The sequence below is a fragment of the Xenopus laevis genome, chromosome 9_10L (genome assembly GCF_017654675.1).
Source record: "Xenopus laevis strain J_2021 chromosome 9_10L, Xenopus_laevis_v10.1, whole genome shotgun sequence".
Classification (NCBI taxonomy): domain Eukaryota; kingdom Metazoa; phylum Chordata; class Amphibia; order Anura; family Pipidae; genus Xenopus; species Xenopus laevis.
In genome coordinates, this window is record NC_054387.1 from 38,891,408 (window position 1) to 39,018,386 (window position 126,979).

The window sequence follows — 126,979 nt, forward strand, 5'->3', positions numbered from 1 at the left end:
CCACATTTTTAAAAACATCAAGAAGGGGTGCAATGAGATTGTGACCACAAAATACACATAGACAAATACAAGAGGTCCTCTGCTCTCAACCCATTATCAATATATTAAGGACATTGAAACATTTTGTGCTTTAATCTACTAAAAATGCCTTACCCTTTAAACAAAACAGGGATTGTCTGTAGAGAGAAAAATAAATAATTTTTTTAAATGTGAATTACTGAATCAAAATGGAGTATATAGGAGCTGGCCTCTGTTTCAGAGCTGGGTTTCCATATAATGTTATGTATATAAATACAAACAGCAAATAACAGAATTAATATATATATATTAACACTAATTAGCAATGTCATCACAAAGAAAAAAACCCATGCGTTAGACCCAATTAGTCTTCATTTTCTACTTCCAAATGAGCTGTACATAGTAACTCCGGCTCAATTCAGATCTCTAACAGGCTGACCTTTCAGGTCATTTCCAAGAGAGGCCACAAGAATTCTATATGTTGTTAAATCCTTTGTGACATAGTGGGGATAAATTGCCCAGATTGTCAGTGACTTCATAATCAATCAGTGAGATTTAGTAACAAGTGAAGCTGATGTTAATGGGGAGAGGGAATCCAGGGACAGAACAAGAAACATTTGTTAAATCTGCACATAATCCCCACTAGCCCAGGGTTCTCTAGCATCAATAGGTGCACTTGCTCACACTTTGAAACAGAGGGAAGGGAGGACACAGCTACTATGTAAAAGTTCAAGGAGTGACTCTGGGCACTTTACCTTTAATTTCCTGTAGAATGGTGCATAGTACAGGGTGTTAGTTTAAGGCAATGGAAATTGCTAACGGAAAAACTATTCGCAATGCGAAAAGTTATGCCTTTGCGCGAACAAATTTTGCTTTGTGCGAATTTAATATAGCTTTTGCGAGCCCCGAAACTGTTTAGCGATCACTTCCGACAGTGAAAGACCGTTTGCGAATTTTATAGATTGCGCCAATGCGCAGTCAATGTAATAAAACTTCTTACTGAAAAAGTCTTTATGTTTGCTCCAAAAGATTACGACACCTTCAAGCACGTATGAGTGCGCAATTAAAATTCGCAACGCGCAATTAAAATTCGCAATGTAATAACAGTTTAAGGAACAATATTACATTGCGAGATGTGGATTTTTAGTCTTATTGGTGCGAATTGTTTTGCTCTTTGCAACTTTTATTACATTCCCCTGCAAATGTTTAATTAGTGGCCCATACGATTCATATTCAAGTGCCAAAATGTATTAAAATAAAGTCATCCTCCTATAGCTCCCCTGATCACACAATGGGGGCTACAAAGGTCCCTTGAAGAGACATGTCTGACCTTTGGGTCTCCAACTGGTATCTCTTTTTATAGGAGTTGAGGAAATATGCATGGTAATTGTACATACTTTAGGGGGGGGAAGAGTTCTAGGTTGTTCCCTTCTTCTTGTGAAGGAAATTATAACACAATAGGAGGGCATTGGGATATAAGGAGTATGTGTCATTGCAAGACTATGGCAGATTGTTTAGGCTACGTATTAGGGTTGCCACCTTTGCCGGTGGCTAAACCTGAACAAAGTGGGCAGAGCAGATAGCATTGGGGGTGGAGCAGTAATTTTGGGGTGGGCATGATGACATCAGAGGCGGGCACAATCAGGGCTGCCATCAGAAATCACGGGGGCCGCACAAAAAATCAGCCCCCCCAAATGGTTAAAACACACACATTGGTGGCCAGGGGCTCTAATGGTCCCAGCTTCTCCATTAAAAAAGAAACCTATTTTCAATATACATTTCATTAAAAAAAAAAAAAAAAAAAAAGCGATCACTTGCCTGTAATTCTCCACTCTCTTTGAATACTGATCGCACAAATCTGGCTGCATTACTTTGAAACCATCAGTCAGTGCTGATCCGAGTTTGGACAGTAGGAAAGCAGCTTGCAGGGTTCTTTCTGAGGAAGGTGAGCTGCCATTCAGAACTCTTCACTGTAGTCCAGCCAGGGTCCATATAAAGATTTGCAATTGGTAATCAGAGCTAGAATGAAGGGGGATTTGCATTTTTTTTTAACAAATGTGTAAAATCCTTTTTTTTTTTTTTAAATGGAGAACCGGAGACTGTGCTGTGACTCCCACATTGTTCATCTCTTAAGGGGACCTGCGGCGTTGCAGTGACTTGGGTTAGCTGGGCCCCCTGCAGACTTGGTGGGGAGGGAGGAAGCTAGGGTGACTGCATCTTCTTTTGTAGGCCCACCAGTCAACCTGATGTCAAGGGCTAACAGCTTCATTATTACTAGATTTTACCAACATGTGGCAGTATACACAAGTATTGAAGTACGGTATGTATATATATATATATTTATACCAGACAAGTACATCCAGTGCCACACATTTCTGCAGCTGGAGGACAGCAGGGTAATTGTTTCTGTAAACCCTTTCTGCTTTGCTCTCATACTCTCTCCACACCATGCTATTACCTCACTCTTTCCTCTTTTGTTTTACACTTTTCCTCTTCTTCCATCTCTCCTCTACTTTTCCCACCTTACATTCCATCTTCTGATCTCTTGTTTTGTACTTTTTCAATTCCTCTTTTCATCCCTGAATCCTCCTTCTTGTTAAACTTTAAATTCTCTTCTAATTTTATTAGGCTTCCCCTCCTGCTACTTCTCTAACCCTTCGATATATACACGAGTTGCAGCACTTCAATTTGGTATTAAAACCGCTTTAAAAAAAAAAACCTCTTGGTGTATACATCTCCTCTAAAAAAACAATTGGAAATAAACTCCCTTTCCATCAGAGCACAATTGTAGGAGGTGTGCAGTGCAATTTAGCACACTTCCCTTGTGGCCTACTTGCAGGCTGGCTCCAGTCACGCTGCATGTTCTTTTCCTGTTCCTCTGGAAGACCCGACTTATCTGTGATGTGATTGGACAAGGGGGGGGGTTCTACTTGCATTATCCAATGTCCGAAGGTCCTGATTGTGCAGGATAGAAGAGCGTAAAGAAAACGGCAGGCAGTGCAGTCTGATGCATGGAGGAGGCCCTCCCTCTAGACCCAAAACCCACCGGGCCCGGGACAACTGTCCCCCCCTGTCCCCTGCTGACGTCGGCCCTGGGCACAATGATGTCATGGAGCTATGATACGGGGTCAGGGTTATTACATCACTTATATGCAAATGGATGGATTTCTGTCCAGTTTTCACAATGTTTGAAATGGGACAGAAAGTTTTGAACGGACAGCCCTTTGACAAACTGAGATGTCCAGTTGAAACCCACACGGCTGGAAATCCTATCCCTATCTATTCTGCCAGATGAGTAAGAGCAATCCTTTAACTACAGGTATGGGATCTGTTATACAGAAATCTTGGTATTTAATTGGTTTTCGTTTGGCCAGATTAATGTTCCGGTTTTACAAGGCTGAAAACCGAACAGAAAGTTGAGACCCGAACGGGCCTTAGAAAAACCGAACTGTGCGGGTCACAACCGAACAGGTGACAACCCTACTACGTATGCAAGCAGATCCAGTAATACATTCATGGTAGCTAAAATAAGAGGAGAGTAATAATTCATATCTTTATACTTCCAATAGAAAAACAATATGTATATTGGCCCGTTAAGACTCCATGGCACGTAACTCATCCCACTATATTTATATCATACATTCTCCTAGACAGATATGGCCCAAATGGAAACATTCTGCATTGCACTCAAACTTAATATTGTCGTTGATTATTGAAGAGAGAACCAAATCTCCAATATAAAATCAGTATGGCACATCTTCCCTCCCTGTTCTTACTATAAATGGAAGCAAAACACTGCAGACTGTAAGGTTCTTGGCTATAAACAGGAGGACGTTGCTATTCAAAAGGCCAGTTAATTAAGGAGCAGTAATCCTACCGAGCGTCACTTTGCCTTTATAATCTATTTTTGTTTTCTCCCTGAAGAAGCTGTGACATTCCTCATCAGCCCAATCCTATTGTGGAGGCTTTGATAAATTTTTAGCTGATCAATACATCAATCACACCCTCTGAAAGAAGCCGGAGAAGCTTAATCAGCTGGTGGGAATAATAAAAACCCTCAAAGACACTTAAATTGGTTTGCACATTGATTCTGTTACCGGCACGCAGGATTAAATTGGGGGGAAAAAAAAAATCAGTATTTCTTTATCCTATTCTGTCCTCTGGTTCTGACTCTTGACACAATGTAGCAGAAGTCAGTTCTCGGCTGGCTTTTGCTCATTGTTACAGGCTTTAGACCTAGCAGTTTTTAGTGGCCCGAATGTCTGATCTCACTTACCATAATTTTGATGCTGCCTCATAAAAGAGAGATATATGGGAAACGCAAGTGAATATGGGTCAGATTCATGCATGCAGTGATCAACTCTTTACAGAGGTGGCTCACCTTTAAGTAGAGATGCACCGAATCCACCATTTTCGATTCGGCCGAACCCCCCAATCCTTAGCGAAAAATTTGTCTGAATACCGAACCAAATTCGAATCCTCATTTGCATATGTAAAATAAGGTGGGAAGGGGGAACATTTTTTACTTCCTTGTTTTATGATAAAAAGTCACGTGATTTTCCTCCCTGCCAATAATTTGCATATGCAAATTAGGATTCGGTTCGGCCAGGCAGAAGGATTCGGCCGAATCCGAATCCTGCTGAAAAAGGCCGAATCCCAAACCAAATCCTGGATTCGGTGCATCTCTACTTTAAAGTTAACTTTTAGTATGTTATAGATTGGCCAATTCTAAGTAGCTTTTCAATTGGTGTTCATTTTTTTTATAATTTTTTAAATTATTTGCCTGTTTAAATAAAAGGTCACAGACCCCACCTAGGAACTATGCTCTGTAAGGCTACAAATGTATTGATATTGCTATTTTGCATTACTCATCTTTATTTTCAGGGCCTCTCCTATTCATATTATGGTCTCCTAGCCTCCTGGACCCTAGCAACCAACTGGAGAGCGGCTGAATAAAAAGCTAAATAGCTCAAAAATCACAAATAATACAAAAAGAAAACCATTTGCACATTGTCTCAAAATATCACTCTCTACACAATACTAAACCTTTAAAGGGGAAGTTCATCTTAGAATCTTTTCAGTAAGTCTTATTTTTTCTTTGGACTCAGCTTTTTCATCTAACCTTAAATTTAAATGCTATTTCATTACTGGAGTCAAAACCCCCCAGATGCCAGAAATCTGTATTATCTGTCTATTCCAACTTTCTCCTATTTATTGCCCAGTCTTTCATTCAAATCTGTGTCTGCTTGGACCTGGGTAAGTAAAAGTAACAGCTCCCTAAGGACCCGAAATAAATAATAATTACCCCAAAATGATATGGCTTCCAGATGGGCTTCTTCAGTACTGAGTGTATACAAAAGGGGATCAGCCAGTAAGGATTTACTGATTTATTTTGGATGGGAGGAGGTTAGCGCTTTCTTCACTTCTCCTTGCATGACATTAGATTAACATGGGGGAAAAAAAAGGGATCAGTCTCAGTAACACAAGGATGTCAGTCTGTAGAATAGGGGACTCAATTCATTTTTATGTAATTGCTTCAAAGTTTAGTATGTATTCATAAGTTCAGTGCTGTATTTAGTTCCAGTGCCACCCGAAGCGTGCCTCTGAGCTTGCAATCTGTGCATGACGTCATGTCTGAGTATGACATCACTTCAGCCAACACTGCGTAACAATGGCCTAATTACCCCTCTCCCCCAGCAGCTTCACCACTGGATTTACACATCAAGAGGCACATTTATCAAGGGTCGAATTAGGAATTCATGTGAGTTTTTTTAGGGCAGAGACGCACACTCAGATTCGGGGAGATTAGTAGCCCAACGACAAATCTCTTCTTCTTCGGGACGACTAATCTCCCCGAATCTGAGTGTGTGTCTCTGCCGTTAAACTCCCTTACATTTGAATGAATTTGAAATTCGACTTGGTGATGTTTATTAATAAAATCGAATTTTTAAAACTCTAATTTAAACAACCCAAAAACTCCAATCAAATTCAATCAAACTCGATTCGAGTTTTTTTCCCCGGAAAAAAACTTGGATATCAGGAAGGCTGCAAACATATCCAAATTGATCTCTGGACCTCTCCCATTGTAATTTGCCAGATTTTAGGTGGCGAAAAGTTGAACTCGAATTCTTAAAGGGCCAGAGTATTCTAAATCTTGAAAATCAAATTCGAATTTTTAAAAAAAAACTCGAATCGAGTTTGGATAATTCCCTAGTCAAATTTGACAGTTTTGACCATAAACAAATTCGAAAATTCCCTATTTGACCTAATTGTTTTAAATATCACAATTATTTACTTGCTCTACTGAATCAGTTAAATATTGTTTATTTTCTAATATTGAAATTTCGGCACAAGCTTATCGTACAAGAAAACACATTGTGATATAAATGTGACCAAAACTGTACGATTGCCTTTGCTATTTACAATAACTGAGAAGTTATAAAAAAAAACAAGAAATTAGAATTTTCAATTCAACCCTTAATAAATCTGCCCTCAAGTCTCCAGTGGTGGCTGGGGAGATTTATTTTATTTGAAAAAAAATTATTGAGTATATACGCACTTCCCGAAAGCTGCCGCGGTACGCACGGGCTCTTGGTGGCTATATATAAATATGGCAATGCATATGTTTTCTTGCCATAAATTTCTGGCACCCCAGAAACCTCTGTGCTTTTACATTAACAGTAATTGGCAGAGAATTTCTGTACGTCGTTCAGGGTAGCACAAAGGATGCTAAGGCACCGGAAGTTTATGGCAGCCTGGCACTGAGAAGAAAAGTACCACGGGGTCTGCAGTACAGTACAGTACAGTGGGGTGCAGTACAGTGGGGCTCATTTATCAACACCGGGCAAATTTGCCCATGGGCAGTTACCGATAACAACCAACCAGTGAATAGCTTTTTAAAGCCAGCTGCAAGTAGAACAATGAATGCAGCAATATGATTGGTTTCCATGGGTTACTGCACATGGGCAAATTTGCCCGGTGTTGATAAATGACCCCCAGTGTGTTCCAAAAACATGGCACCTTTCAGACTATATATCTTGGGGGCTGTTTATACCCAACATACCCCTTTTCTATAGCAAAGTTATTATTTTGGACATTCTATACTATCAGTAAGATACCCAGAACACCCCAAAATACCCTGCATGCTCAAAACAAGCCCATTGGCTCTCTACCCTGCTTGACTGTATATATGCACATGTTGGAATAAACTGGCAGAGGAAGGGAGGCTCCCAGAGGATATGAGACAGGTACAAATATCACTGCCCTACATATGCAAAGAAGCCAATTAATGTGCTGAAAGAGGCCGCGTGTCTGCAAACAATCGTTTTTAAAGGTTTGCAGTAATCAATTGACCTTACAACCTCTGTATCGTGGAATGGACATCTGATATCTGTCCCTGCTGCAGGACAAACAGGTATTAAATACAGTCATGAAGCTGAAACACAGCCCTTGTCGTTTGTGTGAGCCTTTTGCAAATGGGTCAAAATCAGGCATATTGCAATATTTCATTTTCCTGCCAATATGCAAAATGAGCACTTCCCTGCTGAGGCTCCAGAAAAGAGTTAATCAACCTATTTGGCTAACAGAGAGGAAAGGAAAGAACCCCTCTTCTATCCGATAATCCTATGGTTCATTTCTAAAAATCAAATTCATCAACGTGCTTAATACATATAATTGAACGTGAATACAGCTTAACTGTATGATTACGTGATCGTAAAAATAGAAATAGTGGATTTATCAATTCATTAAAATTTCATTATTAGGTTACAGAGTTTATAGTTTTTAAATTAAAGTGTTAATTCATTGAATTTTTTTTAAAAAAGGCAGACTAAATCAATTTAAATCTACCAATTCATTAATTAACAATGAATTCATTTGCAATTGATCAACTACCTAAAGTGCATAAGTGTTAAGAATAAATTAATTAGGATACTTAAAGTGCAAGTGCATTAGTCCAACTTAGGACTTAGAAGAATATGTGAAGAATTAATATATGAACCAAATTAATTCACGATAAATCAATTACCCAGCAACTCAACCCGATATAAAAGTAGGAAAATTGATATACAAGAAGGTGGAGTTGTCACAAAACTTTCTACCTATGGCATATACTATCCCTGGGACACCACAAAGCAAAGAAAGGCAGGAAAACCAGGACTGTGATCTTGGTTTTTAAACTGGCCCTATCTATTGAGAGAACTGTCTAGACCTCACAAAACCACAAATCCTGGCCCCCTTGAGAATCCCAGTCCGGGATACAATAGGAAGAGAAGAGAAAAAAGTGAGGTTTGAGTGCTGAATTCCACCAAACAACCTCCTCCCTTGACCAATTCTAATAATTAAATAAAAAGAGCTTGAAGCTAATGTTTAAAAATTGTTTAAATTTTTTTTTTAATAGCAGAGTTCGCCAACGTGCGTTTCGCAAGTAAGGCTTTCTCAAGGCGAAGGGTTGAGTTGCTGGGTAATTGATTTATCGTGAATTAATTTGGTTCACATATTCTTCTAAGTCCTAAATTGGACTAATGCACTTGCATTTTAAGTATCCTAATTAATTTATTCTTAACACTTTATGCAGTTTAGGTAGTTGATCAATTGCAAATGAATTAATTGTTAATTAATGAATTTCCTTTCCTCTCTGTTATTACAAAGCTGTACTGGTTGAATCAGACCTCTCTGTCTACAGAAGCGATAAATTAGTATTAAGGGCATCTTTTCTTTCAATCAACCTATTAAGCTGTTTTGAAACTTCAGCTCCCAGCATCCCCTGATACTTAAGTTGTAGGTCGCTAACACTCTTGTATTTGGGTGAGAAAGTCATGGCCTCGAATTGTGGAGAAAAGGCTTCCAATGGAATGTTCAAAGCTGTTCTGAAATCACAGCTATTATTAATGAATGAACTTTTCGACGAAGGATGCAGTTTCGTTCCTGGCCAGAAATGCAAATTACTGCTGATACCAACATCCTAAAGAATACTAAGCTGCCAAGCTGGACTTATTATGTAAGAAATAATTCCTGGAATCCAGTGGTTCCATTTTAGTCCAGCTTTAGCATGAAGCAATCTCATTTCACCTGTTTCACATCTAACCTTGATCCGACTTTACCACCTTTGGTGAAAGAGGAGATCTTATATATTTTATTATATTTGCCGTATATAGTTCAACCCCTCCAAATGAAAACCCAGCATCCATACATACACCCCTCCCTACTTTTAATTAAATTCTATATACCCATACCTATACTAACTATAGAGCTTAGTATCACAATAGCCTTTGATATTATGTCTGTCCAAGAAATCATCCAAGCCATTCTTAAAGGTATTAACTGAATCAGCCATCACAACATCACCCGGCAGTGCATTCCACAACCTCACTGTCCTGACTGTGAAGAACCCCCTACGTTGCTTCAAATGAAAGTTCTTTTCTTCTAGTCTAAAGGGATGGCCTCTGGTACGGTGATCCTCTTTATGGGTAAAAAGGTCTTTACACTTCCGTCCTCTAATGTACATGTGAAGTGTAATCAGGTCCCATCTAGGGTTGCCACCCGGCCGGTATTTTACCAGCCTAGCCGGTAAAACACCTCCTGGACTTCACTCTCTGTCCCTTTCCTTGGTATTTTGCTGCTTGGCAGTTTCCCATCCAGTCAGTAAGGTATTGCTTAATAATTAGCTGCTAATTAACTTATACCCTTTGCCTGTACCAGTTATAATTAAAGCTGCAACAATAAGAAGCAATAAGGATGTACTGTGAGTAAGGGTCCAAACAAAAGTTTTGCTCGGGGAGGGGGATTGCATTTCCACTTTTGACAAGCACCATGGTGGGGTAAGCCCCCATGTGATATATGTGTGCAATGCAAATTAGTTTCAGAATCTATAGGCACAGATATATCACTGATCTGCCACACAGCACCTGTAATAGAACAAGTATCTCTGATTTATTATTCATGTCCAACCTCCATCACTTAAGCCATGGGTTCCCAAACACCAGGCCATGGGCCAGAACCGGGCCACAGACAGTCCTGAACTGGGCCGGCGAGCCTAGTCCGCAATTAATGCCGGTGTGCCGAATTGGATGCGCAGCTGTCGCTGGTCCCCCCGAACCCCTCCCTATCCCCCTCCTGACCCATCCTGACCCCTCCCGACCCCCCCCGGTCCTTGCAAAAATGTTTCCATTACACCAGTCCCTGGGCCAAAAAAGGTTGGGGACCGCTGTCTTAAGCTATTCCTCAATAACTCTGGCCTAGTATGTGTAGCAAATGGAGTAGCTCCATCTACTGGTTGGAAAGGCCTTATGTATATTCTTATTTATATTCTTATGTATAACATGCTGGTTCTGGAATAGGCCCCGTGCCAGACTGCCCTCTTAAACATGGTATTTCTGCATCAGGACTGTGTGAGTGGAGAAGCATGTGCACCAGGGTCCTGCTGATCAGCTTATAAGGAGAAAATAACGTTCAAGTGACTCTTTTTATTAGTTGCACCGACTTGCACCGACCTTTTGCATTCCCGGTATTGAGTCCCGATCGTTGGGACCTAGGGCCGGTGATTGGATCAGCCCGATATCGCCCTCTCATAGAGAGCATATCAGGGGAAGATCTGCTTGTTTTATGACTTCTCCAAAACAATAGGATCTGTATGGCCACTTTAAGCTCCTTTTTTTTGGCAGATCATGACCCTGCCCCCATTTGCATCATGATTTGAACTCACCCTTTACATAATGGACCTGCCCCCTCACAGACCCTCCTCTGCCACAGCCAGTATAATACTATCCAAAAGGTGGCAACCCTAGACTTGAGTGCTCTGTACATTGTTAGGGGTGACTCCTGGTAAATTTTTATAGCAGAATTTCAGCTCGTCTAGTGTGGAGAGTGCAATTACACATGTGATTTCCAATCATGGGAGCACAGTGGGTTACTCAGAGATTGGCAGTTGGATAAACATATGCTGGTGGAGAAAAGGTAGGTGTACCACACGTCCAAGGCAAGGCCCAAGGAAGCACAGCAGCAGTAACCTCCATAATACCATGCCAACCCGTTTGCCCATTTCTGTGTAGCAAGCAAACTGCCTACTCTGCCTATATCTAGTTCCAGCCGTTTCGGACAGAGCACAATGAAATAATGGGCCTTTTGTTTGTAGACAAACTGGCATAAAAATGATGTATGTCCACAAAAAGATCAGTTTAACTTTGTATTTCCCTTGTAGGGTCTGGGTAAAGTTCTTAATTTGTAAAATTAAAAAATCTATATTGGAACATTTATACATTTGAGCATTTAATGGAACAATGGGAAGTATTATTGTCACATCACTGAGGTCATCATAGAAGTGACCAATAAGTGGTTGCAATCTGTGGCCTTCTCAGGGGCCCCTAGGACTACTATAGGAGTGCTATATACTCGTGAATTAATCAACAAACCTTTTCAGGTATAAATAACACACATTTTATAATGATTCTTTACTATAATTTGATCATTTTTAAGATCATATTTATGCCTCAAACAGTGAAACACGCTGTAAATATTGCAAACCACTGCACTAAATCTCCTCATTTCACTGCTGATTGTGGCTGTAACTCTCAGTGACGTCACCAGATATAAACACATAGTGACTTTGATGTCACAGCGCGGCTTCAGGTGATGTCGGGGAGTTGCCATACACTTTCTATGCTGAGCTGCGGCTGACAAGGAAGGCAATTAATGGAGTGTGAACAAGTCTGAGGGAGGTGACCAGGACATTAATCCTCTAAACCAGGGCTGTCCAACTAAACCCCCCCCCCATTATGTGGCCCTCCACATCAAAGTCTGCCTGCTGTTTCTGTTTACCATTTGTAAGATTTAAAAGGTATCACTACAGAGATTAACTGGCCCCTACATAGTTTAAACCTCAAATTCACACTGTAATCCCCCCTGTATTGTTCACACTTGTGACACCTCTATTGTTCACATCCTAAACCCTGTACTGTTCACACCTGAGACCCAGACTGAAACTGCCACGTTGTTCACCTGTTCACACTTTATACAAAATGCTAATGGGGCACCAGCACTGTGTCACTGTATGTAGTACATATTAGACTGGTCCTGATTTTCCTGTCTCCTGCTCTATTCTGTCTTCCCTATGATCCCTGTGTGTGTCATACTTTGCCTGCTCTTTGCACCCTGTGTTTGCCATACTCTGCCTGACCTATGATCCCTATGGAACATAAGCCTGGTATTTGTTCTGGGGGTTTGTTAGCATTTGAAAATTATTGTTAGGGGCCCCTAAGGCATATGGATTTAAGGGTATGTCTTAATATGACTTAACTTTTTTCAGTGGCATCCCTGCCGATGCCGGGCCAAGGTGGTTTGGCACCCTAGGCAAGAGTTCAATCGGTGTGTCCCCCTGTCCTGCATTACCATTTACCTCCTTACCATGATGGTTTTTAAATAAAGAAAGCACGAAAATGTACAACACTTTTTTATTTATATTACTGCCCCTGTATCTGTACCAGCAAGCCCAGCAGCCATCCATAATACTGCCCCCATACCTGTGCCAGTAGCCATCCATTATACTGTCCCCCCATACCTGTACCAGCAAGCCCAGCAGCCATCCATCATACAGCCCTCCTGCAGCCATCATATTGCCCCCATTCTTTACCTGTGTCAGCAGCAGCCAAAAATAAATCTGATCACATCATATTACCCCCAAGTATTTATGTACCTGTGGCAGCGCCCAGCAGCAACAGCAAACATATGGCCCCTGACCCAAATCTGTACCTGGCTGTGCCAGCAGGAAGCTTCACACTTTCACAGTAATAGAAAGTCTTATAATGTCTTCAGTTCAGTGCAACTGTGCAAGACTGAAAGCAGCAAGCGTGAGCCACACCAAGCAGCCCGCCAGCTCTCTGCCTCCCAACCGCAACAGTGATGTCATTGACGCGTATACGCATGTCGCGCTGCACTGCCGCACCGCACAGAAGGAGCTATTACTTGCTGGCAAGAGGGAGAGGGTGAAGGAGGGGGATTCCACCTGACTGACCATGATTACTGAAACAAATTATTAAATAAACGCTTGAAAAAAATGAAGAAAAAAAAAACGCCACTTAATGATGGCGTTCTAGACAGCCGCCTACTCTGCCTACCCCTAGTTCCGGCCCTGATCCCTGCAGTGAGCACCAACCATCTGGGTTTTTGGTGTGCTATTAATGTGGACATGGTCTTGCGGTAACATGGGTGTGGTTTAAAGTGGGTGTGGTCTAAAAACAGGGAGTGGCTAACACTGGCTTCCATTATTGGCCCTCCACCATGTGGATAAGAAAGATTCCAGCCCTCTGTACCATATAAATTGGACAGCACTAATCTAAACGCAGCTCTCAGCTGGACAACCGGGGGAAGGAAGCAGTGAAGGGAACAGGGTTATTGCAGTCGGCATTTCTTCTACTTGTATTAAGTCTTAGGTAAGTGTATTAGGTGATCAACACACGCTGCCACGAAGTTATCAGACTCCTTCTTTTCCTGACCACTGCTCAAGGAAACCCTGGGGAAAGCTTTGGCTGAACCACGGGAAAAGGGACCCTCCCTTCCTCCCTATTTGTGTGGCTAAGAGGGTCTGAATACCATTGCCTCTATTGCCTCATTATAGGGTTTGATGGGGATAAAAGCATTGACTAAATAATATAATATAGGTATGGGATCTATTATCCAGAATGTTTAGGGCCTGGGTTTTCCGGATAAGGGATCTTTCTGTAATTTGGATCTCCATACATAAAATGTACCAAAAAAACATTTATACGTTAAACCTAATAGTGTTATTTTTCCTCCTATTAGGGATGCACCGAATACACTATTTGGGATCCGGCCGAATCCTTTGTGAAAGATTCGGCCAAATACCGAACCAAATATATAACACATAAACCAATAATTTACCCATCACAGTTACCTGTTTCTTCAAAAAGTATGAATAAATGCCATTTTCTATGCTCTTTCAGCAATATTTGAAATCCTGGCAGGGAAGGAGGGACTAAAACTAATTGTAACAACGTCTCCACAGCTTACAGACAGCATGCAGGAACTACATAATCCACAATGCATTGCACCGTGATGTTCGATTCCTTATTGAAATCAGGTGTGCAGGGAATTGTGGGGTTTGGAGGATGCAGGCTGAGGACAGCTGGCTGTTGATACAAAGTAACAGTAGTCAGCCAGCTCAGCAAAGTAGTCAGACAGATCAGCAGGAGAGCAGGGAGCTAGGCTTAAGAAACTGTTCCAAACCATTAAAAGTCTGCATATTTTTTAATTGATGTATTTATGGCTGGGCATACTAATAAAATTGCTGACCAGGGCCGCCATCAGGGGGGCACCATCTGTACCAGACCTAAAGGGGGGCCTGGCTCTGCTGCACTTTTCAAATTAGCCAGGCCCCCCCCTTGACAGCGGCGTGCTGCCAAAGTGCAGATTCCCGAAGATCAAAAGACCTGAAGCCGCGATCAGAAGATCTGAAGCTGTGAACAGAGCCGAAGCCCCGAACAGAGCTGAAGCCATGAAAAGATCTAAAGTTGAAGTCCTGAAGCCAAGAAAGGAGCAAAAGCCACAAAAGGAGCTTAAGGTATGTTCCACTGAACACCAGTGTGTTTTTTGTTATTTTATTAAACCCCAGTATTGTTTTAACACAATTTAGGCCCTTGGCCACCAATGTTTTTTTTAAAAAAACTTTTATGGGGGGTCCTCGGGCAAATTTTTTTTCAACTTATAGGGGGGCCTTGACCACCAATGTTTTTTATAAACTTTACAGGGCCTCGTGATTTCTGGTGGCGGCCCTGCTGCTGTCGCAATGTCTTGCTGCCAGATCAATATCTCGGAGACAATGGAGATGGCAGCAGATTGCCAGGGAACACGGTACCCAACTTATTTACGGGATTTTGTGTGGCCAGTTGAGTGAAAAGACATGGTATTCATATGATAGCAGCTGGGGATAAACTGAAACAATTTAATACAGGAAAGCAGTGTATAAAGTCGATAGAGACAAACTTGTTCACCATGTATTACATTTCAGAGAGAGTGGCTTATGTGCGGGTGTTACTAAAACACAGCTGCCAGGCATTTCCTTTTGCTTTCAGCCCTTCAAAACAAGGGATATACCATTATTCATTAATAAAAACAATCATTAGAGGAATTCTAGATCTTGTAAGCCAGTTGACACTATGGGGCAAACTTACTAAAGGGCGAAGTGGCTAACTGTGACGAAAATTTCGCTAGCGAAGGAGATAGACTCTCGCGCAACTTCGCACTCTATCGCTCTGGCAAAAGAGCGTTACTACGCAAATTCACTAAGTTTTTGATTTTACTGAACGTTACCTCTTGAGCCAGAGTTTACTTCGCCAGCTCAGACCAGGCGAAGTGCAATAGAGTAGATAGGAACTTGTCAAAAAAAAGTTGAAAAAAAACGCTGGAGTCTTTTCCTTTTTACAGGGTGATAGTCTGAAAAAGATCGAAAATGTTTTTTGGGGTACCCGCCTTCCCCCCTACATTTAATAACATATGGCACCTAAACTATACTGTGGGCACACGTGTATAACAACTCTATTTTATTATTATTATTATTGGCTGCAGCATATGCGTCCGTTGTACTTTAACTGCATGGCATATGCAAATTAGCCAACGCTAGTGTAACTACGAACTGCTGATCGAATTTTCGCTAGCGCAACTTCGCAAGTATTCGGTACCCTGTGCGCAACTTCAGATCTTCGTGAATTAGCGTTGTCCAGGCGAATTTACGCCTGCCGATGTGCGCAAAGCCAGTGCTGGCAAATTTTCGCAGGTAAGTAAATTTGCCCCTTTGAAGTGCACTGAAAGTTGTTTTTTTTCTAGTTATGAAACAGCCGTATTTAAAGGGGAAGTATACCCCTTGTTCAACATGATTGCAGTGAATAGGGCTTGTGCTGAACATACTTTTTGGCTATTGTTTTAATCATGTAAAATCGATTTTTTTTTTTTGTCGTCGTTGTTTAGAAAAATGCAGGAGAAAGATTAATAATGATGTTTTTAAGTTCCCCAGTTGACCCATTTGTATTGTTTAGACTCAATCTTAATGGCACAGGTCTGTTTTGTGTAAATGTAAAAGGGACAAAAAGATCTGCTGCGCCCAATGTGGCTGACAATTTTTGACCCCGCCCATTTTTTGGCCACACCCCCTAAGTACCAGGTCCATTTTACAAAATTTGGAAGTTTATGGAAAGTCTAAACACTTTGCTGGGGGGTTTCAGGGTCATATTTTATGTTTTATTACAGTTTTGCTAATGAAGGTGAAATTTCGCTTTAAGCTGAAAGTCTAATTTCTCCCAGGAGACCTGATTATCTTATATAGCTGCAATTGTATCTTTGCTTATCTTAAATTGTTACAAATGTATCTAAAAGGCAGGCGCTGAGTATTCTGGTCTCTCTGCAAGAATACTCGTGATTAAGTGCCAAAAGGCACGCAATGGGTAGGCTATGTATTAATATACTTTGTGGCCTAAAGTAAAGTTTTTTTACAAGCCTGTCATTTTCTTCCTTGGTTGGATACCTCCACCTCGAGCTGTAGGTCTGGGGCATGAGACCCCATGTACTACTGGTGAGATCATAAACTTATTGGCTTTACATTCGGTTATTTTCTTTAAATGCATTCTCTGCCAAAAAAACCCATCTTATTTAATTCATTTTGAAACTTTGTATTTTTTTATGGCCTCAGTGCAGTAGATCAAAGAGAAACTCGGGACATTTCAGTTACAATCCGGAACTGTGGACTGAGCTGTAAAATTCTGTACTTTCCTGCAGAAAATGGGACAGTTGGGATGTATGTATTATTAGCCTATGAGATGCAGTGGAAGAAATCTGGCTTATTTGTTAGAAATGTAAATAGGGCAAAAGTCTTGCAAGATACGATGCAGTGCACATGATAAAAAAACGAAGCTTCAGGAATCTGAATTAGTAACTAATCTGCCTTAGATTCTGAATCTTAAAGTTAAAAAAAAATAAAGATATTGACTGGAGCAACAGTACTGTCAGGACGGATAATGGAAACATTGCATGACAATTATATGTCACAGGTTGTTGAGGAGCCAACCAGAAACCATGCTGTACTGGATCTAGTGATCTCTAACGATCTCTAATGAACTTATAACAAATGTGCAAGTGATTGAAACCCCGGGTAATAATGTCATAACTAACCCCAAATGTTTAAGTATATTAATAGTAAAAAAAAGATGCAGATTCACAGTGTAGATTAAAAAGGGTTAATTATATTTTAGCTGGGATTAAGTACAAGGCACTGTTTAATTACAGAGGAAAAGAAAATAATTGACATTTTTTTGATTAAAATGGATTCCAGTAATTTGGAGTTTATGGATACCAGGTCTCCAGATAACGGATCCCATGCCTGTACCTCTAAAGCAGGGATCCCCAACTTTAGAACCCGTGTGCAACATTCAGAAGTAAAAGGAGTTGGGGAGCAAGACTAGCATGAAAAATGTTCCTGGGGTGCCAAATAAGGGATGTGATTGGCCATTTGTTAGCCCCTATGTGGATTGTCAATCTACATTGAGGCTCTTTTTGGCAGTGCACCTGTTTTTTATACAACCAAAACTTGCCTCCAATCTGGAATTCAAAAATAAACACCTGCTTTGAGGTCACTGAGAGCAACATGCAAGGGGTTGGAGAGCAACATGTTGCTCACGAGCTACTGGTTGGGGATCACTGCTCCAAAGCATCTGAGGACTGAGCGGTTCCGAGTGCAACTATACACTGCAGGCTACAAATGTACTGCTATTGCTAAGCCACCATATGTGAGTTACCAAAAAAATTAACTACAAACACTGTGATCTGCAGGTTAGTGTTGCTTAGTTGCAAAATACATACACACATGATTCGAAGTTATCCAGGCTTCATTGCACAGAGATTTAGCAATGTCCCTGAACCTTAAGCTAACCAGTTCAGATCAAAGGAGTAGATAAGAAATGAAGACGTTACTTTTAATAAATTGATAAAAACAAGTCAATGCCCGCTGCCCATTACAAATACAGACACACTCACTCCTCCTTAAATCAGGAAGACGTGTGGGACCTTGTTCCTAAAAAAATAAAACCACAGGAATGCGGTGGACAAGTGGTGATGATCCTATACTGCTAAGGTGCCAAGTGAAGCGGTCATAGATAACCATAAGTAGTTGCAGCGAGCATCAGACCCAAACACCCTCCCTTCCAATCCATTCCCCAGCCAATTCTACCTGTCTAAGTGGGGAGCGAGTGGGTGCTGGTCTCCCACCGTCCACCTTTGTCGCCTGCCCTACGCATTTCGCCGATCTCTCTGCTTCTTCAGGGACATAAGTGCTGGGCGCATGCACATTACATTGCGTGTCACTTCCGTCTCACATTACCTCTTAGTTCCGGTGAGAGACGCACTTGTTTTGCCAGTGCTGCTTCACATACACAAATGCGCATGCGTTGCCCTTATCCATCGTCCTTAAGGTGGCCAACTATTACGATCTTTCTTGGAAAAGATCTTTCCAAGATAGATCGTTCTTTTCAATACACACGTGTAGAGCTAAATTGTCCGATATACAGGTAGATATACAGGAAGAAACAATAGAATTCTACCTGTATGTGACGATTCAGCACTAACAATGGGCGCTGTTTGGGGGCTTTCAAAGGCACCCGATCAAAATTTTCCATCCAGCCTGATCGACGAGCCGACCGATATGTAAGTCTTCTGCCGATATCGGTCGGCTTTTTTCCCACCATACAAATATTGTACAAAAATTAGTTACGTACGATATTATCTGTGCGTCTATGGCCAACTTTACACTTTAGATACATAATGGGCAATCTTTTCCCTCTGTTATCAGCAATATTTGAGACAAAGTTATAATAGTGGCCAAGTTCACACACAAATTCACCGTTGCAACTGAGGTGCTTCCAAACAATTAAATGTGCAGTGTCAATTGGAAATTGGAACATTAACTGCTACCAGATACTGTATTAACAATTTTTAGATACAATTACAATAAAATATGAATTCATGCTACAGACTGTTTGTGATTTATTCTCTACAATCATAGGAGCGGAGTAAACGTGAAACCTTCATTGAGGCCATTGGGGGATTTGTTGTTTAGCCAAATAAATCCATTTGGCTTCACTTTGTAGTAGTTTTCTATCTATATCTCCCACTCTGGTTGTGGGTTTTACATATTCTACGGCTATAAATTTCATTACACTTGTATTACCATTGATATGATTAGCTACTGATGAATTCCTTCTGTTCCTAACATCACCTACATGTTCCAAGATTCTCCTCCTGAATTCCCTCTGTGTTTTGCCTACATATGACTTTCTACATTGGCATCTCATAATATATATCACTCCCATGGTTTTACAGTTCATGAAATATTTTATATTCAGTTATGTCAGTTCTTCCTGTAATAATGGTGGTTTTACAGACAAAGGGGCAAGCCAAACAGTTTCCACATTTATAACAACCCTTATTGATGTTGGTTAGCCAGTTTGATTTACCCGAGTATCTATAGTGACTTTGCGTGAGCTGGTCCCGGCGATTTCTACTCTTCTACGTCTGATTTTTTTTCCCCTATCACTTGTTTTAAATCACTGTCTTGTTCAAGGATATACCAATGTTTAGAGAGAATATGATGGCTCTCTTTATATTCCTGACTGTAATCACCTATCATTGTTATGATTTTATTATTGCCTTCATTGTGTGAAGCCGTATGTTTTTCTTTGGAACCAGTAACGTGTTTCTGTCAGCTTCTAAAGCTCTTTTATATGCTTTTTTTTTTTAAAAAAAAAAAAGTTATGACTATAGCCGCTTTGTTTGAATCTGTGATACAGTTTCTTAGCCTCAATTTTAAATTCATTTGAAGTACTATATATTCAACTCCCCCCTATATATTCAAGCCCCATCGGTATACCATGAATTAAATATGCGGGTTGTTGACTTGTGGCAGGTAGTAGATTGTTGGTACTGCTATTGCTACTCTTTATTTACTTGTATTTCTAATCAGGCCCTTTCCTAATCATATTTGTCTCTTATTCAAATCAGTGCATGGTTGCTAGGGTCATTAGGGCCCTAGCAAACAGATTGCTGAAATTGCAGCTGCTGCAAAAAAAAGCTAAATAACTCAAAAAACGGAAAACGTTGTATAATCCTAATACCACACGGGTCTGATTCTCAGAAACAATCCAATCCGATCTCCTTTCTCTTGTGTCTGCACCTGGAGCCACTGCGTCACATGACTGCGCTGATGTCACAGATCAGAGAATCAGCCCCATGTGACATTAGCCGGGAAGCAATTCCAGTCGTGTATATTGTTCTGCAAGTATAATTATTGTTCTGGAGATAATAGCAACACCACATACACATAATTAATTCTGGGTAATTAACATCTAGTGTGTACAAAATATTTATATGTGTGTTTGTCTAAATGAATGGCAGGTTCCTGGGTGTCAGATGGAATGATATAAAAAAAAAGAGCTGTATCTTGTAGCTTGTACCTGCTGCAATCTAGATTTCTATTCCTGTTACATAATGGACCGGCCTGAACGAGGGATTTGATTTTCTTTTTCATGGTGTTTATAAGATGTAGAATTACGGGAAGACCTGGCAGGCATTATGCCTTTGCAACTGTGAGTTATCCAAACGGAGGAGAGTTCATTGGATTAAGCTGAACGACAGTAGATAAAAAGGTGAAACGTTGGGGCATGGCCTGGAGCTACACTACACGTGAACAGACGTCATTAAGGAGAGAACCCGGTCCTAAAAATGTCCTGTTTTTCCCCTGATAAAACAGCACAAAATGGAACCGTGGGACATACCCTGCGAGGCCTTACCCCAGAGAAAACTCATGGGGCAAAATAAAGCCCAAAAGAGAGCCTCCAAGGCCGTATCACGATTGAAAAAATACGCACGTGATTCCCAACCAACTGAAAATGTCACTGGCAGGCAACCCGTTGCGCCTTCTACAAGCCAAGGGTCCAGCTCACCCCCATCTCCGGAGCCAACTCTCTCTGATCTAAAAGGCTTAAATCTGGGCCTCCATAGACTCATGCACCAGCCTCATATGCTCCAGAGCAGATGAAATTCAAATTGAATTATCCATTATTAAGCAGGACTTGCAGAAGGTGCGTGAAAGGACTGCTGCCCTGGAGCAAAGAGTCAGCTCCGTTGAGAACATCTGCAGCCCATTGCCGGATCGCGACCTGGCTAGTCGACCAGTTCAGCAGAAACTCCTTTTCTGCTGCCTTCACCTTGGAGCGAGCTCACAGGGTACCAACCAAAGCTCCAGCTGCGTCTGCATCCGACAGTCGTGTCGTGGCGGATCAATGCTGCGACTTCATCCGACATTTCTATCTCTTACCTTATTTCGGTGGCATTCGATTTGTCAATGGCGTTTTGTCGCAGCGCTTCGGATAGCGCTGAAAACGCTACCCTAATACAAATGAAAATCAAATGCAAGTTGTCTTGGAATATCACTATCTGCATCATACTAAAAGTTAATTTGAAGGTGATCAACCCCACTAAGCCCCTCTCCCCCAGTCCACTGCAGTGAGGCTAGTGCCCCCTTGTCCTGGCCTAGCCCCTAGTTCTGTCTCCCACTATCAGTTATTTGCAGCGACGCCTAATTTACCCACTTCATGGTACAAAATGCATTTATTAAAATAAAAAGACAAACATCCCCAATAGAGAAGGTGGTAAAAATACTCTACCCGTATTCAGTATCATACTGGTATCATTTTCTTTGTCACTGCAACCTGCTACAAGTTCATATCTATTAAATGTATTCGTAGGGGGCAGATCAACACTGAAAATATGTTTATGCAATGTCAGACCGAGATACTTGGGGCCAAATAGAGATACTGACCCCCCCCCTACTACCAACACAATCCTCAGCCCTACAACTGACTGCTGTGTATGTAAATTTGTATGTTCGGTGTATACGGCCATTTATTGTACAGCACTGTGGAATGTGTTGGTGCTTTATAAACATAATAATACTGTCCTTGTTAAAGCCCACCTGAACTCTCAGATATGACACAGGACAGTAATTTGTTTGATAAAACCAGCAGAGTAGCACCATCTAGTGGCCAACAAGGCTGTATTTCTGCCAGGCCACAAACCAATCCCTTCTGCATCCAATAAGATAAACACCAAAGGACTTCAGCACCTAAGCAGCTTTCACATGGCACCAGAGCTAAAAACAGAGCCAGGAGTAAGTCTTACCTTTTATCACAGCAGTTTTGGGGAGAATTAATTAACATATTTTGGTGTTACTGGTCCTTTAACACAATTATGCTTCAGCCATGGACAGATGCGTTATTTTTTGGTCTTCTCTGGTAAATTGCAAAATGTATACTTTGTTCAATAATTGCAAGATGCGATCCTCACCCGACATATTTTTAAACCTGCCTGGTCAATATGTGCCCAGATCAGACAAGTCTGTCGGAATTCCCTGACTATAAAAAGGAAATTTGGACAGTCACGCACTTAACATTTTTCTTCTTTGTACACATGAATCACTCTGTTTGGACGTCTGTATAAAAAGCAGTGGTGTAACTAGCCATCGCCAGCCCCTCACCAAAAAATAAAATAAGAGGGGCATGGCACGCATCTCAAAGCACCTCCTCCTCCTGGCTTTTCGAATAGAAAGTGGCTGGGGAGGGAGTCTTACTGTGCAGCAAACCAAAGTTGTTTGGGCCCCCACACCCTTCTTCTATAGTTACATGCCTGGACAGAAGTTATTCTTCAAAATTAATCTCATTGAACTGCACATTTGGTTTCATTTATATTTACAGGCGGTGCCATGCTGCTTGCTTTGCCAATGAAAAAGAAAAACTAAAGAAAAAATGCGCCCCTGGTGGCCATATTGAAATGAACGAATGTTTGCTAGAACACAGGGCCGGAACTAGGGGCAGGCAGAGTAGGTGCCCATCTAGGGTGCCATCATGGGGAGGGGGCACACTTTTTTTTTTGATAGTAAACATTTTTATTATTTTTCAAAAACAAAAAGAAGGGTGGATACAGAAAATAAAGAGGGGGGGGGGTACAGTAATATCCGTATGACAGTTGCATACAAATGTTACATCAAAAGTAGTAGCATCATCAAATCCGTATCAAGACAATTGAAGCAAATGTACATATAACCAGGGATTCCATTTGTTGCCAAATTTATCTGGACATTTTCTAGCCTCATATGTTAGCTTTATTAAAGGAAGTAACCGGTTCACATAATCTATCCATTCACCTTTCTTAGGGGGAATTGGTGCCATCCACTTCATAATTGTTATTTTTTTTGCATAGTAAAGAAGTGACCTTACGAGTATTCTTGCTTTATTTGAGGGGAGGATGTCATCTAATGAACCCAACAGACATACCTCAGGGTAATGGATTGGGGGTAAATCTAACATATCCACCATATACCTGGTGACTTCCTTCCAGTATCGTTGAATGACAGGACATGACCACACCATGTGCCAATATGATCAAGTTCCCCACACCGTTTACAAGTCGGGGAGGGAAGTTTCCCCATGCGGTGCAATCTATTGGGGGTGAGGTAGTTTCGCATTATGAATTTATATTGAATTAGCTTATCTCTAGCACTAATCAGAAATTTATACAAATTTTCCGTCACCTCATCCCATTTGTCCTCTGTCATATCCGGGAGATCCCTTTTCCACGACAGTAATGAAGGGGCTCTGAACAGTAGCCATAATCTGGGCATACAAAATAGATACCATTTTGGACGTATCTTCTTTCCTAAACTGCTTCAGAATTAGAGGTTCATCCATTAAAATATCTGCCGTCCCAAACTGGCGTATCTGTAGGTACCTATACATTGGCAAATTCGGGGTCCCAATTTTGTTTTGAAGTGATACTAAGTCTATGAACCTTGTGCCTTCTAGCAAATCAGCCAGGTACCGAATTGGCGTAGAGTTCCAGTATCTTGTAATCTCAGTTGCTTTAAAATGTTGGAGATGAGCGTTGTTCCACAAAGGAAGCAACGGTGAAAGAATGGGGGGTTTAATTTTCAGCATCTTTTGTATGTGCAGCCACGCCATATACGGGGCTTTCATGCACGGTGGAAATAGTGAGTAATTATCTGCCCTCCGATAAACACAGTTTGCTAAAGCTTCCAATGACCCCACAAATCTAGCCTGAAGTATTACATTTGGATTTTCAAGTTCTTGTAGTAGCCACCAATTAATGTAAGTCAGCTGGGCTGCTAGATAATAAGCATAGAGATCTGGAAGACATAGTCCCCCTCTATCATATGAGGCCATCAGAGTATGGGAGGCAACCCTTGGTACTTTGTTGTTCCATAAGAATGGCCTAATCACGGCTTGGATATCGTCTATAACTCTTTTGGCAATAATTACAGGAGAATTGTGGAAAATGTACAGATACTTTGGTATGTGAGTAATGAGGGGGCACATTTTTAAGGGGAATTTTTTGGTTTGCTTGACCTTTAATAGTTTTTCAATTTTAAAAACTGCCTGTTCTTGCCCATGATTCAAACTGTGGCCAGAAGCACTTCCCACCTCCTTCTTGGCAGCTGCTGGCACAGGTACATATTTGTGGGCAATATCTTGGCTATTGCTGGCACAGGTAAACAGATAATTTTGGCCGCTGCTGGCACAGGTGCATATTTTGGAGCAATATCTTGGCTATTGCTTGCACAGGTAAAGAGATGATTTGGGGCAATATGATGAGGCTGACACAGGTGCATATTTGGGGGCAATATGTTGAATTTTTGGCTCATGCTGGCACAAGTACAGATCGGGGGCAATATGAGGGATTGGCTGCTGCTGGCTCAGGTATATGCGGCAATATGGTGGCTGCTGGCACATGTACACAGATGTTTGTGGCAATATGATGGATTTTGTCTCGTGCTAGCACAGGTACAAATTAGGGGCAATATGATGGATTTTTTTGGCTGCCGCTGGCAAAGGTACAGATTGGGGATAACAATATGATAGGGGTTTTGGCTTATGCTGGCACAGGTACAGATTGGGGGTTTGGGAGCAATCTAAGGGATTGACTGCCGTTGCCACAGGTACAAATGGGGAAATATAAATGTTGGCACAGGTACAAATGGGGAAATATCATAGATGTTGGCACAGGTACAAATGGGGGCAACACAATGGCTGCTGGCACAGGTACAGGGGGCAATATGAATGATAAGGTGGGAAATGGTAATGCAGGACCAGGTGGGGGGCACTGATTGAAACCCTTGCCTTGAGTGCCAAAATACCTTGGCCCGGCCCTGCTAGACCATTTCAAATTGTCAGCCAGATATTGATCTGGCAAGCCTGTAGGAAAGCCCCATATAGCGGATAAGCTGCCAGCTCGGTCTGGAGGGGCAGAATCAGTATCTTAAATCTACCCATGTGTGGCCACTTTAAGATTCACTATTGATCCAATATTCTCCATTTGAAAACAATAGTATTCACTGTGGATGATAGGAGTGCCAGAGACTTAATCTGTAAAGTGGTCGTACCCAGGCAGATTTAAGATGCCAGACTCAACAATATATTTTCTGATCTGTTCTGGAACTCCCTTTGATCATTGCATAAGCATTCTGGTATAAACTTTGTGTAACTGCTTCACTGTAGGGATGCACCGAATCCACTATTTTGGATTTGGCCAACCCCCGAATCCTTTGCAAACGATTCGGCCGAATACTGAACCAAATTTGCATATGCAAATTAGGGGTGGGAAGGGGAAGATATTTTCTACTTCCTTGTTTTGTGACAAAATCACACAATTTGCCCCACACCTAATTTACATATGCAAATAAGGATTCGGTTGGGCCGGGCCACAGGATTTGGCCGAATTTGAATCCTGCTAAAAAAAGGCTGAATCCCGAATCGAATCCTGGATTTTGTGCATCTCTAATTCACTGTCATTTCAGTACAGTTTCAGTACAAGCTATGATTAAATCCAGTAGGGTTGACTAAGCTCAATTATTCTAATTAAAGTACATTAGGTCAGTTGAATAATTTGTGGGGCAAATTCGTGGGTGATAACACTTTGTCCTTTACAAAAATGCACTTTTTTTAAAATCGGTTATGTTTTCGCTCAGGTTCCCTTTGTATCTTATATTTTATTTAGAAATAAGAAACCATTCCGTGTGACAAATGTGCAATAACAGGGGAAATCAGAAAGGGGCAAATACTTTTTTTTGCTGTGGTGTGAATTTATAGTATTAATCCTATGTAATAATGGATATTGACACCCACTAGTTTAATTTGTAAGGATGTTAGAAGTCATCAATGAGTTCAGTAAGACACACACAGTGGCATTTTGGCTTTAGATTTCTCATATGGATCAGAATATTAAAACAACTCTTACTTTAAAGGCTGTTTAACCCGCAGCCCTCCAGCTGAACTACAGCTCTGTCAGAGAATGAACAGAATCCTTCGGCAGCTGACTACAGAAATCCTTATTCATTATAGATGGAACTTCACTATTCTATACGAGTGATGCATCTGTAACTCAGGCTGTCTGTAAAAAAGAGTAAAAATGATGTGTCTTGTATTTTCCTTTCAAGTGAATACAAAGCCTGACACTGAACAACCATCTTTACAGTGCAGCTGTCACAGTCTGAAGGGTTACCATGACCAGATTCTCAACAGAGGAAACAATTTTCACATTATCTATCAGTCACATTACTGCCGACAATAATTTTGCTGACAGCAGGAAAACAAGATTGTTTATAATTTTGTTTTATGGATTGCTAATGTAATGAGAAGTAGCTGAGCTTCCCATCAAGTCACTTTATTTGTAAGTGGGTACCAAATAATCCAGAGCAAAAAAATCACATTAAATTGCTTTTAATTTGCTGCAGAAGAGGGAAGTGGCAAGTAAGAATACCCATGATATTCAGTGTTAAATATAGGCTACAATTACTTCTCAGGATATTTCTTTCTGTCCTTTATAATAAAGCAATCCCAGGTCATTTATATCCTTTACACTAAAGCAGGGTTTTCTTTCGTGGCTGTTCACAAGTTATTGAACTGCACGTTCGGTTTCATTTATACTGAAAGGAAGGGCCATGCTGCTTGCTCTGCCAGTGGAAAAAGAATCAAAAGAAATGTGGGGTCCCTGGTGGCTATATTGAAATTAATGAATATTTGCCAGAACCTGAAACTTCTGAAATGTCAGTGATTCAGGGAAAAGCAACTGCACTTTGCAGGCAGAGCTGACTCAGACAGTGATCCTGAGGGAATGATAAAATATGGATTACAAGGGAAAGCTGGTGGTAGGAACATGAGCAAATGAAAGGAAGAAGAAACCGCAGATGTTGGCTGAAATATAATTAGTTGTGTGAAGGACAGAGGAGATAGAAAATACAAAGTGATTTTTATGTTAACAAGTGGCACTGAGGAGCTGTTACTAAATACATTTTAGCCTCTCCTTCTCTTCAAAAGTGTGAAGAGTTTATAGTTTTCAGAAATGATCTTTTTGCCCCAGTTATGTATTATCCCAGTACTGGAAAGCTGATCTCAACAATGTACGTCCCATAAGCTCACCCTAAAGGAGAGAATCCCAAAATGTAAGTGCAAAAAAAAACAGGATTCAGTGTCTTTGTCCTTTTGCTCAGGAAGCAGTGCTTTGCGAAGAAGGGTTCTCTTTGCAGTCCCATCCTCCAGGCAAATCGACAATAAGGGGTGCGCAGTCATCAGGCTCCTCTTCAAAATCCCACTGGAATTTCTTGGTGAGATGAGCTCGGAAGCGAATAGCTTTTTTCCTGAGGGAGGGATTTGCATTGGGGGAACACAGAAAGGAGAAGAGAACCTGTGGAAACAAAAGGTTTTTGTAAGAGGAGAAAAATGGAAAAAGGTGGCATGTTAGTGTAACAGAGTGATTAATGGCCTTCCAAGCGGGGTGCAGGGAGTTGCAACTCAAGCAGCACAGGATAAGGTGGCCATAGACGCACAGATAATATCGTACAAAACAAATTTTCGTACTATATTCGGTGCATGTATGGTGGAAAAAGAGCCGACCGATATTGGCAGAAGACTTCGATATCGGTCGGCTCGTCGATCGAGCTGGACGGAAAATTTTGATCGGGTGCCTTTGAAGGCTTCCAAACATCGGCCATTGTTAGTGCTGAATCGTCGATACAGGTAGAATTCTATTGTTTCTACCTGTATATCTGACGATTCAGCTCTACACGTGTGTATTGAAACTAATGATCTTTCTTGGAAAAGATCTTTTCCAAGAAAGATCGTAATTGTTACATCTATGGCCACCTTAAGTGCTGAATTGTCAGATACAGGTAGAATTCTATTGTTTCTACCTGTATATCTGACGATTCAGCTCTACACGTGTATTTAAACGAACGATCTTTCTTGGAAAGATCGTAATAGTTACGCCTATGGTCACTTTTAGCCAATCATTTTCTAGATCACAATGACAACATTATGGCCTCCAGTTGAAATACCAGCTGTGGGGCATAAGTTGCAATGTAACGTTTAAAAAACATACCTGCAGAGTACTGGTAAGGAAGTTGTTCTGGGATACAATGTCAACAAAGAAGTCGGTGGGTACTTGTGCCAGCTGGTGGTACAGGACGGATATAACTTTAATGTAGAGTTCTGGGTGCTGCAGGGAAAAAGTCTCTGCGCGGCACAGAAGGTTGAGCAAACTCTTCCACTGCTCAAATGCTTCATACACATTCCCAAGTACAAAGCAGACAAAAGAGAACTGCAGCTCAGCTGGGAAGAGAAGAGTTAAAGTCAGTAAGATAGGTCGCTAGTAGGTAAAACCCTCCTTCCAGTTCTAAACTATGCAAATAATTCTGGGTAGGACTTACCAAGCAGCTGCAAGGGTTGTCCTGTGTAGTGTGTTTTAAGCAACTGCTCAAGAGCATAGGAAAGGTCCAAGCTGTGCTGGGTGATCTCTGTAGGGGTGGCATCATCAGGGTACATCTTGGCAGGAATCTTGCTAAATCGGATTTCTGTTCCCTCTTTCTGCTTCATCTGAGGCAGCCTGGCCATGCCCTCCTTATAGCTTTGGCACACACTGTCATATCTAGTAGGAGAACAAACCTAACCTTGTAATGAACTGCACATATCTGTAATATATGTATATTTAAATACAGTACAAAGCCAATGCTAAATTTGTGCACAATAACTTTCACATTCAACAAAAAGCTGATGAGTAGAGGGCATGCAAAGTTGCAATTGTACTTTTATTATAAAAGGCATTTAAGGTGAAGTTCACCTTAACTTAACTTTAGGGCTACAGTTACCCAGGACTAATTCTTGGCCTGTGGATAAACTCAGGGCAAGAATCAGCTTTTATGCTGACTCCTGGGTCGGTCTTGACCAGTGTCGGACTGAGGGGTTTCCGAGCCTAATGGGGCTGCCACTTCAGGGGCCCGCCACACCAATCAGGACCTCCCACTCACACATCTGTTCTGTGTTGCAGCAACGATCAGGAGGGGAAGTCCTGGGCCCCCACACCTACCCCAGGCCTACATCTCAGTTATCATTTCCTCCTCTGAAGCTGCACCCTCCCTCGTACCTGTTCCATGTTGTGATTGGGGATATGGTTCCAGGTGGGTCTGGGTTGTCCGGCCCAAGAGGGCGGGCCCATTGTTTTTTTTCTAGGTGTTGATGCAGACACAACATACACATACTGCACATTTTCACACAGGTACACAATACTTTGTTTTTTGTTTTTTTTTAAAAAAAATTACACTTTTTTTTACCCTTTTTCAAAAAGGGTAAATTTCCACACTCCTAATAGTTCTCCTAGTTCCCATTGACTTTTGCCATATACCTGGGAAGGTTATGCTGGACTCGGTCTGCAGTGTGGGTCATGGCTTCCAGGGGAAGGACCTCAGGAAAAGAGAATATTGTGCCACAGGTTGGTTGCAGCCTGAACATGGTCTCCTTCTCGATGTGATTACTGAGTGACACCCATCGGCGCATGCTCTCATAAGGATATGGCCCCAGGAAAGAGTCTAAGGATTGAAGCTCCTCCCTCAGCTTTTCTGCTTCTTCATGGGGGGCTACAACCATCTCTTCCTCCTGGGGGTTCCAGTGGAAAAGACGCAGCTCTCTCTGTTGCAAATATAGGAACATGCTGCTGCGAGGGCTCATCTCTCCAAGCCCTCCTCCTTTCCCAACTACATTGTAGTGCATGAAATGTACACCCGGGGGCACCATTTTCACACCTCTAAACCGAGGTCCCACCTGCCAGCTATTGTAGTCAATGCCAAATTCAGAACCTTCAGGTACACCCAGGATCACCAGGGTTGCACCTTCAAAAAACAGCTGCCGGGCAAGTTCAGGATCCATGTCTGCTGAGGAGGTGTCCATTCCTATACAAGAGAGTAAAAGGATATTTATTAAGCAGGTTTCTAAAACTATATATTCTTTGGTATTACAGTCTCTCTTCAACTTCCAAGCACTTTTATAGTTCAGTTGTTTTCAGATTGTTCACCAATCCTTTTTGAAATACTTTACATTTACTTTTGACTGAAGTTTAAAGTTTGATATTCTGGTCTCCGGTGTTAAAGTTTCGCAGCTCAATAGAACCAGATGGTCATAATTTGCTACATTAGTCAATACATTGATACAGTTCTCTGGAACATTAACCACGTTCTTACCTGCTGGGACCCGCTACCCGACCAGACCCGCAAGTAGGGTTGCCACCATTTCCTAAATGTTTACTGGCCGGTGGGGGCGGGAACAAAAAGGGGCGTACCTGTGATGCAAAAGGGGCGTGGCTATGGCACCAAGATTTTCAGACTGGGGACAGAGTCAGCAAAACTAAGTTTACTGGGGATTGGGGGCAGGCCGAGGGGTCTTTTTGAAGGGTATTACAAATTTACCGGCAGCTACATTGCCGGTAAATTTGTAATACCGGCCTTGGCAGGTGTTTTACCGGCTGGGTGGCAACCCTAGATGCATTATGATCCAAATGTTGTACCATAGGGCCCACAATCGGATCAGCCCGATATCACCCACCTCAATGTGGACATATCGCTAAGAGATCCGCTCTTTTGGCGTCATCATCAAACGAGCGGATCTCTACGCCTATGGCCACCTTAACAGCTGCCTTTAATGAAACCCAGGGATTCTGCTCAGCAGGGACAAATATAAGAAAAGTATCAATAGTTTACAGAGTCAGCGACCCCCCCCCCAGCTCCCAGAGGTGCTTTAAAAAGACATAAGGTGAAAACTGAAACTTTAAACTTCAATATTAAGAAAACATTCATAAATGGAAAATAGAAAGTCACTAAAATGCCTTAATTTCTGGCGACCTTTACAACTGAACTGGCAAGTGTTGGATTTAAGTGATCAGATCAGGATTTATCATCCCAGGGCAAATACAACTCTGTTTCCCAGCAGTGTAGCAGCACATGGTGACTGTGTGTGGGGGGAAGTTTGTCTATGGACTTCCATGATCTGCACCAGGAATAGTATTCCTTTAATGAACGCTTCCCCTGTGTCTCCCTCTTATCACCGAGCTCCACACCCCGCCCCCACTCTCTAGTTGAGACTCCGAGGCTGCAGCCACTAATAACAGGGGAGACCCCGCCACCCGCCTGCCCCCTCCAAGCTGCACAACAACAATGTGTAAATCCGGAAGAGCGGACTAGTGTGAGACTCACTGGATACAGGGTCACGTGAGACACAGAGGAAGGACACTCCAGTAAGCGGACTGATACCCTCACAAGATAATTCTACACCCACTGCACATACCTTGAAATCAACACTGCTTGTAGGAAAGCAGAATCTATCACAGTTCCTACCCGGAAGCAGAAAGGCTTTCTCTGTGCAGCACAATATCGCTCCCCCTGGAAACCAACCCCTCTCAACACTGGTTCCTTTGGTTAGCTATCCCCAACATGCAAAACTCCCTCTGCTCTGCATATTACTGTCTGAGCACCTCAGGCTGAGAGACTGGAGAAGTCAATACTACGTTAATAAGATTCCTGTCTAGCACTGCACTGCCAATCACACCATGTCCTGCAAGGCTTCAATAAGAAATCATACCTCCCAACTAGAGGGCGATTTTTTGACCACGCCCATTTTTGTGGCCACACCCCCTAATTACCATGTTCATTTTACAAGATTTGGCAGGTTATGAAAGTTTGAACATATTTCTGTTTTTTTTTTCCCAGTTATTACAGTTTTGCTAATGAAGGTGAATTGCCCTAAAAGTGAGTCTAACGTTTCCCAAGGGATGTTATCTTATATTGTTACAATTACTTATTTGCATATCTCAGAATTGTTACAAAAGTATCTTATCTGCTGCTGTGGCTGTTCTGGGCTCTCTGCCAAAAGCCAATGAAGTTAGACACATTGTTTCTTTTTCTGGTTGTTCAGTGCAGAGAAAAAACTGGACTTTCCAGTCCAAACGATGGACTGTCCCTCTAAGAATGGGACAGTTGGGAGGTATGAAAAGTGTTTGTTTTTTCCTTGCTTTGGTATATCCTGACCTGGTAACTTAAAGCAGAGTCTTCAGCTACAGCTAGGGTTGCCACCTTTTCTGGAAAAAAAATACTGACCTTCCTACACAGTGGCGGAACTGCCAGGGGAGCAGGGGGTACGATTGGGCCAGGGCTTCCCGGCAGCTAGTGCGCCACTGAATTCCAGCCACAAAATTGCGTACGGTAGGGGGTGGGGGTGGGGGTACCACACCAGGGCCCGCCCCCCTCTAGTTACATTACTGTTCCTACATATTCATCTTTTTTGCCTATATTTAATAACATTGGGATGAACCATCATTTTTACCCGCCAGGCCGGTAAAATACCGGCCAGGTGGCAACCCTAGCTACAGCCAAACCCCTTGCTATGGGCACATAGTTATGGGCACTGTTGTCAGTGGTTGTTGTCAGCCTGCATATTTCTGCAGACTGTGAAAAGCAGATCTGCTTAGTGCCACTGTTCCAATGATTTGAATTTCATCAGCCTGTATGCCCTCACACACCAGGCTGACGTCAACCCAAATACTGACCTCAGCTTCATCTTCGCTGTGTGTGACAACACTTGGCACAGGCCCTTTGAGCAGGGTCGGATTGGTGGGCCCATCGGGTACTGCTGTCCAGGGCCATTTCTCCGCCCCCACCTGCTGCAGTTTCGGCACCACTGTCACGCAGAGCATGTGTGCATGCGCACTATGTTTTGCCGCAACCGCCCGCAAAAAGGGGAGGTCACGGCAGGAAGAATCCTGCAAATCTGGGTGCAGATGCAACCCTGCCTTTGAGTCCCAATATAGTAAATAGGCTGATGGCTACATGTACTATATATATAGGAACCAGTGAGCCCATGCCTAAGATGGCATATTTTCTAAAAAAAAAATAATAATAATTCGCCCAGCTTGTGGCTGCTTTCTTCCCGTTTTTTTTTTTATTTAATTTTTGTATTTACATTATAAATACCCGTGGGCATAGAATTTCAGAACACAGTTGCTCTTTTGAAACATTTGAATATTTTTTGTAATAATTTAATATTTGAAATCTGATTAGCAAAGTAAAGGTAAAGCTTGCAAACACTTCTCTCTGCCTGGAACTGCTGAAATATAATGGTTTGCCTTAAAGGAGAATTTAACCCTAAAGTTAAAATAAAATATGAATCTGCACTGAGGCATGTTAGGGGCATTTGCCCAGGGTAACACTAAGGCTGGGGGGAAAGGGGTCTATGTGGGGTAGGGATTTTTTTAACTTTAGGGTTGAATTCTACTCTACTTTAAAGAGAAAATATACCCCCATTTTTGACATGAGCTCATTCAGATGGGCTTATGTAACAAAGGTGCATGGACAGTATCTGAGCTATATTCTATATCTGAATAACCATAATTTTTATTTTTACGCAGACATTTTCACAGACTGAAAGGAAAAAACAAGTCTATCTTTGAATTGTAGGAACCATTTCCCAAACCCTATTAGACTGTCATTCAAACTTTTTCCATTTTGAAATGATAGATTCTATGACTTGAAGTCCCACTGTTTTTCAGAGAATCTGTGAACCGCCCACTGTAGAAAGCAGGTGGATTTCAAGTCCCAGAATCCAACTCATTAGAAAAGGAACAAGGTGTGGAAGAGTTTGTGATCCTAATGGGCAGGTTTACTAATAATCACATTTTGTTTTTTCCCCACAAATCTCAAAAAAAAATTGTGATTTTCCTATTTTTTTAAAAACTCAAATAATTCAAGATTTATCAAGTGTAAAAACCATGAAAGCCACCAATACAAAACTTTGTCAGGTAAAAGTTGTCGAGGTTCTATAGAAGTTAGTGGGAGCTGCGCTGATCTAATTGGAACGTTTTAAACCAATACATACTATAGAGGTTTTCAGATTTTTTTTCAGCTAGGAATTGTCTGAAAATATGAATATTTAGAGGTTTTTCAGTATTGTATTTTTTTAGCGCATTGTTCCGTTATCTTCCATTTGTAATTTTTTTTACTTGGCTCTTTGAAATGGCATAATGTGATTTCTTTGTATAAACACATTTATTTTACAGCACTGCGCAATATGTTGACTCTCTAAAAATACATGTTAATAATAGAATTAGTGGTTTTTAGAGAAAGGGGGGTCATTTATCAAAACTGGGCAAATTTGCCTATGGCAGTAACCTATGGCAACCAATCAGATTACTGCATTCATTGTTCTACTTGCAGCTGGCTTTAAAAAGCTAATCACTGATAGGTTGCTATAGATAACTGCCCATGGGCAAATGTGCCCAGAGTTGATAAATGAGCCCCACTGAATTTAGTCATGGTTTCAAAAACCTCTTAAACCACTAAAATCCGACCTTAGATAAATAGACATCTATGGGATGGTTGGCAAAACGTTCCTACAAGTCAAACTATAGACTGTCATGGTTTATGTATTTGTGTGCCAAAATACATTTATATTCAGATAGTGTTTATGCAACTTTTATACGTAAGGCCAAGTTAATAAGCTTATTTTGAAAAGAAGGGAATTTTTCCCTTTAAGCACTAGGGCATTTTGGGGAATCCTATCTACCACAAGTAAAAGTAATACCAGTAGTAATCTTTTATAATGATGTATTGTACATACTAGAATTGTATTTGAAGAAAACAACCTGTGTGTTTCTATAGAGTCTCCATGTAAATGGCAAGTCCCAGCTAAAAGTTAAGAGACCACTGGGAAAGAAATGTGGGACAACCAAAGATTATGTAGATATGTATCTAAATTATTAAGCTCCCTATTGCATATGTAAGGCTGGATCTAGAGCAAGAAGAGCCAAATGATTATGGAAGCACCAAATCCATAATCTTTGGGCAAAAATCTTACAAGGGGAGGCAATTCTATAGGGGAAAGTTTGGGCAAGGTGCAGCAGGAGCTGTGACTTTACTCTTGCTCGAGGCATAACAGGGACAAATAAACAGCTATTTTTCTTTTAGGAAGGGTAGATTGGGGGTAACTTAAGCACCTCCCGAATAGTCATATAAATAAATAAATTCTGGGAATCACACTCATTTGCTCCCACCCCTCTGTAGTAACACCTCAGTCACCCGTCAGCAATGGTCAGGAGCAATATTGGTGGAGCTGGGCGTCGAGAGTTCAATACAATGGGACTGGCATCTCTATATTTGTGTTCTGTCAAAGATTTTTGTCCATTGATGTAACTAGTGGTTACTATTAAAGTCAAAATCACATAGAATAAAGAATGGAGACTAACACAAAGGAGTCACACCAAGTTTGTTTTTATTGGCTATAGAGCAGTGACATCACGGAGCACGGGGAGAAGGGGAGAGCACAGCATTATATTAGGTCAGGCCTCCCCCTGTGCGACGTTTAACCCTTTCACACATACACAGCTCAGCCATTCCCCGGCTAGCAGGGACATCTCCAGGCTTGAAAGCTGACAACCAACAGGCTAATACAGCAGGGTTTTCTACTTGCAAGGAATAAAAAAAAAAGGAAAATAATTTGTTCTGACCGTTGCAGCAAGGAAGCTCAGTTACCAGTTTCAAAAGTTACATAGTACATAGTTATACTTGCTCACTGCCTTCAGGAATGGATTTGATATGTTCTTAGATACGCAGAATATTTAGAATTTATAGGAACACAGCAGCTCAAATATATTTATCAATATATTTTTTAATTTTTTTTTTTTTTACTTTACTGTGCTCCTAGCTTTAATGGACTTTGCTGGGATCTGCCAAAAGATGTCAAGCTAAAACCTAAACTACAAATCAGACTAAAAGTGGAAGTCAGACCATTACATGAAATACAGGGTTGCTTGCCTGGAACTCATATTCTGTGACCCCTACATGAGCAGTTCTGGGGCACCCAGAGGCAGGACAGTGCACTTCTGGAAATTCAATACGTATATTCTTATATTGTGCAGTGAGTTAAGAAAAACCAAAAATGTTTATTTACAGCACCCACAAGAAATCTGATGTTTCAGACGCACTTACCAAACCTTCAACATACCTTCCTTCCCTCTTTTTCTGTTCTATGCCACTCCTCCAGCTTATCTCATTTTCTCTTTCTTAAGCTGGCAATAGATGCAAAGATCCAATCATTCGAATCCTCGAATGATCGGACTTCCCCACTCTCTCAAATAAAGTACAAAAGAACAGATCAGCCGATTTTCTGCCCCTGACAGCAATAGTACTATAGTTATGTCCAACAAAAGCTGGTGATAGTCTCCCACTGAAAATCGTACGATCGGCAATACACGCAGAGAAATTATCGGCAGCCGAAAAATGTCGGGACTCTCCACTAGGGTTGCCACCTGCCTGGTTTTTTACAGGCCTAGCCGGTAAAAATTATGGTTGATCCCAATGTTATTAATAGGGAAAAATGATAAATATATATGAAGGCCGGTATTTTTTTCCAGAAAAGGTGGCAACCCTACTCTGCACACAGGGTCCAAAAATCGTACGAATCCTCAGATCTTTGCATCTATGACCAGCTTAACTATCCCCCTCCCAGCTTCTCAAGTTTTAATTAATCTTATATCCAGCATATCTGCTCTCCTTTTTTTTTCTTTGTCTCCATCCTTCATGACTGCTCCTATTCATTGTCATTCTGTCTCTCATACTCTTCATCTTTTCTCTCTACTCCTATTCATCTAATTTCTTGTCTTGCTTCTTTTTTCACCCTGCCATCTTTTTGCCTTTATTTCTTCCTCTCCTATATTTATTCTGTAACTCTTTTTTATTCTCACATGCCTTACATTTTTCTTCTTTGTCCACCAGTATGTCTTCTCCCCATTCTTATTCTCTTGTAAAAGACTACAACTTTTTATTAAATTACAGCACATTAACCTTCCCCTGAAAGCCAAAGGCTGGACAATTGATTTAAGTTTTCTCCTAAACTGGGGTGCTACTCGTTATTACTATTCTCCTCCTCCTGAGGCTCCAGCTGTGTCCCGCTACACTTAATTTGATCCTCACCAGCTAATTCACTTCATCACCTCTCACCACATTTCCCATACAGTTACCTGAGGGCATGGTACACTGTGATTGGGCTGCAGCACTGTTTATTTATGCTGACATACCAGTTACTCCTATACAGTGCTTGTAAATTTCTTATCTTCCTTATAGTACATTTACTTCTGAACTCTTAAACTGAGAACATCCTTGATACACACACTCCTACCCCTACAGTCTCTGAGCCATTGGTTTAATTTCAGATTATGTTATTTAAGATTTAGGCATATGAACTCTGCAAGGTTTCAAATATTGCCATTTCTAAAACTGATGCAGAATGTTTAAAAATGTCTGGTTGTTAATTCAATAATATATACTTACATATGCTGGCAGTACAATTAGGGATATACTATTGACCCATGGATTTATTATATTGCATTTTAGGAGTCAGGATGGAATTCTTTACCCCCTCAATACAGTATGGGGTAAGAGCTGGTGTTTTGCATCCCCTTTGTCCAATAATCATATTGGGGGTTTAGTGAACAGTTGAATGTTTTTCTTTCTCATCCTCAATAACTATGTAACTATGTAAGCGGCTAATCTTAACTGAAGTTATTCAGCATTTAAAATCAATCAAAGATCCAAACGCAGTTGTGCAGATTATGAGAAAATGGTTTGATAGTGCTGGATTTCTAGCTAATTTGTTCTCCTGGATGCAGATTATCAGGACAGGCTCAGACCGTGCTGCGTTTCTATCTAATGCAGAGTGAATTCCAGGCTGCCGATTATCAGGACAGGCTCAGAGCGTGCTAGGTTTCTATCTACTGCAGAGAGGTATCCTGATTAATCCGTAGATTAACCCCTTCTAGGGCTGGAAAGCCAAGATGATCAAAGGATTGATTCTTCAAAGGTCTCTAGCAATTCGGAGCGATAGTTCCTTAATAGTGCAGATAAAATTAACCCTGTAGATGTTGCATGCAGTCCCGTATTGCCACACATGCGTCTCAGGAAGATTTGGCCAAGGGGAAGGGGAGAAGGGAAGCTGTATAGTTGCCCTCAGCATTCTATTAGGGAATCTGCTCCTGGGAGGGTGGCAAGTCTCTCTCTTTCTCTTTGTAAGGGGGTGGTGTCATCGTGGTTTTATTTGCCCCTTGCCGGATGTGATGGTATTTGCAGCTGGCATGGTGTGTAAAGAGGAAATTAAGGGAGGGAGAGGGCGTCCTTATTTTCATTGGTGAAAAACAAAGAGAAGTGGCCAAGGGAAGGTTTCAATCCAAAATCCGACGTCATGATTTCTAAAGTGGGGAAAAAGACACACAAAAGAAAAAAGCCTTAGACAGTATTACTAGCAAAATGACAAATGAACATCATTTATGAACACACAGAACAAATCACTACTAAAGGTGGAGCATGCTCACTAACCTCAACACTCTCTCCGGGCTCCTCGGGGGAGGGTTCGGTCTCGCAATACACAACGGCCTTGGTAACCATCATATCTGGGTGCTGAAGTTTGGCTTCTTTTATGGCCAGTGCAAGGGCCTTTGGTGAAGAGAGAGAAAGTGTATTGCACCATTATTAATTGATTTATGTGTCTTATAGCTTAATAAAGTTGCTAAAGACTAGACGATGTTTGTAGTTAGGTAGGTAGCCTGGATTGGGTCTCCTCTGATGTATAATTACATGTGTGTGATACTAAACAGTTAGCTTGTATATTCAATAATCTTCATAGTGGCATAAATGAGTGACAGGTAAGTAAGATTTAGTTATTCACCTGCTGCCCAGGTTATCCTGCGTGTAATGGTAAATGTTTAACAAGACACAGTAAAACTTTGCAGTGTTACCTGCTCTTGGTCCACGTCTTCATCCCCGGTGATTATTATTCGTTTTTCTATTCGTGTCTCAGAAAATCCACCTTTCACCGTCTGCGCAAAAGCAAAACAAAGGTCAGATAAAAATGCAGAGGCAGAGGTGCTGCATGTAAAGAGGTAAGTGCCATAAATGGAGTGACAATTTTGCCATTTTGTTTTGTGTATGAGGGGTCTTCAGCGGCATTTTCGTCTGATCACGGTTGGTCTAAATGTATTTCGTTTTTTAATGCTCTAATGTTATACTGAATTGTGTTTGATTGACAGTTCAGATATTTAAACAACATTATAACAGGTATGGATGTTTTAATGAAAAAAAAATTGGTGTTCCATATTTAATTTGCAAAGGACTTTCATTATGCAGCTTTTTATGTGTAGGTGACAGGTCCACTTTAATGGGACTAAGAAAGCCGACTCTCTAATGGTGAAAGAACTAAGGGGCAGATTTATTAAGGTTCGAATGGTAAATGAGAATTCAAATCTTTGAATTCAAATCTTTGATTTTATTTTGTGTGTCAAAACTACCAAATAAGAATTTAAAAGCACCAACTCGAATGTAAATTTGAATGTGAGATTTATCATACCTCGACCATGGAAACCGTTAGCCACCTAAAACCTGCCGAGTTAATTTACAAGTCAGTGGCAGAGGTATGTTGAACCACTTGAATATGTTACAAACGAATAATGAACAGGTATGGATGACAGTAGTATACACAAAAACGTTTTCTTTTCTGGTCTCTGTTCAACTCCCCAAGTGTGAGAGGAGGTCCAGGTGCACCGCCCTGAACCCTCAGCTTAGGGAAGCAGACAATGGCAAACGAAATGAGCAGGCACTTCCAAAGATCACTCCTCCAGGCAGATTTGTCATAAAATATGTAAATTTATTCCGGTATACAAGGTGTCAGCCTTACCCGTTTCATATCACACTTATACTTAAGCTCATGACTATGTATCAGTGTGATATGAAACGCATAAGGCTGAAACCTTGTATACCGGAATAAAGTTACATATTTTTTGACACATCAGCCTGGAGGAGTGATCTTTGGAAGTGCCTGCTCATTTCGTTTGCATTTGAATATGTTTTTTTTTCGGAGGAAAAAAATTTGGGGTCGGGACTATTTGATCGAATATTAGACGTTCGAGTTTTTTCATAAATAACCCCCCATTCGAGTTGTGAGTACATTAGATTTTATTAGAGTAAAAAAAAATCAACATAAATTCGACCTTTGATAAATAACCCCCTAAGAGTACTGGGAAATAAACGTAGTTATAAGAAGAAGTCAGCAGCAGGAAGGGTAAGCAAGGATATGTCCTGTATTAATGGGAAGGAGATGGTAAATCTTCTACTTTAAGGGTCCCAGATAGAATATGCATCACTGTTTTGGAGCTTAAAATGCATATAAATTAAAAAGTACAAAGAAGAGCTAAGCTGATAAAGGGTATGCAAAGTCTTATGAGGAACGGTTGACCAAGTTGGGATTCTTATGGGATTCCTGGGGAGGTTAAAGGGATGATTCACGCAAAAAACTCTGTAGGGATACACAAATTCCTCTGTAAGGCTACACATTTATGGGCAGATTTATCAAGGGTCAAATTGAAGATTAGAATTTAGAATTTTCGTTTTTTTTATGGACAAAACTGTAATATTCGACTAGGGAATTGTTAAAATTAGATTTGAGTTTTTTTTAAAAAATTAGATTTTCGAAATTTATCATTCACTGACCCTTTAAGAACTCAAATTCGATTATTCGCCACGTTAAACCTGGTTGCTAGGGTCATTTGGATTGCTGAAAGTTTCTGAATAAAAAGCTAAATAACTCAAAAACCACAAATAATCAAAAATAAAAAAAAACAATTGCAAATTGTCTCAGAATATCACTTTGTCATACTAAAAGTTTCTTTAGGGTAGGGGCTGATGGGCAGATTCGGGGAGATTTTTTCGCCTGGCGACTAATCACCTCTTCTGCGGGGCGACAATCTCCCCAAACTTGCCTCACGAGGAAACTTCGGGCGATTTCGGAAAGCGAAGCACCGCGAGTACATTGCGCTGGCGTTTTCTTATTCAAGCAGGCAGAAGGCAGGAAGAAGTGAGGTTAGGGCGACTAAACCTCCCGAATCTGCCCGTCTGCCCCTACCCTTAAAGGTGAACAACCCCTTAATGAGAGATATGCTAACTATGCATAAGTATATAATAAACTCTCTGATGCTTTAGTCACTAATATACCTTTCCAAATAACAGGTGGGTGTCCATTGAGATTAGAAAAAAGAAGGGTTGGAGCCAGGAAGGTGTCTGGCCCATGTAGAGACAAACTGGAGACAGCTTTAGGTCAACTAGCAGTTTCATTAAACTGGATGGACGGGTCATTATTCAACATTAATTATGAAATAACGGTGAAAGCTTGTTATTACTTGCTATTGAGCATTTTCTGCTTTTGTGCTCCTTCTTATCAACTTCTTACCTTGGTCACGTGGGTGGTTGTGGAGGAGGAAAGGGTCTCTGCTGTGGCACCATGGGAAAAAACTGCTGCAGGTACAGCCTGCAATACAGGAATAGTAAATATCAACTAAAATCTGCCACTGGACAGACATGATATAGCATTTTGAAGCTTTTTTCCTCAAATTGAACTGTAGTTATATTACTATGCAAACATTTTGTTTATACTGTATGTATTACCATATATATATTACCATATTCTCATTACTGTAAAGGCATATGTTATTGTCCCATGGAGAGATTTTATCGATAAATAGATACCTGTACGAGACAACAGAGAACTGGGCCAAAGCAAACAATATGGCTGCTCCCACTCATATTTATACATTCAGATAGGAACAAAAGCAATATTTTCTTCAAACGGTAGAGATGTCGCGAACTGTTCGCCGGCGAACTTGTTCGCGCGAACATCGGGTGTTCGCGCTCGCCGGAAGTTCGCGAACGTCGCGCGACGTTCGCCATTTTGGGTTCGCCATTGTTGGCGCTTTTTTTTGCCCTCTCACCCCAGACCAGCAGGTACATGGCAGCCAATCAGGAAGCTCTCCCTGGACCATCCCTTCCCTATAAAAACCGAAGCCCTGCAGCGTTTTTTCACTCTGCTGTGTGTGCTGAAGAGATAGTGTAGGGAGAGAGCTGCTGCCTGTTAGTGATTTCAGGGACAGTTGAAAGTTTGCTGGCTAGTAATCGTTTTGATACTGCTCTGTTATTGGAGGGACAGAAGTCTGCAGGGTTTTGAGGGACATTTAAGCTTAGGTAGCTTTGCTGGCTAGTAATCTACCTTCTACTGCAGTGCTCTGTATGTAGCTGCAGTGGGCAGCTGTCCTGCTTCTGATCTCATCTGCTGACTGCTGCAATAACAGTAGTCCTTGTAAGGACTGCTTTTATTTATTTTTTTGTTGTTTTACTACTACTACTACTACTACTACTATAAGAGCCCAGTGCTATTAGTCTAGCAGTGTTGGGGAGTGGGACTGGTGTGCTAATCTGCTGCTCCTAGTAGTTCAGCAGCACCAACTTTAATTTTTTTTTTTTAATATTCATTTTTTTTTTATTTTACTTTTTTTTATTTTACTACCGTGTAGTAGTGTATAAGTTGACCTTTTAGCATTATTTGCCCTGTAGGCATTATTTGCACACTGTTTTCTTCAACCCGCCATCGAGCTGTGTGACCTTGTTCACATTCTGTCTAAATATTTCCCTAATATTACCGTCTCCAGAAAAAACACCGGAGTCACTTTTTTCAAGCAGCCATAATATATTTTACGTAATCCGTATCCACCGCTGTAGTAGTGTATACGTTGGCCTTGTAGGCATTATTTGCACACTGTTTTCTTCAACCCGCCATCGAGCTGTGTGACCTTGTTCACATTCTGTCTAATATCCATAATATTACCGTCTCCAGAAAAAACACCGGAGTCACTTTTTTCAAGCAGCCATAATAATTTTACGTAATCCGTATCCACCGCTGTAAGTAGTGTAAACGTTGGCCTTGTAGGCATTATTTGCAACACTGTTTTCTTCAACCCGCCATCGAGCTGTGTGACCTTGTTCACATTCTGTCTAAATATCCATAATATTACCGTCTCCAGAAAAAACACCGGAGTCACTTTTTTCAAGCAGCATTCATATATTTTACGTAATCCGTATCCACCGCTGTAGTAGTGTATACGTTGACCTTGTAGGCATTATTTGCACACTGTTTTCTGGGCAAACAATGCCTACAAGGTCAACGTATGGCAGTTGTTTTAAGAGAACAGTAGATTACTAGCCAGCAAAGCTACCTAAGCTAAAATGTCCCTCAAATCCCTGCAGACTTCTGTCCCTCCAATACAGAGCAGTATCAAGCAGATTACTAGCCAGCAAGCTTACTATCATCTGTCCCTGAAATCACTAACAGCTCTCCCCTACACTATCTCTTCCAAGCACACACAGGCAGATTTTTCAGATACATTTTTGCCCTTGATCCCCTCTGGCATGCCACTGTCCAGGTCGTTGCACCCTTTAACAACTTTAAAATCATTTTTCTGGCCAGAAATGTCTTTTCTAGATGTTAAAGTTCGCCTTCCCATTGAAGTCTATGGGGTTCGCGAACCGTTCGCGAACCGCTCGCATTTTTGCGCAAGTTCGCGAATATGTTCGCGAACTTTTTTTCCGACGTTCGCTACATCCCTATCAAACGGTAAGGTTATTATTCTGTTTATTTAAAGACACAATATTACTGAACAGTTGATAAACAATAACCAAGGCATAGTTCCATAAATAACTGGGAAACTCACATGGTGGGTGCGTGTACCATCTGTATGTGATGCCTGGATACCGTCACCAGATTCAGCAACTCTTGCCTCTGTTTTGACGTCCTCAACCTGGTTAAAATATAAGGGAACTTCATTTATGAAACTGTGCCAGGGCTGCAGAGAGAAATATCTGTGTATCTGCTGTTGTTATACCAATACCGATGAGCAGATAATGAAGAGATCATAAAGTAGACCAAAAGAATTTTGGGGCAATGTGTGTAAAGGGAGATGGCGGGTAGGCATTCTAGTGTTCCTGCCTTCTATTTTGTTGAATAAAAGCACAGCCTGGCCAAGAAGTATTGGCCCCCAAAATATACTTGTATATAGTGACATCCCCAGAACCTGTTATTCTAGTGATGGCTGTTTTTTTTTCCATATAGCTGTTAAAGCTGTATCTTCTTAGTTACAGTCCCTCAAGAATCCTAAACCGCTTAAGTCATTCGGGTTTGGGAGAAACCCAACTCAGTCTGTAGCTCCACTTGTATGGGGATTTTAAAGAAAATGGCAGCCCCAGTATATGGAGTCCTTAGGACGGCACTCCAGAAATTTCAGCATTCAGTATCCCTTCAATAAACGCATATAAGCAAATGTGCATATTCTCTCTTAATAGTCACAGTGAGAAGAAACTACTACCAGTGAATGAGAAACAAACTTTAGAATGAGTTACTGTCTCTGAGGTGTACAACTGAATGCTGTGCACATCCCCTTCTCATGCATATTTGGGCAGCATGGAAGGGAGCATGGGGGGAACACAGACACAAAAAATGATGATATTATTATGGGAATGATACTATTATACATATTTTGGCTAGGCACCCCACCCTTTTTTAGACCAAAACTTTTAGGGCCTGTCCACACGAGCAGATTCGGGGAGATTAGTCGCCCCAGTGACTTCGGGGGCGACAATCTCCCCGAATTGCCTTCCCCCTGCCCTCTGCTGGCTAAAATGAAAATCGCCTGGGGGAAGGCACACACGTGGCTTCAGAAATCGAAGTGCTGCGAGTGCATTGCCGCAATCGATTTCCATTTTAGCCGGCGGAGGGCAGGGAAGGCAGTTTTGGATAATTGTCACCCGAAGAAGAGGAGATTTGTCGCTGGGGCGACTAATCTCCCCAAATCTGCTCGTGTGGCCAGACGCTTTAAAAGTCTCCCTTATTCCACTTAATTCCCACCTCACTGTGTCTTTATTTTCTCCGTCCCAGTTCTGTCCATATCCTGTTTGCATCCCATTCAGCCCAATAACACAATCTCTTTCCAGCCTTTCTACTTTTACCAATCTAGAGTGGCAATGTTAGACAGCATCACTTAAAGGAGAAGAAAAGTCCTTTACTACTTGGGGGCAGGCCCGGACTGGCAATCTGTGGGTTCTGGCAAATGCCAGAGGGGCTGCTGTAAGGTTCCATAGAAAGTTACCATAAAGTGGGCTGGTAGGGGGCTGTTTGGGCCTCTGTGTACTTGGAATGACAGGGCCTATTTTGACTCCCAGTCCAGGCCTGCTTGGGGGTGCCAAATGTTAGGCACCCCCAAGTGAATGTATTAACTTACCTGAAACCCTGGGTCGATGCTCCTATCAGCCAGAAAAGAAGCGCTCCGTGGTGCTCACTAGTATAACCCCGGGCCGGTGCAGTTTTCTGCTGATAGGAACACCGGCCTGGGGTTTCAGGTAAGTAAATACATTCACTTGGGGGTGCCTAACATTTGGCACCCCCAAGTGTTAAACGACTTTCCTTCTCCTTTAAAAGAGCACACTTTTAAATATATATATTTTTTTAGAGTACCTAGTGCTACAATATTGTTCCACCCGGTGGAACTGGGTGCTAGAGGCCCATATTTGATTTAAGCCTTCCCCCCCAAGACAACAACTAGGTCATTTTTCTGGTTTCTTTTTACTGATTAACCTTATTAAGAGGGCTTACCTGTGTGGTTTTTACTGTGGTGACCTGTGTTTCTTTGATGCCCCCATCTGCTGTCTCACTTACTGTGGTTACTGTGCTGACAGCTTCCTTCTGCGCATTCTGTAAACTGGGCTGGGAGAAGAGTGAGAATGTTAATTGTGGATGGGTGAAGCATTTTACTATACAGAATCACAGCATAAATATGGATGAAATGTTTGAAGGACAAGAGATGCTATATTCTCAAGTATTTAAGAAGCTAAAAACAACACAAATAACATGCATAAGACGATGAGTTTAGAAGCACGTTGGGATGAGGTCAACCAAAGACGTTAGGAACATTCTGATGATGTCATAGTTCTGCACATGACATGATCTCTACAATATGACAAACACATATGATGTCACCAGCACACACAGATAATGAAGGCAGCAGACCATGCCAGTGGGCCTATACACAGCATGCAGTGGAACGTCCCTGGTCAGAAGTGGCAGTGTTGCACCCCACACACAGGGCAAATAGCTTTAAACCAATATGGAAGTAAATGTGAAAGTGCTTAGCCATGCAGCACATCTTGCAACATACCTCATGCATTGCACTATGACACTGGGGAAGCCACAGCAACAGTTTCTCAATGAAATGTTCCACAAACAATGTCACACTAAAAATAGGGTTTGGTGTTGAGAGATATGCACTGTGCATGTCCCGTGTACCTCCTTGGTTTCCAGGTCCTTGGTCTCCTCATCCTGCATTTCATCATACGCCGCTGTGGAATTGTTTTCTGTGGGACCTCCTGCCCCATCACCCTGATCTCGATGCAGCTCTGGCAGGCTGCGGGAAAAGTCCTCAAATCCAACGTTGGAGTGGTAATCTCCGATGACGGTGAAGTCTACCTCAGCCTCCAGGCTGGATGTGGAGCTGACTGTGATGCTGGAACACTTCCTTTCAATGCTGAGCTGGTTTTCCTTCAAAAGCCCTGCATTCTGTTCTTCTTCGCCTGTGCCCCGTGGCTCTTCTGTCTCCCTGCTGCTCAATCTCTAAAGGGCGGAAAGAGCAGTGGATGGGGAAGGGACCAATGACACAGACCGGTGAATTTAATAACATAGAGAAAGATTTTTGCCCGATAATTAATCCAGGACTTTAATTTTGATTGGATCATTTAGGTCCTGGAATGAATTTCATGGATTGCAGGGCTATCAGGACATAACCTGAGTAGGTACAGCCAATCAACTCCATGTGCCAATTTTAGATTTATATAGAGCTATAAAATCCCTACAGACCAGTCAGCATTGAAATGAAAATGCTTCAACTATGATAAAAAAATAAACAGAACAACAAATAATGGATCCATTTGGAGTGAGCTAAATCAGAATGTATTAAAAATGAGGCATGTGTGTTACAGATCATACACGGGTTAACAGATACCAGCACTATAGTACCCTAGCTATCTGTTATGTAATGACCCAGTCCTTCTACGGAACATGTAGTCCTAGAAGAATACGATTAACGCAATAATTGTTTACAGAATACTGGCCTGCTACCAAAGCATTGGAAAAGAAACTAAAGTCTTCCATGGGTGTGCCTTGGTTAACTCAGATATTAGATTTTGTCAGAATACTATAGGAAAATTGCCGTTGCTTGGTTCAGTTAGACTTGGTATCAGACTGTGCCGCTGATGAATGAGGTTTACTAATACTCTAAGTGATGACAATTCATGTTAAAAGGGTTAGGGATACCCAGCTTTTTGTATATGAGACCAGAGGTCTTATTTACTTAGGATGGATGGTGCAAAATCCAAACACTGGCACAAATTGCCTTGTTTTTGACCACAATGTACCTTGCCCCTCTCATCTGCAGCACCTTGTTCTGTTAGGTGCTCTTTGGACCTCTCAAATGGAGCCCAAGGCACACTAGGAGCCCTTTACTCACCCCTGCTCATGGCAGCAGATAAGTACAGGCCTTCCCTACACCAGTGAGCAATGTGGCACCAAACCCATAGTAGATGAGAGACAGACAATGGCATAGATGTTGCTAATCTATAAGTCCCATAGACCTCTGACAACTAGCTATGAGGCTTGCACTTTAATAATACCTGGAGCTCGGCCATTTGGTTATTCCTTATCTTAACCATAATACTGGTCAAAGTACTCTTACTAGTAAGAAGGAATCATAATTGAATAGATGCAGGGGATATAAAAAGAAATATACATTTACATTTGCTTCGAATAACCTATAATATGCTTGACCCAAGTCGCACGCACAAAACCAAAATTTCTGGGCAAACCAGTGAAAAATAGAAGTAGACTTATGTTACTAGAGGACAACGAAGGTAACGGAACTATTGCAAAAACAGTTCACATTCTGATTTGTAAAAATGCCTCTCTGTAGCATTCAGCCTTATTCTGTTAGGAAAACTAAGAGCCATCATGTGCTTGCTTATTTTGTGTTCTGCACGAGGTATTTACACTGTACATATAGGTATGGCAAGAATCCAGGTGGCATAATACCAGGGCATTAACAGGGAAAACACTGGGCCATGCCTAGGCCCCAACCTGATAAAGAACACTTCCAGTTTTCCTAAAACCCTGGTCCGGCAGGGTGACCTCTCTTAGGGCTGATGGGATGTCCCTTTCTTCCCAAGATGTCGGCTCAAGGGGTTGACACTAGAGTGGGAGAAAAGCAGTAGAGTAAAGAACAAGAAACTCAGGGAGCAACAGCCATACCCAATGCACGATGCCAGAGACCGACGCTGAGCAGGACAGCACCAAAGCAAGGCTAAATAGAACTCTGATTTACTAGGCTGCATTAATTCCTTAAAGGCCTAAAACAGTGTGGCCATACTCTAGCTGGTTTTACAATTTGGAGAGAGAAAGAGAAGATATTAATAATAAAAATATGTGGCAAAATGGAAAAATCTAACTATTAATGATCCAAAAATGTTAATGCTTATGTATTTCTGATGCGTTTAGTATTATTCCCGACTCAACCAAAGTGTGATACAGGCCTTAGGAAGGCATAGTTACAAGGCTTCAGTAAATTGGTGGGAGAAAGCTGGGAAAGGTATATAGATATATGGAATTGTGATGGTAAAAAGAAGGGGGTATTATGAGAAAAGTTAGGAAACAGTATTTTTTTTTATCTGCTCCCCAACAGAAATGGAGTGTATTCTGTGGGGTCAGTTGTGACCTTGTGAAAATTTACCCTGCCCCTACCTTTCTGTCTGCTCAATCTGAAATGAACCTCAGAGCAATGGATGCCCAGATGGAACTTGGTCTTAAAAGGGCTGGTGTTTGGCGAAATAACCCTTGAGCTGAAGTTAAAAAAAGGAAAATATTAGCTCAAAAAACACCAGCTATTTCCATGTACCGAACTACACCCTATAGGAGTTTTTACACAAATGATCTACCAACTTTTCTCCACTGCAGTAGGACTTCAGGTGCCACATTTTTTCAGTATAGTTCAGAACTATCAGTCTCTTTAGAATTTGGTCACAGTCATATTATCTAAGTTAATATAACCAGCTTCACATATTAACACAGCCCAGTAAGCCAGTGTGTATGAGCAGCACAAAGCAAGGAACCAGCGGCCTCGGTGCAACAAGTGGGTGAGGAGGTGGGATGGAGGTTAGTAATCATCTCTTTGCTGTGTGGTTAAAGGTGCAAAACCAGGCGTTTTAAGTTAGGTCTAAAACTGGGCCAAGATCCATGGGTACCGTTCAAGCAAAGATGCTCCATAATGAATTCAGAATAGCTGCAGGTGCCAGTAAGCCATTCTGATGTCACTAAATGCACCCGATTCCTTGCGTGGGAACCATGTATTTTTGAAGCATCACCAGTTTAGAAAAGAAGCAGCTATGCCTACACCATTTACGCTATCCCTCCTCCCACTCTCCCTCCCGTCTCCTCTTGTTTCCATGCGCCTCACCCATTTTATAGGCACGGGGATTTATTTTAGCCAGACGGTGTTCCAGCCAGAAGCAGATGAGGGGATTGTTTAGGCACATACAGGCAGACGGCTCCCTCCATGACACAGTGCCCACTCTGTACACATACAGGGGCCGGACGTGCTGGCCAAACTACAATACGGCCACTTCAAGCAGCTTTAGGTTCTGTTCAGCCTCCCCCCTCCCTTCCTCAACAGACATGCTGGGGTGCCAAAGTTACCGCCGCATCAGTCAGTGTGATTTCACAACCAGAGTCGGGAGAGGAAAGGTCCCCTGGTGTATCGGTGGTAGACTCTGCTGGGCTGGCATCTCCTGCATTCTGGGGGGAAGAGTGATTCCTGAGGTTGGGTTCAAGAAGCGGTTGTTCAGTAGGATTGACATCACTCACTTGGTGTTTTTTGTTTTTGGCCAATGTCAGTGGCAGTGGTACAATGGTGGGCAACATAAAATGGAGATCTGTTTGGCCCCAGTCTTCGGAAGTTGACTTTCCTCTGCCTCTCTCTGTAACACTGCGAATACCTGGGGAAGGTGAAACATTGCTTGTTTTCTCTTCTCTATTCATGTTTGTATCATGAGCCTCTTCTTTCTCTTCTTGTGGGTTATCCATCCTTATTAAATTGGCAGAAACCTTGCTCAGAATATACTCAGGTCTTCCATTTGAAGCAGAATCTGCCAGTCTGGATGGGCCTCTGTTGTTCTTTAGTTTATTACCTGATTTCTGAAATTGCATTTGTTGGCCTTGCTGGTTGAATGATGCAAAACTATCTGTAATATCCTGGTCTTCCTGCTTCACAAGTTGTTGATATCCTGAACTTTCACACCAGAGTGGGCTTTCTTGTTCTTCCCAAGTTAGGCCAACAGGCCATTCATTCTCAGTTTCCTCAGCACTATCTCCAGCTTCTTCCTCACACACAATAAGTCGCCTACTTTCTCCAAGATCCAGAACGCCCCTGCATATATCTTTGGGTTTTTCTGATGCCCCCAATTCTGTTTTCCTGCTCCCTTCACTTTTCTCAAAGGTTGTCTTTTTCCCTTCTATACTGTTCTTCTCTTTTTGGTGGGCTTCTTCTCCTTGACTCCAAGCTGCTGTCAGTTCTATCTTGTCTCCCTTAAATGTCCAGCCTTTGCTGTCCTCAGCTGGTGCTCCATCTGGCGCTGTCCTTGCCTTATTGTTCACATCTTCCCACTCACTGGCCACCATCACCAATCGCTCTTCTCTCTTTGTCAGTCTGATTCTTCTCTCTGCTCCCCTTGTAGCTTGTATAGGTTTTTCTGACACTCTCTCCACTCTTACCTCCTCTTTTATACTCTCCTCTCTTACTTCAGAAACCAGCATTTCATTTAGGGGAGATTCTTCATCTCTATTAGACAAGTCTATTCCAGGCAGCTGTTCAGTGTCATTCTTTGCAGTCTCTCCAGGGGACACCTGCGTCTTCTCTGATGACCTCTCTATAAAAACCCAATGCTCCATGCCCTGCATTTCAACCGAGCAAGAGGAGTTAGTGTCCAATGAATCATCTACTTGTTTACTTATCCTGCAGATGTTATTAATTGCATTCAGTGAAAGAGAATTATCTGCTAAATACATAGTAAAACTCCATCCATTTACAACATGCTATCTGGTAGAGCATGGTATCTACATTTATTTATTAAATGTATTTCATGACAATTATTAATATAAAGAGAACTGTGATGCAATATGTACAATATCTAATGAATTAATTAAATGGGCACTATATCCTTTTATTGAACATTGATATGTTCCAACTCATTCTAATGTAGGGTCTGCCATTCCTGAGGGATGCTTCATTTAAAGGTTATTCTATTTGAAAAATATGGTGGTTTTTTTCTCGTTATATTGCCTCAATAACCTTATAACCCCCAGTTTCATCCACTTAAAGATGGAGGGATAAAATTAGGAGAATAAAGGTTTACCTCTGTTTATATACATTTTACACTACTCCTTACTGCAATGCTTTGATATTTTATTTGGATGTAAAATCTAATGGCATCAATAAGGAGTGGAAGCTGTTAGTTGATTAGCATGAGGGATAAAAGCTAATACTATCCCTAACTTGAATCTCCTGGGTGTTGAGTAGATACGTATTACCCTTTGTGAGTGAGCCTTCTAGCCATAGGATGCAAAGTTGGGTAAATAGTAATGACAATGTAATGGGGATGTACAACATTATGGGGATGCAAACCATTCTCCAGTATCAGAGATTTATAAACAGAAGTCATCCTATGTCAGTAACAGCCTTTGATTTGATCGTTTTAGCTACAATTCATTATAGATAACCAATGAGCAATTCGCTCTGATCATTGGCAGTTAAAATAAGCAATTGATTGGCTACAGCCCATCAGTTATGTATTTCCTATTTGATTCCCCCACAATAACACGAAATAAATTGTAATATAAATAAATAACCCATAATAAGCAATCATAATTTTGCTTAGTTAACAGATGAGGACCCTAGCAACCAGATAGTTACACAAATTCCTCACTGGAAAGCTGCTGAACAAAAATCTAAATAATTACAAAAACCACCAATATTAAAAAAATTAAGAATGAGAATATTACTCTCTATATCATACTCAAAGTTAATTTAAAGGCGAGCAACCCCTTTAACCCTCCACCCAGTATGCACGCTGTTATATTTGACATGTTCCCTTAATTGCATTCTACAGGGTTTACTGGACTAGTGAGAATGGTGGTATAGTATTACCTTATTATTATGCAGACTGTGTGATTGAAAACAACCACCAAACGTCCTTCTTACTTACTCTGTTTCTAAGTTAAAAGTCAGAGGAGTTACAGATATACAAAAAAAAAGCCTGTACTAGCAGCTAGGTAGGTAAAAGGTTGAATTTGATGGCCACACGTCTTTTAAATCACACCATCTGCATAATAATAAGGTAATACTGAACCACCATTCTCACTAGTCCAGTACACCCTATAGACTAATGACAACCACCAAACATCCCTCTTACTTACTCTGTTTCTAAGTTGAAAGTCAGAGGAGGTACAGATATACAAGAAAAGACCTGTACTAGCAGCTAGGAAGGTAAAAGGTTGAATTTGATGGCCGCACGTCTTTTATTTTGTTTTACTATGTTGCACAATAAACCCCAGGCACCAGGTATAACATTACAGTAATTAGTGTGTTAAACTGGAAAACCGAGTTTTAGATCTTCTTTCATAAAAAAAAAAGTAGCGATCTGCTGCATTTTCCCCTGTTACTTATATCTGCCGTCCCTATTTTAATTACTTCTAAAAACTAAACACCCAAATAAAAATGTAGAAGGAGGGACAGTTTAGAAATGGTATCGCATTACTGAATAATGAGGAAAGCTCTGCACAAACTGCACATGCCTGTCTAAACACATATAACCTGGTCAAAAAGTTGCATTCTTGTCTATGGGGACAAGCCTGTAGGACTTCAACATGCTGCATAGTATTACAGCACAAAAAACAATATGCTACAAATCTACATTGCATCATCACATTTGGTCCTATCTTATATCTGTTGTATAAAATATCCTACATTTTAGAACTTGCAGGGACTCCACTAAGATGATTAAGAAAATAAGCACCCTAAAGCTGAAATTACTGGGTGGCGGAGGGGTAGGTCCTACCAGCCACAGACTGGTTATGGACTCACATGAAAAACTAAATGTATGCTGCCCTTAATTAGAAGGTACTGACTAAGTAAATGGCCATTGGTGTAGCAGGCCCCGTCCTGTTACTTCTGGTGCATGATAACTCTCATCATCAGCCAGACACCTGAAGAGTGTCAAGAGCTGAAGGACTGGTTTGGTCATCCTGACAATATCTGTTTTAACTAGTTCCCTCTAATGCTAAATAATCAGTCAGGCCAGATAATTCTTGGTCTCCAATGTGGTATTGACCTTGTGTTTATCAAAGTTCTCATTCATCCAGGTCATGGTATATCTACAGAAATAAGTCAAATCAACTGGACTTGCTGTGTTTTTCTTGAAGACGTTTCACCAAAGAAAGCAGTTGGATGACTGGTGAAACATCTTCCAAGAAAAACACAGCAAGTCCAGTTGATTTGATTTATTTCTATAGATGTATTGACCTTGTGTTATACTGAAGATCCAAGTCAATAAAAACAAAGGATACGTAAGTCCACTGGGATCTCAGTAGTGACCCCGAATGACTGTAAAGTAATAGTACTATTCATGGTATCTTATTAGCACTATTGTGGTCACTATCACTAGTGATTCTGGTTAGATAGTAGGCAACAAACTGGAGCATCAAAGAAATATGAGTCACCTCAGGAGAGGAAGAAAGGCTTTTCTGGGTGAAAACCTCTGAGTCCTGGGCAGCAGCACTGTCAGCCTCGTCTTCTACTTGCTTTGCCGTGTCTTCTCCATCCTGTTAAAGTGGGGAATTCAGTGGAAGGTCAGGGTTGGACACAATGAGTTATAAAAGACAAATAACACTACAGGGTACATACAGCACAGGCCATATTTTGCATCTACTGACCTCTGGTTTAGGGGATGAGGAAGTGGGTGAGGATGGCAATCGCTTCTCCCTCCCCCTTTCTCTGTGGACCAATTTGCTGTTTGGCTGTTTCAAGGTTCTTTTCAATTCATTAATACTGGCCTGATGTTTCAGCAGGATATCCTCCGGCTTGTCTAGAAACTAAACAAATTCAATACGGAGTCAGTATATTCAAAATGGAGCCAGTCTCCATATTTTGATTCTCCTTCCAGCACAGGGTTCTACTTAATAATCTGACGCAAAAGATAAAGTAGCTGCGGGGCATAAGGCCATATTCATCTTAAAGGAAAAGCTCTTCTCCTGGTCTCCAGATTTCCCCATTTACTACAAAGGATTTGTCATGAGATTAAAAAGTGAGGTAAGAATTATATATCAATTCCCTTAAAGCTCCGAGGAAAAGAAAGGAACATTCAGTTAGGAAATTAAATATTCCCTAGATGTGCTACAGTTTTTAGGATAATCATGGCCACTAGAGATAGATGGACAGAAGGAGCGGTATCTGCAACAACGGGAGGGCTTTTTTGTAGATGCAAATGATAGTAGGCAAACACAGTAGGGATTTACTAGTTACTTGGTTGACATTACAGTAAATGGTGCTTTTGCTAGGTGGGTACTGGAGAAAATACATATGTTGAGAGATAAATTGACAAAAACCTGGATGCCCAAATATGTAAGTATATGGCTTGAAGGATAAGTAGATTAGGATAAGATCAATTGGTGACAAGGTAGTGCTGGTTAGCATAAGGAAGTGGGTAAAAGGGTTTTGTAGAGGAAAATTGGGGAATGGTTTAGGTAAAAGTGTACAGAAATGAATGCAAAGTAGGTACTTGAACAGACAGTATGGACACAATAGGTTCTGAGATAGATGGCAGATGCTTCCTATAGTAGCTAGGGTCCATGTAGAAGGTTAAAGAGGTGGTTCACATTTAAGTTAACTTTAAATATGTTATAGAATGGCCAGTTCTAAGCAATTTTTCAAATGGTTTCATTATTTCTTTTTTTTATATATAGTTTTTGAATTATTTGCCTCCTTCTTCTCACTCTTTTCAGTTTTCAAATGGGGGTCACTGACCCCATCTAAATAACAAATGTTCAGTAATGCTTCAAATGTATTGTTATTGGTACTTTTTACTGTTCATGTTTCTATTCAGGCCCTCACCTTTTCACATTCCAGTTTCTTATTCAAATCAACGCATGGTTGCTAGGGTAAGTTGAATCTTAGCAACCAGATTGCTGAAATTGCAAACTGCAGAGCTGCTGAATAAAAAGCTAAATAACTCAAAAACCACACATAGTAAAAAAAAAAAGAAAGCCAATTGAAAATATTCCTTTCTACATCATACTAAAAGTTCATTTATAAGTGAACAACCCCCTTTGAAGGGTTTCTGGGAAAGAGATGTTGGGTTCAGAAGAGGGTTCTAGGATAAGTGGACAGAAGGGGGGGTAGGTAAGTGGATACTAAGTTAGTACATGGGTACCTCCTTGTGCCGGGGGGTGCTCTCTTGCTCCGACTGGTAGCGTTAAGCAGGAAACAGAAGTATGCGAGTGAGAGGGAGGAAATATAGAAATAAGATGCATCTAAACACACAAATGCTCCAGGATGCATACACAGGCACAAGTAGTGATACAGACACACGCACAGCTACACACATCAAGACACAGCTCATGACATGGCATTAAAAGGAACATGTCCAAATATATATGCATATATAAGAAAGTGCAATGATGCATCCTTTATGGGCCTTAGAGCAATGCTCACAGATTAGCGCACATGCATTACTCAAGCTTCTATTACATTCACCACTATGATAGAACATGCTTAAACATTTATGACTTTGCAAGGGCCCTCGGTAGCCAAGCTAACCTTGTAGGTACAAGTAGTCACATTCATAGATGTGCTAGAACGGTCATCTACAAGTGTGAACACAATGCAGCTTATTTACTGACAAGGCATTATTAGCCTATTGCAATATCCCATATTAACCAATAAGAGATCTGCTTTCAATAACTGGTTTGCAGGCTAATTTGATTTTTGATATAGGTTATGGTGGGCATACACAGAAACACTGCCAAATAGGCAAATCCACTCCAAATATGATCACCCGGGTGGTAGGCCAATTGAGACTGATTCAGCCCATTGGCCCTGGGACAATAACTGAATCATAACATGGGTCTATGAGGACCCATCAAGAAAGGAGCACATCAACGGCCATATGCAGTCCTTGTCCAATAGGATTTAAACCTGCTTGATAGATATCTTTCTTAGAATAACGCGGATCACATTTGAACAGTAAATGGGCTTTTTTTCTCTAGGTGCATCTTTGTCTTGGGGGCCGATTCACTAACTTCAAATGAAGGAATCGAAGTAAAAAACTTCGAATTTCGAAGTGTTTTTTGGGCTACTTCAACCATCGAATGGGCTACTATGACTTCGAAACGAACTATTCGAACTAAAAATCGTTCGACCTTCCGATAGTCGAAGTACTGTCTCTTTAAGGAAAAAACTTCGACCCTCTAGTTCGCCATCTAAAAGCTACCGAACTCAATGTTAGCCTATGGGGAAGGTCCCCATATGCTTGGCTAACTTTTTTTAATCGAAGGATATTCCATCGATCGTTGGATTAAAATCCTTCGAATCGTTCGATTCGAAGGATTTTATCGTTCGATCGAAGGAATAATCCTTCGATCGTTCGATCACACTATTTGCGCTAAAATCCTTCGACTTCGATATTCGAAGTCGAAGGATTTTAATTCCCAGTCGAATATCGAGGGTTAATTAACCCTCGATATTTGACCCTTTGTGAATCAGCCCCTAAGTGTGAATAAATGTGCTTTTAAAATAAATAAACTCCAGACAGATGCTGTATGCATAAATGTTTTTAAAAACCGAACTTAAGAAGCATTACAAATGCTTAGCTCCAGCCTCCAGCAGCTCCAGGCACTCATTGGTGCTCCAGAAACCTTTCACTATTTCCGGCACAGAGAACGAGGGTTATTCGATAATGGCTTAGATGTCAATATAAAAAAAGAGAAGCAGCTTCAGAATCCATCATTAGTATGTGAAACACTGCTCCATTCTGATTTCTAGATTGTAAGCTCTATTGAGCAACACTCTTTTCACTTCTTTATTGATTAGTATGTTTTTGTATAAGAACAAAAATTTGCAGTCTTGCTCCTTCTAGGCAGAATTGTGTTTGTTGGTCCAAAAATGGAGTTGCACTTTGGAAGAGTGGGATAACAGGTATAGTGGGTAAAATGACAAAAGTAGGTCAAAAATAGCAAACAAAGGGCAAGATAGCCACAGTAATGCTTTAATATCAGTCTTGCCCAGCCTTTAGCCCTTTGACTGACGTTGCTATAGAACTGCCGCTAATAAAGATTTTCCTACTTCTAGTGACAGGTGTCTATATTAAACATTGATGGGCGAGACTGAGAGCAGCTGAAAGTATGCCCCAAGAATGCTACTTTTTCAGTTATTCTGAACAATTATAAAAGAATATTATCCCACTGCATGCAGCCATAACAGTCACATATACGACCCGCCGAAGTACTTGACAGGTCTCTGTCACTGTGCCTTTCCTAAACCCTGAGAAAAAATGTGGTAACTCTAGCCCAGATGTCACGCACAGTAATTATCTAGCTGCTATTTTTAACACTTTGTTACCATTCTCATAGTAAATTAGTAGCAAAGATTTGACCAAGTCATAGTTTGTACACCAAGGACATATGGGTGCAATATATGATTAGGCACAAATGTGAAACCATACTCAAGAGTTACAGTAAAACGCCAATGTCTATTGAGGACCAAAAGCCTGCCATAGTTATTGACTGCACAATTAATTGAATGCTTGTGGCCTCTTATATTTAGCCTAGACAAGACATTGCTCCTGAAAATGACAACACTGAAGCGAGTTACTTTAGATATGGCCAAAAATGTATCTTAAAATAATGTAAAAATCTCTGTTACTACATTGTTACTGTCCATCCTGTGTGTCTTTAAAGCTGGCCATAGATGCAAAGATCCGATCGTACGAATCATCGTACGATCGGACTTTCCCATCTCCCGACCCGCCACTAACCATTCAGATCAAAGTCTTACCAGTCAGATTAGTTAAAGAACAGATCAGCAATGTTCTGCCCCTGACAGCAATCGTACGATATTTATGTCCAACCAAAGCTAGTGACAGTCTCCCACTGAAAATCGTACGATCGGCAATACACGCAGAGATATTATCGGCAGCCGACAGAAATTTTCTAACCTGTCCGATCGACCAAACGACTGATCTCCGCCGGACGAAAAATGTCGGGACTCTCCACACACGTTTCGAAAATCGTACGAATCCTCGATTCGTACGTTCAGATCTTTGCGTCTATGGCCAGCTTTAGAATGACTAGCAATACTGCGCTGATGCCAATCTGGACTATTTGCCATTGCAACTAAATATAAAGTGTGATACTGCTGTTGACATGCGATGATGGGGAACAAGCAGTGTCTAACTACATCTGTGGCTATGCAGCATTTACTGATTGCAAACATTTTAGGTCATTGTCTTCTGTGATGGCATGACATTCTATAACATGGTTACATACACAATCACACGTGTACATGCACATATATGGATACATGCCCCTACTGCCCATGCAATACGCATCAAAAGAACACTCCATGCCAGCACACACACTTATAGAACAGTTACCATGACATAATTCCACACCCCTTACCTTTAGTTCCTTGATTTTGGTCGGTGTAGTCACCTCTTCCTGCCCCTCTTCCCTGTGCCCATTTTCCCGGTGGTCCTCGTGGTTTTTCTCTGGTGAAGATTCATGGTTCTCATTTACAGCAGTCGGCAGCGAAAAGCCTGAGCAGGGGCAATGGGGGAACAAAAAATAAAGTAATTTTAATAAGATCAAAGAACCACTAAATATGAATCAAGCTAAGTATTTCAATAATTGTAATATTTAAGGGCTATATAAATTAGGGTGTCCACAAACATACCCATTTACGATATATAAACAAAAATTGGGACTTAACCCCCAATTATACACCCATAAGTATCCCAATATGAAAGATATTCAAACCATAAAGATGTAGAATAAAAGGCAATATTTATTCACAACCATGCCATACTGTAATGAGTTAAAACCAAATTAAAAACAAACGGTGCTACATATGGGAGGAGGGATCCCTCTCCTTTAAATACTAAGCCCCATCACCCGATTAAGATAAATCAGATGCGAGGAGTGCGCATATGAACCAATATGTACCCACTGGTATTCAATTTGTGCGCGGTAAAGGGCAAGTCTACCTGTTACTATATATCGTGCATTATATTATATATAGTAACAGATAGACTTGCCCTTTACCGCGTTTCCGGATTTTCGGATTCAGACTTTTTCCATCCTCTGGGTAGAATCCTTTTTTTTTCCACTAAAAATTTGAATTTTATAGTAAAAAAAACTAAAATCAGTGAGCCATGTGGTACTTAAAAACCTGCACATGCATCAAGCAGGTCTCAAGTTCCAATGCATCTAATATACACAAGTTTGTTGTGATGGGAGCATTTATAATCACATTGTGTTGTGTTTATATGTGTCTTCCTTGCAATTGGGCCTGTACTTATTTATGTGTTTAGAAGTGTGTGTGACAGCCATTGTAAACTGTGTCTGTAAAGCCCTCTGAGGTCAGGACAGGCACAGCTCCAAACACATGCGTAAACATATACCTCAATACACAAACTCTCATAAACAGTGTTACATAACAACAAGTGAACGCAGCAAGTAAAAGCATCCGCACAATTTTTGGTTTGCCTGTAAGTTACCAAGAGCTGCACCCAGTCAGACAAAGCTTGGAAACTCACATAGTACCAAATGGGGTACTTCATTTAGACTGGGCCAGGTGGCTTCTCACTCCTGGACCTGAACATTGACCTGGTTGCAGATAACTCAAGAGCAGCAACTTCCAGGCAAGACAAGGCGGTTTAAACTACCTGAAATGCTGGGAAAATATTGCACCTTGCAGGGCTTTTTGGAGCCATATTTGTTTTATTTATAGGGCCTTTATTTATAGCCAAACTTTATCTCTTTATAACTTTATGCAGAAATAAGAAAAAAAATGTACTTCTATAACTCAAGGGTATTTTTGTCTAATTTTCACTAAAACCCAGCAACAAAGTACTGCCCCTTCCTAACAGGAACATATTCATTAAATGGAAATCTGTTCTTAAAATATCCTTCTAAAGTTATAAGAGCAGTATGTCATTGAACAGTTAATCCACCACTTTCTGTTTTCAAGGAGGCTGGGTGCTAGCATGCATACACTGTTGTTACTAACTGACGCTGGTTCAATTTTAGTCGGGCTCATTTATCAACACTGGGCAGATCTGCACCTGGGCAGTACCCTATGTCAACCAATCAAATATTTGCTTTCATTGTTCTACCTGTAGCTAGATAAAAAATCTAATTGATTATTAGTTGCTATAGGTTGCTACGCAGTGTTAATAAAAGTGCCCCAGTTCTAAAGCCATATATTTTGCACTTCCAGGTAAGGAGTTAAGCAGTGGCAGGCAATTGGAAAACAACCCCTGCCCCGGCTCAAATGTCAATAAAGGCAGCGATATGCAGGCAAAGTGATCAATAAACTGACCATTATCCATAGTATATGGATTTTATTTAAAAATGTCAGCCCACATGCCAAAAATCTATTGCAATTTTGTTGCTACGTTTATGTCCAGCTTGAGGATAAGTTCCAACACAGGAAGCAATGTACAGGTGTAGAATGTAAGAAAATATGGCAAACAGATACTGTCACTGGCTTAAGGCTAGGGCCTCATGACACTTTATTCGGCCATCAGAGAAACTCAGGCCGGGAATCTGTTGCCCCTCTGCTCCTCTTCTGCTTGCAAGATTTTGCATTTTGCACCGCAATCTGCTGTGCCTGCAGAATAGAATGGGAGCAGTGTGGTGGCGGATTCTCCACTCTAGGTTTAATACAGGATTAAAATAAATGGGCAAACAGAGGATTGCTAATCATGTAAAGAACTTTGCAATGCAAAAAAGTGTCTTGTGATTATTCCTATGTAGAAATCTATACTGTTTGTTAATCTAGGTTCTTATGCAGAGCAGAATATAGGAATAAACCCCTTTAAATTCAACTGTGTTTACAACAAAAGTTTTTTTTTACCAACGGCCCCATTCTGAGATCAATTCCCCAGTATACAGTATGTACTTGGAGGTATGTGTACTTGGAACAGTCATCACCAAAAGCTTCATCTAGCCAACCATTTCCTACCTCCTTCTTGGCTTTGAGACAGGGTGTAGCGTTTGCTAGAAGAGCGTTTAAAGTTAGGTGCCGGGCGGTCTATGAGGGCGCTTGCCTGTTGAGTCTGTGCCTGCGTGCGCCCGCTGTAACGGAACTTTGACCCCATCACTAGGAATCCCTTAGGGGCTGGTTCTGGGGACACAAGCCTAAAAAGTCAACAGCAGAGGTTTACATGTCATTCAATGAAATAATGTTTGCTGTTACATTCAGTACAGATCTGTCCATACAAACCAATATTTTTCTATTCCTGACCAAGAGATATATCAACACTAACTTCTAACTCCTTCTAATGTACTAAATAAGTTCCTGCAATCTAACCTCAGCTGCTACATTGACCCAATATATCTGTGGTGTCCCAACTCATCTGTGGTGTCAAGTTATTATTTCTAATTCTACTCCATGCAAAAGTCCAAAACATTAGGTTTGTAGACCAACCTGTGCACATGTTCTTACCTAACACATCTATTGCCCTTATTTTACCACTCCATCTATTCACTCTGTTGTTGTGCAGGCTAACAACTCTTTCAACACCCTTAGTAGTACCACTGAACTTACCGAAAGAACGTGTGGTGTTCTATGCAGACTTTCCACAAACGCTTTGCAGCTCGATGATTGGGCAGCTTGAAGCCAATGGTGCTTTCAAACTGCTCGTACTGAAGAAAGAGAAGTTAGAACATGATATCAGTAGGAGGCAAGTAGGGGAGACGATTTCCTTTATTTTCTAAAATGGGGCAGGATGGTCTTTAGTAGTGGCAGGGAACAGGAGAAAACATTCCTTCAAGGGTCCTTGAAGGAATGAAGGGTCCTATTATTTTGATAGAGCTGGACTGTCAGGTCTACAGCCCTTCAGCTGTTTAAGAAGAACATCTTCCAGTAACAACTGAAGGGCTGCAGAACGACTACTGTCTCCATCTTGCACCACTCTTTCTTCTATTATCCTCTTTGTTCCTACCTACAACTGCTGTTCTGGGCAGTTACCCTGATGTGGATCCCATAAAGACAACTTGGTATACCAGGAGCCTAATACAATCTTTTACTCACCTCCCCCGGTCGTATTTTAATGTAAAAGTTGCTCCTTTTGTAGGAAATCTTCAGGATTTTAGGCCAAGCAAAGCGGTTTATTCGCAGCCGGTCTCTGTAGATCAAAAGCCCATTGGCACAAACTCCCAGCATTATATCAATGCCCTCAGAGTCCTGCAGGCCAAGGAACATGAGTCAGCTGACTATGAATATTAATATGCTCAGCACATGAGAAGTTGTCGTGGAATTTAACAGACACAGACCAGGGTGAACACAACAAGGATATGGAAGATAAAGCTTTGCTGAATATATCACAACATTGGGTACCTTGGCATGATGTAGGTCCACTCCATACATAGACAGCTTCTTGGCATTTTCTAGAAAATGAATCTCTGCTTCTGCCGGAGTCATCCCCCTAAATTGTAAAAAAGAGCAATTGTCATGTGCATTAGGGATGCCCTCAACTGTCACATTCCATAAACCTCTTTCTGCAACCCCATCGCAGTGATTGTAACTACCTCCAGTAGAGAGCACACACTTTTTGTTCACACAAATACTCCCTTACCTGTATGTTTTGTGCAGTTCCATTATTCTCTCCTCCAGCTCTCGTGTCTGGTTGGGGGAGAAGCGCAGCTCGCTAACATAGTTCCCATGATGCTCCTCAGAATCATAGTCTCCCAATTCAGCCTGGACTGTATATGACCCAAGCAGGGCATGGGTGACAAAAGAGCATGGTAGGCGCCCACTGATGATGTCAGCCCGTAGCTGTAGGCACAGATAATACCTGCAAGACAATGATATACAGCAAACCAGTGGGAATTAATATAGTGTGGAAGACCCCATCTAGTGTTCCTAAACAGAATGTTTTGCTTTGTTCTACCATTGCACTTGTTCAATTGTGTGTGTGTGTAATGTTGAAAGAGAAACAGGCAGTTATACTATGTCAGACTTACTAATTAACTCCTTCAGGTCTACTTCTGCAAGCTTGCACACCAGCAACTATTTCACCTTGTGACTCTCAAGCTGAAATACAACTCCTATTAATGGAACTAGCTGGAGTCATTCCCTCAGGCAGAAATACTGTTTATTGAATGCAGATTCCGCTGTGAAAAATCCTCTACACTGACCAAAGAAATGAAGGACCCCCTATAAACCAGGAAACACATGACCAGATCCCCCTAGCCAATTTAACAATATGTGTGGTTCAACCCATGTTCTACACGTCTGATCACAAGGTCGGCTGGATTTGCACCACATTCAAGTCAGCCGACATCTGCCCACATGTTGGTACCTGTAGTACAACTGACCACACATCTCCCTGTTTTTCAGTTTTAGACATTTTTAGACTGTAAACTGTGTGATGGTTGGTGTTCATAGTCCTGATCATTGGGACACCAGTTACCCAATAATTAATAATTATACTTCTGTAGGTTAATCTGTGCAATTTGGTCCTCTGCAGTACCAATCTCTGATCTCTCATCTTATTCCAGTTTTAAGTGTCACTTATAATCTATAAGGACACACTGGACGATTTGTCGCCAACGTTTAAAAAAAGTAAATCGTGGCGACAAGACGATCGTCTTTTTTGAACAGACGATTCACAGCGACTATTGGCCCAGAGCGATTTGTATCCCATTACTCTGTGCGGTACGTGCTCCACCCAAACCGGAAACGGTTTGTGCTTCCCGCTGTAACCTGGCGTCTTTACGTTCTTGCGTTCTTGCGTCATTGCGTTCGCATTGTAATTTGAATACAATTGCTGCTACTTATCTGTATGTGTGTGCGTGTCTAGGAGAATTCAGTGCTTTTCTAAGTACATGCTATTTCTGATAAATCGCTCGGAAAAGGGTCTCAGTGCGTTTTGGAGCTACAGGCGATTCACAAACGCGCTGTGGGCACAGGAGCTGGCGTCTTTCATTTGTTTTTGTTCAGAGACAAAACGAGCGATATGTCGCCGCGATTTTCTTTTTAAAAACGTTGGCGACAAATCGTCCAGTGTGTCCTTACCCTAAGAGGCAAGGAAAAGACCCCTGCCAAGAGCTCTACTGCATGCAGATAAGAGAGTCCAATAATCTGGACTATTGGTCAGTCTTAAACTTCAAGCCACTCTTCTTGATGTAAAGCTGTGCCTTTTTGCTACTAATGTCACATTCTCGTCTGTATATCAGAGCCATTGTATCACTGCCGCTGCTGCTTTCATTACCCATTTTACTTAAACACTAACGATAGAAGGAATAAAAAGAGCATCCAGTAGAATTGTGTGGGTGGGAGAATAACTGGAGAGGAACAGACAGACACCAAGCAGGGAATTAATGAAGCAACTATTGTAAAATCCTTGTAAGAACCACACACACACAATGGCAAATCAGCTTATGCCACTGCACTAATAATGATTCCATCCAGGGATTGTGTTACACTACACAAGAATAGCAATACAACATCAGAGTTTTGCTTGTAAATCCCTCCTATTACCAATTTACGTTGACCGGCTCCCACTTCATGTTTTTACAGCTGCTGCAGGCTAAGGTCAGGATAGTATGAGTAATATTTGAATAAATGCATAAAATATGTTGGCCTCCCTGCTTATTGCATTGCACGCAAGGTATTGTGATCACCCACTTTCCAAGCAATAACCTGCATGTGGCATATTTTGCCAAATCATTTTCAGGTCCTCCAAAACAATTTATTTTATTTACTAATACACATTGAAATTGCTCTCTGAACAGGGGTCCTCTGCACTTCTGCCGCCTCCCAAGTGCACACAAACTCTGCCCCTGGACTAAAGGGACGAGATGAATGCAGTTCTTACTAAGAGTTCCACTATTAGTAGTGCCCTCTGTTGGCTACTTCATTTTCATGAACATGTTTTAGACTGCTTGGCTTTACAAAGGATTACTTTTTCAACAAAGAATCCCCCAGGCATGGGTGTTTCTCAACAAGAAAAGCCTTAAAAAGCATGTATTGTTCACTAAACCCATAAGTGGTCAGTATAATATCCCTGTAATCCATTTAGCTGACCTATATTGCATACCTTGTAATATCCTCTGTGAGCTGGGAAGGGTCTGGAGGATAGAACTTTACTGTGAAGCCAAATGTCCATGCACCACCTGCAGCGACAGAGACAGTTCATTATCCAAGTTTGAAAGTAAGGGAAACCTGGCACTTTTTATAAATTTGCTCCGTTTTTGACCAAATGGTTTGATCGTTTATGTGCTTTGCCTAATACATAATTAATTTGGGCATTGAACCCTTTTCAAGGCATCTATTGTGAATGGATAGTAAGCTCTGTGCCAGATAAGTATAATTTAGCAAGACAGTTCTCACTGACTGCAGTCTCCCTTTAGCAGGACAACTGTAGAATCTAGATTGCTAGTAGTAAATGACTTATCTAGCTGTGCTAGGCTGTAATAAATCAGGACTGACTAACCCAACCTCCCTAGCACCGGAACCTTCAGATGCCCCCAAGCACTTACAATGCTGTACTATCCATATGCTGGAAGCTTAAATAATAAACTTGGCTTAAATAAATACACACAGATGCTAAATATGAAATAATTAAACACTAAAATACATTGAAACAGATATGAACATTGATTTAGAAACTACAAGGCTCATTTACGAGCACCGCTTAAGCTGGCCATAGACACAAAGATAAAGACACACAAAGCAAAGGTTTATATGATTTTTCATACCATAGCAATCAGTTGTTTAGTCAGTATGACAGTTTAGAAGACTTCTGTTGGCTAAAGATAATATCTCTGCATCTATTGCTTGTCTGACGATATCAATGGGTGATTCTCACTACCAGTGGTGTAACTAGATATTACTGGGCCCCATAGCAAATTATTTTTCAGGCCGTCAAAATGTCTACAGATTGACCTATGTTACCAATATTTATTGAAACTGTATATGAATTAGGGCCTCACGGGGGCCCCTATACCTCTTGGGGCCCCTAGTCACTACTATTTGTGACACAGAACTTTCATACAATTGCACATAGTCTGATTTGTCCTTTTTACTACTTTATTTAAAGGAACAGTAACACCAACAACTGAAAGTGTTTTAAAAGAATGACAGTATACTGTACTGTTGCCCTACACTGGAGAACAACTTTATTATTTATTGTTTATTATACTTTATATAAACAAGCTGCTGTGCAGCAATGGAGGCAGCCATTCGAGCACAGGATACACAGTAGATAACCGATACGTACTGGAGAATCCCATTGTATACTACAGAGCTTATCTGTTATCTACTGTGTATCCTGTGCCTTTTCTCCTTTTTCAGCTTGGAATTGCTGCCCCTGCGCATCTGAATGACACTTCTGTCTGTGGGAAGGGGTCACCTAGGTACTTAAGTCACATTAATTTGCAATAAATCCATTTGGCTCCAGAATAAGCACAGGGTAAGTTCATACTCACTTTTGATCTGTTTCTTTATTTCTTTGGAAGGGTCCAGCCAGTTCTGTAATACAGAAGGTATGTAGAGATGAGAACAGACGTATCACACAACCATCATTTATGGGATGGAATTGCAACAGGCTACAATATGTTTCGAGCTAGTACGATCTTCAAAGGTAAGCCAACACAACTGGGGGTTGTTCATTTGTAAATAACTGTTAGTTGGGATGGCTATAGATATTAATGCTGCCCACTCAAAGTTGTGAACATGATTTCACCTTTTGACTGTCAGTGTCGCAGAAGGTCAGGCCAAAGTAATCTTTTTCCAGAAGGTTGAGTTGCCCACACACCGTATTGAACAGGACCTGCCCTCGAGCGTGCTTCTGTTAGGGAGAAAGAGACCTAAATACAGTGGCGTAAATAGATATTACTGGGCCCCACAGCAAATTATTTTTCAGGCCCCCAAAATGTTTAGAGGTTGACTTGTTTCTCCAATATTTATTGAAATTGTATATGAATTAGGGCCTCGTGGGGCCCCTATACCTCCTGGGCCCCCCTGCAGCCGCAGGGTCTGCTTCCTCTATAGTTACGCCCCTGCCTAAATAGTAACAGTTCTTCTGCATATTTTTATCTTGAATTTTTCCCCGTAAGTGTATAAATATGAGATTATCACAAGGAATGCTGGATATATTCCCTTGGCTCATACTTGCCTTATTGCCTAGTGCTTGAGTTAGTGGCAAACCCATACAGAACCTGCTCTGACTCTTCCTTGTCAGGAGAATAAAGCAGGAATGAAAGAGTTCCTATTTAAAGGGTGGTTCACCTTCACAGTAACTTTTAGTATGTTTTAGAATTCAAGTTATTTTTCAAATGGTCTTCATTATTTTTTTTAATAGTTTTTTTTAAATTATTTGTGTTTTTATTCTGACCCTTTTGAACTTTCAAAAGATGATTTGGACAAAAGGGAAATTAGGACCCTAGCAACCAGATAGCTGAAATGGCAAACTAGAGAGCTGCTGAATAAAAAGCTAAATAACTCAAGAACCACAAGTAATAAAAAATTAAAACCAATTGCAAATAGTCTCAGAATATCACTCACTACATCATACGTAAGGTGAACAACTCCTTTAAAGCTTGAATTCCATTTAAGAAGTTCTGTTGAGGCTGAGGCCTATTCATCTTCTATTGGAATACAAATAGAAAAGGGTATATTATGCCAGAAACTTTAAAATTTGGAGGCTGATGCTGGGAGCTTTTCAAGCTGTGTGTAGAGGTTTAATAATAATAACAAGGGCAACAAGTTGTGCATCACTAGTGTAAATACATATGGGACAAAGAGTGCCCAAACTACATCCTTGTGGCCTACAGCTACTGCTAGTTATCTCCTGTAGATGCCAAGGCCCATTTCACAGGTATCCACTGAATTGCAACAGGTTACTCACCTCTACCTCACAATCATAGTTGGAAGAATCCAACAGTGTTACCCTGCAAAGAGCATTCTTGGGTTTCCTGGAATGTTTTTGGGGCGATCGCTGCATGTGGGTGGGTGTTGTTCGTTCTGGTGGCATGTCCGCTCTCTCTTCTCCCTGTTGGTTCATTCAAGACACATTAGGGAAACTGCTAATCTCAGTACCAAGTCTTGCTTGTAACAGCTTTGATTAGTTAGCACTATAATGATTAAGAAGGGATACTTTAACCTCCTATACATCAGGGGAATGCACAAGACCCAATTTCCAATAAAAATTTAACTGCAAAGACCTGTGTCAACTGCAAGAGCTACTGCACATTTTGCATTGAAACCTACACCTGCAACTGAATAACAAATTAATTCAACTTCATGACCCAAAAAATGGATTATAGTGACTCAATTTATGAAGCATGGAGATGGTGGCTCCTAAAAATGCTGGCAGAATGCTCTGATGCATTTAGACAAAATGCATGTACTACTGTACCACACATACACCACATCGCAAGATATAGCTACAATGATATTGTGTACCAATGAGCGGGGTAACTACTAGGGGAGCAGGGTATGCAAATGCACCGGGGTCCACACCCAAAATAAATTATTTAAGTAGCTATTGAACTCCACTTACCTCCCCAGGTCTCTGTACATTTTCAGTAGCTCCTGGTCTCTCTACATTGTTAGCAGGTGCATAGGAGGCATCTTGGGCATGTAGTGCAGGATTAGATACTCCATCCTGTGCAGGGCCCTCGGGGCCAGGAGGAAGTTCTGTCTCTGACCCCAGTTCTGTCGTCATGGTGACTGCTCAGTCTGATCAAGCAGGAGCTACAGAGGAAGACAGCATGGAGAGAAAATGTCACTTTAAATCAGATGAAAAATAATAAAAATAGATATATTAAATTGAGTGGCGCCACAATCAGGCATGATAACCTTCAATCATCCACTCAGCAAGAATCCCAGCAACTGAAGCTTTATGATCTCCCAGCCGGCATATATTCCTCTACATTAAAACGGGCTGGCATTCGCAGAGCCTGTCCTGATAATTATAGTTACTGTCTTAAGCCAAGACAGATAATGTGTAGTTAAAGGATCCCCTACAATACATTACATTGTATCCCAGCACTGTAAGCTGATAATTAGCAGCCCACTGAGAGCAGTGCATACCAATCAGAAAGGTAGTGATCTCTGAGACTGGTTACCAGCAGCTAGAAGGCGAGTGCAGATTATTTTGAAAGCCAGCATTGCATGGGTCTCTCCTTTAGTGCTCCCTGCCTCCTACCATATGCAGAAATCTCTCTCTCCACCCACGTACAGTGACTACAGATTATTCAGATGGGGTGTGAAGATAAAGGGATCCCCAGCCCCCTCACAGAATTGATTAATTTATATGGCACATACTGTTTAATGTACTATGTAAGTAGGGTTGCCACCTGGCCGGTAAAAAATTATGGTCTATCCCAATGTTATTAATAGGGAAAAAACATCAGAAAGCATATTTCAAGCTGGAACCTCTAACCATGGTCTTGCAACCAAGGAGGGTTAACTCCTACAGTTTGAGAAACTTTACTCTAGCTGGAAAGCTCCTTATAGAGCTCTGCACAGGTCTAGTTGGATGAAAATGGTCCTGACTTGCTAGCCTACAGCAGGACCCACTGCATTTTTAGCTGCTTGGACTCACAACACGATGTGACCCGAAACAATTGAATCCTCAACCAGACCTAAAACTAGAGGTGACATCAAAATAAGCAAAAAAAGTGCCGACATCTTCACACCCAGGATGCTTATTATGTAAGGACAGTGGAGAAAATGGGAAGAGTATCCGAGAAGCCTATTTTGTTACCCAGTGTCCTATACCCCCACCATAGCCACATTTTAACCACATTCAAACAAGTTCCTCCTTTTTTTCAGGGAACCCACCCTGCTGCAGAACTCTTTCCTTGAAATCTAGTTAAATGCTACCATATCAGTGCATTTCCAAAGTATGGATACGTGGGGACATTATATAGTGGCGTATACAGCGTGTATAAAAGGGCAATGCATACTGGCTACTTTATTTATTATTAGTAAATGTATTTATAAAGCACCAACATATTCCAGAGCACTGTTCAGTAGAAGGGTGTATACATATGAATTTCATACAGATACGCTTTAGAAGGTAAAGAGAGCTCTGTTAAATAGAGGTAATAATCTTAATGTGAATTAGGGGCATTGATTTAAATACATAAGTTGCTAAGAACACACTTTCCCAGTGCAGCAGACTGGAGTACAGATGGCTAAACAAAGGACAATTAAGTCCTTTTCAGGTTAATTGGTTAATCAATGCATACTGTGCAGCCTGAGACAATCAGACTGGCCATTTACAATCTGTGCATGATCAGCTGGTCATCCAGAGGAGTAACTATAGAGGAAGCAGACCCTGCGGCTGCAGGGAGCCCCAGAAGTGTAGGACCCCCAGTAAGGCCTTAATTAATGAGCAATTTCTTCTCATTAGTTTTTATTTTACTAACTGTTTTAGAAATACAAGTAAGTATCACAGTAAGAAATATGCATTATTATTTCCAGGCTAACAATACATTTGAAAAGCAATTTTCAATATATCTTGACAGAATAGGTCAATTTACTGATGTTTTGGGCCCTAAATTGAATTTGCTGTGGGACCACAGTAACCTCTAGTTACACCACTGTGGTCATGAGCTAACATCATTGCATGGGGTATTCCTGCTTACAAGTGTGTTAGTGCTAAAATGGCTGCACAATTCGTACTTGTGCCCATACGTGCACCTTTGCACCTTCCTGCTACTCGTTACCCAGGGTTTTATTTTCTATATAGTCACCCCTGAAGTCACATGCCTAGGGTGGCAGCTTCAGGAGGTGGCTGTTGCAAAGTTGCATTCAAATTAGAGGCAAGTGTCAGAATTCTAGGCTCAAACTTCTCATTTTGGGTAAACAAAAAAATAGGATTAATTATTCCCACTTTGCACTGTGCAGTTTGTCCATAAATGAGCTTTTCAGATACTTGCACCATTTAGGTCAATGTATTTGTATAAATGAATCACTTAGGGCTCTTACACACGGCCGTTTTTGCAGCACGCAGCATGTTGCATTTCACCTGCGTTCAGCGATATACATGCATCTGTGTGAGTACAGCCCCCTTCACAATAATTGAGTGCGTCTACTCCTGCGGCTGAACGGATGAAAGCGCAACGCAGGGGAGCGCAGGCAAAAACAGCCGTGTGTAAGGGCCCTAATGATTACTCCATGTGGCATGTGTAAGAGGCCTGCACTTCGACATAGGATTCTGAGCAGTCAGCCTGTTTGTTGGGCTAAATCAGTGCAGTCTTGCTCTTCATAAATTTCTATCAACCTGATGCTCAAACTCTGTCCAGTGTTGTGTCACCAGCCATGGTACAGCCTAATATATTATAATGGTCCGCTGCTAAACTGGTCTGAACTAATATAGCATTTTATACGATTGCTGATATATTATATATATTATTATTCTGTAAATGCAACTCTATCTGACTGTACAATCATACTATGCAACCTGTGGCGGAACTACCGGGGGAGCAAGGGGTGCGAGCGGGCCAGGGCCCGCACCCCCTCAGGGCCCCCCCGGCAGCCCGTGCGCACCCGTGCGCCACTGACAAATGCGGGCAGTACGGAGGGGGGCGGTGCCCGGCTGCGCGTCACGCACCAGGGCCTGCCCCCTCCAGTTACGCTACTGTATGCAACTGTGATTAACTATATGTAATGTGTATGTAATGACAGGCAGTCATTTTACTGAATATTCATTCTTTCTGCATGTTTTTTGGTTTCTTTTCGTATGTATTTTCCCTGGGGTGAATTTTACTCATTGACATATTTTCTCCTGTGCCAAGTGATAGTAATTCTTACAAACAAGAAGTCATATTTTTTTTCGTCTTTGCTATAAATTAAGACGTTTTCTGGAGCATGTGTATTATTTTATTTGTAATTATTTTTTGCCCTGAGGAGAGAGTGCTATACGGGGCATAAAGTGCTTTCTGAGAGAGCCAGGTGTCACTCTGTGTTCTGAGCAAGTGTCAGTCAGGCTTGACAACCCACCAAAAATAAATTTTTACTGCCCCCCCCCATTTGTACATTGTACTATTTTGTTTTACTGCCATTTTATGGACAGTGATTTTGTATGATGTAACAAAAGCACAGGGCTCAGGGAAAAAAATTTTTTAAATGAAAATGTTGTTTAATTCTTCTAAATGGTTAAGTAGAGGGCAGGAACTAGGGGTAGGCAGAAGAGGCACATTCCTAGGGTGCAAAACTTGGGGGTGACAGGCACATACAAGGTAAAAGGTTAAGAGGGTGCCTCTTTCTGATGACAGAGCGTGCTGACGCAGGCCATCCGCTCACGCCCGCGCATCCTTATTTGCGGGACGCACCATGGAATACATTTGGGATCACCCCGTTTGCTGCAAAAACAGGTATTGGCTATCTTTTTCATATATTATATTCTTAGCTACAACACCTCCAGCAGTTCCTCATTATTCCCTTTTCTATAACCCTAAAATCTTAAAGCATGTACAAACAAAGTCTCCAAGACAAGCTATGCTGGGAATTCTGTCTCTTTTTTGCAATGTCACCCAACTGGTTCTGTGAGATACATGGATGGGAAAGAGTTCCACTTGACATGGCACAGGCACAGGTGGCATGGTTGGTAAACCCGAATAAAGGGGAATAGCCTCTCTTCTGGTAAACACAGGGCTGCAATCCGAGGGGGACATACAGGACCTGTGTCAGTGGCCCATAATGCAAAGGAAAGTTGGAGTTTATTGCAAAGGGTTTAGGAGTTTGGGCAGATCTATTCCATGTAAATGCTCCATGCTTTGGCCGAACCCGACCTTCTAAACAAGAACACTGCTTTGATTAATTTGAGCTGGTAGTCAGTGAACGCACTTGGCAGGCAGTCATTTGTTATGGGTACATGGCTGAAGCCTCCTAAATCATATCATTCCAGGGCCCAGCAATCATATCCGAGTAGTATGGCCTATCACAGGCATTTCCAAAATGGCCACAGAGCTTATATTTTATTATTTTTGTTCTGTACTAATAATTAAAGAAATATCCTTCATATAATCACTCAGTTTTAACAAATTAACTCATATCCAATAGCAAAAAGTGCAAAATGAATCATATATAAGGATCTTTATTTACTACAATTTGATTCATACAAAGCATCTTGAATTTCTTGTCTTTTTTTTGTCCTTTAAGTAAGGCAAAATGCCAGTTGCGGGAATCTTGGGGCTGGCTGTCATTGCATGCTTGCTGTCATATTGCAGTCTTGGCTGTGAGAATATGGGGATATTATGGTTATGGACAGGCCAACCTTAGATGCACTAATGGCTGTTTCCTCCAAGGCAGCTGTGAATTTATTGATCATGTCTGTATTTAAGCCAAAGAGCCTCTTTAAGAGAAAGTGACGTGTTTATACAGAGCATGGCTCCCATGGGACTCAAACAGCTTTTCTGCAATAAACCATTTATGTGTACGCTAAGTAGCTTGGGAGTTGGGACGGGACAAGTTTAACCCTTTTGCCTTCAAAACCATTATGTGAATCAAACATTGCTAGTCAGGTGAAATAAGGGAGTCCATTTGAAACTGACAGTGAGGGCCCCTTGGGTAGAAAGATTGCTAGATGCAACTTAACCTGCAACCATCCAGCTGGTCTGAATTACAACTCCCAGCAGCCTTCAGCTGTAATTCAAGCAGATCTAGAGAGCTGCAGGTTGTACATCCTTATTATATATCCAGGGGCGATCCTGGCCCCTCCGCCGCCTGAGGCAGCAGCAGTTGCTGCTGCCCCCCCTCCCCTGGAAATTTGCTCTTAAAGTACCAGGAGAAGCATTTTTGCTGCCCCTGGTACCTAGTGGGGCGCTGCTACCTGAGGCGACAGCCTCAACTCGCCTCATTGGCGAAGCACCCCTGTATATATCATTCCAACCCCCCTCCGATGGGCCTCAACCTTCTGGCATTGCTAGGGGCCCACAATTCAACTACCTACAATTCAAACCATGCTTTTTAGACGTAATGTCAGAGCACTTAACCCTTAAGCCACAATTCATAACAACCAGGCTTTTAAAGGAAACCATATCTAAAGCACCTCTCAAACTGCTGTAAAGCATTATAGTGAAGTGATAAATATTTATATTGCCTGTTATGCACAGACCACACCCCCCACTTCACCTAAATAAATAGGGGAGACTCCCAAAAAATATAAAAGCATGTACATCTCTTAAAGTAGCCCCTTTACTCCTTTAAGAAACATAGCATCTGTGTCACCATGATAAAACAAAAATAATTTGTAGGGAATTCATATTTAATTAATTTACTTTCCAGCAATCATTGTGGGTATATATCCATGCCACATTAAAGGGTAGGGCCTTTCAGAAGTGGTTACACTATGTCAATCTTGTGTACAACACTGTACAGTTGGTTGTTCTTATGCTTCTCTGTAGAACAAAACAATAATCCCAATATTATTGTAGCCTCTACCTTACGTCACCTTTCTGGTTGCAAGGGGTCAAAACTTTAGACTAAAGCTGGCCATAGATGCAAAGATCCGATCGTACGAATCATCGTACGATCGGACTTTCCCATCTCCCGACCCGCCACTAACCATTCAGATCAAAGTCTTACCAGTCAGATTAGTTAAAGAACAGATCAGCAATGTTCTGCCCCTGACAGCAATCGTACGATATCTATGTCCAACCAAAGCTAGTGACAGTCTCCCACTGAAAATCGTACGATCGGCAATACATGCAGAGATATTATCGGCAGCCAACAGAAATTTTCTAACCTGTCCGATCGACCAAACGACCGATCTCCGCCATACGAAAAATATCGGGACTCTCCACACACGGTTCGAAAATCGTACGAATCCTCGATTCGTACGATCAGATCTTTGCGTCTATGGCCATCTTAAGATGGCCATACACGGGCAGATTAAAGCTGCCAATATTGGTCCTTTAGATTGATTCGGCAGCTTATCTGCCAGTATATGGGGGTTTCCAAAGGGATCGATTGATATCTGGCCAAGGACCTGGCGATCGAGGACCACATTGGCTAGTTGAAGCAGTCACAACCCGCCGGCGCCCATTCTCTTCATCGTAATCTGATCATTTGGCCTTAAACTGCCCATAGCTGTTGAGATTTTTAAAAGATCCGATCGTCATCGTGAGACCACGATTATCTCTGAATGATCGTACGAATTTACCTTCAACTAAAAAGACCAATTTGCCAGGAAAACAAAGGCTGCCTGCCTGCAAACATAGATAGATTGCACTGGGACCGACAAAGATTTTTTAACCTGGCCGATCAATTTCCTGACAGATGTCGGCCGAAAAAATCGTAAGATGTTCAATCGTTCGAATCCCACTGACCGCATGATAATTTTAGAAGATTGGTCGGACTAAGCTAAAATCGGTCATTCGGCAATAGAAATCTTTCCGTCTATGGGGACCTTTAGGGATGAACGATTGGATTAACCCGATCTCGCCCTGCCTTTGGTGGGCATATTGTGTATGGCCACCTTAAGTAAGTACAGTAAGTATTGGGCTCCCATTGCTTTTTGCCCATAATGAACAACATGTGGATAAAGCTAGCCATACCTGGGCAGATTTAAGCTGCTGATTTAGCCCCTTCAGACCAAGTTGGTATCTTATCTGCCCATGTATTTGCCCTCCATAACTTTGTCCATATATATTTATATATATACTGTATGAGGCAGGTTTAAAATCTCATACGGATGAGAGCAGCATTGGTGCTGTGATGCAGTTCTCTCGCAGCAGCTTGGCTTGCATTGGTGCTCATTATAGTACCACGTTGGCCGAAGGGCCAGACGACCACTTCAGCCGACATGTCCCAGCACATAGGTGGCCATATCAGGCAAAGATCCACTCATTTAGCAATTGAGCCAAACAAGTGGATCTTCAGCGGGGTTGGACTGGGCCGGCGGGATCCCTGAGGATGCTGAGGACACTTCCCTGCTCACCAAGAGGGGGCCCTTGTTGTTACCCTCATATGGGTATGTTATACCAACAGGTATTGTAGCTCTATGCTAGCTCTAAATCCTCATCTGTACCAGAGACCCCCCAGTTGGAGTGTCCTGACCTAGGCTTATAGACGTCTTTCCAAAAAAATATTTTGGGTGTGTGTGTCTTCTGAAAAATAATGTACCCAGAAGCATTCTAAACACAGCTGCATGTCAGATAAAAAAAACAGCTCTGCATGAGTCACAGGAGGAGAGGCACAACACCTTAAATACAGCTTTTGCCTTCTTTAGATCTAAGCTGACAGCAGCGTGGGATTCAAGCAACTCTGAGAAGGAAAGATCCCAAGCCTCCTACAAAGTCATTCTCTCTGCTTCTGCTGAAAAGCAGTCTAACTGTACATTGGTTAAAGGGACTGCCTGAACAGCTTGTGAAGGTTCTATGGAATTATAGGCAAGGGTTATATACGGAGGAATAGGATGAAGTTACAGAGACAGAAGAGCAGTAAAGGTCCCTTAGTGTTCCTTTAGAGCAGTTGTGCCTGGATTCTGGCTGTGTGTGCATCTGGCAAAATAAGTTATAGATACAGTAATGTTGAGTAGTTATAGAGTGGGGCAGGTCTGGACTGGGATTCAAAATAGGTCCTGGCATTTAGGGTCTGGCCACACGGGCAGATTGGGGAGATTAGTCACCAGGCGAATAATCTCCCCGATCTACCTTCCACTGGCTAAAATGTAAATACCTTGGGGCAGGCACACAAAGTGCTTTGCTTTCCGAAGTCGCCCGAAGTTTCCTTGTGAGGCAATAACGGGCGACTTCAGAAAACAAAGCGTTCCATGTGCCTGCCCCCAGGCGGTTTACATTTTAGCTGGTGGAAGGCAGATCAGGGATATTCAGGCCCGGATTTGCGGCAAGGCCGCATAGGCCCGGGCCTAGGGCGGCAAAAAAATAGGGGCGGCATGCCGCCCAGCCGCATTATGGGGACGCGTGCGTTTTTTCTCTGGCGCGCTGGGAAGGGGAGGTGAGGTGGGCACTAGGACCGCGCGGCCGCCTGGTCGACCGCGCGGCCTAGGGGCGCCCCTCATTGAAATCCGGCGCTGTGATATTAGTCACCACGAAGAAGAGGAGATTTGTCGCCTGGCGACTAATCTGCCCGTGTGGCCGGACCCTTAAAATACACAGAGGCCCAAACAGCCCGCATAGTTCCAATAAATAGTGACTATCTATGACATCTTACAGCAGCCCCTCTGGAATTTTCCAGAATTCACAGATTGCCAGTCTGGGCCCGGAGTGGAGTGTAAAGTACTTACCAGCTTCTTATAACCAATGCTAAGCACAGGGCTCCTTTGCGTCTGACAGCACTGCAGAGGGCATTTTACTTACGTCTCCCCAGTCAAGCAAAGTGCTTCATAGCATTGATAAATTGCCCTCATGTGTTTCATTTTGCTTCATACACACACAAAACACACACACAGATATTAATATGCATGGCAGGTTATCTACAGTAGGTGGTACAACTGCAGGGGTTATTGCCATAATATAACAAATACAAAAAGTATTGTAGAAGTGATACCTATATTGGCTAACAAAACAAATACATTGCAAACTTTCGGAGCACCAAGGCCCCTTCGTCAGGCAAAATACAAATAAAAGCTAGAAAGGCACAGCATATATACTGTTATACTGGCTCACACGGTACCACCGTTTTTGTTTTGTGTTTCATTGCCATACAATCCTATGGTCCTACAGGTAAGAGATTCGGAAAGGCCGTCTCCCAAAGACTCCATTTTATCCAAATAAACCAACATTTTTCAAAAGTATTATGTTTCTCTGTAATAATAAAACAGTACCATGAACTTGGTCGAAGCAAAGATATGATTAATTCTTATTGGAAGCAAAATAATTCTATTGGGTTTATCTATTGGGCATGATTTTCTAGTAGACATAAAGGGTTGGTTCACCTTCAAGGTACCTTTTAGCATGTTCTAGAATGGCCAATTCTAAGCAACTTTTCAATTGGTTTTCATTATTTCTTTTATATAGGTTTATAGTTATTTGCATTTTTCTTCTTTTCAAAGGGGCGTTGCTGACCCCATCTAAAAATCAAATGCCCTGTAAGGCTACAAATATATTGTATAATGCTATTGCTTTTTATTGCTCATCTTTTTATACAGGCTCCTCCTATTCATATTCCAGTGTCTCATTCAAATCAGTGCATGGTTGCTAGGGTAACCTGGACCATGGCTACCAGATTGCTTAAAATGCAAATTGAAGAGCTGCTGAATAAAAAGCTAAATAACTCAAAAACCTTAAATAATCAAAAATGAAAACCAAATGCAAATTGTCTCAGAATATCACTCTCTACATCATACCTAAAATTGTTGCAAAGGTGAATATTACCCCTTTGGTTTGAAAATCCAAATGAAAGAAACCGGAGAACCTCAGGTCCTGAACATTCTGGATAACAGGTCCATTACCAGTGTGTGTGTGTGTGTGTGTGTGTGTGTATAAATAATTCCTATAATTAGGTCACAAAGAATACCAACTATACCTCTTGTATGAAGCCAGAGAGGTAAAAGTGGACAGATTACTCACACTTCCATTATAAAATAATTACTAATAATTACTCACACTGTGTCTGCATTCCACAGGACTCCACCAACTAGTAGTACTCTGCCATGATTGTAATGATCTGTTTTCTCTGATTCATTGCCAAAAGTGCATCCCTTGTGTAACCTGCTAGCTAGCTCCCCAAGGCAACAAACTCAGTGTCCCAGCTGTGGCATTGAAGGGGTGAAACCTTCTCACACACAAGGAAACACGGGGTGTGTTGCAAGAACAAGGGCAGGTTAGAGGAGGCGGCACTGAAATGGGCTGGTGACACAAACCAGTCAGCACCACTTGCACAAGTAAAATGATTACCTGAGTATCCCCCTTGGGCAACCACAGTGACCTTCACATTCCAGCGATACACAACAACACAATACAGCCCGACCTTCAGAGCCTTTACTGTACACAAACAGCAGGACAGAAAACTGGCCAGCCGAAAAACTAAGATTCACATCACAACCCCATGCTCAATTGGATCTGCACAAACAGGAACACGTCATTGCTATGAACTTGGCTAACACACAGCATTAGTCATACAGAGGACAATTCCCAGGTGATTTCTTGCATGACAAGTTCCACTATAAATGGCGGTGAAAGGAAAAGTGTCCCAAGACAACTGTTAGCATTTTTGGGGCTGAAGTAGATAAACAATTTGGCAGTTTGCATTTTCTGAAATCTTTAGGGTCGGTTCCAAACTGGAGAACTGCTTAATACTAGAAAAGAAGACAGGAGCAATTTGAGCAATCCCACTGCTACTATAGGCACCATCTCTCCCTACTATACCTGCTCTCTCACAGTCCCTTCCCAGAGACTATTATCCCACTGTTACTATAGGCACCATCTCTCCCTACTATACCTGCTATCCCACAGTCACACTCCCTTCCCAGAGACTATTATCCACTGTTACTATAGACACCATCTCTCCCTACTATACCTGCTATCCCACAGTCACACTCCCTTCCCAGAGACTATTATCCCACTGCTACTATAGGCACCATCTCTCCCTACTATACCTGCTATCCCACAGTCACAGTCCCTTCCCAGAGACTATTATCCCCACTGCTACTATAGGCACCATCTCTCCCTACTATACCTGCTATCCCACAGTCAGTCCCTTCCCAGAGACTATTATCCCACTGCTACTATAGGCACCATCTCTCCCTACTATACCTGCTATCCCACAGTCACACTCCCTTCCCAGAGACTATTATCCCACTGCTACTATAGGCATCATCTCTCCCTACTATACCTGTTATCCCACAGTCCCTTCCCAAAGATTATTATCCCACTGTTACTATAGGCACCATCTCTCCCTACTATACCTGCTATCCCACAGTCACACTCCCTTCCCAGGGACTATTATCCCACTGCTACTATAGGCACCATCTCTCCCTACTATACCTGCTATCCCACAGTCACAGTCCCTTCCCAGAGACTATTATCCCACTGTTACTATAGGCACCATCTCTCCCTACTATACCTGCTATCCCACAGTCACAGTCCCTTCCCAGAGACTATTATCCCACTGCTACTATAGGCATCATCTCTCCCTACTATACCTGTTATCCCACAGTCCCTTCCCAGAGATTATTATCCCACTGTTACTATAGGCACCATCTCTCCCTACTATACCTGCTATTCACCAGTCACAGTCCCTTCCCAGAGACTATTATCCCACTGTTACTATAGGCACCATCTCTCCCTACTATACCTGCTATCCCACAGCCACAGTCCCTTCCCAGAGACTATTATCCCCACTGCTACTATAGGCACCACTTATATTGTAATGGGACTCCTCAGTAACTTATCCTTATACTTCACAACAGGAAGTATGTTATTCACTATATATTAGGGATGCACCGAAATTCTGGATCCAGTTTGGGATTTGGCCTTTTTCAGCAGGATTTGGATTCAGCCAAATCTAATCTGAACCCCAAAAATCACATGACTTTTCATCACAAAAACAAGGAAGTTAAAACATTTTAAAGTACACATGCAGCACACTGTTCTCTTTAACCCTTCCATGCCCTAATTATCATAAGCAAATTGGAGTTCGGATTTGGTTCGGGATTCAGCCAAATCTTTAATCAAATGAGTGTACGGGGGTGACAGAACAATATTCAATTTGATAAGGAACACAGAGTCTTTTAATCACAAGAGTCTGTCTGTGGTTGACAGAGAAGTAGTAAATCATGAGCAATTTGGTGCTGAGGTCCACCTGTCATTCTGTGATTTTCATTCATATTTTATCAAAAGCAGTCGCTGTTCTCTGTCATAGGGCCTTGGTTATCCAATCAGCCCCTGGGAAGCCTTGTTGCATTTAAATCAATTTAAGGGATCATTTTTCATTCTTTACCAAATGCGGTAATGCTGACATCACTGTATTGGCAATACATCTCCACACACTGGTCTGTTTCAATGTAAGACTTATATATGCAGATATAATTATGGACTGAATTAGGGGACTAATGATTGTAGATAATTTAGACAAGCAGTGGCCACTCCGGTAGACATTGTGGGGCCACGTTTAAAGGGAACTGTATTGGAACATTGTAGAGGAGCCCCTGAACAGCATCAGACAGACATCCCAAAGCTAAATCGAGCCATCCCCTGCATAAAGACCATCTGCACAAATGGTCGCTAGCCTATAACCACTGCAAGGTGCTGCCTGGTGAGTCAGCATTTAATGGCTGAACCGAGACCAACGTCACTGACAAACACAGGGACTGTACAGATAGGAGCTGGCCGCTTGTGGGATTCAGGGAATTAAATAACGCTTTTATTGGCAAAATATATATTTCTGCTTCCATCCACCAGCACAGCCAATAAACAATTACCTTACAGAAGTACCGACTGAATAAACAGCAGCCTGTCACATCCTCAGAAAATGATTATGAGCCACACCACAATGCAATGCACTTAAAATGTATATAAATCCCTTTGATTTATTTTTGTACTATTGACCCCTTTAATGACATCTGTGGGGCTGGACCATTACTCACTGTGGCTGCTTCATGTTCTAATATGGGGGCAGGAGTGTAGCACCTCCCTTAATAACCACAGGGGCATAGCAATAAAGCGGGAAGGCCAGACAGCTGCTGAGGAGCCCAAGAGTATAGGGTTTTTATGTTTTTTATGGTCCTGACTGATGCACAGTTGTATGATATATAGACAGAATTAAAGATCATCGTCCTCAAGGTTTCGGCCCATAAAAGAATTTGGCCCATATAACAGCAGTTATTTCTAAAAACATTTAGCAGCTTCATCTAATTTAGTCATTTTTACTTTCCTTGCCTCATAAATTAACAGCAAGATTTGTACATCTGGAAGAAATACACCTTCAGTTCTTTATGAATATGATTAAAAGGAAATCCCTAACATTCCTTAATTAAAATAAAGTGTTAGACTCAGAGCAGCATCACTGCATTTGTGCCAAGACGCTAAAGAAATTTCTGCTTATTGTGGAGCTCTTTTACAATTGCTATATGGCTTCTTAAATCAAGAAGGGCCAGGTCTGGAGTATAAGTGAAGAGGAAAGTGCGACTCTTCCATTGCAGAAGGCTGCTTACCTGCAAACTTGCACAGCAGCACTTTGACATGAAACATACTGCATGACATGTTAAAATAAGTTAAAGCTACTCATACACAAGTCGATATAAGCTGCTGAAAGATTAACTCTGCCGTTTATTGGCAATAACTGCATCAGTTTGTTGATGCAGCCCTCCATCCACCCGCCCGTATTCCTCTTGTTGTGATGAGATCGTTGGGCCCTAGGGCCCACGATTGGATCAGATCAATATTGCCCATCTCAAGGTGGGCATTTCGGGAAGATATCTGCTCGTTGGCGATGTCACCAAATCAGCAGATCTCCCATATATGGCCAGCTTAGGGGTTCGAGCACACCGGGAGATTTAGTGGCCTGGTCACTAATCGCCTCTTCTGCAGGGCGACAATCTCCCGAACTGCCTGCCTGCCGCCTGCTATAATGTGAAAACGCCAGCGCTAATGCACTCACGGTGCTTCGATTTCCAAAGTCGCCCGAAGTTTCATCCTGAGCTATGCTCTTAGCCAGAACCAAGCTAAAATGTACTGCTGCCAAGGCACTTGCCCGCTCTTCTGCTCACCACCCTCCACACACTTTTCCACACAGAAGTCCACTGGTACCAATCACGCTCACCACGATTGCCCCTGCTTTGCCACCAGGTCTGGACTGAGAATTAAAATAGGCACTGGCATTTCAGTTACACAGAGGCCCAATCAGCCCACATAGAGGCCCAAACTAAATACTGATTTTCTATGGCACCTTATAGCAGCCCCTCTGGCATTTGCCAGAACCCACAGATAGCCAGTCCGGGCCTGTTTGCCACCCAACTCCATTCTGAAACACAGCATTGTGATAACTACTGACTCTTGTAGCAAGCGCCCAGCTGACTGCACAAGGTAAACGCACTTAGACTAATGGGTTTATATATCAGTGGCACAGAACGCCATCATTTTTGCCCAAAATGCACCGTGCCCTGTGAATTTGCACCTGCTCCTGTCCAATGAAACATTTTGAGCTGTTCAAGGCTGCCCTTTATCCTCATTACTTTTCCTTTCAAGCAAATCATAGGAAATAATAAAGATATGCACAAGATGCAATCTCGTCATATGACCTTCACTTTTATCTGGGTGACTTGACAAGCACATCACAAGTGCTGGCATTTATTTTCTAGGTTAAAGTTAACTAATGCCCCATAGAACAATGTGGTTGCTTAGCATGCTTCAGTGCACCCTTCTGCACCCTGGTCTCCCTAGATCACCCTCCAGGTCATGTATGCTACTCCTCCTCCACTTTTGGGTAAATTGTGAATAGGTCTCCTTGCTTATTATGCACTATTGTTTGTGCTTTGAGCGTGTCCATTTTAGACTAAGCTAACCAGAGTATATAATAAAACAGCGACAGATGGGCTGCACTTATTGCTTTTACATTAAAGGGGGTTATTTACTAAACTCCGAATGCCGAAAAAAAAGTGGAAAAAAAAACCCACAAATTTTTTGGAATTTATTATTAGTGATGGGCTAGTGTGTCCCGTTTCGCTTTGCCACGAATTTCCTGTGAAACGCCGATTTTGACGCCGGCAGCAATTCGTTGGTGTCAAAATGCAAATTTATTCGCCGGCAACGAAACACGCAAATTCACGCCTTGCGAATAAATTCACCCATCACTATTTATTATACACTGAGGATGGAAAAAGTCAGAATCTGAAAATCCGGCATTTCAGACCTGACGAGGTTGCATATAAGTCAATGGGAGAAGTCCTATGTCTTTTTTGATCTCTGCTGGGTTTTGTGCAATAACCTGAAGGTTTCGGGTTTTCGGGCAGAAATCTGAAAAAATCTTTTGAGTTTTCTGGTAGAAAATCCCAAAAATTCATACGATTCGTATTTTTCGTGTTTTTTTCCCGCCAAAAAATTTCGGAAAAGTGTAATAATAAGGCGAAAAAACCCATGCGCTTTTGCTCAGAGTTTTTTTTTCAGAAAAAAATTAAGATAAATTTGAACTATAGCAAATAACCCCCTATGTGCCCCTAATTTTTTTTTTTTAAATGATGTGGTAAACGTATTAATGAGAACCCAGACATGAAAAATAAGTAGCAGGCAATGTTCCCTCTAATTCCTTCTTGGCTCTGTGCACAAAAAAAATCTTTTGTGTGCACATTTTAAACTTGTGTGTGCAAGCCAGAATAAATGCAAAATGCAGTGTTTTTGCACAACATTCTTTGTGCGCACCACAATTTGTTGTGTGATGGCCTCAGAATTTGTATGCGCGGGCACCTTATAAGGATCATTGATGGCAGGTATACAAACCAGCCCACGATAAACTATAATGCACTGGTTTCCAAACTGTGGGGTTGACCCCCTTGGAGGGAGGCAGCAGCAGTGGGGGAAAGACTACAGCCTCAAGGCCAGTTGAGGTGATATATGACTAGAATGGTGTTTGCACTCCAAGATACACATGGATGCCAAGCTTGAAGGCTAAATACTTTAATACCCTTAGAAATAAGGGTTACATATTATATAAAAATCAAGAATATGCCAGTAATAAAAGATATCTTGTCTCTCTTAAATCACCTATGCTGGCAAGAAGCGATAAGAATTAAGACTGCTGAACCCCATTTTAAGCAAGCTTTTATAAACACTTGGTCAGATTATTGGGACCTATTTGACTCTAGTTACAAATCTCGCTCACTTGGACTATTGCAGTTATGACTTGTTCTGTAATGGTTAATTCCATATAATTCCATTAGTTACCTAATTGTATCCATTTATCACTTAAAGACAATTTATTTTTCTTGATTATCAATTAATATTTTCTGAGCGTAATGTTTGGTTTAATTTAATTTCCTTGCTTTAGCTCTAAGAACAGTTTTGGTGGTGTCGCCATCAATTATCAGTAGCTTGTTGGGTTTTTTTTTTTTCTTTCCATGCTATTAGACATCCTAAGCTGTATAAGTTTGCTTCATAGCCCAGTATTTCACTCTATTAAAATCTTGCTTGTTCATGTAAAACACAATAAAACAAGAATGTACCAGTGCATTATACTCTTCATTACCGAAGGAAAGTGCTGAAAAATGGTTTTGGGTTGATTTATTGATAATTTCTGCAAAACCTCATCTACTTCTAATCTCTCCCATTTGTTCCACTTTCTGCTGCCTCCTTTCCCAGGCTGTGCACGGGAGCCAGTAGCACCCCACACACAGACTGCACTGTAGGACAGGAACCAATCAGTGGCTATGATGACCTGATAGGGAACTGAAACCTGTCTTTACTTGTGTAACTGCCGGGCTGTGCTTCTGACAGGGACACAGCACCCCTTCATTTGAAACATACACAGGGACCATAGCAGCTCTATAGGGAGCTCCAATAAAGGGGCCTAATAATAATAAGAACTTTTAGCCCAAATTGAAACCAACACCATATATTATTCAATATTGTCTACAATGTTAGGCTATAGGTCTCCGTTAAACAGTTTACTTCATGTCATTTACTCCCCTAGGCACAAATGATAGAGTGCTAAGGGGTGCAAAAGTGTGCCCTGTAGCATTCATCTACAGAATGTTGTGTTCTGATCCTCGAGCCAAATTACCTGAAGCAAGAAGCAGAGCACAGGAGACACATGCAAGCAGCCCCATTGCAGTCATCACCTCCTGCTGCTCCCTAACTTGCATATCTGAATGAGGCACAAATTAGGGGACGGTGGGGGCAGAAGAGGGGATGTCCACATGCTACTCACTCCCACCCCTCACTAATACAGCTCGGATTAATGCAGGCAGCACTGGATTCTTGGGGGAACCCATAGATCTCTGTACTCTAATTTGCACAGAGCTTATTATGAGCTAAGGGAGCCCTGAGAATATGTTGGGCCAACTCCTATAATGGACTGTGAGAAAACAAAACTGCAGCACCTACTCATATTTATAAATACAAATACGCAGAGTAGAAATGTTATCCTTACACAGTAAACTCTATCCTTGTACTGCAGAATCTAAGAATAATAATATGGCAGCATAAAAGGGATGTGCCTGGCACACAATGATCTATGGATGCCATCAACCAGCGTACAGCAATTTTCAACAGTGAATAGAAGACGTCTGGAAAATGTATCAAAATAGCATTTCCTTTCAAACTGCTACAAAGTAACGTATTAAAGTATTTGTTGTGGTTTAATATGTAACTTTAAATGTGTCAGACTGCATAAGAAATGTAAATATAAAGGAAAAGCAGTACTTCGGCCTGTATTTTATGGCAACTACGAAACTGTCACTGGGACAGAGCAAACAATGATATTTATATACTGAGGTCACTGGCCCGAGGGTATGAATAAATAGATTCTGCTTTACTGTTTATAATACACAATGCCTGGTATATAAGACTGTAATCTAAGAAAATATATATATATATATATATATATATATATATATATATATATATATATATATATATATATATATATAATATCAAAACAGGGGGGTTGTGGGAGCACTCTAAAGGCTTTAAAGTATATATATAAGTATAATAAATGCTATTGCATATGTACCCAAAACAGGGGTTATTTTGTTACAAAGTTATGATCATAAAATTGATAAGCCACCATACCACGTCAAGGTAAACCCCGAATGGCGGTCACTAACTTGTTTTATATTTTATGTGCATTTTAGCATTACCTGTAATATGTATATATATATATATATATATATATATATATATATATAAACTTTGATAGACAAAGGTCAGGCACATTTTTGACAGAATATAATGCACTTGCATTTGGGCACATCATGTAACACCCCCTGCTCTGTATATACAATTAATAAGCACCTACACCTGTATAATACAGATACTCTCCCCTGCTCTGTGTATAATACAGATACCCTCCCCTGCTCTGTGTATAATACAGATACTCTCCCCTGCTCTGTGTATAATACAGATACTCTCCCCTGCTCCGTGTATAATAGATACTCTCCCCTTCTCTGTGTATAATACAGATACTCTCCCCTGCTCCGTGTGTAATAGATACTCTCCCCTGCTCTGTGTATAATACAGATACTCTTCCCTTGTCTGTGCATTATACAGATGCACCCTGCTCTGGGTAAAATACAGATGCACCCTTTGTAAATCTGTGACTTATAATATCCTTATATTTTACAATAGGGGGTAATTTATTCACTATATATATATATATATATATATATATATATATATATATATATTATATATATTATATATATATATATATATATATATATATATATCCTGCACCCTGCTAAAGATTATTTCTTACTTTGACTACAATAAGAATACATATTCATTAAGGAGTTAATTCCAAGGCCTACAATATGAGCACACCTTAGTGCCCTGATTATGCCCTATGAAACACAGGTTGGAACAAGCAGAGCGCACCTGCCACTACCCTCTGAGTTACACCCCGACCTGGGCACCTGGCCCACAACATGTTTCCTGCTCTTTCTTTTAGTGGGGAGAGCCCAGCAAAGTTTGTAGTACACTCTATACATGCCACATATTTATCACTGCCTCCCAATCAACTGCATTGGATCTGGATCCTGCTACTGGTCTATCAAAGTAAAAGCTTTTTGCACTTAGCACCATTTTATTATGTAATTTATTTTCTATAGATTTCACATTATTCAGCTTGGGGAGCCTTATTGTATTTGTGTATATTTATGTGTATTCTTAAACATGAAAGCTTTCATCCTGGTTGCTCTATAGAATTTAAACTCTTCTTCAGAAAATGGTAGAACCAGTGGCATACAACACACCCTGCAACTGCAAATGAACAGGGGCACCCAGACCCGAATTCCACCCACCCCACAGGCAACCTTCTGCCAGCACCTGTCCTATTTGGACACATCCTCTATCATACCTTCCAACTGTCCCGTTTTTTGCGGAACAGACCCAATTTTTACAGCTCAACCCCAGTCCCAGATTGTTACTGAAATGTCCCGACTTTCTCTTTGATCTCCTGCACTAAACAGCCAGAACAAGAGCTTCTAAAACTTAATTGGCTTCTGACAGAGAGCCCAGAATAAGTGGCAGGTGCACTTAGATACTTTTGTAACAATTTAAGATAAGCAAAGATACAACTGTAACAATTTAAGCTAAGCAAGTCTCTTTTGGAAACTGTGACTTGCAGCTTAAAGGGCAATTCACTGCCATTAGCAAAACTGTAATAAAACAAACTTTCATAACCTGCCAAATTTTGTAAAATGAACATGGTAAATAGAGGTGTGGGCAAAAAATTCCCACGCTCTGCATGGCAATTCTTCTTGTCCCTCTCCTTCTCCATGCCCTTGTGCTGTCTGATGCATGCATGGTTGGGGGGGTCAAAGAAGAATGACATGATCTGGAGAGGGAGGATTATTATCTTATGGTCATTCAGCCTTTTCTTGGTGTGATTCCCCTTTGAACCTTTATTGTGTTATAAAAAAGCTTCTACTACTCTTTCTTCTCTATTCCAGGCCACTTCTTAGATAGTAAAGTAGCACTTGATACAGGTATGGGACCTGTGATCCAGAATGCTCGGGACCTGGGGTTTTCCGGAGGATCTTCTGGGGAAGAACAGACCTGCTGGATGTTTTGAGTTACAGGGGTTGTTCATCTTTAAATGAACTTTTGGTATGATGTAGGGAGTAATATTCTAAGGCACTTAGCATTTGGATTTCATTTTTTATTAGTTGTGGTTTTGGAGTTATTTGGCTTTTTATTCAGCAACTCTCCAGTTTGCGATTTCAGCAATCTGGTTGCTAGGGTCCAAATTATCCTAGTGACCAGGCACTGATCTGAATAAGAGAATTGAATATGAATAGGAAAGGGACTGAATAGAAAGATGAGTAATAAAAAGTAGTAATAACAATAATTGTGCAGCCTTACAAAGCATTTGTTTTTTTTTGGATAGGGCCAGTGAACCCCACATTTGAGAAATGGAAAGAGACAGCAGAAGAAGGCAAATCATTTTAAAAAGCTATTAAAAAAAATATATATTAAATGAAGACCAACTGAACAGTAGCTTAGAATTAACCATTTTATAACATAGCAAAAGTTAATCACCCCTTTAAGGGAGGAGGGGCAATACATAAACGCTGGGTCTGTGGGGTAAATTATGGGGGTGTCCAGCCTCCAGCCCTCAAACTGCAATTGAACTACAGCTCCCAGTACACCTAATGTAGTCTAGTGTGCTACAGTTACACAGAAGACTTTAGCTCTGATAATTCCTATTAAACATCTGGCTGAGCAGCAGCAATACGCATAAAAAGCAAAGGGGAAAACATGTTTCACATCACACACAAACTCCAACTCTCAAAACTATCTACAACTATTTAAGTAAGTAAACTGTATCACTCTCACCATAAAGAAATGTTTTTGCACCTTTAGATGAATACTCCTTTGTTTAAATCTCAAGGGATGCTTAGTTGCCATCAAGTACAAAATACTATTTAATTATTATTATTATTATTATTATAGAGAATCATTTTTAAAAACTAGAATTATTTGCTTAAAGGAGAACTAAACCCCCTGTACCAAGAAAGTCCCCCTTAACTGCCTGGCATTGCCCTCCCCTCTCCCCACACTGTGCATTAATAAAAAAAAAAACCTTAAAAAATATATGACCCTAAAATGCAGAGCAAGCGCAGCAGAGCTCCAGGGCACCATCATCCGCCACTTCCTCGGAAGATGCCCTGAAGCTCCGGTGCACTGCTCTGCATTTTAGGGTCAGGTTTTTTTTAAGGTTTTTTCTTTTCTTTACTAATGCACAGTGCCAGGTAGTCAAGGGGGCTTTTTTGGTGAGGGGGTTTAGTTCTCCTTGAAAGAAGGAAAGTCTAAACACTGGTGGTGCCAAATATCAGGAGAACCAGGAGAAGAACCAAAGGCCGGTGCAATTTTCTGCTAAAAGATAACCCACCAGAGTATCAGGTAAGTGATTATAATCACTGGGGGGGTGGGAGGTTGCCTAACATTTGGTAGCCCCAATGATTTAAACTTTCCTTCTCCTTTAAAATTGACTCTATGGAGGATGGCCTTCCCATAATTCTGAGCTTTCTGGATAACGGGTTTGCAGATGAGGTATCCATACTTGTATATTTCTGTTAATATAAAATGAAGAGGATTCCTGGTCATTGGGAAAGGTATGTGCAGGTGAAATCTAGCCGCTGAGTTGGGGAAGGCTACAGACATGTAAAGACGCATATTGCTATGTGTGCAGAGTTCAGTCAACGTTAGGATAAAACCCTCAGGGACTGAAAATGTGTTTTTGACGCATCCCACCCCCCTGACTTATAAATTGACTGCATGTAATCATTTTTAGAGTGGATACAGGGTACTTTGTCACCAAATACTGTAATTTGCCTGCTTTGTTTCCTTTTTTACCATAATTCTAATTATTGTCATGAAAAGTTTGCACATAGGTCAGTGCTGTGTGACTTTCTATGGCAAATAGTGGCCATTTGGTATCAGCAACGTGGAGGCAGCAACACAGTGATGCAGATTAATATTGGGGACACTAAGGGGCACATTTACTGAGGGTTGAATATCGAGGGTTAATTAACCCTCGATATTCGACCCTCAAAGTAAAATCCTTCGACTTTGATATTCGAAGTCGAAGGATTTACCGCAAAATTTTTAAATCCTTTGAATCAAACGATTCTAAGGATTTTAATCCATCGATCGAAGGATTTTCCTTCGATCAAAAAAAGCTTAGAAAACTTATGGGAAAGGTCCCCATAGGCTAACATTGTAGCTCGGTAGGTTTAAAGTGCCGAAGTAGGTATTTTTTTTTAAAGAGACAGTACTTCGACTATCGAATGGTCGAATAGTCGAACGATTTTTAGTTCGAATCGAAGCTGAAGGTCGAAGTACCCAAAAAAAATAGAAATTCGAAGTTTTTTTACTTCGAATCCTTCACTCGAGCTTAGTAAATGTGCCCCTAAAAGACACTAAGGGGCATATTTATTAGCAGTGGAGAAAAATATCACCGTTGATGTTGCCCATAGCAACCAATCAGATCTTTGCTTTTATTTTATAAATTGTAGGTTGAAATCTGAATGCAGATTGATTGCTATGGGCAACATCACCAGTGACGTTTTTCTCCAATGTTTAACACAGCATGATAAATAGGCCCTTATTTTGCCCAGGTGCAGCTACCAATAACAACCAATCATCAAAGAGCGTTTACTAGTCTCTTATTGGTTGCTGTAGGTTACTGCTCCTGAGGAAACCGAGTGCCTTTAATTAATTATATTGGGGAAAATGCTTAGGGTTTCCCTAAGCAAAATATTACAGGGCCAGAACTAGGGTTTGGCAGTTGAGTTGTGTATCAGATCACAATGACTGCTTCTGGGTCAGCTGATATCATCCCAAACCAATGGGATGCTTCAGAACAGACTTTAGTCTAAACTGACCAAATGCAGTCCGGTGGAGCTGATAAAACTGCTGTCATGCAGCTCCAACACAACAAGCAATTCATCGTTAAATGACCCATCCACATTTATGCCATAAATAAATAATGTACGTGGGATATAAGACTAACTGATATGACAGTTAATGAGATGTAGAAGTGGCCGCTCTATCATGGTAGTTCGCTAGCTTGAATTACCCTTGATGAAAAAGCATTTTTTGATAAATAATTTGTGTAATTTAACCTGATGATATGATGTGAATTTGCACCAATGCAAGCTTTTATTACATTGCTAAAGTCATCACATTTTTTTGCCTTGTAGTAAATATGCTCCCAGATATTATTTTATATATATATATTTTTTTAATCTAAAAACACTGGTAAATTGAGTTGTGAATAGACCTATAAACATCACAACCCTTACAGAGCCTGACACACATTAATGAGAAAAACCTATCGCTAGATTTTGCATTGACTACAATACGGTTTTTAAGTATCTGTCACTAAACTGTATTTGTCTCTCTATAAACAGTCCTTCAGCCTACAGTAAATTGTCAATGATACCTACACGTATTGTCCTATATTCACCATCTCTCCCTACTATACCTGCTATCCCACAGTCACACTCCCTTCCCAGAGACTAGTATCCCACTGTTACTATAGACACATCTCTCCTTACTATACCTGCTATCCCACAGTCACAGTCCCTTCCCAGAGACTATTATCCCACTGTTACTATAGGCACCATGTCTCCCTACTATACCTGCTATCCCACAGTCACACTCCCTTCCCAGAGACTATTATCCACTGCTACTATAGGCACCATCTCTCCCTACTATACCTGCTATCCCACAGTCCCTTCCCAGAGACTATTATCCCACTGTTACTATAGGCACCATCTCTCCCTACTATACCTGCTATCCCACAGCCACAGTCCCTTCCCAGAGACTATTTTCCCACTGTTACTATCGGCACCATGTCTCCCTACTATACCTGCTATCCCACAGTCACACTCCCTTCCCAGAGACTATTATCCACTGCTACTATAGGCACCATCTCTCCCTACTATACCTGCTATCCCACAGTCCCTTCCCAGAGACTATTATCCCACTGTTACTATAGGCACCATCTCTCCCTACTATACCTGCTATCCCACAGCCACAGTCCCTTCCCAGAGACTATTTTCCCACTGTTACTATCGGCACCATGTCTCCCTACTATACCTGCTATCCCACAGTCACAGTCCCTTCCCAGAGACTATTATCCCACTGTTACTATAGGCACCATCTCTCCCTACTATACCTGTTATCCCACAGTCATAGTCCCTTCCCAGAGACTATTATCCCACTGTTACTATAGGCACCATCTCTCCCTACTATACCTGCTATCCCACAGCCACAGTCCCTTCCCAGAGACTATTATCCCACTGTTACTATAGGCACCATCTCTCCCTACTATACCTGCTATCCCACAGCCACAGTCCCTTCCCAGAGACTATTATCTCACTGTTACTATAGGCACCATCTCTCCCTACTATACCTGCTATCCCACAGTCACAGTCTCTTCCCAGAGACTATTATCCCACTGCTACTATAGGCACCATCTCTCCCTACTATACCTGCTATCCCACAGTCATAGTCCCTTCCCAGAGACTATTATCCCACTGTTACTATAGGCACCATCTCTCCCTACTATACCTGCTATCCCACAGCCACAGTCCCTTACCAGAGACTATTATCCCACTGTTACTATAGGCACCATCTCTCCCTACTATACCTGCTATCCCATAGCCACAGTCCCTTCCCAGAGACTATTATCCCACTGTTACTATAGGCACCATCTCTCCCTACTATACCTGCTATCCCACAGTCACAGTCCCTTCCCAGAGACTATTATCCCCACTGTTACTATTGGTGGTTCTGCCTGCCCAGTCAAGAGGTATTATTTAGGTCATTGCTGAACTTTGTAGCTTTAACCTATACTCTATAGGGCCCAAGGCAGTGGATCGTTATTGGACCCTCCAAAGACCACTTTATTAAACTGCTGTGCATTTCTGGGTTCAGCCGGGTGAGGAAGAATCAAACTGATATATATAACATTAATGCCCTATTTATCCACACTGGTAAAAGCTCCTTTATTTGCAAACAGACATTCTATGGTTCCATAACAGCAGATTACAAAGAGGCCTTTCAGTCCCTCTTGCTCTTTCCTAAATATGTATCTAGATTATGAACACTCCCTTATCTGCTCAGTCAAAAACCTTTCAACTTCTCTCAATATCCCTCACGCGCAAATCACGCCTCTTACTGTCACATACCCAGCGTCACACAGACATACCAATGGATTATATATTTTCCCCAGGGTAGGGGAGGGGGGAGTTTAAACATGGCTGCTGTTATGTATGGGGCTTGTGACATAAGCTTGAAGGCAGATGACACAAAAAAGAACATTTTATCATACAATAACCCAAACAGTGTGGCATCCGGTTTCCCAAAGCATGCTCAAAGTGGTTTAAAATGTTAATATTTACATTTGTGTTACTTTGCAACAAAACAAATACTGATGAATCTTAAATATACACAGCGTATTTGGCAACAGAGAGAGGGAATAAAATCTAATATATATATATATATATATATATATATATATATATATATATATATATATATATATATATATATATATATATATAATATATTGAAACCAATATGTATTAAAGGGGCAAATGGAGTAGTGGGGGTGATACATATAGTACAGTGAGGTGAAAATAGCAGGGAAAAATGCCAGCAGTACCCCTTTACCCAGAGCTGCAGCCCTTCAATTGCTGCTCAAGTACAACTCCCAGCAACCACCAAAGAAGGGGTGATAGGGGTGTGGGAGTTGCAGCAGAAGGGCCATGGGTTTCACTGTCCCCAATTTGATATGATCAGCAGGGCTAAGGGGCCCACCACTACTAAAGGGGACCCTGTTATACATAAAGAATAAGGTATAAAATGTAATTTTTCATACCATACAATCCTGCCTATAGTAGCTGCAGAGGGGGAGGAGAGGAAGTATAAACCTTATGTAGGCTAATCTAGAGGATTATCCTTATACCAGCAAATATTTACAGAAAAAAATGGATATTATAGGTACAAGGCATAGAATTGTATGTTTTATATAGTAACAAAAAAAAAAAAAATGACTGCAAAAAAAAACACACACAAGATGTAGGAACAATATACTTATGTAATAATATACAGTATTAACCCTTGTAGTAGTGATAGTAATTACACAAAAAGCCCTGTATCAGCCCAATTCATCTGGTGGAGTAAATGATGCTTGAGGGGCAAGAGGAGGGTTACAGTGATTTTTTTTGTGAATCCCCATAACACATCTGGAGCTGAGATCTAAAAAAAATGGAAGATCTATTTTGCATGGGTGAATTTTTCCAGATACATTAATCCTGATTTGGGGTTATGCAATGCATTTCATGCTGTATCACACACATACACACACCCTGTGCTCAGAGGAAATCATCCTTAGATTACAAAGGGAGTGGTAGGGAGGCTACATATGTGTTGTGTGCAGACTGCTCATTGTACAGACATAGGTGTGAGTGTGTGTGTGTGTGTTTGTACATACTATAGGCAGGGCATTGCTGTACACAGGTGAATGTAGATGCTGGTATGACAATACAGTAGGGTGTGGATAGTATGAGGACAGTGTGCAGCTCACATGGTTACACAGGAGAAGGGCAGGCACTGATTTGTGTGCTACCTACACAAGCCTAAAATGAGACACACCAGGCAGGATTGTGCAAGTGGGTGACATGGGCAGGGAGTGGGTGACATGGACCAGGAGCAAGGAGTGGGTGACATGAAGCAAGGAGTTGGAGCAGGGAGTGGGTGACGGAGAAGGGAGTGGGTGACATGGAGCAGAAGCAGGGAGTGGGTGATATGGAGCAGGGAGTGGGTGACAGATGTGTGGATACTGCAGGCACAGACAGATGTGTGCAGGGTCTGAGGTGAGGGTGGAGGAGACAGAGCATTGACTGGGGGGAGCTGGAATAAACCCCACTTTCGTTTTCCCGTTTAACCCTACTGGGCCTGCGACAAACTGTACGGCAATGGGTTAAGCAGAGAGGTTGGCAGCCAATGGCCGGCACTGTGCCAGGGGTTAATTAACCATACTCCCCCTTCCCCCCTACATCGTCCAGACAGCAGCAGTCTCTTACCTGTCAGCAGCGAGATTCCAGGGGGAAATGGGTTCCCCTCAAGCAGCCATAGAGATCCTCCAGGGCAACTCCACAGGCAGCGACGGCTGAGGGGGGCGCAATGTAATGGGCAGCAGAATGGGAGGAGGGTATTCTGCAGCCAATGCCTCCCGACCCCCCTCTTTTCTTACAAAATGAAAGGGGAGAGGGTGGAAGGAGGGAAGGAGGGAGGGAGTGGTGCGGCTGCGGGTTCTGCCACTGCAAAGGTAACGCTTGTACGAGAGTCTGTGCAGGAAAACAAGGAGGCTGGGACTGGCACACGGGGCGACAGAAGGGGAGAGAGTGAGGTAGGGAGGGGGAGAGGGGGAGGCAGGAGGCCGGTCTCACTACATGGGAATCCAACCTTTTTTTTTTTTAATATTTTTTCTCTTTTGCTCGAGTGAAGTAGATGTGAGAAATGCCCCACCTAGTGTGTGTGTGTGGGATCAGCGTGTAGTTACACCCCCACCCCCACTCCTGATACAGCCACATGCACAGCGAGCCGGCGCGCCGGGGGTTAAACAGCAGCCTCATCTGGATCCAGCGACTCACAATGACTGCAATCAGGAGAATGGGCTCTGCAGCGGGGGTCGGGGCGCGCATGTGTCATTAGTGTGTGCGGCTGGGGGGTCGCCTCCTGCCATGAATATGCCATGCTGACAATTGTGCAACACACATGCATTGGGGGATCAGCTCTGCCATATGCTTGCACTGCATGCGCTCCTGGGATGTGACATTATATACATGCAATGTATCTGACATTATACACATGGAATGTATGCACTGGGGCCTGCTCTTTATACATATGCACTGCATGCATTGGGGAGCATGTTTATTGCATGCACCTTCTGGTGACACATTAGAAATCACGGGCCCCTACAACAACATTTTTGGGGCCCCACCCTTCAACAACATTTTTGGGGCCCGTGGGCCCACCCCTCCAGACCCCGCCCACTTCACAGTTAAAGGGTGGTTCACCTTCAGTTTAACATTTAGTATGTTACAGAATGGCCAAGTCTTCATTATTTATTTATTATAGTTTTTTAATTATTTGCCTTCTTCTCCTGACTCTTTCTAGCTTTCAAAAGGGGGTCACTGACCCCATCTAAAAACAAATCCTCTCTAAAGCTACACATTTATTGTTATTGCTATGTTTTATTACCAATCTTTCTGTTCCGTCCCTCCCCTATTAATGTTCCATAGTCTCCTTCAAATCAATGCACGGTTGCTGGGGTAATTTGGACCCTAGCAACCAGATTGCTGACACTGCAAACTGGAGAGTTGCTGAATAAAAATCTAAATAACTCAAATAATAAAAAATGAAACCACAAATAATAAAAAATGAAAACCAACTGCAAATTTTCTCACAATATCACTCTCTATGTCTAAAAGTTAACTCAAAGGTGAACAACCCCTTTAAAAGACCACACAGACATCAGCGCTAAAAAAGTAACCCCCCCCCACACACAAGTTATAAAACGCTTTTGATGGTCAGGTCAGGTTTTTAAAAAAAAGCATTGGTGCCAGGGCCCCCCTTACAAGTAAAATAAATTGGGGCCCCAAAAAAAAGATTTTTTTTTAAAAACATTGGCGCCAGGGCCCTCCTTACAAGTTGAAAAAAATTGGGGCCCCAAAAATTTCTTTTTAAAAAAAACATTGGCACCAGGGCCCCCCTTACAAGATAAAAAAAAATTGGGGCCCCCAAAATTTTTAAAAAAAATAAAATATATTGGTGGCAGGGGCCTATAGAATATTAAAATAAAACATTGGTGGCCAGCGGATTAAAAAAAAACACACACACACAAATTGGTGTTCAGTAGAATTGAACTCGTGGCTTCAGGACTTCAACTTCGCCTCCTTTCGTGACTTTTCGCCGCTTCGGGACTTCAATTCTGGCTGTTTTCGTGACTTTGGATCTTTTTGCCGCTTCAGGACTTAAATTTCGGCTGTTTTTGTGACTTCGGGTCTTTTCGGCGCTTCGGGAGTTCGGCTTTTCGGCCGGGCCCGGGACACTTGTCCCCCCTGTCCCCCCCTGATGGCGGCCCTGGTGGCACACACATATTCCCTCAATTGCAAATATTGATTATTTTTTTAGTAACCAGTATTAAGTTGGCAAACATGCCTTAAGTTTTTTGTTCATATTTCTGAGGGAGACCTCTTGTATCAGGAATAATCAGCCTACAGCTGTCTGTAACTGTAGTCAGAATAGAACTCCCAGCATCCCCTGACAGCCTTCAGCAGCAGCCAGATGATGCAGATGAAGCAAGAGCTACATTCATTTCAAATGTTCTGGTGCATCAATCTATATATTTCATGATTTTACAAAAGCTACTGAATGCTATCGTAATCATTGCTGTCTGGTTCATTTTAACATATGAATGAATCCATAATGGCGACTGTAGTTCTCAAATGATGGTAGTAGCTGTAAGTCAGCAAAAGCCAGAGGCGTGGAGGTCAAACACTTATAACCTGATACATTTGAGCTTTCAGATTTTTACAGAAACATCAAATCCAGGATTCGGTTCAGGATTCAGCCAGGAATCGGCCTTTGTCAGCAGGATTCAGATTCAGCCGAATCCTTGTGCCTGGGCGAACTGAATCCGAAAACGAATTTGCATGCGCAAATCGGGGACGGTAAGGGAAATCACGTGACTTATTGACACAAAACAAGGAAGTAAAATATTTTTTCCACTTTTTCCTTTCCTGACCCTAATTTGCATATGCAAATGCAATTTAGGGTTCGGTTGCTGAATCTTTCATGAATAGTGGATTCGTGCATCCCTACTGATTTTTCAATAAATGAGTGATGTCACAATTGTTACCTAATATTGCAGTAATCATCAGTACTTACAATCATTATTACTACAACAGTATTGTACAGTAGAACTAAAGAGAACATACTTCCCAACATTTCGGAAATAGAAAGAAGGAGAAAAACATTTGCATTTGACCATGCTCATTTTTGTGGCCACACACCCCTAATTGCCATGTTCATTTTACAAAACGTATCAGGTTATGAAAGTATGAACACATTTCTGTGGTTTTTATGTGTTATAATAGTTTTGCTAATGAAGGTGAATTGCCCTTTAAACTGCAAGTCACAGTGGGGCAAAGTGGGGCGTGAATACGCCAGCGTAGCGCATTTTCGTTAATTCGCCGATTCACTAACGGACGCTGGCGTAAATTCGCTAGTGTTACTTCGCACCCTTACGCCTGGCGAATTTGCGCAACGGACATAACTAAGCAAATTCACTAACGCGCAAATTATTCTGAATGCTACCTTTTACGCCAGACTTCCTTCGCCACCTCAGACCAATAGAGTAGATAGGGATTGCTTCAAAAAAAGTTAAACATTTTTCTAAGTCCCAAAAAACGCTGGCGTTTTTTCATGTGTTATCGGTGATAGGCTGAAAAAGATCGAAAAAATTTTTGGGGCTACCCTCCTTCCCCCCTACATTTCCTAACTCATGGCACCTTAACTATACAGTGGGCACATGTGTAGTGCTGCTACATATACCTCCATTGTAACTTCAATTTGGCGCCGTATGCAAATTAACCATCGCTAGCGTAACTTTGCTTGGCGAATTAACGCTAGCGCAACTTCGCAACCTTACGCTTCCCCTGAGCGCAACTTTGGATTTTAATGAATTTGCGTAGCGCTGGCGAAAATACACCTGGCGAAGCGGACGCTGGCGCAATAACGAATCTTAGTGAATGTCCCACAGTGTCCCCAAGAAACACGCGCAGTGGCGGAACTACCTGGGGAGCAGGGGGTGCGAGCGGACCAGGGCCCGCACCCCCTTAGGGCCCCCCGGCAGCCCGCGCCACTGAAATGCGGGCTGAAAATACGCATACAGAGGGGGGCGCGGGGCCGGGCTGCGCATCACGCACCAGGGCCCGCCCCCTCTAGTTACGTTACTGAACACACGTATCTTAAATTGTTACAATTCTTTATTTATTTATTTTAAATTGTTACAAATGTATCTAAGTGCAGCTGCCACGTATTCTGTGCTCTCTGCCAAAAGCCAATTAAGTTTTCGAAAATTTGTATATTTTTTATGGCCGTTCAGTGAAGGAGATCTAAGAGAAAGCAGTATATTTATCAAAGAGTGAAGTTAGAGATCGCCACAGTCCGCTAGCGTGAATTTACCACCTCTCTCCATTAATTTTGTGTGATTTTTAAAGGCGTATTTATCAAATGGCGAACTTTCACTTTTACCCTTTGATAAAAATGCCTTTAAAAATCCCATAGAAATGAATGGAGAGAAGCGGGAATTTCACTCTAGTGGACTGTGGTGTTCTCTAACTTCACTCTTTGATAAATATACCCCAAAGTCGGACATTTGAATAACAATCTGGGACTTCCATTTGAGCTGTCAAAATCGGGACTGTTACGCTAAAAACAGGACAGTTGGGAGGTGTGAATAAATAAAAAAACTCAAATTGTTCCCAAATATTCCTCTAGCAATTACCTACAAATGCTAGTGTAGTCGCTTGCTAGGCAATTTTAGTTGGCAACACAGACTGCAATATTTCCAACTAACAGTAGTCTGATTGTATCCATGCTTGATGGTGATTGCCCTTGATATGAACTGATCATTGATTCTGAGTAATTGCTCCCACTTCTTGGGATGGGGTCGATTTAGTTTGGGAGTCAGAAGGGGCAACCAGTGGCTGTCAGGAGGGCCCTTGTTGTTGCAGCCCCAGTGAGCCCCCAGTGCTCCAGTCCGACACTCTATAAATGATCAGATAGACGTGTTCCAGCTGATTAAAGGAAGACTCTGCCAATTCATAATGGCCACACGTAAATAAAATGCACACACACCCTCTGCCTGTTCCATGACTTTGTTTTTTCATACACTTCTGTGTTCCCCACATTGTGCCTGCTACGTGTTATTTGTATAACCCATCTCAAGCGTCTCCCAGAATCAAGCTCTTCCTTCTGTAAACATCAGGGGAATGTCTGACACTTGTCTTTTCATTTCCGGTTGTGTGACTGTCAGTGCTGTGGCCGAATGAATCCGTGTGGAACAGGAGGTGGTGTATGTACACAGTCTATGCACAATTGAGCACTGTTTATTCACGTGTGTCTGGGATTCTACAGGTAGCTAGCTATGATGGGCCATATCACAAAAAAATGGAATAAAGGCAGAGCTAACAGTAGGGTGAGACAATCCCAGGCCCCACAGAGTAACATATGTAGGCGCAGTGGGAAAAAAAAATATTTAATCACACAAATTAAAGGTTTGCAGTTCCTCTATTATATCTATTAATTGATATATTCAATGGATAAGTTTACTTTGCCCTAGTTACACCTCATTATCATTTACAATGCCCCATGGAAAGTGGGAAAAAAAGAATGCAATCGTCTATTTGACTTAGGGATGCACCGAATCCACTATTTTGGATTCGGCCGAACCCCCGAATCCTTCGTGAAAGATTCGGCCGAATACCGAACCGAATCCGAACCCTAATTTGCATATGCAAATTAGGGGTTAAAAGGGGAAAATATTTTTTACTTCCTTGTTTTGTGACAAAAAGTCACGCGATTTCCCTCCCCGCCCCTAATTTGCATATGCAAATTCGGTTCGGCCGGGCAGAAGGATTCGGCCGAATCCGAATCCTGCTGAAAAAGGCCGAATCCTGGCCGAATCCCGAACCAAAACCTGGATTCGGTGCATCCCTAATTTGACTACTGCATGGGGCGTTGTGCAAATAGACGCAGGCCTATGTGCTCCGTTTCAGAGCTCAGAGACCGGAAGAATGCCGACTACATGCTCACTTGTATTATAAGTGATAATGTACCCCCTACTGTAAATGATAAGGATATTAGAAGTCACTAAGGTGTTTTGTGACCATATAAAGGCACCAGGAACTAGGAGCGTAACCATACGCTGTCACCCCGATCCCTCTATGTGCGCAGTCGTTCTGGCGCGCACGTACACAATCAGGTGCGCGCGCACGTACACAATCAGGTGCGCGCGCACATACACAATCAGACGTGCGCGCACATACACAATCAGGCGCGCGCACACAGGGGGTAGCTGGCTGGCCAGCGGGGTTGCCTAGGGCGCCCGGCTGGCTTGGCTCAGCCCTGAAAGGCACAAGGCTGCAGGTTGAGTTATACAGGGAACTCTGAGTATCACTTGTGTATTATAAGGGATAATGCACCCCCTACTGTAAATTATAAGGATATTAGAAGTCACTGAGGGGGTTCTGAGACCATATAAAGGTACAAGGCTGCAGGTTGAGTTATATGGAACTCTGAGTATGTTTCATGTACTATAAGGGCCCAGACCTGCTCCCTGTCACTGACAGAGCCTTTGCTCCACCCCACCACATTTTTCAATTAACACGCATTGGCCAGGGGAAGGGGGAAAGAGGGGGATTTGCTCCGGGGCCGATGCGGGTGGCGAACAGGGGGTTCGTGGCCCTGATGTGGCAGCCCTGGTGGGTCCAGACCCCCCCCCCAGTCCGATGCTGCTCCTGCTGTAAATGATAAGGATATTAGAAGTCACTGACCGGTTCTGTGGCTAAATAAAGGCACAAGGCTGCAGGCTGTGTTATACAGGGAACTCTGAGTATCACTCATGTATTATAAGGTATTATAATGTACCCCCTACTGTAAATTATAAGGGTATTACAAGTCACTGACAAGTATGGTGACCCTATAAAAGCATGAGGCTAAAGGCCAAGTGCTTTCATATGGATAATGGAATTTCATAAATATGAATATCAGGGTCCTTGTGAACAGTTTGATCCCCAGTTTACAGGGCCCGAATTAGGGGTATTCAGAAGAGACACTTGCCTAGATTAGACTCCTGCACTTCCTGATTCCTGATGGTCAGCGGGTCGCGGGTCCGGGTTGCAGATAAGGTACTTGCAGGTCAGGGTCCAGTACGGGTTCCATAAAAAGGGCCTGCACAGGACTCTAGCCTAGGGCACAATGATAGGGGGTTGCTTGGCAGGTACTTATTAAAGAGTCTTCTGCCTACCCCTAGTCCGTATTCACTCCTCACAGCCCTCTGTCAGTCTCCTCCTGGACTTCTTGAAGTTCAGCCACAAATTATCTATTGAATTGAGATCTGGCCATTCCATTCTTTGCTGAAAGAAAACACCTCTCACACAGTTTCTCTCAGACTGCAGAACCTCTGCCCTCACAAACCTTTCAGGCCTGCTGCAGAAAAGTAAAGTTATCCCTACAGCGTGGCTTACACATTTGTAATTGCAGATAAGGAGCTCATATACCTGAATATCTGCTCGTTTGATGAGGTTGCTTTAGTCTCTGGGCCAAAAAGCTCAATTTGGTCCTATCAGACTAGTGAACCTGCTTCCAACTGCCTTCAGAGTCTCAAAATGCCTGCTGGCAAACTGATAGTGAGATGTCCTTTGAGGTTTGAGTTAATAGTGACTTTCTGTGCAATAAAGCTGTGACTGGTGAAGCACCTGGGTAACAGTTATATGCATGATCTCTTCAATCTATGCCATTGAGGATTGTAAATCATTCAGAGTTGTCAAAGTTCTCTTGGTTGACTCCCTCACTAGTCTTCTTGCACAGTCACTGACTTTTGGTGGACAGTCTGTTCTTGTCAGATTTCCAGCCGTGCCATATTCTTTCCATTTGTTATGATTGATGAAAATGTAATACCAAAGCATACTGACTGGCTTGAAAATGTTCTTGTATCCAACCATTTACTTGTGCTTTTCATTCACCTTTTCACTGAGTTGCTTGAAATGTTCTTTTCCCTTGTGGTGTAGGTTGTGCCACAATACCGACCACCAGCACCTGTCAGTGTGCACATGGGGCTGATTTTGGTACGAAAATACATTGTTTAGCATTGTTTAGCATTTACACACCAAGATCCGTCACGTGTGCACTGATGGGCTGATGCCACTGCGCATACTCCAGGGCTTGGACAGGAGCAGATTGGTCAGTGGAGAAAATGCGACATGTGCCACTAACCTTTGGGGGTGGATACTTTTTTAAAGGATGCAGTCAATAAAAAATACAAAATGGGGAAAACATGTCTATATATTTAACTGCAAAGTTAGAGTTTTTTTAATGAGATATCTTACCTCTCATTTCTTGAATTCAGTATGCACACGATTACCAAAGTATATGGCATGTAAAGACACAAAAATGTAAATAATGCATCCCACTGATAAATTGCTACTGCAGAACTAGCACACTGCCTGTATGTTAAGTGTAATAAGAACCCTTAACATTAAGTTGACCCCATAATAAACAATATATGTTTGGAAAGTACAGGTACAAGATGCAGTTATGCAGTGTGATTAGCAGGCCCAGATTTGTGGAAAGGCCACAAAGGCCCGGGCCAAGGGCGCAGGATTTTATGGGGTGGCATGCTGCCCAACCACACCCACATTGGTTCAGAAACACTAGAGATAAGATTGTTTTTTAAATTTCCCGTGCACCAATCCCCATTGCTCCAGTCCCGATGACAAAAATTTGCCCAAATATAGGGGAGGGGACTGGGGCGACGAATGCCAGTGGGCCTAGGGGCGACCACTATGTAAATCCAGCCCTGGTGATTAGTACTAATGCTAGCGACATTGGGCAGTAACACACTTTTTAAGCAAAAAAAAAACAAAAACAGACAAGCAAAAAATATGATTTATTTTTGTGTAAGTGTGCATAAGCCCTTTTTATCTTGCACTAAGATAAGGATCTTGGTGCAAGCAGACAGAAGTTACTAGAGGGCTACTGGAACAAGGGGATTGTCATTATGTAGCCCGAATTGGCAGGGGTTGTACAGGGAGATGTAGTAAGAAATAAGTGGTTTCCATGTGGCTGCTGTTTTCTCTACTCTCCGGGTATTCATGCCCCAGGCACATATAAAAAGCTATAAAAAGCTGCTGATCTGTTTCTGCACCTGGAGGAGCTTCATATTACAGAATCTACAATCTATGGAATGCAGGTCTCTTTGTCCATGTTAGAGTATATGATCTGTGCCACTTACAGGGTAAAATTCATCATGTGGCTACCACAGATTGACTGTGGCCAGACTGACTGCCGATTGTAGTACCATTGCTACACTTGCTAGAGCAATTTGCTACAATGAAGCTCAAAAATGTTTACAACCGCATGTCTAGTGCATTATTGCTACCTCATAACCTATAATGGTTAGGCCACACTGGGTGTTTTGGGGAGATTTGGTCGCCTGGCGACTAATCGCCTCGTCTTTGCAGCAATCAGTCTCCCCAAATGCCTTCCTGACTCTGCGCCGACTAAAATGAAAAAACACCGGTGCTAATCAAACGCAGCGATTCGTTTTATTAATTTTCCTGGTCAGGCAACTTCGGGCGACTTCGGAAAACTAATCGCCGCATGTGATTAGCGCCGGCGTTTTTCATTATAGCCGGCGCAGAGTCAGGGAAGGCGTTTGGGAACCAAATCTCCCCAAAACGCCCAGTGTGGCCTTACCCTAAAAGCCAGCTACAAATGAAACTCATGATGCTAAAAGTTGTATTTACATTAATTATAATAGTTTCGGTTGTATGCCTAGTGGCAGCTACCACTGGAAATTGCCGTGCTACGGACCTTGTCCTACCCAATAAACATATCTTCAGACAGTGTTGCCAAATCTGCTGTGTTTTTAGTGCTCCATAAGCAGTCAGGTCTGTATTCTTGAGCTGCTCTAGCTCCAGTAACACAGTGGTTTAGACAACAATGCCATCTCCACAATATTGTTTCCTGGTGTTAGCAGGGCCGGATTTACATAGTGGGCGCCCCTAGGCCCACTACCATTCGTCACCCCTGCCCCCTCAAGGGGGACATGAGCAATGGGGATTGGCACACGGGAAATTTAAAAAAATGATTGTATCTCCAGCGCATCCCCATTGTTTTTGAACCAATGTGGGTGTGGTTGGGCAGCATGCCACCCCCCTAAAACATCACCCCCCCTTTCCACAAATCCGGGCCTGGGTGTTAGTACGTTGGCATTAGCTAGAAATTCCTAAATGCTTTGTTGTTATCACTTTAAGTGTGCTAAAGGAGAATATGATTTTTTGTGTTTTAGTATGTTTTTCACTCATTTTAGGCACGTGGTCAATGTTACGGGGATAAATCTTGTACTCCAATTCTCCTGCATTCCAGAAAACAGATTAAATGCCAGGAACATAATTCAGTCAAATACAAAATAAAACAATACAAATATGGTCACCACGGAGAAATAAAATATTGTAAGATAATAAAGGGGAACACAGTTCAGATGTTTTCAGAACTACTTTCCTTTTTTTTTCTACCATTTTTCCAAAATTGAAACTTAGGGGCAGATTTATCAAGGGTCAAATTTCGAAGTGGTAAATACTTCGAAATTCGACCATCGAATGGCTTTACATTGACTTCGAATGTCGAAGCTTTTTTACATCGAATTTGCCCAGTTGCGGTCGAAGTAAAATTGTTCAATCGAACGATGAAATCCTTCGAATCAAGCAATTTTATTGTCCGATTTTACTTCAACTTCCAGAAACTTAGAAAAATGCTGTAGAAGGTCCCCATAGGCTAACATAGCACTTCGCCAGGTTTAATTTGGCGAAGTATTGAAGTCGAAGTTTTTTTAAAGAGACAGTACTTCGACTATCGAATATTCGAACGATTTTTACTTCGAATCGAAGTCGAAGTCGTAGTATCCTATTCGATGGTCGAAGTATCCAAAAAATTACTTAGATTTTGAATTTTTTTACTTCGAAAATTCACTTCGACCCTTGATAAATCTGCCCCATAATGTTTGAGTGTGACAGTCAGTGATCCAGATGCAGAACTGTTACAATTTGCTCCATTAGTTGATCTATTTCTCAGCAGCATCTGTGGAATATCAGCAACTATTGTATCAGTTGTATCTCAGAAGAGCAATTAGTGCGCCTGCTCTTACAATTAATAAAATTAAGCTAAACGTAAGGAAAAATACTGCACAGTTATAAATCAACACGCAGATAAGGAAACAATCCATATTTATTATTCTGTAATGATTGTGCGACGTGTTCAGAAGAAATATAGAGGAGGAGGCGTATCTTACGCGCGATGAAACCTACTGCGCATGCCCGGGTAACCTAACACCACGCCCCCGTACTTGATAAGTCTCAGTGCAGTAGGTAGTGGCGTCACTCTGCTGCTTTTGGATCGTGCGTGTGAAAGTGTAGTCGCCATGCCGCGAGTGTACGTCGGAAGACTCGGGTATCACGTACGGGAGAAGGATATCCAGCGGTTCTTCGGGAGCTACGGCAAACTATTGGAGGTTGACCTAAAGAACGGGTGAGTTATTCCCCATACGCAGATATTGTGATTGTTTCCTAGCGGTGGCGCTCAACGCATGGACTAGAGTGCGCAGTGGGCGCCATTTTGTCCTGCATGTTGTGGGGAGAGTGCGCAGCAGTGTTGTGCATGGAAAGTGCGTGTTGGTCAGGTTTGAAGACATGAAGTGTAGGAATAGGAAATGCAGAAGGAAAGGCGGAAGGCCGTGCGATTAAGTGCGGGAGACGTAGCGCGTAGCTAAGTCCGGGGCTCGAAATGGCGGCCCTGCTGCGGCCTTGCACGTGACTGTGGTAGTGTTTCCTATTGGTTTAGTGTCTTTTGTTGTGGCTGATGCAGTGCTTGACCATGTGTCTCACGTGCCATCTTGTTGGCTCCTCTGCAGGAACGTAGTATCATAGGCTTCAGGGTTGCAGGCCCGGACTGGCAATCTGTGGCTTCTGGCAAATGCTTTAACTTGCCATAGACAGTCACTATGTAGTGGGCTGGTCAGGGGCTGTTTGGGCCTCTTTGAACTTGAAATGCCAGGGCCTATTTTGACTCCCAGGGTTGTCAGGTCTAATTTTGAAAACCAACCAAAGTCGGCTACAAAACTAGCCCAAAAGCAGCGGTGTGTGCAGTGGAAAAAAAAGTCTAAAAAATAAATTAATTTATATGTTTCCATAAAGCAACATGAGATGGATTCGCCTGTCGATGGGGGCCCCATAAGGCCCTAATTCATATACAATTTCAATAAATATTAGTAAAACCTCTACATTTTGGAGGCCCCCAAATTTGTCTGAAAGTGAGCCAGGTCACTGGAAAATGTGAGAGTGCTTAAGGGTGAACTGGGGTACAGAGCCCAAAATCGGGTAACTCCCAACTTCTACACAAGTCAGTCCCATTGCATGCTGGGTATTGTAGTCTTACATCGAACTTGACAGTTGGCAATTTTTTTTTAAAAAAAAAAACTAATTACCCAAAATGCATGGCACAAGCTTGGCACATTAGGGCAAGAAAAAAATGTCTGGCTTCCAAAGTACTAACCAGCCAAAGGCCCCAACAGTGCTTATGAAGTCAGATTGGACTCTTGAAAGGAATTTTTATCCTGATCTCATCATTTAACATCATGTTTTGGGTGTTTTGTTCACTGCTATTTTTAATACTAACATGCGGTGGCAGAATGCCTGAATCCACTGTCCCCTATGGTAATCACTCAAGGTAAAGACACAAGGCTTTGTCTGCCAATTCTCTGCCTGTAATTCTTATTGGGAAAGACGCAGGTGTCTTGGACCCATGTGTTTGGGTCACTAAAAACTTGCTACAATGAGAAATGGTGCACCCAGCCCATATAAACACTACTGAAATAAATGCAGTTTCAAGAAGAAATATAAACAGGAGGGCATACTCACAGTTCACCCCAGTCCAAGGGCCTACTAGGGATGCACCAAATCCACTATTTTGGATTCGGCTGAATCCTTAGCTAAAGATTCTACCGAATCCTAATTTGCATATGCAAACATTTTTTTACTTCCTTGTTTTGTGAGAAAAAGGCACACGATTTCCCTCCACCTGCCCCTAATATGCATATGCAAATTCGGTTTGGCTGGGCAGAAGGATTCGGCCGAATCCTGCTGAAAAAGTCTGAATCCTGGATTTGGTGCATCCCTAGTGCATACACATAGGAACAAAACCGAAAAAAAATAAAGCAGCAAGTAAAAAAAAAATCCGAAAAGTTTATTAGGACATGGCCTGACAAGTTTAGTAAGTGCCCCGAACAGGCACAAAACGTGACAGGCCATGTCCTAAAAAACTTTTTGTATGTTTTTTTTTTTTTACTTGCTGCTTTATTTTTTTGGAGGAACGCACACTTTTGGTTTTGTCACTAAAAACATGACCAGCAAAATGTTGACCCATGTACCATTATCCTTGCTTTTGTACAGTAAATGTTGTGCCATTCGGGAACTTTTCTGTGTTTGTATTTAATCTTGTAGTTTACTTTCTAACTCAGACCCCCAGTCAGACACTCCTGGCCATGAGTTGTATTCTAGTGGCCAACTTGCTGCCATTTTATTTGTCTCAGAATCTTTACTGCTGCCCTCTAGTACTGTCACGCCCCCCCCCCCCCCCCCCAGTAGAATTTCCCAAAGCTGGATTGTTCATGTATCCGGCTGCATTTTTTTGTGGGGGAAATGTTTGCTCCATTGTGGACACTTGACTGGTTTGATACTAATGTCAATGACTGATATGTATTTTTCAGGTACGGCTTTGTGGAGTTTGAGGACTCGAGGGATGCTGATGATGCCGTGTACGAGCTTAATGGCAAAGACCTATGTGGCGAGCGTGTGATTGTAGAACATGCCCGGGGCCCACGGCGAGACAGGGATGGCTATGGCTATGGAAGTCGCAGTAAGCATGGCAGTCCTGGTTAGCAACAACTTTAAACCTTTTTATACATATCATTCCCAATAATGAGATTTTGTCTGTTGAGACCTGTTCATGACCGTGGTGTTCACTGAGCCTACATGTGACATTGTGCCCAGCTTTACTTTCCAGGCAGGGCCGCCATCAGTAATCATGGGGCTCCATGCTACTAAATTATAAGAGCTCTCCCCCCTAGGGACACAAAAACACGTGGCACCTTTATAGTGCGCCCTGCCAACAAATAGAATGGAAGAAAATGACTTCTTGCATAAATGAACCCCATTATGCCTTGATCTACCTAAACCCTGCTCTGTTAGTCACAAGCCCTACTTCTTTGCAACCCACAAATAGCCTTTTTTTGCATTTCTTTTTGGGTCCTCCTCTGCCGTGGGGCACCTGACTAGAAAGCACTCTGTACCCCCCTAGATCGTGACCCCATTTCCAGGGTTTAATAGTCATGTGCTTAAGCTGCTTTTCTGCATAGATCAAACTGCAACCCAAAAACCTACAGCATTGACAAGTGACTCTTATTTAGATTTTATGCTGGAGGGAAAGCAGATTAATCTACATGGGACCTGACATTTACCAATCTTTGGGGCATGTATACTGACATTGGAGAGAGATTTCTGGAGATGTTGCCCATGGCATCCAATCAGCAATTAGATTTTAACTAATAAGTTAGATTTGAAAATAAGTTGGCAAAACAAAAGCAAATATCTGACTGGTATATCTCTTCAGATATGTATCTCCAATGTCAGTAAACATGCCCCTTAATTTTACATTTTAAATGTAAAGGCATGGCTCATGTCATAAGGTTAAAAATAATGAACTGGGGACTTATAGGTGTTTTTTATTTGTACAGTAACTTTGCTTCACATCTCTTGCCATTGTGAGGCTTGTACCCACAAGAAGAAAGCCCAAAGTATACCTGTACATTTTTAATTTACAATAATGTTTCCATTGACTAAACAGATTGCAGTTATTGGTCATTTAAGGAAGGGACACATGGTCAGATTCTGGGAGATTAGTCACACAACAACAAATCTCTTCTTTGGTCAACTAATCTCCGAAACTGCCTTTCCCTTGGCTAGAATGAAAATCTTGGACTGGATGGCACTCATCGCTTAGTTTTCCGAAGTCGTCCAAAGAAAACTTCGGGTGACTTCGGAAAACGAAGTGCTCCGATTGCCATCCCGCCAGTGATTATCATTCTAGCCAAGGGGAAGGCAGTTCCAGGAGATTAGTTGCCCGCAGAAGAGATTTGTCGCCGTGTAACTAAACTCCCAGAATTCGGCTGTGTCTCTGCTCTTAAAATGGGCCAAATACAGAAAGTACTGAAGGCAGTTGGGGTTTAATTTTCCTTCCCAGCATGTATATGGACTCCTTGTTGGTTGAGACATCGTTTGTTTTTGGGTTTTTTTCCCCCACTGGCAACTAAGTGGAGTGTGGCAAGATAAGAACGTAAATTACAGAGGACCGAGGCAAAGGTTGAGTTGTTTCTTTGACATGAGGATTTCAGTTCCAGTTCTGCTGACTAATCCTGTTCTTGCCCCTTTGCTGACGTAAGCTCCTTGGTAGGCAGTCTTAATGTAAATCAGCCCTTGGTGCAAACCCATCTGTCACCCTATATTCACTGATCTGCATAGGGTTTTGTGGGACTTTTTTTTTTTTTTTTGGGGGGGGTGTTCTTTTGGAGGGAGGGACATGGTGTTTTGGTGTACGAGAATAATTGTCATGTTTAACTTGTATATTCTTAACCTTTTTGCATGTTGAATTCCAAAATCCATTTTTAACAGTCCTTGATGTTTCAATTTGAAAGAGACCAGTGGGGGCTGAGACCATTGAGGCTTAAGATGACTGCCTTTCCTGGTTGGCCTTTCCAAACATTGTGTGACCCTTGCCCTATGACCCTTTGGCTGACCTTACCGGAAGCCATGACGACAGCAGCCTATTGCCATTAGACGCAGGGTGATGGTGAGGATTCCAAGGGTTAGACCAAATCGGATTTAATCTAAAATAGGTGACTTCCCATGAGTGTGTTCCAAAAGCAGTCTTACACCTCCTGCCTTTATGTAAACCGTGACTGGCATCTCATGTAACAATACTGTATAGAAATGCATGTGAATTTAATGCCATAAAGTTGTCTAAAGCATATAATAAAATGCTGTGGATAGACGGCCAAGTGCATTCACAGAACAGACCCTATTGAAAAAACGCAGTGAGAAGTCTATAACCACATCTCTGCTGCTCATTCGCCAGAATCACGGCCTGAAAGGAGGTTTTTTTTAATGCAAGAATTTGCAGATTTTACTTACTTAAAGCCCTCCCAGAAAGATTTAGATAGTCTGCATGTGGTTAAGTTTGGGCACTGATTACATTTTCTATGTGCAATGAAGGTGGATACAGAAACCAGAGGTCTGGCAGGGACAAGTATGGTCCCCCTGTGCGCACAGAATTCAGGCTGGTTGTGGAAAACCTCTCAAGCCGATGCAGCTGGCAGGATCTCAAGGTGGGTATTGGGTATACATAGCGGACATAGACTAAAATTCTCTGAGCTTAGTGGGCACCAAATGATTTTCATCCTAATTGGTCAGAAAATCGATCTGTCAGGTTAGAACACAATCTTTGGCCACAGTGAAATTTATCCATTGTCAAATTGTTTGCAAGGCCAAGCAGGCAGCTACCCATAGTTTCCTAGCTTCAACTACACAATATCGCTCAAAATGGCAGTTTTTGTTGATTGACAAATTGTGCATTTAAACAATCGCTTGGTCCTGAGATCAACAAATATTTAAAAATCATTGAAAGGGGTGGTTCACCTTTAAAGTAACTTTTAGCATGTTCTCGAATGGCCAATTCTAAGCAACTTTTCAAGTGGTTTTCATTATTTTATATAGTTTTATAGTTATTTGCATTTTTCTTCTGACTCTTTGCAGATTTCTAAATGGGCATTGCTGACCCCTTCTAAAAAACATGCTCTGTAAGGCTACAAATATATTGCTATTGCTTTTTATTACTCTTCTTTCTATTCAGGCCTCTCCTATTCATATTCCAGTGTCTCATTCAAATCAGTGCATGGTTGCTAGGGTAACCTGGACTAAAATGCAAATTGAAAAGCCGCTAAATAACTCAAACCTCAAATAATAAAAAATGAAAACCAATTGCAAATTGTCTCAGAATATCGCTCTCTACATCACATCTAAAATTATCGCAAAGGTGAACAACCCCTTTAAATATGGCCATCTTTAAACCATATGATCAGATCACCCAGATTTTGGCCCTACATGTAGGTGGCCAAACTGGGCACAGGTCTGCTCTTTTGGTGACCTCTCTAGTCAAGCAGACCCAGTGGCACTGGAAGATTCTGGTTTTAAATTCACCAGCTGAGAATCTGTTTGGTGACATGAGCCTTAAAGGAGACGGAAAGGCTTATATTAAATGAGCTTTATCAGAAAGGTCTAAATAAATACACCAGTGAACCCTCAAAGTCCTCTGTCAAAAGAAAAAACAGCATTACTTTCCATCTATTGTGTACACATGGGCTTCTGTTTCCAGCATAAACCTCCAGGGCTAGGGCTTGAGCATGCTCGGTTTGCTCTTATTGCCCCCTCTCCCTACCTTCTCCCTCCCCTCCCTGCTGTAATCTGAGCCCAGAGTTATGAGTGAGCAGGGAGAGACTCGGGCAGGAAGTGATGTCACACCAAGCTAATATGACAGCTGCTATCTTAAACGGAGCTTCTAGAGCGGTTTGCTCGGCTATGGTAAAGAATTCTACAGAATAAATAGTCTTAAAGCTTGCACTAGTGTGGCTAAACTTTTGGCAATAAACTGCTTTGGTAGCTTTCCTTCTCCTTTAAAGTTTTCAGGGTTAGGAATTTGTCCATTTCATGTCCTGTTCAGCAATGTATTGAAAACAGCTGACAAGTATGAAGTGTTAGTGCTCATCCAGTGACATGTCTTGGGTAAACAGTAATTAAGGCTATGCCACAAGATTCTTTGTTTTATAGCACTGAGTTGTGGTTACTTGACTGCTTGCAATTGCTCCCAATTAATGAGTGGCTGAAATTGTGTCCTGAAATGATCTTTCAAGCAATAAAAATGTAGCTTATTTTAAGTTTCAAATGACTAAAGAAAAAAATTACTCTACTGTATCATTTTCAAAAGCCCCTCTTTGAATAGGCCTGGGCTTTGCATGGTGTATCCAGAAATTTGTTAATTCGACTGACCTCTTTTTTAGGATTTCATGAGGCAGGCAGGCGAGGTGACATACGCTGATGCACATAAGGAGCGTCCAAATGAGGGGGTTATTGAGTTCAGGTCTTACTCTGATCTGAAGAGAGCTGTGGAGAAGTTGGATGGCACGGAGATAAATGGACGCAGAATCAGACTGGTGGAGGGAAAGACTCGTCACAGGAGATCTTATTCTGGTAGCCGCTCCAGGTAATTTGATTTCTCTACATGCCTTTGTCTAAAGCAGTGATCCCCAATCAGGGGCTTGTAAGCAACATGTTGCTCTCCGACCACTTGTTGCTCTTGGCCTTAACGCATGTTCTTATTTTTGAATTCCTGGCTTGAAGGCAAGTTTTAGTTTCATACAAACCATGTGCATTGCTAAACAGAGGCTCCTGTAGGCTGCCAGCCCACATAGATGCTATCAAATAGCCAATCGCAGCCCATATTTGGCACCCCCAGGAACATTTTTCGTGCTTATGTTGCTCTCCAACCTTTTTTTTTACATTTCAATGTGGCTCGCTGGTAAAAAAAATAAATAAAAGGTTGGGGACCCCTAGTCTACAGGAACACCTTTGCCCTTAGTATTGTTGAGGTGTAGGTTCGGTTACAAAACCGTAGGTTTAAAAATGTAATCAAGTTCAAATGCATTTTCACATTTATGTTGACATTGCTTTAATCCTATTGACCTTGGCTGACAATAGTCTGCCATTTTTTTGAGTAATCACTCTTGAGTAAAAGTTTAATGCAGTAGTTCTATCTTGACCATTTCAGCCAGATGTTTCTAACAAAACTGACAAGAACAGATAAACCAACCGTTTACTCCCCAGCAAGCCATCCTTTTGGGCTTTGTATTGCTTGGGAAAAGGGGGTTGTGCTCTGGGCATTGCTACTGCTTTAGTAGATGCCACAACATGGGGTAAAGAGGACCCTGCGTTTAACCTCTAAAAGGAAACGTGGGAATTGAACACAAGATTTGATTGGGCATGATCAGGAGTGAACAGGTAGCAGTGGCATGTATAGATAAATATAGGACATGGATATATGCCCCAGACCATATTTTTTTCAATTGTAAGGACGTTCTAAACACTAAACTTAACAATTCAACTTTCGTTTATTGTACATTTAAAGTTCTATGAATTTTAGTGTCCCTTTATTTTCATTATCCTCATGTAGATCACGCTCTCGTAGCAGGCAAAGATCACGCAGCAGGAGTAGGCATCCCAGCCACAGCAGGTCCAGGAGTCGATCTCGTTCACCTGCCAAGAAAAGCCGTTCCCCTGCTAAAAAAAGCCGCTCTCATTCCCCTACTAAGAGCAGCCATTCACAGTCCCCTGGAAAGAGCCAGTCCCGGTATGTCTGCTTAATTTCTTAAAGGGGAACTATCGCTAAAATATTTAATTTTGGCTTCAGCATATTGAAATAAGTAGCTTTCTAAATACAATCCATTAAAATATAATAATCAAGTTTATCTTCACTATTCCTCTCTCAGCATCTTTCTCCTCATTCTGTCTTCATTCAGGAGTTTGGGTATCAGATGAATGATCCAATATATCAGACCAGTCCCTGGATCAACTTGTACTATGAGCTATCTCCCATAACCCTGTATTCCCTCACTTGCTAAAAGCCATCTAACCCCTTCTTAAAGCTATCTAATGTATAATCAGCCTGTACAACTGATTCAGGGAGAGAATTCCACATCTTCACAGCTCTCACTGTAAAAAAAAAACCCTTCCGAATATTTAGATAGAACCTCTTTTCTTCGGAATGGGTGGCCTAGTCTCCGCTAGAAAGACCTACTGGTTAAAGCATTAGAGAGATTACAATAATGTCCTGTTTGAGTGATGGAGACGAAAACTGTACAGCATATTCTATATGTGGCCTTACCAGTGCTTTATACAGTGGAAGAATGTCCCCTTCCTGCTGTGAATCTATGCCCCCCTTTAATACAGCTCAAGACCTTGTTGGCCTTGAAGCTGCTGACTGGCATTGCTTGCTACAGCCAAGTTTATCATCTACAAGGACTCCAAGGTCCTTTTCCATAATAGATTTGCCTAGTGCAGTCCCATTAAGGGTATAAGTGGCTTTACACTTGAAGTGTAAAGTGTAATTTTTCACATTCTAAAGCAGCTCTCAGAAGGTGGTTGCTGACCCTTTAAACTGTTCTAAAATGATACATTTAGTTGATACATTTCTTTGTCCCTGCTTAGCAGAATCCCTGGGTTTCATTAAAATTAAAGACTGCTGTTAGAATTGATACAATAGTTGCTAATATTATAGGATGCTGATGACAAATCTAGCGACTAAATGTTGCAAAACTGTAACCGTTCAGAATCTGCTCCTGAATTACTGAGCTGCCAGACAAACACCAAAGACAGGGACATTCAACTTTGAACTTAGATTTTGGAAAAACAGTAAAAAATGGAAATTGATTGAAAAAAGTCTTGATTTCTGTGGAACAGTCTGAAAACAATTAACTGAAAAAAGTGTTTAAGATGTACAACTTTAATTTATGTACCGTGTAGTAATGCGTTTGCTTTTCTCAGGTCTAGGTCAAGATCTAGAAGTAAAGAACAGTCAAGCAAGCCAAAATCTCCGCATAGCTCACGGTCACGTAGCACATCCCGAGGAAAGCAGGAGAGGTCTCGTAGTCGCTCCAAAGGCCTGGTTGAAAGGTCCCGCAGTAGATCAAAAGAAAATGATGAAAGGTCCCACAGTCGGTCCAAAGGCATAGAACGGTCTCGTAGTTGGTCCAAAGCGAAGGGTGAAAGGTCACGTAGTCTATCCAAAGCTAAAGATGATAGATCTCGCAGCCGATCCAAAGCTAAAGATGATCGATCTCGCAGCCGATCCAAAGCTAAAGATGACCGATCTCGCAGCCGATCCAAAACTAAAGATGACCGATCTCGCAGCCGATCCAAAATTAAAGATGACCGATCTCGCAGCCGATCCAAAACTAAAGATGACCGATCTCGCAGCCGATCCAAAACTAAAGATGACCGATCTCGCAGCCGATCCAAAACTAAAGATGACCGATCTCGCAGCCGATCCAAAACTAAAGATGACCGATCTCGCAGCCGATCCAAAACTAAAGATGACCGATCTCGCAGCCGTTCTAAAGCTAAAGATGAACGGTCTCACAGTCGGTCCAAAGAGAACAGGAAAAGATCACGCAGTCCATCAGAAAACAAGCATGACAGATCTCGTCAAGGCAAGCATGAGAGGTCTGATAGTAGATCAAAAAGCAAGCGGGAAAGGTCTAGCAGTCGGTCAAAGAGCAAGCGGGAGAGGTCAAGCAGCAGGTCAAAATCCAAGCGGGAAAGATCCCGTAGCAGATCAAAGAGCAAACGAGAGAGATCTGGCAGTCGTTCCAAAGGCAAAAGAGAGAGATCTGGCAGTCGTTCCAAAGGCAAAAGAGAGAGATCTGGCAGTCGTTCCAAAGGCAAAAGGGAGAGATCCCGCAGTCGTTCCAAAGGCAAAAGGGAGAGATCCCGTAGTCGTTCCAAAGGCAAAAGAGATCGATCACGCAGTCGTTCTAAAGGCAAAAGGGATAATTCTGAAGGTCGCTCAAATACAAAGAGGGCAAGGTCTACTCGCAGTCGCTCCAGATCCCGTTCTCCACGGGAAAATGGAAAGGGAGGTGTACGATCCCGCTCCAAGTCTCCCCTTCCAGCCTCTAGGAGCAAGGAGCGATCATTAAGCCCTCTTCCTCGAGCTGCTTCTGCTTCCAGTTCTAGGTCTCGCTCTAGCTCACGAGAATAGAATGCTGGCATGCTTTGTCGGTAAATGTTTTAAGTGCAGTTCTAGAACTGTGGACCAATTAACAACTTGATGTATAAATACAATTCATTGTACTTAAAGGAACAGTTACAACAAAACATTAAAGTGTTTTAAAGGAATGACCATACCATGTACTGTTGCTCTGCACTGGTAAAACTGGTGTTTGCTTCAGAAAGACTACTATAGTTTATATAAACAAGCTGGTGTTTAGCCATGGGGGCTGCCATTCAGAGCTGAAAGCTGAGAAATGCACAGGATAAACAGTAGATAACAGATAAGCTCTGTAGTATACAATGGGATTATTCAGAATGTATCTGTTATCTACTGTGTATCCTATACTTGAATGGCTGCCCCGTGGCTACAGAGCAGCTTGTTTATATAAACTATTGTAGTGTTTCTGAACAAACACACCAGTGCAGGGCAATAGTACATTCTATTGTCATTCCATTAAATCACTTTTTGGTGTTACTGTTCACTTAAGTTAAACCTGTTCATTTCAGTCAGGGATTGCTACACGCTAATTTTCATTGCATTGTAAAACTCTTTAGGCAGGTCAAGCAATTTTTAGGTATTGATGTGCTTTTTTTCCCACCCCTGCCTGATGCACCATTTGGTACTTAGGGGGTGAAAGAATTTTATCCTACCATGACCTTTCTAGAATAGGGTTTAGAGCTAGTTACTGCCATATCTGATCGTATGAATACTCTGTCACCCAGAATGTTTGCTCTGTAATTACAAATTTGGGCTGCTAATAAATGTGATTAATTTGGTTTTCCATGTTAAATCCTAGTGCACCTAAGTCTAATGGTCGAAAATAAGTTAAAACTAGTGATGTGATAACTAATTATTTGCTAACTTGTTTAACCCGTAGGCATTCACTCCAAATCCATCTTAAATTTACCTTCATGCTGTGCCCTCGTAAGGGACCCAGTCCCAAAGTTTTGGGGCACCTTGTGAAGTTGCTGATCTGCCATTGAGGGTTAGTACTTTCCCAAGCTATAGCTGCTGATGTTGTAAATAAAGTGAAGGTTTGTATTTCTAAAGCAGTTTTTGCTTTTTTTTTTTGTTTTTTAGTTAAATGCTGTAACTACATAATGAGCAGAGAAAATAAAATTGCTTTTTCAAGCATATTGGTTTGTTTGTCTAGAATTCTATTGTAACCTTGGCTTCACTTCACTGGCTCAAATCTCTGATGTTTGACCTCTTGTCCTGTAGAGCCGTCATCTATATTTTAGTGTGATATTATCCACACGTGAATTGCCAGATTCACTAAACTGACGGGTAAGGGCTTGCTTATGCCACATACAGCAGTGTTCGTTTTAGCTGATCATCATTTTATGTAAGCATTGGTCATTTTTTTTTTAAGAGGCTGTGCACAAAATTGGACATTAAATTACATGAAGATCTGTCCATGTGGCCAGCATAAGGATGTCCAACTCAAACTTAGAGATACTGTCATGGGGAAGAAAATGTTTTTTCAAAACACATCAGTTAATAGTGCTGCTCCAGCAGAATTCTGTACTGAAATCCATTTCTCAAAAGAGCAAACAGATTTTTTTTATTTTTTTTATATTTAATTTTGAAATCTGATATTGGGCTAGACATATTGTCAGTTTCCCCAGCTGCCCCCAGTCATGTGACTTTTGCTCTGATAAACTTCAGTCACTCTTTACTGATAAACTTCAGTCACTCTTTACTGCTGTACTGCAAGTTGGAGTGATATCACCCCCCCCCCCCATCAGCAGCCTAACATCAGAACAATTGGAAGGTAACCAGATAGCAGCTTCCTAACACAAGATAACTGCTGCCTGGTAGATATAAATACAGCACTCAATAGTCAAATCCAGGTCCCACTGCAACACTTTCAGTTACATTGAGTAGGAGAAACAGCCTGCCAGAAAGCCGTTCCATAGTGCAGTACTGGCTCTTTCTCGTCTCAAGAGGGACACAGGGAACGAGTGGGATTAAGCTCCACCCTCTAGGAGGCAGGACACTTAGATTAATCAAGGGGCATGCCATGTAGTCTGGCTTAACCCCACACTAAACCAATCACACCAATTTTTGTGTCCTGCTTCATAGGAGGATATACTCCTCTCGGCTCAAGAAGATTTTGTCACAATGGATGACGAGGGAGGTTTTATCAGGTGCAGGGCTACCTGTCTCCTTCAGAGAGACCTCCTTCATGGGACACCTCACCAGAGTCATACCCTAGCCTCACAGGCTATACCGACTAACTCAGGCATACCTGCAAACCACAGAGGGAATGGCAGAGATACTGACAGTGCAGAGGGACAAGTGTGTATATCAGCATACTCCTTAGTCATATTCTGGTTGCTCGCTCCTAGCTACTCCTCTGAGTTTCTCTCCACAGGTGTGCCCCCACAGTTACCCTTCCCCTCTGGGGTCCCTCCGCAGTTGCATCCCCGCAGTTCTTCCTATAACAGTGTGTGCCACGAAGTAGAGAAGGCAGGTGCTCAGAACACTTCTCAGCATGTTTGTCTGCATACCGTAACGTAACCGATGCACCTTAGTGATCTTAGCAGAGCCCCTCTTCTTCAAGCAGGTCAAAACAGGTTTCGGCAATTCAGTGACAGAGGCGAATCTTTGGTTCTGGCGCCAGCTCTGCTCGCGCCCTATGTGGAACGCAAGGACTGCGGGAACGCCACAAGTTGCGCTCAAGGCACCGTTTTGATTCCTGTGCCCTTTCAGCTTGAACGCACCCTTCTCCTGCTGGCTATAGCACTGCTAGGCGCATCTATCACACGGAGCCCATCCTGCTCCTGTACTAGAATTCTCCCTCGGCTTGTCACACGCTCGACTCCTAAGGCATGTTGCTTCGGTCCACAATCTCATCAGCAGGTACAATAGCTACTGCTGTAATGGCGAAAGGTAAGTTGGGTACTTTTTCCTGGGGGGGAGGGGTGCGCAACCAGTAACAGCAGCACAAATTACTTATTTTGTGAGCAAAAACTGCCAGTCCGACATACCTGGGGGTCAGAGGGAGCCCCACTGCAGATCCTCCAAGGGGCAGGGCACTGTTTGTACCCCAGGAGGTTCTCTCAACCCTGCGATAGATCCTTCTGCATCCACTGCTGATGATGCTGTGGATGTGCCCTCTGCAGAGCCGCCAGCCCCCCTCTGGGCTGTTCAACTGTCTCAGTCCCTAGCCTCCCTACAGAGCTTACCTTCTATTGCAGACAATTTGGGCAGAGCCCTTGCCAAGCTTGGCTCAAGGTCTAGCGGAAAACATGAGAACAGATTCAGCCAAAGGGCACACTAGTACCCACACTCCTGACGTTTCATCAGCTGGAGAGAATTCTTCACACTCGGGAGGGCGAGCTTCCACCATCCGAGGCTTCCTCAGGGGCAGAAGAAGAGACTGAGAATGAGGCCAAGGGCTGAGTTATTCCACATGGCATTGAACATATCATTAAGGGAGTGACTGAAATCACCCACACCACAGAACAGTCCCAAGCCACTAGCCTGTTAAAGAGGCAACAGAAGTCATTTCCTTCCCATGACGAACTTCTCAACATAATACAAGAGCAGTGGAATTCTCCAGCAAAGAAATTTCTGTCCACCCAAAAATTTTCAAAGTCCTACTCCTTCACAAGGGATCTGGTGGACAAATGGTCAATGCTCCGACAGTAGATGCACCCGTGTCTAGGCTATCCCTCTACAGCTGTTCTGGTTACAGATGCCTCATCCTTTAAGGATCCATCTGACAGACGCCTGGAAGGGTTCCTGAGGGAGGTGTACTCTTCCGCCTGTTCAACCCTGCATCTGATGCTAGCTTCAGCCTGGGTAGCCAGAGCCATCCAGGCATGGTCCGAATCCCTTCTCACAGGACATCCAGGACGGAGTATCCAGAACATAACTGTCATCTGCACAATTAATAGCAAAGGCCTCTGCCTACCTGTGCAACGCCACCCTAGACACAGCACAAATGACTGCAGGTACATCAGCCTTGTCGGTAGCAGCTCGTCGAACATTATGGCTGTAGAACTGGACATCTGACATCAGCTCAAAGAACTCTTTAACTTCCCTTTAAGGGACACTGCCTGTTTGAGGAAGAAATGGAGAAGATTATTTACCAAGCCACAGGGGGTAAGAGTACGTTTCGAACAGATCTACCTCATCCAGGCAGGGTAGTTTTTTCATGGCCAGTCCGGTAGATTGACGCTACTATATTGACGTTCTACTTTTCCCCAGTCACCATGGCCATCATTCACCAATGGGTTAATTCCCCCTGCTGGCCAGCGGGCAGGACCTCCTCCAATAGTTCAAAAGTAAACTTCCTCCCTTGCCCCCTAGTTCTGTTATTGCATTTTGTGTCCTGCCCTCTATTTGAAGCTTGGGGATTTCCCATTGGTGAATGCTGGCCATGGTTACTGGGGAAAAGTAGAACGTCAATATAGTCAGATTTTTACTCCAATCTGTTCCTAGTCCCAAAGAGGGAAGGTTTTTTCAGACCGGTGCTGGACCTAAAATTTCTCAACAAATAATTAGACTTGAACTGGTGCGCAGAGACGCATCCAACTTCAGCAGAAGATCTCCCTTCTGGAGTGCAAAATTCCAAGGGTGCTATCCTTCCTACAGTGAGGCCTTCAGCTTGCTCTTAAGCTTAGTTTTGAAGGTTCAGGTGTCAGCACTGTCAGTTCTACTTCAGTCACGACTAGCCATGGAAGATTCTATTTGGACATTCCTAGAGGGAGTAGTGCATATTGCTCCGTTTCGTTCTCCAACTCCAGGATGGGATCTCAATATCGTTCTAGCTCTACTAGACCTCCCCTTTGAGCCTTTGCAGACAATCTCTGATGAATGGCTAACCCGGAAGGTAGTGTTTCTAGCGGCAATTTCATCGGCTAGACGAGTTTCTGAAATTAGTGCATGGTTGCTAAGGTAATTTGAACCCTAGCAACCAGATAACAGAGTTGCTGAACAAAAAGTTAAAATCAAAAGTTGACTAAATGAATAAATTGTTTGACTTAGAATTACTCTCTACATCATACTTGAAGTTAACTTTAAGAGCCTCTGTGCATCAGTTTTTCTTGTAGATTTGCAGTTGTTGCCATTACGGTGAAAATGAACCAGCAAGCTCCCTCCTACTTGTCGTTGTATTCCTCTGCTACTAGCTATATTGCGTGCCTTCCATTTACTTGTAATTGCAAACCTTATCCTTGCTGTATTTATTGTAATTCCTGATAGTTTGCCTCCATCTGTTGGGTGACAGTTTCTTCATTGCTGCTGGCATTTCCAGTGTTCCCTTCTTTCAATATGTTCATGTGCCCATAATGCATCTGTGCAGGCTAAAAGGAAAGAGTGGTGCATTGGTGTTTGCTGAAGGTTTCAATGGAGCAAATACCAAAAAAAGGGGGGTATGCAAGGAATTGTAGTTCCTCTAGGATGGGCTAGTGATACAATATATTTGCCCAGGTCTCTTTTTGTTAAAGGAGTTGTTTCAGTTTTTTTTTAAAAAAATCTTTATTTTTGTTTTAGGAAAAGAGAATTGGGAAACGTGACAAAATAAAGTGAAAATAAAACAACATGGCTTACCCTTCAGATAACTTATATTCTGGTGTAAAAAGTGATATTCTTGCAATTGTATTTTGAGCTGTTTAGCTTTTTATTCAGCAGTTTTCCCCGTTTGCAATTTCAGAAATATGGCTGCTAGGGTCCAAATAACCTTAGCAAACATATTGATTTAAATGAGAGCTTGGACTGGGAATAGGAGAGGATCCTGCATAGAAAGATGAGTAATAAAAAGTAGCAATAACAATACATTTGTAGAGGGCATTTGTTTTTAGATGGTGGACCCCCAATATGAAAGCTGGAAAGTCAGAAGGCAGCCGCAAATAAATTAAAAACTATAACAAATAAATGAAAAGTTGCTTAGAATTGGCCATTCTATAACCTACTTAAATGGAAAGATAAAGCACTCCTTTAAAGGGATACTGTCATGGGAAAAAAACTTGCAGGCGATGAACCATTTCAAAACACAGTATTTACCACATGCTTAAAGGGATACTGTCATGGGGAAAAAAAGAACCAGTTAATAGTGCTGCTCCAGCAGAATTCTGCACTGAAATCCATTTCTCAAAAGAGCAAACAGATTTTTTTATATTCAATTTTGAAATCTGACATGTGACTTGTGCTCTGATAAACTTCAATCACTCTTTACTGCTGTACTGCAAGTTGGAGTGATATCACCCCCTTCCCTTTTCCCCCCAGCAGCCAAACAAAGGAAGAATGGGAAGGTAACCAGATAACAGCTCCCTAACACAAGATAACAGCTGCCTGGTAGATCTAAGAACAACACTCAATAGTAAAAACCCTTGTCCCACTAAGACACATTCAGTTACATTGAGAAGGAAAAACAGCAGCCTGCCAGAAAGCATTTCTCTTCTAAAGTGAAGGCACAATTCACATGACCAGAGGCAGCTGGGAAATTGACAAAATGTCTAGCGCCATGTCAGATTTCAAAATTGAATATAAAAAAAATCTGTTTGCTCTTTTGAGAAATGGATTTCAGTGCAGAATTCTGCTGGAGCAGCACTATTAACTGGTTCTTTTTTTCCCCATGACAGTATCCCTTTAAGCATGTGGTAAATACTGTGTTTTGAAATGGTTCATCGCCTGCAAGTTTACTTTGAGCTTGTTCTGGTTTTGCTAATCTTTGTGATACGTGCTCTGTGAAGTAGTAATACAGTTTCCCTGTTGAGGAAAGGTGGATCCCAAACAAGGCCTTTATTAACGGCACAGTGAAAAAATGGGAATGATGTTTGCAAAGGTTGACCCAGGAGATGGTGGCTGTGAAGTTTGCTTCAGAGGGGAAAATATAATTTCTGCCTCAGAGTGCAATCGGAGCAGTCCATGGATAAACTGTACTTACAACTGAAGCAAGTAATTGATCAGATACCTGTAGCTGGCTTCAGTGTTTGTATGTTGCCGTTACAGGCTCACTGTGCCAGCAACAAGAAGCTATTTCATGTCTCCTGAGGTCTCCACATGAATATATTGTTTGGCCCTCAGGGCAGGCCCATGGTTGGATCCTAAAGGAGACGGGGTCTATTTCCCTTTATAGTTACACCACTGACCACAGCAATGAGCCGGTGCAGTCCTTATACCGCTATGGATCTGTCAGGGAGCTTAATGTATGGCAGATAATATTTCTCCCTAATACACAACTGAGCACCTCACAATACACAGTAGAACACAGCTCACTTTGTTTTAGGCCTGTGCCTTATGTGACATTACAGTTCTATCAAGAGGAGCCATGTGCATCACTGCAATGGATATCCCACTGTCTATGGCAAACCATTCATCTGTTATCAGGTAATGTTCCTGAGCAGGCTGGGACTGGCAATGTGAGGCTGAGGTAATATTCCATAAACAAATGCTTTATAGAAGATGGGAAGCTACAGAGTTCATTTACTGCCAATAGATTAGTCACAGTAGTGCAAGCTATAATATTTATTCTGTAGAATGCTTTACTATACCAGAGTTAACAGCTCTAGAAGCTCTGTGTTTTTAGGATAGTAGCTGCCATTTTAGCTTGGTGAGACATCACTTCCTGCCTGAGTCTCTCCCTGCTTTCTCATAGCTCTGGGCTAAGATTAAATCAGGGAGGGAGAAAGGAGCAAACTGAGCATGCTCAGCCCATGGCCTGGAGGTTTAAACTGAAAACAGGATGTCTGATACAGAAGCCCATGTGTACACAATAGAAGGAAAGAAATGCTGTGTTTCTTTTGACAGGACTCAGAGCTGCATTACTTTGAGGGTTTACTGGTGTATTTATTAAGACCTTTCTGATAAAGCTTGCTTCATTTTAGCCTTTCCTTCTCATTTAAACGGGGCCCTGTGAGCAATGTCTGTCTGCTAGCAGTACCTTCAGTCACACACTGCATTTCCTGGTCAACAAAATGGCTGCCTTTGCATGTAGGCATCTTCATCCCCACTGTTCCCTCTGAAAGGATACAAATGTTCTTAATCACACTAATGTACTCAAATTTTTACTGTGGGCAGGCACCTTGGACATATACATGGGTACCTTGCAAAATATATGTATATTTCACTGTGGAGTGGAGAGTTCAATTGTATCCATATATGTTTTATGTGTCAGGCAGATCTAATAGAATAATCATATTTCCATGGCACAAAGGCAGCTTGTTCGTCCTCCTCCTACTGCCCAATTTCCCCTTTCATCAGTGCTACTCGTGTCGTTTCTGTGCTACATCCCTGGCTGTTACACACACATAATCATACAGGGCAAGCTTACAAACACCCTGCAGATTCCATCAGGGACAGAATCCTTATCACGTTAGGTAAGTCTTTCTGGTGCTTAACCATTGGCTTTTAGAAAAATGTGTGACACAACACACATACTATGGTGGCTCTTTCACTGAAGGGGTAAATGTTATTAACCATCTCCATTTCATTCATTACCTCTGCATCCATTCAGCCCCCTCTCACTGCAGCTTGAATTCAGCTCCCGGAGAGTGGGAATAAAAGATGGGGTGGTCAGTTGTCCCATTTCACTTATTATGATTTGGGAAGCTTTGCAGCAGGGGGAGATAGTGCTGGAAGATCATGGAAGAGAGATTAAAGGGGAACAGTCACCCAAAACAATTATTCATAATCCTATTTTATCACAGTAGTCAAGCAAAATTAACTTTAATTACACTGTACAAATTTTGAATCTTGTTTCCTTCAGTCAGGGAATTCAAAATTATAGCAAGCAGGCAGGAGCCATTTTGTTGTTAAGGCAAGTCTTGTATCATCTCAGAATCTTGTTTGTGCACCAGAATGGGGGACCTGATGTCCATCCCCATGCCCTGGCTACACAATTAAATGGTGCAGAG

The 126,979-nt window shown here is 41.9% G+C and overlaps 3 protein-coding genes across 11 annotated transcripts; 1 reads left to right on the forward strand and 2 right to left on the reverse strand.

The window, feature by feature from the left end:
• Nucleotides 1–26,786: 26,786 nt before the first annotated feature.
• On the reverse strand, nt 26,787–31,763 carry aar2.L (AAR2 splicing factor L homeolog). Of its 2 annotated transcripts, none has more exons than XM_018241208.2 (5): nt 31,655–31,675; nt 29,815–30,358; nt 28,844–29,061; nt 28,516–28,745; nt 26,787–27,822 (listed from the first exon to the last, which is right to left on the reverse strand). In XM_018241208.2, exons 2-5 carry the CDS (start codon nt 30,354–30,356, stop codon nt 27,625–27,627), a joined length of 1,188 nt encoding a protein of 395 aa, XP_018096697.1. In that variant the 5' UTR covers nt 30,357–30,358; nt 31,655–31,675; the 3' UTR covers nt 26,787–27,624.
• A 3,940-nt stretch (nt 31,764–35,703) lies between these two features.
• Nucleotides 35,704–96,927, reverse strand: LOC108704607 (band 4.1-like protein 1). Of its 4 annotated transcripts, XM_018241237.2 has the most exons (24): nt 96,416–96,927; nt 69,248–69,441; nt 68,594–68,737; nt 67,430–67,534; nt 67,173–67,215; nt 65,783–65,858; nt 63,317–63,535; nt 63,079–63,166; nt 62,773–62,925; nt 62,287–62,384; nt 61,702–61,877; nt 59,136–59,272; nt 55,892–55,924; nt 54,396–54,554; nt 54,183–54,284; nt 50,106–51,359; nt 48,495–48,605; nt 46,656–46,979; nt 45,966–46,076; nt 44,032–44,118; nt 41,721–41,798; nt 39,238–39,318; nt 38,819–38,935; nt 35,704–38,691 (listed from the first exon to the last, which is right to left on the reverse strand). In XM_018241237.2, exons 2-24 carry the CDS (start codon nt 69,410–69,412, stop codon nt 38,683–38,685), a joined length of 3,870 nt encoding a protein of 1,289 aa, XP_018096726.1. In that variant the 5' UTR covers nt 69,413–69,441; nt 96,416–96,927; the 3' UTR covers nt 35,704–38,682. The 4 variants fall into 4 exon arrangements, with proteins under 4 accessions (XP_018096726.1, XP_041432885.1, XP_018096724.1 ...); XM_041576951.1 differs by lacking the exon at nt 55,892–55,924 and having other exon boundaries at nt 96,416–96,925; XM_018241235.2 differs by lacking the exons at nt 48,495–48,605; nt 50,106–51,359 and having other exon boundaries at nt 96,416–96,854.
• A 10,615-nt stretch (nt 96,928–107,542) lies between these two features.
• Nucleotides 107,543–119,248, forward strand: srsf6.L (serine/arginine-rich splicing factor 6 L homeolog). 5 transcript variants are annotated; one of them, XM_041575499.1, is made up of 6 exons: nt 107,544–107,708; nt 109,945–110,111; nt 112,505–112,617; nt 114,346–114,548; nt 115,530–115,691; nt 116,885–119,248. In XM_041575499.1, the coding sequence occupies exons 1-6, from the start codon at nt 107,602–107,604 to the stop codon at nt 118,098–118,100; spliced, it is 1,968 nt and encodes a 655-aa protein (XP_041431433.1). In that variant the 5' UTR covers nt 107,544–107,601; the 3' UTR covers nt 118,101–119,248.
• Nucleotides 119,249–126,979: the final 7,731 nt, after the last annotated feature.

Bases quoted from the DNA above. Each gene is read 5' to 3' on its own strand.
- LOC108704607 (XM_018241237.2), bottom strand. From the start codon at position 69,412: ATGACGACAGAACTGGGGTCAGAGACAGAACTTCCTCCTGGCCCCGAG. The intron at 61,878-62,286 runs GTAAGTTCAGTG...TTGACTTTTTAG, and splicing joins GAACACCACACGTTCTTTCG to GCTTGTGTCCCCAGAACCAG. The intron at 48,606-50,105 runs GTAACTTTGGCA...CTCCCACTCTAG, and splicing joins TCACACTGACTGATGCGGCG to TGTCAACCCCTTGAGCCGAC.
- srsf6.L (XM_041575499.1), top strand. From the start codon at position 107,602: ATGCCGCGAGTGTACGTCGGAAGACTCGGGTATCACGTACGGGAGAAG. The intron at 110,112-112,504 runs GTTAGCAACAAC...TGTGCAATGAAG, and splicing joins CAGTAAGCATGGCAGTCCTG to GTGGATACAGAAACCAGAGG. The intron at 115,692-116,884 runs GTATGTCTGCTT...TGCTTTTCTCAG, and splicing joins CCTGGAAAGAGCCAGTCCCG to GTCTAGGTCAAGATCTAGAA.
- aar2.L (XM_018241208.2), bottom strand. From the start codon at position 30,356: ATGGACACCTCCTCAGCAGACATGGATCCTGAACTTGCCCGGCAGCTG. The intron at 29,062-29,814 runs GTATATGGCAAA...TTCTCCTACTAG, and splicing joins GTCCAGCATAACCTTCCCAG to ATATGACAGTGTGTGCCAAA. The intron at 27,823-28,515 runs GTATGTTTTTTA...TTGTTTCCACAG, and splicing joins TCCTTACCAGTACTCTGCAG to GTTCTCTTCTCCTTTCTGTG.